The 134,946-nt window shown below is 58.9% G+C and overlaps 8 protein-coding genes across 15 annotated transcripts; 4 read left to right on the top strand and 4 right to left on the bottom strand.

Annotated features, from left to right (window-relative positions):
* The first annotated feature begins 6,656 nt into the window (after window positions 1-6,656).
* Pias4 (protein inhibitor of activated STAT 4) lies at window positions 6,657-20,289 on the top strand. The gene is made up of 11 exons (XM_036171028.1): window positions 6,657-6,732; window positions 9,960-10,365; window positions 15,235-15,319; window positions 15,778-15,819; window positions 15,956-16,046; window positions 16,136-16,264; window positions 16,505-16,610; window positions 18,183-18,256; window positions 18,351-18,511; window positions 19,283-19,413; window positions 19,489-20,289. The coding sequence occupies exons 1-11, from the start codon at window positions 6,706-6,708 to the stop codon at window positions 19,761-19,763; spliced, it is 1,527 nt and encodes a 508-aa protein (XP_036026921.1). The 5' UTR covers window positions 6,657-6,705; the 3' UTR covers window positions 19,764-20,289.
* On the top strand, window positions 19,850-22,638 carry LOC118571889 (translation initiation factor IF-2-like). Its single transcript, XM_036171225.1, has 6 exons — window positions 19,850-20,000; window positions 20,048-20,236; window positions 20,325-20,633; window positions 21,208-21,337; window positions 21,598-21,720; window positions 22,173-22,638. Exons 1-6 carry the CDS (start codon window positions 19,850-19,852, stop codon window positions 22,636-22,638), a joined length of 1,368 nt encoding a protein of 455 aa, XP_036027118.1.
* Window positions 22,639-22,979: 341 nt separating this feature from the next.
* Zbtb7a (zinc finger and BTB domain containing 7A) lies at window positions 22,980-35,153 on the bottom strand. Of its 3 annotated transcripts, none has more exons than XM_036170602.1 (3): window positions 34,598-35,153; window positions 26,587-27,839; window positions 22,980-24,413 (listed from the first exon to the last, which is right to left on the bottom strand). In XM_036170602.1, exons 2-3 carry the CDS (start codon window positions 27,822-27,824, stop codon window positions 23,942-23,944), a joined length of 1,710 nt encoding a protein of 569 aa, XP_036026495.1. In that variant the 5' UTR covers window positions 27,825-27,839; window positions 34,598-35,153; the 3' UTR covers window positions 22,980-23,941. The 3 variants fall into 3 exon arrangements, with proteins under 3 accessions (XP_036026495.1, XP_036026496.1, XP_036026494.1); XM_036170603.1 differs by having other exon boundaries at window positions 34,560-34,620; XM_036170601.1 differs by lacking the exon at window positions 34,598-35,153 and adding an exon at window positions 33,218-33,596.
* Window positions 35,154-36,377: 1,224 nt separating this feature from the next.
* On the bottom strand, window positions 36,378-40,098 carry LOC118571887. Its single transcript, XM_036171223.1, has 2 exons — window positions 40,044-40,098; window positions 36,378-37,350 (listed from the first exon to the last, which is right to left on the bottom strand). The coding sequence occupies exon 2, from the start codon at window positions 37,047-37,049 to the stop codon at window positions 36,378-36,380; it is 672 nt and encodes a 223-aa protein (XP_036027116.1). The 5' UTR covers window positions 37,050-37,350; window positions 40,044-40,098.
* Window positions 40,099-46,250: 6,152 nt separating this feature from the next.
* Map2k2 (mitogen-activated protein kinase kinase 2) lies at window positions 46,251-63,931 on the bottom strand. The gene is made up of 11 exons (XM_036171002.1): window positions 63,620-63,931; window positions 61,206-61,416; window positions 55,399-55,545; window positions 51,247-51,324; window positions 50,758-50,809; window positions 50,516-50,640; window positions 50,195-50,408; window positions 48,978-49,042; window positions 48,039-48,100; window positions 47,427-47,472; window positions 46,251-46,508 (listed from the first exon to the last, which is right to left on the bottom strand). The coding sequence occupies exons 1-11, from the start codon at window positions 63,709-63,711 to the stop codon at window positions 46,398-46,400; spliced, it is 1,203 nt and encodes a 400-aa protein (XP_036026895.1). The 5' UTR covers window positions 63,712-63,931; the 3' UTR covers window positions 46,251-46,397.
* Window positions 63,932-81,062: 17,131 nt separating this feature from the next.
* Window positions 81,063-92,905, top strand: Creb3l3 (cAMP responsive element binding protein 3 like 3). 4 transcript variants are annotated; one of them, XM_036170957.1, is made up of 10 exons: window positions 81,063-81,087; window positions 84,333-84,464; window positions 84,798-85,104; window positions 86,340-86,446; window positions 86,933-87,070; window positions 87,676-87,782; window positions 90,676-90,744; window positions 91,209-91,293; window positions 91,577-91,673; window positions 92,178-92,905. In XM_036170957.1, exons 2-10 carry the CDS (start codon window positions 84,333-84,335, stop codon window positions 92,558-92,560), a joined length of 1,425 nt encoding a protein of 474 aa, XP_036026850.1. In that variant the 5' UTR covers window positions 81,063-81,087; the 3' UTR covers window positions 92,561-92,905. The 4 variants fall into 4 exon arrangements, with proteins under 4 accessions (XP_036026850.1, XP_036026848.1, XP_036026849.1 ...); XM_036170955.1 differs by lacking the exon at window positions 81,063-81,087 and adding an exon at window positions 83,516-83,646; XM_036170956.1 differs by lacking the exon at window positions 81,063-81,087 and adding an exon at window positions 83,523-83,646 and having other exon boundaries at window positions 84,801-85,104.
* Window positions 92,906-94,679: 1,774 nt separating this feature from the next.
* Window positions 94,680-108,877, bottom strand: Thop1 (thimet oligopeptidase 1). Its single transcript, XM_036171187.1, has 13 exons — window positions 108,658-108,877; window positions 105,728-105,940; window positions 102,734-102,882; window positions 101,514-101,621; window positions 100,278-100,380; window positions 99,297-99,457; window positions 98,093-98,228; window positions 97,475-97,841; window positions 97,105-97,306; window positions 96,233-96,419; window positions 96,013-96,141; window positions 95,543-95,679; window positions 94,680-95,346 (listed from the first exon to the last, which is right to left on the bottom strand). Exons 1-13 carry the CDS (start codon window positions 108,671-108,673, stop codon window positions 95,191-95,193), a joined length of 2,064 nt encoding a protein of 687 aa, XP_036027080.1. The 5' UTR covers window positions 108,674-108,877; the 3' UTR covers window positions 94,680-95,190.
* Window positions 108,878-114,592: 5,715 nt separating this feature from the next.
* On the top strand, window positions 114,593-130,982 carry Sgta (small glutamine rich tetratricopeptide repeat containing alpha). 3 transcript variants are annotated; one of them, XM_036171100.1, is made up of 12 exons: window positions 114,593-114,675; window positions 121,950-122,083; window positions 123,394-123,500; window positions 123,641-123,728; window positions 124,781-124,880; window positions 125,291-125,395; window positions 126,111-126,249; window positions 126,581-126,643; window positions 127,347-127,384; window positions 128,759-128,848; window positions 128,955-129,074; window positions 130,026-130,982. In XM_036171100.1, exons 2-11 carry the CDS (start codon window positions 121,984-121,986, stop codon window positions 129,070-129,072), a joined length of 948 nt encoding a protein of 315 aa, XP_036026993.1. In that variant the 5' UTR covers window positions 114,593-114,675; window positions 121,950-121,983; the 3' UTR covers window positions 129,073-129,074; window positions 130,026-130,982. The 3 variants fall into 3 exon arrangements, with proteins under 3 accessions (XP_036026993.1, XP_036026992.1, XP_036026990.1); XM_036171099.1 differs by lacking the exon at window positions 114,593-114,675 and adding an exon at window positions 115,648-115,714 and having other exon boundaries at window positions 123,644-123,728; XM_036171097.1 differs by lacking the exon at window positions 114,593-114,675 and adding an exon at window positions 115,648-115,714.
* Window positions 130,983-134,946: the final 3,964 nt, after the last annotated feature.

Below are 134,946 nucleotides of genomic sequence, written 5' to 3'. Positions count from 1 at the left end.
CGTTCAGGGAGGAGACTCAGGGCTTTGCAGGGGGAGAGCGCGCCCCTAGCTCAGGAGCATCTGTGGGGCCCACCACCCACCCTCCGAACTGGCTTTGGTAGCACAGGCCTGTCATCCCAGCAAGGTTATCCTCCGCTACATGAGTTCAAGGTCAGCCTGGACTATGCTGACACTTTGTTTCAAAAACAAAAACGAAAGAAGTGGTTGGGGGGACTGGCCTGTCATCCTAAAGCTTTCCAAGGTGAAGCAGAGAGTTGTGGGAATCTCTAGACAACTCGGGCTTTGCATTAAGACATAGTCTCAAAAATAAACAAGATGGTGAGATTGCCCTTGTCATGCGTTGATGACCTAAGACTGACCCCAAAACCATGGTGGAAGAGAAAGCCACTCTGAGAAGCGCTGACCCACCTACACATTGCAGCGCGGACATCATATACATTAATAATGAGTAAAAAAGTAAGCAGGCTGGGCTGGGCTTGCCTAACACATACCAAGTCCTTGGTTCCATTTCAAACACCACAGAAACCAAGCAAGCCTGCACATAGAGGCGGAAGGGGTGGGGTCAGCGCAAGGCCAGCCTTGGCCATAGGAGACCCTGGATCAAAAAACGGTGCTTGTTTTTTGAAGCAAGGTCTCTATACACAGCTTTGGGCAGCCTGAAACCAATTATGTAGCCCAGGCTGGCCTCGAACTCACAGAGACCCGCCTGCCTCCGCCTCCCGAGTGCTGGGCTTAAAGGCGTGCGCCACCACTGTCTGGTTAAAATAGAACTAATTTGCTGGACGGTGGTGGCACACGCCTTTTATCCCAGCACTCGGGAGGCAAGGCAGGCGGGTCTCTGTGAGTTCGAGACCAGCCTGGGCTACAAAGCGAGATCCAGGACAGCCTCCAAAGCTACACAGAGAAACCCTGTCTTGAAAAACCGGGGGGAAAATACAGAAAGAAAAAATAGAATTTAAAAACAGAACTCTGAGACAGGTCCTGCCGTACGCGTACGGTACAGGCTGGCCTGGAACCACAGAGACTCCCCCTGCCTCGGGGTCGCTAGAGTTGGGGTTCAAGGCCTGCTGCGCCCCTGGCCGGATTAAGTGATTAAACTCCACTTAGGAGGGGGGCTAAAATTGCTCCCCGTGATTGGCTTGACAGGGCAGTGTTCCGGGCTGAGGACAGGGAGGGGCCGGGTGCACAGAACCTAAGATCTGCAGAGCCTGCGCTGGACCGGCCACGATCGCGCGCGGGATCACTTCAGGACAGAGCAGGGCGAGGACCGGGAGGGGTGCCGAGCCGGGCTCCCGAAAACGCTGCAGGGAGGTGCCATTGCGCGTGCGCGCCGCGGGCAGGGGCGGGACAGCGGCCCCTGCTGGCCGGCGCCGCAACTGCATGGCTCTGGGATTTGCCTTTCCGGCGTGGAGGGAAGACGTCTACAGTGGAGATAATCAGATTTAAGATTTGGTTAAAAAGCCTTCCATCCCAGCACTCGGGAGGCAGAGCCAGGCGGCCCTCTGTGAGTTCGAGGCCAGCCTGGGCTACAGAGCGAGACCCAGGACAGGAACCAAAACTACACGGAGGGAAAAAAAAGAAAATTTGGTTAGACGCGGTGTGAGTTTAAATTCCGGTTCCACTTTAATGTGCTGTGTGACCTTGGATGAGTTACTGGGTGTCTCTGGTCCTTAGAGTGAATAATAAACTATTCTAGGTGGTACTTGTAAGAATAAAGGAATAAAGAGTGGGTCTAGGGCTCAGTCGGCACAGCCTAGTGAGCCCCCAGCGGCCCACCTCCAACATCACGTGATCCACCTGGCATGGTGGCACTTGTTTGTCATCCCAGCACCGGGGAGATGGAGGCGGGGGATCCATCGGGGCTACAGAGAACCTGGCTGAAACCACACCAAAAACATGGCTGGAGCTGGAGCTCAAGCATAACAAATCTGTGTTCAGTTCCCAGTTCCCGGGTTAAAAACAGGACGTGATGGCGCACGCCCTCCTGGATCTGGAGTTCTAGGAGGCTGGCCTGCCAGCGGGATCAGGGATCCTCCTGTCCCTGCCTCAAAAAAAGAAAAGAACAGAAAAAACTCTGACCTCTACACACAAGTGTCTGAACACAAACTCGTCTGTGCATGTACATACAACAAAGAAAAAAATCAGAGTATGAAAATAGATGAAATACCATACATATATGTGTGTATGAAGTCGAAGACAGCGATGTTCTAAAACAGGAAGTGGTGATGGTGTCATGGGCCTGAGAGGATGCCGGACTAAAGTCTATCAAATTATGCAAACAGGAAAATTATATACTTGTGAATTATTTGCCGATAAAGATCTTACAAACTGTAAAAAAGAAAGTAGGTGAAATGAAGAATTTCAGTCCATGGGTAGCAGGGCTGATACTACACAGGGTCCTGGTTGGAGTCCCAGAACCCGTATCAGGTGGCTCGCGTGTGCGACGCCCTCTTCTGGCCTCCGCGGGCAGTGCACGCATGTGCTTGAGCACACACAGTTAAAGCTAACACTGTAGCCGGCAGTGGTGGCGCACTCGGTCTCGAAAGACAAAACCAAACCAAGAATCCTGATAATAATACAAGTAAAGTGGGCACGGCGGCGCACGCCTTCCATCCCAGCACTCGGCAGGCAGAGGCAGGCGGGTCTGTGAGTTCGAGGCCAGCCTGGTCTATATTGCTAGTTTGAGGACAACCGGAGCTAAACATAAAAACTCTTATGTCTCCAAAAAAAGGAAAATAAATAATGTAAATTTCTTAGGGAAATCTCTTCCTAGCTGTCTTCTAAGGTCCCTGGGAAGATGGTAACCTTCCTCAAGGTCTGATATTTGGTGCATCATGCCTGCCTCGGCCAAAAAGGAAAAGGAAAAAGAGGAAAGACGCATCACTCCTCGTATTGGTCAGATTTATGTCATGTGACCATGGTTTGCAGAAGCATCCTGGGAAATGTAGTCCACTGTGAAAGGCTACTTAAAACGGAAATTGAGATCACTGGAGAGAACTGTTGTCGGGCTGTGTTGATGTTAGTGAGCCAAGGGGACGTTTCACTGGGAAATGAGTTCAAATCCCTGAGCAATGCAAAGAGCCAGATGTAGTGGAGGAAGGCCGAGACAGAAGATCCCTGTGGCCCCAGCCAGTGAGTGACGGGTTCAGGGAGAAAATCTGCCCCAAAAACCAAGTGCAGCCGGGGTGGGGGATGGGTGGCGCACGCCTTTAACCCCAGCACTGGGGAGGCAGAGCCAGGCGGATCTCTGTGAGTTCGAGGCCAGCCTGGGCTACCAAGTGAGTTCCAGGAAAGTGCAAAGCTACACAGAGAAACCCTGTCGGGGGGGGGGCAACCCCCCCCAAAAAAAAACCACCCAGAGGCAAAAGGTAGACAGAATAATTTAAGAAATAAGCCAAGCCAAAGCCAGGCATTTATAACAATGTGTGATTTATCTGGGAGCTGGGTGGCAGGCTACCAAAGAGCCAAAATACCAACAGCAGTGGCACATACTTTTGTTTTTCCTTTAAGACTGTGTAGTCCTGGGGCTGGAGAGATGGCTCAGCGGTTAAGAGCACTGCTTGTTCTTCCAGAGGTCCCGAGTTCAATTCCCAGCAACCACATGGTGGCTCACAGCCATCTGTAATGGGATCTGGTGCCCTCGTCTGTATACATGGTAAATAAATAAAATCTTTAAAAACAAAACAAAAATTACTGTATTCCTGGCTGTCCTGGGCTAGCTCTGTAGACCAGGCTGGCCTGGAACTCACAGAGATCCGCCTGCCTCTGCCTCCTGGGTGCTGGGATTAGAAGTGTTTGACACCACTGCCCTTTGGTTTTGGTTCACGTCTTTAATCCAAGCACCCTGGAGGCAGAGGCAGGCGGATCTCTAATTTGAAGCCAGGCTGGTCTGCACAGTGGGGTCCAGCCCAGCCGAGGTCAAACAGTGAGATGAGCCCTTGTGTGGAAAATGAAAAGAAACAAAAGCAGAAACAAAGCCACAAAAGCAGCAGACTGAATGGTCCCTTCGGCACGGCCCCTGTTCTGACTGCGCTAAGCACCCCCCACTTCACCATGCAATAAGCTGCTCCGATGCTGTGTATTTACAGAAGCAAGGTAACTGTGGCTCACACCATCATCTTGGAATTCAGGAGGCTGAGGCAGGTGAATTGCTAACAATTAATTCAAGGCCAGTCTATAGCTAAGGAGTGCCAAGTCAACTAGAGAGAGAGAGCCTACCTCAGGGAGTACACTGTGAGCCGGGCGGTGGTGATGCACACCTTTGGTCCCAGCACTCAGGAGGCAGAGGCAGGTGGATCTCTGCGAGTTCAAGGCCAGCTTGGGCTACAGAGCGGATTCAGGACAGAAAAAAACAAACAAACAAACAAACAAACACATGGAGCACAACTCTGGGGAGATGGATATGGAGGGCAGGGAGATGGCTTGGTGGTTAAGAGTGCTGACAGGACCAGGTTCAGTTCCCAGCACCCACCTGGTCCTTTACCACCATCTGTAACTAGTTTCAGATGGTCAGACCTCTTAGGTACCATGCACACACGTGAGTGGACAAAACACACATACACATAAAATAAAATTTTAAAATATTATGGGGCTGGAGAGATGGCTCAGTGGTTAAGAGCACTGACTGCTTTCTCAGAGGACTAGGGTTCAATTCCCAGCACCCACATGACAGCTCACAACTGTCTGTAATTCTAATTCCAGGGGATTCGAAACCCTCACACAGACATACATGCAGGCAAAAACACTAACACACATAAAAAAAAAATTAAAAATGTTAAAAAGCTTAGAGTAGAAGAGGGGCTGGGGTTCCGTGGGTGGCGTGGGTGCCTGGCGTTCATGGACCCCTGCTTGACCCTCCATATCACATAAGGAGTGGTGGGCCATGCCTATTATCCCAGCACTTGGAGAATCAGAAACTCGGGGGTATGTTGGGGGTACATAGGGGATTTCCAGGCCAGCCTGGGCTTTGTGAAACCCGGTTTCAAAACACAACAGTTTTATTCTCTATCTATGGAGGCAGAGGGGCTTTTGAGAGGTCAGGGTTGGTACAAAGCTCTGGTGGTTTTTACATCTAGTCCGGACGAATGGGGTTGAGGGGCCCGCAGAAGAGCGACCGAGTGCTATCGCGCACACATACACACCCAAAAGAAGGGAAGGGAGAATACTTTTGACAGAGGTCATTCTTTATTGCCCAGGCTGGCCTCAAACTACCGATCCTCCTTCCGCAGCCTCTCAGTTGCTGGGAACATTAGCTTTATTCCCAGTTTCCTATTAGTTACATTGGCAGTTTGGGGGCTGTGCGTCTGTGCTCCTTGGAGCAAGCCAGCCATGTGCACGCGGAACCCGGATGTGCACCGTGCACCGCGCACCACCCCGGTCCCACACGGCCGAGGGAGACCTGCACCTGCCAGCTGCTGCTCGCACGGAACAGCGACACCTGCCTGGCCGCGTTCCGTCCATCCCAAACTCTCCCTCCCTCCAAAGGACTACTAGGAGCAAGCAAGAGCCACCACACAGCTAGGGTGGGAAGAGCGTACGCCTTTAAGGACCCCCCCCCCCCGTGGCCGAGGCCCCGCCCCTGAAGCGGAAGCGCGGGGCGGTGCTTGCGCCCTGGGGTGGCAGAGCTCGTCCGGGGTGGGCGTGGTCGCCGCGCCCGCACTGGGAACCAGGATGGGGGCGGAGCCTGTCTGTGTGCGGGGCCGGGGCGGGGCCTGTGACATGGCTCGCCCCGCCTGGCAGTTTGCTCACAAGCCTGAGCACCAGGAGTTCGAGCCTGGGGACCCTTCTGGAGACACATGGTTAAAGGAGACAGTAATTCCGGCAGAACGTCCTCCCGCGTCCACACGGGAGGCGTGCAACGCGCGCACCCCACCCCCTGGCGCTGGTCTCCAAACCCGACTACCTGAGTTGCATCCCTTGAACCCACGCGGTGGAAGATGAAAAACCAGCTTCTGAGGTCGTCTTTTGACGCCCAAACACATGGAAGAGGCCACACGAGAGTGGGCGTGGCCTCGAGCCAACAGCCCCTGGAGGCAGCTGGGGGCTGCTGTGCCCTCGAGCCAGCCTGCTCTACATAAATTCCAGGACAGCCAGGGTGCAAAAATAAAAACAAAAGACTAGTTTAGCTGCCCCCAGGAGTCCAATTGAAAACGAGGCAGGGGCCCAGCGCGCACTCTTTTTAGAAAAGGTGGGGCCAGTGAGAGGGCGCGAGGCATGAAGGTGTTTGCCGCCAAGCCTGACGACCTCATCTCTGGAGAACCTACTTTCCTGGACTGTTCTCTGACTTCCACTCATGTACACATTAAATGAATAAATAAATGTCATTTTTTTTTTCTTTTTTAAAGCAGGAGAATTGTAGGCGCACACTCCGCAAGCGCAAGGAAAATGAGGCTGCGGGTAGGGCTACTGCGCCTTTAAGAAGCCCGACTCCTCCCCCCCAAGGGGCGTGGCTAAGACAGCACCTTGAAAAATAAGCACGGGGGCGGGGTTTGGCAATTTCCCCTTGTGATTGGTCAGGTCCTCGGGCGGTGGCGCCTGGGCGCGCGTGCGCAAGACGCAGCCTCCCGCCTCTCGGACGCGGGGGCGTGGGGGGAGGAGCCAGCCTTAGCTTTCATTGGCTCTCGCGCAGGCCCCGCCCTCCAGGCGAGGGCCGTCACGTGACGCGGCGGCTGGGGCCTCCCGGCGCGGGGGACGCTAGTGGCCAAGATGGCGGCAGAGCTGGTGGAGGCCAAAGTGAGTGAGCGGCGGTGGCGCGGGCCGGGCCGGCGGGTGGCGCGGTGCGGACGGCGCCTCGCACCTCGCTGGGAGGGAGCGGTGCGGGGTAGGGCGGTGCGGGCCGGCGGGGGCGCGACCGGGACGCGGGCTGAGGCTCCGGGCGGGGGGCGGGGAGACCGGGGGCGGGGTCGCCAGCACCCTCCGCGGAGTGTGGCCGCCGTCTGCTGTCACTCCATTTCCGACCCGAGCCGAAGGCGCCTCCGGCGCGGGACGCGGCTTCCCCGGTGCAGGCCCTGTCCCCTCCTCCGGGACAGCCCCGCTGGGACAGACCGGGGGTCCCCGCGGTCTCCCGAGCCCAAGGAATGCGGAGAGTGACTGCTCCGTCCCGTCTCCACGGCAACGAGGAGGTCCGGGCCCGTCTTTCCTCCCCTCCGGGACAGCGTGGGGAAGGTGTGCAGGGAGTGCCACGAGTCTCGGCTCTCGGGGTCCCCTCTGACACCTCCGGACTCAGTCCGGCTCTGAGTGCGGGTTCGTGTTAGCGTCCGCGAGCACCACCGCTCCCCGCTTGGGACACTTGCCTACTTACGCGCTGGCGGCCCCTCGCCTCCCCGCCCCCTGCCCCGTGTTCCCTCGGCGTCCTGGGAAGGAAGGGGCCCGGCCCCGTTCTCAGCTCCAGTGATCCTGTCTCCGCACCCCACCTCCAGCCTCCACATCCTGGGGACTCCTCCTGTGGGGTTTCACCGCTCCCTGCGTAGTCCACAGGACCCTCCACCCCCTTTTTTCCCTGTGTTGCTCCCCAGACTGGTCCTCATAGGATCCCTTGACTGAGTCCAAGGGAGGACTGTTTAGGCCCGTTTCCCCCATTTCTGCTTTGAGATACCAGGGCTCTGTCCCTCCACACAGTGAGTCCCTGTTAAACCTCCCTGAGGCGTGGCTCAGCCTCGCTGCCATCCAGTGCTGACCCTCTCCCAGCACACTAGTCCCTCCTGAGTTACAGTTGGCCCTCAGTGTCCCTCAGGCATCTTCCCACCCAAGGTCAAAACCCCACCCCTTCTTTGCTGGTTCTCCTGCTATATGGCTCTTCTCTCCCCACTTGGACCTTCAGGGTTATCTAGAGGCTCAGATTAAAAAGTGTACCCCCATTCATGTACCCAAAATGTATACTGTATACATAGTCAGAGTTTTGAGACACTCAGGATGGGAACATGTGAACTGTTCGGGGCCCAGGCACAGTCTTACTGCTTGAAGCCCTCCTTGTAGCATCCTGAAGCGTTGTGGCCAAGCCTCTGTGCCCACCTCCTCCCTCAATGGTGGGGTCTGTGCTCCCTTTCTGCTTGACCCTCTGGACCCCCAGTCATACCTCAGTTGAACTTGACCCTTTGACTCTCTGTAATGGTGAACTAATGCAGGTCTGGGGGGACTCCTGTCACAACCCCACACTGCCCTGAATATGATGGAGACACTCCATTCTTCCAGTAGCTTTCCTTAGTGTGACACAGTGGACTGGAGAGTCTGTCTTTTGGGTTCCACTGGGGCTTATGGGAGGCATCTGTGAATGAATGGACCATTCAGAAGTCCCTTCAGTAGGTTTGAATGCCACCTTCATCCTTTGGCCCCGTGTCAGGGGTCTCAGCTTTCTGAAGAGCCTGGGCTAGTAACGCAGCCACTTCTGTCTGCCGCTTCTCATCAGGGCCCCAAGCCGAAGGCTCTAGAAGCCGTGGTGCTGTTTATAAACCCAGCCCTGGTAGCTGGTGCCAGGGCGGGAAGTACACTCCGGGAGATGGATGGAGGCTTCTTCCTGTGCTCCTGTCCCAGTGCCCTGCTGTCCCTAGCAGGCTGCTCTGGGCATAGCAGCTGCTGAGAAACCCGACCCAGACCATATGGCAGCGACCTGGCTGCTGGGATGCTTGCCATCCGTCCTGGGTGACAGGACTCCTGGACATCTGCAGGGGCCACAAAGCCCCCCGGCTCTAGCCGGCTGGACCATTGCAGCCAGTTCCCACCTCAGTGCACCCCTCTTCTTGGTCTCTAGGGTTTGGGCTTATTCTAATACAAACATGCTAAGTGTGCTAGGAGGCCCTGCACAAGGTAGGAACTCAAGGCCATGTTGAGAGTGCCCAAGGGCCACCTACCGTGGAGTCCCTGGAGAGTCACGGTTCCCCAACAGGAGGTCTGAAAAACCTGGTAACCACTGGGCCAAACTCCAGCCCAGCCCATTGTACCAGGAGGCCTTAGGTCATGCTGTAGTACTGGTACCCCAAGTCCCGGATGCTTTTAGGGACCTCCCAGGACACTGCTCTTGCTCCCAAGGGCCATGTGCTCCAAGTGGCCAGGTAGCCACCAGATGGGCTAGATCCCTGGGGCTCCGGCCTCTGGGCTTGCGGGGTGGCCTTTCTGTGTCTTGCAGGCTTCTTTGGGGCTCAGGGCCTGAGTCAGCTGCCTGTGTCTCCTCCCTCCACTTGGGCCATCAGCCAGTCCCGTGGAAGTCCCATTCTACCTCGGCTTTCATTTAGTCCAGGCCAGCAGCAGGACTGAACACAGCAGGCCCCAGGGCCTGGCTGGCCTGTCTCCCAGGGATGCTTTCCACTGGGGGGAACCTGCCATGCCCAGGTGTCAGCTGTTGTGAGTGTAGGCCACCCATCCAAGGGCCCAGAGCCCACTCTGGGATACCCTGCTGGTTGGTGTCATTTCACTTGAGGGACCCTGATAGGTCCATCCCTTGTCCTGTCCATCTCTGACACTGATGTCACCAGCTTGGTCACTGATGTGTTCAGATGCTTGGTTTCAGGGACCAGCTGTTCTCATGTAGGCCCATCCTGCTCCTGGGTACCCTGCCTGGTGCCTGGGGGAACTCCTGGCATAGCTGGGTGGAGAACACCTTGCTGTAAGGTCTGGCCCAGTCCACAGTACCCTGGGGCCCTGTCTGAGACTAGCATGCCATACCTAGTTAGGTCCAAGCACAAGCGAAGTGGGTTAAAGAAGACCTCACCGGGGCTTCAGGCCTGACACCTCTTCTCCGGTAAAGTGGAGCTTCAGCCGGCCAATCAGGGCTGTCTTAGGGAGGATGGCTGGGGCTGTAGCCCTGCACCTGCCATGGCCAGGGCGGGCAGACCGCCTGTTTCTTGTATGCCTCCCAGAAGAGGAGATTGGAGGTCAGAGGAGGCCGTGGAAGAGGGGAGGGTCTGGTGGCCGCCACCCAGGCAGGGTAGAGGCCCCCGCTGAGAGGTGTGGTCGCCCTTCCGCAGAACATGGTGATGAGCTTCCGAGTGTCGGACCTGCAGATGCTGCTGGGCTTCGTGGGCCGCAGCAAGAGTGGGCTGAAGCACGAGCTGGTGACCAGGGCCTTGCAGCTGGTGCAGTTTGACTGCAGCCCGGAGCTCTTCAAGAAGATCAAAGAGCTGTACGAGACACGCTATGCCAAGAAGAGCGTGGAGCCTGGCCCTCAGGCGCCTCGGCCCCTGGACCCCCTGGCTCTGCACTCCATGCCCAGGACTCCCCTGTCAGGACCCACCGTGGACTACCCCGTGCTGTACGGGAAGTACTTGAATGGACTCGGACGCCTGCCCACCAAGGCCCTTAAGCCAGAGGTGCGCCTGGTGAAGCTGCCCTTCTTCAACATGCTGGACGAGTTGCTGAAGCCCACCGAGCTGGGTGAGTGGTGGGTATCGGCCGGGGGATCCCCACAGTAGGCTCAGCCACTGTGCCACATGACCAGCCACCCCAAACCTAGCAGCTTAAAATATATGCCATAGGGAGGCATGGTGGGTCACACTGGCCATCTCAGCTCTTAGGGGCAGGAGAATGGTGAGTTCTGGGCTAGCCTGGACTACAGAATCCTAAATGGTCTTATAGTAAAAACCTGGAGCCAGAAGTCAGGGTAAAAGCTGAAAGATCAGAGAGGCAGAGCCAGCCACAGCCACCACCTCTTACCTCACCAACTCCTCAGCCTGACAGAGCCTCTGCAAGAGAGCAGCCTGAACTTCTGTGGCTGGCTCTGTCCCCTGATCTTCAGGCAAGCTTTATTTCTTAGATTACAAATATGTCACCACAGTGAAGCGGCTTTTAAACAATGACAAAAGAGCAGTGGCTGAGGGTGCAGCCACCACAGTGAGCAGGTCATTCACTGGCATGCATGAAGCCTGGAGCACCATCCCTGGCACCCAGGTATGGTGGCACATACCTCTTATCCCAGCTCTCAGGAAGCCGAGGCATGAGGTGTGCCATGATTTTGAGGTTAGCCTGGGCAAATAGACCCCTATTTTTAAAAGAACAAAGGCTGGGCATAGTGGCAAAGTCCAGCACCTGGAAATGGGGGAAGGATTCTAGGAGTTCAAGGTCATCCTTAGCTACACAGTGAGTTTGAGGCCAGCCTGGGCTACATGAGACCCTATCTCAAAACAGGAAAAGCAGATGTAAATGGTTCTGTGTTCTGAGCTGTCAGGTTATCAGACAGCATAGACCGTCAGACCCCAATCCTCGGGGGGCATAGATGGCCTCCTGTGCTGCTGTGGCATAGAGTAGGGTCTGCCCCTAGCTGTGCACCTGGCAGGCCTGATAGGCAGGAGGTTCTGGCCTTTTAATGGGCCAGTACCTAGGACCGGGGGCTTTCTCAGGTACCCAGTACCCCTAGAGACATTTCCCTGTCCCCCATTGTCAGCTCTGCCTGCCTCTTTCTAGAGGTAGAGGCTGGACCCCAATTCTTGGCAAGCTCCAAGATGGGATGTTTCTTGTGTCACCCCACACGGTGCCCAGAGGCCTCCCCACCTTGCAGCCTGCTCTCGGGAGACTTCCATTCACTCCTGCCGGGTGGCACCTTCTGCTGCAGCAAGGCCATTGTCCCCCTTGTCCCGGGACTTGAGCTGTGTTTAAATTGCAGCTGCTGCAAGCACCTGAGGAAGGCCCCACCCCCTGACTCGAGGCTCCGCCCCTGGCCCGAGGCTCCTCCTTCCTTGACACCCTTGGAGCTTAAAGGCGTTCATGGCAGAGCCTTCTAGCCTGGCCACCATTCCTTCCTGCCCTGCTTCAAGTGCTGCCTCCCCAAGGTCTCCACAGCTCTTGGCAGCTTGGGGCCAAGCTGACTGGGTATCGTCCCAAGGATGACCCAAGCGCCAGGAGATAACCCTCTACCCCCAGCCTCCCAGCCTGCATGGCGGGCTTCCTTCCTGCAGAGCAAGCGAGCCCCACAATGCATCGCTGTGCCCTGAGCCCCCAGGGACCCTGGTCACCTGATCTCCGGGAGAGCGTGTTCCCCTGTCTACACCAGCGGCTTGAACAAAGAGACTAGCCCGCCCCGCCTGCCTCCCCACCAGGGCACCCCCTTCCCTGGGTCCCACACCCTGAGGGCTGCTGGATTGGGAGCTCTGATCCTGGGCACAAGGCTGTGATCCCTCAAGCTCTAAAACCTAGGATTTCACACACCTGCCCCGCCCTGGCCTGGGTTCTCCCCAGCATGAGCCCTCGATGCCAGTTCACAGTGGCCAGCCCCTTGCCCAGGCCAGAATGAGCCCCATGCTCCTATAGGATCCCCGGAAAAGCTGCCTGCTCAGCCTGCGCCTAGCAGACAGAACCCATAAATCACCTGAGTACCCAGAGGGGGAGGGGAGGAGGGCCACAGATGAGCTGCAGACCAGGGCACACTGACAGCCCAGTTAAAGATGGCTGGTGACCAGAGAGCAAGGGGTGCATACAGGGACCCAGCAGCCTCCCGCAGGCTGCATTCTGCACCCTTGTCTGCAGGAACCCTGGGGGTTTCTCCCCACTCCCTGGCTAGGCAGGTCCAAGGCAGCAGGACTGACTTAGGACTCTGCTGTCTGAGCCCAGGCAGGAGTGAGGGTGGTGTAGCTGGGGGGCTTCCTGGGAGAGGAGGGTTAAGTTGGGGCTCCTGAGGTCATCTGAGCTGCAGGAAGCGGTGTGGGAGGCAGAGTGACGGTGCTGGGCCTGAGGAGGTCCCCAGGACGCCACCTCTTGGGCCCCTGCGGCCGTCCTTTGCTGTCCACACCAGGGCCAGTGTGCTGTCACTCTTGTTTGTGGATGTAGCTTCTGAGGCAGGACTAACAGTGTAGCCTATAGGCTGGCCTGGAACCTGTGTCCCTCCAGAGCAGTGGTTCTCAACCTTCCTAACACTGCTACCCTTCAGTGCTGTTCCTCATGCCGGTGACCCCCTCCATAGAATTACTTTGTAGCTACTTCCTAACTGTAATCTTGCTACTGTTACGGAGTGTAATGTAGATGTCTGTGTTTTCCATGTGACCCCTGTGAAAGGGTCATGTGACCTCCCAAGGGTCATGTGACCTCCCAAGGCTGAGAACCACTGCTCTAGCCTCAGCCCTTGAGGTGCTGGATCAGAGGTCCCGTGGCCTTTGCGTGGTTACATTGGCCTGCCACACTTACGCCAGGCCCTTTGGTCGATGCCGCTGTCCTCAGGGGCATACCTCTAATGTCCGGCCCTTATGAGGTCTCCTCTACTGTAGCTGCCTTCTAGTACCGCCTTGTCTGTGTTCTTCTGCATGATTTTTTTGTGTGCTGTGCTTTGAGGCAGGGTCTTAAGTAGCCCAGGCTGGCCCGACTTGTTATGTAGGCAAGGTTGACCTTGAACCTCTGATCCACCTGCTTCTGCCTCCCCAGTGCTGGGCTGACAGATATACGCCCTGTACCTGGCGTCACCCCTGCTCTCTGGTACACAATTCAGGTCATTGATGCGGAGCAGGCCAGTGGCACAGGTGAGCGGACAGCCCTTGCTCCGCTCCTGCCCGCCTGCCCTGAGTCACACAGTGGAGCTGGGTGGTACCCCGTGCTGGTCCCACTGTGCTGCCCTGTGAAGGCTCCCCTGAAACCAGCTAGTTCCGAGTGGAACACTCGTCACCATAGCCTGAACCTGAGGCTGCCTGAACCTGAGGCGGCGACAGGGGTTGCTGTCTCATGGTGCTGAGGGTACCCAAAGCTGCTTCCGGGTGCCTTGCATCTCTGCTGGGTCCCCAACACCTGCCCTCCAGTCCTGGAGTGCACAGGCTAAGGGGCCACATGAACGTGAAGGGCCTGGGTGTTGACTGCCATGGTCCTGAGTGCCCTGTCCTGGTCCCCACCTGCTCTGTCAGGTCTTGGTGTGCACCCTGCCTCAGGCATGGTGTGGATGGTGCCGACGCCATCTGTGGGTGGTGTCTGCTGTGGATCTCCACCCATAGCCCGTGCCGCAGTGGCCCAGAGAGAAAGTGAAAGCAGTTGATGGTGTGGACGGGCAGAGCAGGGGTGCTGAGTCTGTGGCTCCAGCCCTGCAGTTTCAGCCATGTTCTCAGGAGGCCTGCAGTCCAAGGTTATAAAGGGAGACCCTTGGCAGAGGTAGGGATGGGCATTGGGTACGGAGGCCCTAAGGCAAGGGTGGGCCTGGTTTAGGAGGCTACCGAGGAGCAGTTCAGTCCCAGCTGGTGCTGCGGAGGGCTACTGCTTTACCTGGCTAGCTGTTGGACGAGGGGGCAGAAGCGCTGGCTTGGGGACACCCTGCAGCCCCCTGGAGCAGCAGAGGGTGTGGGGCCCGCCCCAGCAGGGTGCACACCTGGCAGCCTGGGTCCTGCTGGATACCTGCCCCTACACTACAGCAGCCCCCTGGGAGGGTAGATGGGCCCCTACCTCCTACCCAGCCTCTGCCAGCTAAGGTGCATGCCATGGCCCTGCAGGGCTCCCACCATCCTCCCTTAGGGGGTTTACTCCAGGCTAGACAGATCTGAGCGTGCCTGGGTGGATCTGAGTGTGCCTGGGTGGCTCGTCGCTCAGGCCCTGCAGACACACAGCCACTGCCACTGTCCACCGTTCAGGGACCCATGGGCTCTCTACGTGATCCTGGGCTGGGCAGGAGTGACCGCCCCCACCTGGGCCACCCCACCTCCCAGTTCCTGAACCTGCCTACGCTCACTGTGGCTGTTCCCACAGCCTGGTTCAGAAGGTTCCAGGCCAGTCCCACCCGGCGTCAGCACTTCTTGTAAACAGGGTGTCACAGGAACTTAGCATCTGGGGTCCTCATCTGCTGGCAGTGCCTGTGGCCAGACAGGGAATGCCACCTGGCGGGGCGGTGGTTGGGCTGGAGTGCTAGGTGGAACTCGGGCCTGCTGCCCACAGCTGTGCCCTTGGGCCTCAGACCAGCCTGGACTTGAAGCTGGTTTTTGAGTCCAAGATCCTTGCGCTTCAGCTCCCGCAACCTGGGGTGGCTGGTGTGCACCTCCTCTCCTCAGAGGCCTGCTGTGGCTGCACTGCAGGCCTCAGCTGCCTCACGTATCCACACGGGGTCTGAGCCCTGTGCTGGGGAAGGAACTGGGGCCTTCTGCGCACTAGGCTAGCAGCCGCCGAGGAGCAGGTATGGATGGTGCTTACCTGAAGACTGCAGGCGACGTGGTGGCCTAAGGAGTGGGCGGCTCCAAAGGGCCCCGAGTTGGAGGGGCCAGGGCGTGCCCCCTGAATCCCAGGCAGAGAGGGCTGGCCTCCTGCCCGTGGCTGGGGAGCAGCCAGGCGGCCTGACCCATGCGTGTTCAGTCCCACAGAGTGCAGAGAAGCTGCAGGAGAGCCCGTGTATCTTCGCGCTGACACCCAGGCAGGTGGAGATGATCCGCAACTCCAGGTGTGTCCACCACGAGCAGCTCTTATGTGCCCACCTCTGCTGGGGCCATGGGGTCACCTGGGCCAAGACATCACCCTCTGCATGCCAGGACCTCCCCAGCTACACACACCTGCAGATGTCACCAGGGTCCCTTGGACAAGATGGGCATGGGTGGCCGGTGTGTGAGGGTGCTTGGTGAGGCCCTGGCCCCTAGCAGCCTAGCCTGGGCTGTCCTGGCCACTGGCTGCCTTGCAGTCATGACTGTGTCCCTGCCCCGTTTGGCAGGACAGAGGTCAGGCTGGGGTGTGGCCAGGTCCTCTGCCCGCCTCCTTCCTCACCCCTGCGATGGACAGAGATTCTTCCTGGCGTGGCCTGGGAATGCTGTTGTCCTGTGGCCACTTACTCACGTGGTGACCATGGGGAGTGCTCCTGGGTGGTCCACGCTGCCCGCTGACTCCTGCCTTGTGCCCTGCCCACAGAGAGCTGCAGCCCGGAGTGAAAGCCGTGCAGGTGGTGCTGAGGTGAGAGGAACGCCCTGGCCCCACCTCTGCTTCGCGGTCCCCCCCTTCCTCCACCACCTGCTGTCTTTGTGGGACCCCACAGCACTCTTTCCTCCGCTGCTGGTCTTCACAGCCCCGTGTCCCACTGTCTCCCCAGGATCTGTTACTCCGACACCAGCTGCCCACAGGAAGATCAGTACCCACCCAACATTGCTGTGAAGGTCAACCACAGCTACTGCTCAGTGCCGGTGAGCAAGGCCGTGGCAGCCTGGGGAGTGGGTGACATGGACAGGGGTCAATGGGGACCTAGTGGGGCTGAGCGCAGCTCTCTCCACAGGGCTACTACCCCTCCAACAAGCCTGGTGTAGAGCCCAAGAGACCCTGCCGACCCATCAACCTCACCCACCTCATGTACCTGTCCTCGGCCACCAACCGTATCACTGTCACCTGGGGTAACTATGGCAAGGTGAGCACCCTGCTGCGTCCAGCACCCCACTGCCCCACACTGACCCCATCCAGCACCCCACTGCCCCACACTGACCCCGTCCAGCACCCCACTGCCTCACACTGACCCCGTCTACCCTGTGCCCAGTAACCCACTGCCCCATCTACCCTGCATCCCACATGTGCCCACCCCACTGCCCCACACTGACCCCGTCCACCCTGCGCCCAGCACCCCATCACCCCACATTGCCTCCATTCACAGAGCTACTCCGTGGCCTTGTACCTGGTGCGGCAGCTGACCTCCTCAGACCTGCTGCAGAGGTTGAAGACAATCGGTGTGAAGCACCCAGAGCTCTGCAAGGCGCTGGGTGAGCAGTGCGGCTCAGGCCTGGCTGTGCCCAGGAACCTGCTTTTTCCCGGATGTAGAGCACCCATGCCATGATGGCTCAGGATTTGGGGCAAAGGTGGAATGTCAGCCTGGGGTCAAGGTTCTGGTCTAGGAGTTCTGGATCTTGATGTGGCAGTTTAGGGGTCTGGTCTGTGGGCACAGAGCCTCACGGGCCTCCTGCCTTCCACAAGTTAGAGAGGAAGGGCAGGTGGACACAGTGGGAGGAAGGTGATGCAGGGGATGGCCAGGTTTTGTATAGTTATTTGTATTTTTTTTTTTTTTTTTTTTTTTTTTGAGCCTAGTCAGAGATGACAGGGTCCCTGAGGCAAGCTGGACCAATTTGATCCCTCCTTATTTTATTTATTTATTTATTTTAAATGTGTAACCCAAGCTGGCCTCGAACTTGTGATCCTCCTGCCTCTGCCTCCTTTAGCAAATCCTACCGGCGTGCGCCTCCACAACCGGCCCCTCCTTGTTGTTTAAATTTATTTTATTTATTTAAGATTGATTTTTATTTTATGTGCATTGGTGTCTTGTCTGAATGCATGTCTGTGTGAGGGTGTTGGAAGCCCTGGAACTGGAGTTACAGATGGTTGTGAGCCACCATGTGGTTGCTGGGAATTGAACTCAGGATCCTCTGGAAGAGCAGCCAGTGCTCTTAACCACTGAGCCATCTCTCCAGCCCTTGTGTGGTTATTTGTGGTGGATGGGTTCTTTGGTTGGTTGGCTGGCTGGTTTTGTTTCTGAGACAGGGTTTCTCTGTGTAGCCCTGGCTGTCCTGGAACTCGTTCTGTGGACTAGGCTGGCCTCGAACTCGCCTCTCCCTTCCGAGTGCTGGGATTAAAGACATATGGCCGTCATCACCCGGCAGTGACAAGTGTCTTTAAAATGAGACAGTGTGGTTGTGAAAGATGGCACCTGCGGCAGCCGCCCACAGCGCCCACTCACACTTGGCTGATGGGGCCCTGGTTGGCCCTGGACGTCACCAGTGGCCATTTGTTTGCAGGACCCCTCGGCCTGTTGTTGCCCTTTCTCTCTTGGCTTGGCCAGGCTGGGCTCTGGCCTGCTCTGAAGAGGGGTAGCATCTGGCCAAATGTCCCTGTGATGTGACACCATCTTGGAGGAGGTGGCCCAGGCCAGCAGGGGTTGCTCGTACCTGGACAGTTGAAGACAGGCTTTCCAAGCCAAGGCCCCCAGCTCTGGTTGGGTGACCAAGGTCACAGGTGCACTGTGTCCTGCCCGGGCTGAGCCTGGGCACTGCTGCCCCAGCTTCGAGGCTTGGGTTAAAGGGCCGGCCTGGCCTCAAGCTGCTGACTGGCAGCTCCATGGTGCTCCTGGCTGCAGGTCTCGGGAGCCCACAGGGCCCTTGCCTGGAGTGCGGCTGGGTTTGCGGGCTGCTTGGGAGAGGTGCCCAGGCAGGGACTGGAGCTCCCGGCTGCAGAAGGATCAGGTTACAGGGAGGTTGTAGGCCAGCCTGGCCCACATGAGCCCTGGCAGTCTGGTCAGCTGTGGAGAGACCCACCCTCTGATGCCCTCCCCTGTCACCCCACAGTCAAGGAGAAGCTTCGCCTAGACCCCGACAGTGAGATAGCCACTACTGGAGTACGAGTGTCCCTCATCTGCCCAGTGAGTCCCCATCTGTCCCCAGCCGTGGTGGGTGGCCAGCCTCGGGGGAGGGCGGGGCAGCCCTCACCTCCTCACCTCCCGTCTGTCCTCACAGTTGGTGAAAATGCGGCTGTCGGTTCCCTGCCGTGCAGAGACCTGCGCACACCTACAGTGTTTCGATGCAGTCTTCTACCTGCAGATGAACGAGAAGAAGCCCACGTGGATGTGCCCTGTGTGTGACAAGCCCGCTGCCTATGACCAGCTGATCATAGACGGGTGAGTGTGCTGGAGACACGGCGGCCATGCCGCCTGCTCTGCCCGGAGCCCCTGCGCCTGTGACAATCTGCCCCACGGCAGAGGGAGGGGTCGGGCTCCTCTTGGGACAGCCCAGCTCTCCACTGCAGACACTGGGTCTGCTGTGTCTGAGGCTCCTGCCTGTCAGTCACCCAGAGCCAGCGTAGGTGGCCGACGAGGCCTTCACAACCACTTGCCTGGGCCCTGGTGCCTTCTGCCTGCCCTTGGGCCTGGCTGAGGGACTGGAGTGTCCCCAGCAGACCCTGCCACTCAAGCCTGGTGGAGTCAGGTCAGCCTTTGATCTGCCATGCTCCCGATGGGGAAACTGAGGCTCGGAGGCTGCCACCAGCCCAACCCCTTCAGCTTGCAGATGCCCAGCTTTGCCCTGGGTCCCTGCTGGACTGGCTGCTTCCCCGACCAGCTCTAGCGTTGGGTGGGGTGAGGACGGACGGCCCTGGGCACGTGGGCTGGGCTCAATTGCCCTCTGTTCTCACCCAGCTGCGGTTGTCCACCCCAGCCCTCCTTTGCCCAGGGCTTTGGGCAGACGGCAGTATGGGGCTGGCAGGCTCAGCAGGTGCCTCTGCCGTGGTGGAGCCCTGTACCACCACCCAGTGTACTGGGCTTCCTGGGGAAGGCTCCAGTTGGTGGGCAGACTGCGAGGGCCCTGGAGGGTGTGTAGGAGCTCTCCGGGCACACGGGCCACGAGCAGTGGATTCTGCCCGAGCCTAGCCCGCCCACCCTGCTGCCCCCAAGGCTGCTGTCGAAGATTCTGAGTGAGTGTGAGGATGCGGACGAGATCGAGTTCCTGGCCGAAGGCTCCTGGCGCCCAATCCGTGCGGAGAAGGAGCCGAGCTGCAGCCCCCAGGGCCCCATCCTGGTGCTCGGTGAGTCCCGCGCACCGCCCCGAAGCGCGCCGGCCGGCCGGGGCCCGTGGCTGAGCACTGTCCCTGTCCCTGCAGGCACCTCGGACGCCAACGGGCTGCCGCCGGCCTCCAGCACCCCCGGCGTGGGCGGCGGCGTGGGCAGCGCGCTGGGCGGCGCGGGCGGCGGGGCGGGGGCGGCGGGCGGCCCGGAGAACGGGAAGCCTGGCGCCGACGTGGTGGACCTCACACTGGACAGCTCGTCATCCTCGGAGGAGGAGGAGGACGACGAGGACGAGGAGGAGGACGACGAGGAGGGCCCCCGGCCGAAGCGCCGCTGCCCGTTCCAGAAGGGCCTGGTGCCCGCCTGCTGACGCGGCGCCGGCCGCCTCCCGCCCTCCCCGGCGCCCGGCTCCCCGGCCTCTGGACCCCCCGGGGACAAAGCAGTAATGATGACAAAATGAGAAAAGTACACAACAGAACAGCGGATCAACACTTCCCGCGGCCTCGGCCGGCGTCCCCGGGCCCTGAGCGGCCGCCGGGCCGGGCGGTGCAGAAGCCATGGGCGGCGGCCACAATGTGCAATAACGTGGTGGCGCGGGCCGCGGGGCGTGGGGGGGTCGTTTTCTAGCCAGCTACCTCGGTAACTCCAATTCAGGTTCACTTCCCCACGGGCGGCCCGGCCCTCGGCTGCCTCCCCAGCCGCGCTCTTCCACCGCCCCGCGCCCCGCGCCCCGCGCCGGCGTCAGGAAGCAATACCGGCCCGGCCGGGCGGCGGCGGGGTCACCGCATGAACTCGCCGGGGGCCGGGCCCTGGCCAGCCGCGCGGCACTCTTTTCTAATATTTGTATTCTAATTTAATTGTTTTTTAAAAAGGCAAATAAAAAAAACCCAGGAGTAGCTGGTCCCGGCCATCTGTGTTTTGTGTAGCCCAGGCTGCCCGCCTGTCCTCCGGAGCAGGGCTGCGGCGGACTGTGCACCCCAGGAGCCCCGGGGAGAGCCCACCCACACGGAGACTCGACTCCTGCCTTTAAAATGTGTAGAACACGCACTGGAGTACTACTCGACCCTGAACAGGAGCAAGGCTCAGACAGCAGAGGGCGGGGACCTGGGGACACTGAGGGGCCGGGGCAGCTCGGGAGCGCAGCACCATCTGCCTCCCAGTTGGCAGTCCCCGGGCGGGCATGGCGGGGTGCAGAACTCAGGCCCGCTGGGCCCCACTGCTCTGGACACAGCTCGGGGTGGTAAGCACGGAGAGTGGACCCCACGCCCACCCCACCCCTTCCCCAGGGCCAGGGCCCCAGTCCCCACTTCCTCCTGGGGACAGGAAGTTGTCCACAGCCAGCTGAGGTTTCCGGGCCCCTAGGCTCGATAAGGGCACTGGAGCCCGGCCAGGGCCACCAGCTTGGGGGCCTCCCTCCTCATGGTCAGGGACAGCCCACCCAGGGCCCGCAACACCCGCGAGTTCGAGGCCAGCAGCCCAGGGGGTCCACAGGCCACCCCTCTCCCCAGGAGTGGCCTGGGAAGACCCCACCACCCACCCCACCACCCACCCTGGGACCTTCGGGGTCCCTCTGCCAGGCCCCACACACACCCACCCCAAAAAAAACAAAACACAGAGACCAGGCAAGGAGACGTCATAACAGGCTGCATTTAGTGGTTGGGTTTTTTCTTTTATGTACAAGAAAAATGAATTCTATTTTTTCGGATTTTCATAATCTTTTTTATTACTTTTAAAGCTTGTCCCCCCACCCCCAAAAGTGCATTTTTTTAAATCAATTGATTTGTTTTGTTCTGCCTCCCACACTTTTTATAAAGATTCTTACATCCAGTCAGTGGAATGTCTGTTCTGTGCTCCGGACCCCCCCAAAATCCAAGGCACCTCGTTCTGGGCCTGGGGCGTGGCTCCCCTGGCCCTCTGTCTCCTGAACCCCTGCCCCCCACCAAGGTAAGTCAATATTTAGTGCGAGCTAGTTCTGAACTGAGATAATCGTTCCTGGGGTGAGGAGCCCCCCAAGACCCCTGACCCGTCCGATGCCAGCCACCCCGAACTCCGGGAAGGCCGTTTCCTCAGCTTAAATAACTTTTTAAAATAAAACTGCAAATATAAATATCTTTCTTTCTCAAAAAATAGGATTTTGCTCTTTTTTTATTTTTATTTTTTGTCGGTTTTTGTCTTTTTTTGTTTTTTTCTATTTTTCCTTTCAGCCTGTGTCCCCGTTACAATCCCTGCTACTCGCGCGTGGACCCCGCGGAGGCCCGGCCACGCACCGGGCCGCGGGTCCTCCGGAGCCACCACCCGGGGCAGCCCGCTTGGGGCCACGGCTGCCCGTTACATTCATTGGTTTCTATATATGGAGATTTTTTTCATTTTTATTATTTTTTTGCCTTTTTATTTTATTTTATTTTCTTAATCTCGAAAGGCCAGTAGGGGTGGGAAGGCAAAGAGCAGCAGCTAGTGGGCAGGGCGGCCTGCGCTCGGGTCGCGGCGGGGACAGCGCTGGGGTCCCGGCCCTGACTCGCTCACGGACACCCCCGCGTGGAAGGGACAGTTCGTTCTCTCTCTCCTTTTTCCCTATTTTTTGTTGTTGTTGGTACCAGGCATTTAAAAAAGAAAACAAAAACAAACACACACACACACAACCCCAAACGACCAAACAAGACCTTCCTGCAGCGCCCCCCGCTCAGCCTCCAGCCAGCTCCACAGTTCTCTTTGGCAACTTCTGTCACGGCCTCCACGTAGAGTAAAAATCTGTAAAAACCGATCCACATTCTATATACAGCAGGATTGCAGTGCGGGCGGGCCCATGCGGCGGCGGCCCGGGGCGGCGCGGGCGGTTAAGGCAAGGCGGGCGGGCGGGCGGGCGAAGCCGAGCGCGGCCCGGGGGCCAGTGCAGCGCGGCCCGGGGGCCAGTGCAGTCCGGCCCGGGGGCCAGTGCAGCGCGGCCGGAGCACGTGCGGCCGGCCGCTGTTATTGCGAGCGCGGGGTCCCGGCGGGCGGCACCCCGCCGGCCCGGCCGCTGCCCCGACCCTGAGACGCGGGCTCGAGGGCGCAGCGCGGAGGGCAAGCCTCTGCTACACGCCCCGCGGCTCCGTCCTTCAGACCCGGGGGGCCGCGGGCACGGGACCCGGGGGCGGGTACAGTCAGCGCCGGGGACCGGGGCCGGGATCGGGGACAGGGGGACACCGGGGACACCGGGGGTGGGACGGACGGGGCGCCGGCTGCCAGCCCTCTCCGGACATCCCTGAGCTGGGAAGCGAACTCCCACAGAGACAATCAGCCGGCGGCGGGCGGCCCTGGCAGGCCGGGACCCTGAGTCCCTTCCCACGGCGTCCAGGCCTCCCCGCCCTGAGCCTCGGGAACACGCGTGGATTCTACCGGAGCAAAGGGTTGGGTTTCTTTTATTTTATACAAAAATAAATTGACTTAGTTACTCTCCACTGCTCGCTCGCTCGCTCGCTCTCGCTCTCGCTCGCTCTCCAATTTTTCATAGAAGCTGGGTGCAACTGTAAACATTTCTTAAGAAGGAAAAGTACCCGTTCAGTTACAAAGTGCCAAGATCCCCACCTGGCTGTCACCGCTTTTGCTGTTTTTTTTTTGTTTTTTTAAAGTTTTTGTGTTCTCCCTTCGTGTTTAGTAAAATCTTGGGGTTTTATTGCTGTTTGTGACATTAAGCTGTGGCCTCTCTTGCTCCCTACCCTGTCCCTGCCTGAGTCCCTGGGGTTCCCCAATCTTGGCTACGCCCCCCAACAAACTGCTGCCGGCTCCTCTGAGGGAAAGAATATTTTATATATATCTCTCTATATATCTCTATATAAACTGTCTGTAAGGAGGAAAGGGGGAGAGATCTAAAAAGTGCTTTAAAAAGTGGGGCGCAGGGTGAAGACGAATTTTTAATCTCTGAACACGGGGTGGGGCGGGGCTAGCGGAGACAGGAGGGTTGGGGGTCGCCCTGAGGACCCCGCCAGGTGTTAAGTGCCGTGAAAGGGTGGCGGGACCCCGGCGGCCCCCCGAATCCCAGCTCTGGCCACCCAGGCTTGGGAATAAATAGACGTGTGTCAGTGGTGGCCAGGGAGGGGTGTGCAGAGGTGTGAGGCCACGGGGGCGGGGGCAGGGAGGCCGGGGTCACCCCCCTCTTTAGTAAGTGCCCTGAGGAAGGAGGGTGGGGAGCCGGGGACCATTTTAACGTCCGCTCACAGCGGACAAAGCGTTTAAGGTCTGTCTGAGACCCCTGAAACCAACCAGCAGGGAGCCGGGCGCCCGTCCTGGGGTCCCATCACCCTCACCTCAGCCGGGAGCAGGCGGGGCCCCGCGCGGGACCCCACGCGGACGGGGCGAGGGGCACGGGAGCGGGTGGCCGCGTCCTAAGGATCTGAGAAAGGCAGGCGCGCGCGCGCGCGGCGGCCGTGGATATGTACACGCACACAGGTCCGCGCGGGTGGATGGAGGAGTCTGGACAGACAGCTGTGGTGCTGGGGTGGGTGTGGTGTCTTCTCTCTTAGTTTGTTTTGTCTTGTTTTTTTGGTTTGTTTTGTTTTGTTCTGGATAGAGTCAGGTTGCAAAGTTACCCTGGGGGGCGGCCACCGTGGGGCCACCCGCGCCACCGCCGTCGCCCACGCCGCCGCCCGCTACATTCAGCCGGCCCGAGCCGTCGGGGCTGGCCTCGTCCTCGTCCTCCTCCTCGTCCTTAAAGTGCTTCTCCTGGCCGTTGCGCGGGGTGTCGGGGAGCCCGGGGGGCGCGGCGGCCCCGGCGGGGACGTCGGGGGGCACGGCCCGCACGCGGGGCTTGCGGCCGCGGCGCGAGGGGACCCCGTTGCAGCCGTCCTTCTTGAGGTGTCTGTGCAGGTGGTCGGAGCGCACGAAGGTCTTGCAGCAGCTGTCGCACTGGTAGGGCCGCAGCCCCGTGTGCACGCGCATGTGGTTCTTCAGGTCGTAGTTGTGCGCGAAGGCCGCGCCGCACTGCTGGCACAGGTACGGCTTCTCGCCCGTGTGCTTCCGCATGTGAACCTTCAGTTTGTCCTGCCTGGGGGGAGGGGGCACGGTCAGCGGGCACCGGGAGACCCCAGCACCACCCCAAAGCCCGCCCCGGGCACGGCTGTCCGACCCCAGAAACCACGGAACGGAAAGCCGCCTTGTCCTGCCGCAGCAGCAGGGGCCGCGGGGCGGTGCCCGCCCTGACACTGGTTTACCGGGCACCCGCGGGATGTCAGGTGCGCGGCGCCCAGGACTACGTGGGTGTTCCGGTCCTCAAAGAGTGCACACCCGGGAGGGCGCGCCTCTAACCCAGCACTCGGGAGCACTGTGAGCTGGAGCCCAGCCTGGGCTACACATAGAGACCCTGTCTCAAACAAAACTCCTACATCCCCAAGACATGCGCGGAAGGACAGTGGTCCCAGCCAGGCCACCCCGCCCTGTACTGCTGAGAACGAGCCTGGGACGCGCCATCCTGCCCACTAGCCTGGGGCTGGCCTGCCTGGGTAAAGTCACTGTCCGCCTCTCTCACCCGGCTGGAACTCTCACTGACTGGTGCGACATCAGCTCTGGGTCTGTCCTGTTCAGAGGCACACACTCCCCATGGAACCCAGGCTGGCCTGGGACCCACAATCCTCCGGCAACCCTGAGAGCTTCTTTGATCATGAGGGCTGACAAACTGCCATTTAGTCCCCACGGCCCCACTTCGGGTGCCCCTCTGCCTTTGCCAGTCCCCAGGGGCCTGGCTCCCTCCACCCTCCACAGCTCCCTGCTGCTCTGAAGGACATGACCACTGGTCCTCTGCGTCAGACCCTTGTCTCTGCCTCAGTTGCACCAAGAGAACGTGGGTGAGGAACCCCCCATACTTGCGAGAGGGGCACCCAGGCTGCCCCTGCACAGGCCCCGCCCACCCGGCACCCCAGTGGTTAAAGTTCTAGCTGCGGACAGATTTCCCCAGAAGGCTCAGAGGGGGAAACTGGCTGGCCTGGGGTTGCACAGCAGGGCAGGGGCCACACAGAGGCAGGGTGGGGGTGGGAGGCAGCCCCAGTTTCATCACCCCAAGCCCCGGCCTGGGTAATTATAGCCCCGGCTGCCACAGGCCTGACTTACTCAACGTTCTCTGTGAGTCACAGGGGCCCCTGGGCTCCCGGCCTGGAGGGGGCGGGTGGGGGGGGGGGGTGGGGGTGGGAAGGCCCCAGGGAAGGGTAAGTGGGCAGGTCACCGGAGAAACGACCTCACCAGGCACCCCTCTCTGGACTCCAGTTTCTGAGGGGAAGGAAGAACCAGCCCGGGGCTTGGGTGGGGCCCGGGTGCAGCAGGTGAGAAGGGACCGCCACCGTGCTGGCCCTCGGAGCCCATGGCCACCAGGCCGCCCCTGGGGGAGGAGCCTCCCAGCCTTGTCTCACAGGGAAGCAGCCGCCTCCACGGTGCTCTTTGTCCCCACCTGGCACTCCTGGGCACCGGAGCTCGGCCGCACCCTCCTCCCCTGCCCTCTGGGGAGGGGGCCGTGCTGGGGAGGGGGTCGGGTGGGGCCAGGAAGTTAGGACAATGGCTTCTTTCTTCAAGCCTGGTAGGCGTGGCTGGGGGAACCCCAGGGCAGGGGGTAACGCTGAGTCACTGGGCCTGGCTGCGCCCCTGCCTGCCAGTCACCCCCCACACACACACACAGAGGTCTAGCCGGCCCTGGGTCCATACAGCTCAGGAGCCACCTCTGGACTCCTCAGACCCAGTCACAAACACCCCTGGCCCATCCTTGAACTCTCCACGCCTCCTTCCCAGTCCAGTCCACACCTAACACTTGGATCCAGACTCTGCAAGCTAAGCGGCCCCAGGGCCTTTGCGCCTCTGCTAACTGAACTGTCTGTCTGTCTGGGGAAGCCTGGCTGGCGGCCTTGTGTCCACAGCAGCATTCCTGCACCCGACAGGTGCCTAACAAACACTGGCTGGGGAAGCCCAGGGTGGTGACACCGGCTTTCCCCAGCACGCAGGCGGCTGAGGCAGAAGGATCTCCCCAGTTCCGGGCCCGACTGATCTCCCCCAAAAAGAGAAAGCAAACACCCCGCAGGCTGATGGATGCCCGCGACCCACCTAACGAACCAGAGGGCCCTCTCTGGCGTGGGAGAAGACAGGGGCGACTCTGGAGGCAGGGGCAGAAGACGCTGGGGGAGGCCGGGGCCCGCCGCCCGCGTCCCCCCACCCGTGTCCCGCCGCCGCCCGCGGCTCACCTGGTAAATCGAACCTTGCAGATGTTGCACTCGTAAGGTTTCTCGCCCGTGTGCGTGCGGATGTGGCGGGGCAGCTTGCCCGCGCCCTGGATCACCTTCTCGCAGATGGGACACTTCTGGAAGGCCTTGGCCCGGATCTTCTTCTCGCCCTTCTGCGACCAGGCCGGGTACACGTCGCCCTCGTGGGCGCCGCTGAAGTACTTCAGGTAGTAGTCCATGACGCCCTTGTCGTCCGCGCGCGACTCCTCGTCGCTGTCCCCCGCGCGGCCCACCGACGACATCATCTGCTGCAGCAGCGTGCTGGCCGCCAGCCCGTCCACGTCGGCTGCGTCGCCGTCCTCGCCCTCGGCTGCGCCGGACAGGAACCCCGGGGAGTCGCCGGGCTCGGGGGCCGCCTCGGACAGCGACGCCGCCTCCTCCTCCCCGGCCCCCGCGCGGCCGAAGTGGCCGTTCTGCGTGGTGGCCGGCGGCGCGGCGGGCGGCGGGAAGAGCCCCCCCGCGGGCGCATCCTCGTCGCGCTCGGGCCACAGCCCCGGGGCGCTGTCGGCCTCGTCCCCGTCACCCGCGGGGGGCCGCTCGGCCGGGGGCCCCGGGCCGTAGAAGTCCAAGCCGTTGCAGTCCCCGGCGGCCACGGCGGCCACGGCGGCGGCCACGGCGTCCTTGGTGGCGTCCAGGTCGTCCTCGGGCGCAGCGAAGCCAGACCACGGGAAGGCGGCGGCGGGCAGGCTGTTCATGGGGTTGCTGCGGAAGAACTCCAGGTACTCCTTGGCGCGCAGCAGGTTGCGCTGGTCCGCGGGGCCCGCGCCGTCGGGCTGGCCCGCGTCGCCCGCGTCGTCGGCCGCCAGGATCTGGCGCTCCAGCAGGTCTGCGCACACGTGGCTCACGGCCGGGATCTCCAGCAGCCGCGCGGCGCTCAGGATGTCGCCCACGTTGGCCGTGCTGACCGTGAGCGTGGCGGTGTAGGCGAAGTCCATGAGCGCCGTCAGTGCCTCGGCGCTCACGAAGTCGATCTCATACACGTTCTGCTGGTCCACGACGGCGCCCGACGTGAACAGCTTCTTGAAGTACTGGCTGCAGGCGGCCAGCACCGAGCGGTGCGTGGGGAACTCGCGGCCCTCCACCAGGATCACCACGTCGCACAGCAGCCCCTGCGTCCGCTGCTCGTTCAGGCCGCTCAGGATGTCGCTGCTGTGGTCCGGGAACGGGATCCCGATGGGGCCGTCCACGCCGCCAGCCATCTTCCGCGCCGACACCTGCAGGGGGGGGGGGGGCGGCTGTCAGGGACCCCATGGGGTCTGGGGAGGGGAGTCACCCACCCACGGCCCCACAGTGAGGCCAGGCCTGCCCGGGACCTGTACACTCGGGGTGCCCCCTTTACGCCCCGCCCGCAGGCCAGCCAGTAACACGGGAAACCCAACGACCACCCGGACCACGCCCCCACGCGGGGCAAGGCCTCCAGTCCACCTCGCTGCTGCCCAGGAGGTGCCTAGCATGTGCCAGGCCTCAGTCTCCCTACCTGGCAAATGGGCAGCCATCCCTGGAGGGCCTAGCAGGGGGGGTCGGACTGTCCCACCCGTCCCCACCCCTCCTCTTCTCTGCCCCCCCCCAAGCTGTGACTCATCTGCCCACGGCCTTGTGCAACCCTCTGGCGCTGTCCCCACCCCTCTGCCCTCTCCAGGGAGCCAGGCTGCCCTTCGCCACCCAACAAGGCCCGCATTCCTCCAGAACCTCCTGCCTGCCACCGTAGGGCCAGGGGCCACTGGACGTTGTCCTCCGCGGGGCAGAGCCCAAGTTGTACCCTCCTCGCCCTCCTCGGCCTCCGGGCCCCTCCTGTCCCCTGCCTGGCCTGGCCCTCACCCAGAGGTTCGAGGGGGAGGCCCCGTCCATGGTGGGTCTCTCCCCACAAGAGTGGCTGGTGACACAGAGTCCTTTGTGCCCCTCGGCCGCCGCCCACCCTCTTCCCGCCCCACCAGCTGCTTGAGCAGAACCCCCACCCCCACCCCTGCACAGGGGAGGGGAGGCTCAGATGTGACTGCAGGACTAGGGGCCATAGGGGGAACCCTATGCCAGACACGGCCCTGGGAAGCCTCCAGGAGCCCCCATTGGTGGCTTCCACCCCCTGCTACCATCTGCCGTCTGGCCCTGGGCCTCGGGGAGCATGTGGGCAGACAAGACCAGCCTGTCCCCTCCCGCCACAGCCCGCCACTAGGAGGGAGGGGGCACGTGACCCCAAAGATGTCCCCCAGCCAGGGTGACCCAGGGCCCTTTGGGGATGGCTCAAAGGTGTGCCTCCAGAGGCCCCTGGGGCCGGAAAAAGTCCAAGTGAGTCAGCCTGGCTGTCGCCTTGGGCACGGCCACCCTGGCTTCCCACCAGGCACCGAGCTCCAGGGCCAGGGGCTGCCGAAGCCCTATTTTAAGTACGAAGGCGCCCAGGCTCCAGCCCGCGGGTCGTAGCTGGGCCAGGCCTGTATCACATCTCACACCCCCACTGAGGAAGGTGACTTGGGGCCCAGAGAGATGGGGCAGGTCCTCCTGTCTCCTCCTCAGAGCTCCTGGGTCCCAGGGCCCCTGCAGACACCTGACCCGCCTTCTCTCCAGGAACAAGCACCACCTGCTCGCCACACCCTAGGCCTCTGCACCACCTGGGCCTCCGGGGGCCTCAGGCGAGGAGCAGGCCCTGAGACCCAGCCCGAGCTCCTGGGGCACACGGGGTGCCGGGAACCCACACTGGGCCTCACCGGTCAACCACGGAGGAGCCGGGGCTGCCTGGCTCCGGGGCTGCGTCCCTCCTGAGGGGGACCTCCCCAACACTTACGGGGTCCCCACGCGACAGCTCCTGCCTGTGCCTGCCTCCCTGGGATTTCTGGGGCTGTTCAGTGCTGAGTCGGCGGGCGGGCGGGCAAGGGGCAGGCCCTGGCAGGCCCCTTCTGGGTTGGAGAGGTGGGGCACCCTCTCCTGGGGCCAGGCCATACTGTAGGGTCACAGTGTAAGGTCAGATGAACCAGAGACCCGGGCCCACACCCTGCTCCACCCACCTGGCAGGCCGACACACCCAGTATCAGGGGACAGCTGCTGGTCCCACCTCTGGTCTAACCCAGGACTACTTGCTGCAGCGACTCTCCAGACTATGAGTCCGCCCTCTCTACATGTTCAGGAACTGGTCAGGTACTCTCCTCCCCATCTTCCCGCCAGTCCTGACAGGCTCCGAGAGACAACTCGCATAACCAAGGTCACACAGCACCCAGGCAGGCCCCAGGGACTGAGGAAGGGCGCTCAGGCGTGGGGACAAGCCTGAGCAAAGCTGGGGGTGGCAGCTAAGTCTGGGGTCTCCCCAAGGCCACACAGGTGAAGGGTAGGGCTGGCCTCCAGGTCCCACCCTCAGGAAGGAAGAGGGGGCTTCTGGGAAGGGACTGGGCAGAAAAGTTGCCACCCACCACCTTCCTGCACATTCCTGGGGGCCCGGCCGGCTAATGAGGGGTCAGATTCCACCCCACCCACCTACCACCCTAGGTTGCCAGGGTTCCCGGATGAGCTCCTGCGAGAGGCCACACCCCTCTGGGCCTCAGTTTCCTTGGGGACTCTGGCCAGCAAGCACAGAGCTGTGGCCCAAGGCCACACAGCCAGCCCGGCAGCAGCGCCCACCAACCCTTGGGGCTACGGGGCTCCTCACAGTCGCCTTCACTAGGCCCAGAGAGGGTGGGCAGCCGCCCCAAGGTCACACAGCAAGCCCAGCGTGCAGGTGCAGCCTGCCAGGACCCTGGCCCACGCGCCCGCCCCCTCCCAGCCCATGTTGCAAGGTTGGTCCCCACGGGTTACAGCGCCCTGCCCTGGTGCCAATGCCCGCCTGGCCGGGTCCCCAGGCCTGGTCTAATGGGACAGGAATTCAGTGGGGGCGCATGGGTGGCCCCCTGGCCGACCGTCCAGCTCGACTAGGCAGCAGCAGAGGGCCAGGCAGGGCTCAAGTAGGCCCCGCCACTTACTGTGCATTTACTGCCATAGTGGGGAGGGGCTTCCTGCCTGGGGCCTTAAAGGGACAGAGGCAGGAAGGCAGCGGGCCCAGTGGGAAGTGTGTGCGTGTGGGGGCGGGGACAGGCAGGCCTGTGGGGAGCCCAGCTCCAGGGTGGGGCCCAGGCCCACCCTGTTCCCACGCTCACAGTGCTACTCATCCAGGAAGGCCAGAAGTGAGGCCTAGGCCAGCTTCAAGTGGAAGACCTTCCCCAAAGTGGAGGCAGTGAGGTTCCTGCCGCTGGGGGCGACCAAGCCAGTCTCCTGCCCAAACCCAGCCTGGCTGCACCTGCTACCCAGGATGCCCACAAAGAGCAAGTCTGCAGGGGCCTGGCAGGACCCCCCTGCCCCCGGAGCCGCCTGCAACCCCCGCCCCCAGGCCCCTGGGTGGCCCGGGGGCCTGCAGAACATGCCACCTCCCCTCAGACACATCCTGACTCAAGGTGGGCCCCAGCCTGTTTCCCGTCAAACCAGAAAGGTGTGGGTGGGGACGGCCACTGAGTGGCCCAGCCCCAACCTGCTGAGGGGACAGATGGAGGGCCGGTCCTCAGGCCACACTCCAGATCCCACATGGTGGATGGGAAATGAGGCCGGACCCTGGGGTGGAGGAGGAAGGGGCTGACCCACGCTCGTCCCGCCTGAGTGCGTGGGACCCTGCTGGGAGGGGTCTGGAACCCGGGCCCCCTCCCTCAACACACAGGGGCCTGATCAGAGACGGGAGGACACAGGCCCAGGGCCACAGAGCCAGCTGGAATTTGAACCTGGCTTGTCTTGCCTAACCCGTTCTTCCCAGGGCACCTCTCCCCTCCCCCGACAGCCCCCAGGGAGCTCAGGGCACAGGGGCCCTGGCCGGGTGCAAGCCAGGGGCAACGTCACCCTAGGGGGCTGGCAGGGCCGTGGCCCCTCAGCCCCCCCCCCCCCCCCCCCCCACCAGTCACTCCAAACCTGTTCCAGGTTGGCCGTGGGAAGTCGGGAAGAGGACAGTCAGGGAAACTGAGGCGGCGGCGGGGGGGGTATGTGACCCCCCTGGGTGGGTGGCAGGCCCTGCCTCAGCCTTGAGTCAGGAGCCTGGGGCACTTGAGGTGGGAAGGCCAGGGAGCCTCAGGTGGCAGAGACCCATGCCCAGCTCCCAGCAGACCCTGGGGTGCCCTGCGCTGGCCCCAGGGAACCCGAGAGGACAGAGCAACCTCATGGGGGAGTCACTTGCGGACCCTCCTCATGTCAGGCCCTGGGAAGGTGATTCGGGTCCCTCCTGGAATGACCAGAACAAACCACAGCTCGGCTGCCTTTGGGGACCGGGGACCAGGCGTGGAACTGTGGGAACCGTGATTTGGGGTCGAGACACACACAGCCCACAGGTGCCCAGCCCACAGGGTGGCAGCTGCATGGGACCAGGGGGCGGGCAGGACCAGGGTTCCAGCTGTGTGACCTTGGAATCTCGCTATCCCTCTCTGGGCTCAATGACATCTTGGGCAAAGTCCCCATGATGGTGACAGGTGTTAGTCACTGCATCCAGGCCCCGACACCAGCCTCCGGGGCTCTCGGGAGAGACACCCCTGGAACATCAGGGGATTTCTGGAGACCCTCACACTCAGAGGGAGGGCCACTAGGGACATGACCTTGAGTCTGTCCCCGTACCGCCCATGTCCCTCTGCCCCTCGAAGACCCCGGCTCACCGGGAACCTGCCCACCCCAAGCCTCGGTTCCCTTCTACGTGACAAGGACCGAGCTATAGGTCACAGGGCCTCAGGGAAAAGGACAGAATGCACCCCAAAGCCACCAAGGACAGGCACTGCTGCCCAGCAGGCGTGCCCACACCGGGCCACACGGGGCTCTCCTGGGCGAGCCTCAGTGTCCCCAAACACCCGAGACCCCAGGTGTACGGCTCCCTTCCCGGGACAGGAGCTGCCTGGCCTCTGCCACCGCCAATCTCAACTAAATAATAAATACCCCCCACCCCCAAAGTGACCGGCAAATTAAAATTTCAGTGTCCCCGTTGGATCCTGTTTCCTGCCTCTCTTGCAGCCCAGGCTGCCCCCTCCCTCCCGCCTCCCTCCCCCAGGCCGTCTCCACAGCGATGCCTGCCGGTAAACAGAGCCCCGAGCCCAGCCCCGGAGAGGTGCCAGGGCCCAGCTGGGGGAGCCACCGGAGTCCCTCCGGAGAGGTGTGGGTGAGGAGGTGACCCCGGGGCGGCAGGCGTCCCCGGGCGCTCTCCCACCACAGCCCTGCCGAATGCGAGGGAGCGGCGTGGTGCCCGGGCCCCCTCCCCAGCCTGGGAGCGGCCGCCCGGGGTGACGCCCTGGGCCCAGCCTGGGGGAGGCCGGACACCCTGGCCGGGGCGGGCGGCTGCGGCTGCAGGGGGGCGCAGGGTTCCCGCCGGCTGCCACCCGTGGGTGCTGGGCTTAGTCATTCACGGGTGCTGAGCTAAGTAGGCCTGCTTGCAGGGAGAGGAGGGGACTAGGGAAGCCATCTCCCCTCTCACTTCCGCCACCAAGGGAGCAGCACCCCTGGGTGCCAGGCCCAGGTGGGGACGCGGCGGGGGCGCACGTGGCGGCGACGGCGGCGAGGGGGAGGCAGGGAAGGAGGACGGGAAGGGACGGCGGCCCCGAGGCCGCGCGGCTCCTACCTCCTTCCCGGGCGGCGCGCGGGCCCCGGCGACCGTGACGATGGCTGCGGCGGGCTGGCGGCTCCGAGCCCCGGCGGGCGACGCTGAGCCCGGCCCCGCGCCACCCTCCGCTGCCGCCCGGCCAATCCCCACCCGGGCTGGGGGGAGGGCGATGCAAATTACCCCGGATCTGGGTCCGCCCGTCACCTCCCCCGCGCCCGGCCCGGCCCGCGCCAGGCCGCGCATCCCCGGCCTCGCCTGAAGCCCCGAGGCCCCCGACACCACACCCTCCCCCGGGGAGGGAACGTCCTGTCTTGCGAAGGAACCTTTCTCCTCGTCCCGGAGCGTCCGGAACTAAACGGAAAGGGAAAAAAAATAAAATATCGAATCGGAGGGGGGGGGGGGCTAGGGACGGTTACACAACAGGAGGGGAGGGGCGGCAGCCGGAAGCCGGGACCGCCACCGGCCCCCAGCGAGGGAGCCGCAGAAGCTCCGCCCCTCCTGAGAGATCCCGCCCCTAGACGCAGGCTCCGCCCTGACGCAGGCTCCGCCCCCGTGCTGCCGCCGCGCCGGACGGCTTCTCCCTCCCATTGGCCCTCTGGCCCGCCGCTCACCGCCCCTCCTCCGCAACGCCCCGCCCTGAGCCGCCGCCATCGCGGGGCATTCTGGGATTCGTAGTTCAGACTCCCTGACCATCTTCCTAGACACCAAGCCCTGGAGTTAAGAGAAAGAACTACAGGACCCAGGAGGCCCGCGAGAGGCCGCGCCCGCCCCCCGGACACCCCCCCCCTTCCCCCCCCCGCCTCTCTAGCTTTTTTTTTTTTTTTTTGCAAAGCCCCCCTCCCTGTTTTTTCAGCCCCCTCCCCCCTCCCCCATGGAGCTCCATCCTGGCCAACTCCAACGTCTGCGCGCAGCCCCGGGCAGCCCCCCCGCCCGCCCCGCCTGCCCACGACCACTCGGGAAGGGGAACGGCGCGCGCCCCGGGCCCGATTGCAAACTTAGCACGCGACGCGCCCCTCTGCCCCCACCTCCGCCCTCGGTGCGGCCCGGCTCCCCTCCCCCCGGCCCGCGCGCCGGGAGCCCCGAGGCCGTGCAGTCCCAGCCGGGAGGAGGGGAGCGGGCGCGGGCTCGTGCCCTTCGCCCCGGAGGGACCCGGGCGGAGCCCCCCCGACTAGCCTCCGGCTGTGGCCCGGCACTCCCCGGCCTCCCGAGCCCCGGAGCTGCGGGGGCGCCGCGGACCCCTCCTCGAGCCCGTCTCCGCTCCGTACGGGCGCTCCGGGTGCGCACTGCGCCCCCGGCCGCGTCCCCACCCTGCAAGGAAATTAAAAAAAGAAAGAGGGAAAGAAAGGAAAACAAAACCCACCTCTCCCGGAGAGGGTCCCCTTCAGCCCGGCGGCTTACCTCGCGGGGACCCGGGCCCGGAGGACGCGCGATCGGGGCTGCCCGCGGCGCGGACCTCGCTCGGGCGGGCGGCGGCGTCACTGCCCCTACAGTAGCCGTACTGTACGCAAAGCCCCGTATGATGCTCGCGACTCCCTTCCTGGTTTGTCCGAGGGCAAGAGGGGTCCTCCCTCGTCTTAAAGGTGCCGCAGCGCCGGCACCCCCACGCCCAGCCCGCCCCCCCGGCCGCCGCGGCCAGAACAGGCTCTGCAGGTCGGCTCTTGCCACGTCCCGCGGGGCTGCGCCGCGAGAGTAGATCCGGCTGCGATTAGGGATTTGGGGGTGCCGGACGGGCGGGGGGCGCAGCCCCGGCCCATCGGCCCCTCCCCTGGCAAGCCCGTGACCTCTCCGCCCCGTGCGCGGCGCCGTGCCAGCCTGCCGGCTTATCTGCGGCCCGGAGCACCCCGGGGTGCTGGGGGCGGGCGAGAGGGGCCCCTCGGGTGCAGGGGGTGGGGGCCGCAGATAAACAGCCCCGGCCTGTGCGCGCAGGGCGGGGTGCAGGGGGCGCGGGCTGTGCCCCCGACGCCCGGGCGGGGCGGGGCGGGTTGGCAGCGGGGGCGGGAGCGCGGTGCGCACCCGGGGGACCCGCTGCTGGGCGTGGGGGGCGCGCTGGCCCCGGGAGCTGAGGGGAGGGCGAGGAAGCGACGGCCCTCTGCCGCCACACCTCTCTCCCGGGCCACCAGGGCGAGGGCGCGATCCCTCATCGCCCTCCCCTGGGCCTCAGTTTCCCCAAGTGTTGCAAGGGACTGGACGGAGAAGGAAGGGCTGTTACAAGGACGGGGAGGTTGCCTCGGAGCTCCCGGCTTTCCACACTGTCACCCTGGGCCTCAGTTTACCCAAGAAGTGCGAGCAACCCAGGAGAGAAAGAGGAAGGCTGTTTGCAAGCAACACCAGCCTACATCTGCGCTCCGGGCCCCCACCCCCACCATCAGCCTCAGTTTACCCAGACTGCGGAGGACCCAGAGGAGGGGGAGCTGTTTGCAAATACAGCTAGGGTGCTTCAGAGAGTCGGGCCTCCGCCTGCCCCTATCTGGGACTCGGTTTGCCCGAAGCCGTGCCGGGGACCCCGAGGGAAGGCTTGCAGGGCCTCGAGGTGGCAGCCGAGCTCGGGGGTCCCTCCCTCACCGTTGCAGCCAGCTAGCAAACCTGCCGCCCCGCGATTACATAAAGAGTCGCCTCCACCCGGCTGTGCCAGGGGCGTAGCGCGGGGAAGGGGTTGGCGAGGGCCGGGAGGGACGGCTGTTTTCCAGGCCTTGTAATCTTCCCCGCAGCCGGCCAGCTCCCCGCGCAGGGGCGCGTGGACGCGGACCCTCGCCGGGACCCGACCCCAGCGCCGGACGGACGGAGGTGGGAAGGGGCGCGGGATCCAGCCCCGCTTGTTTCTTGTTTTCCCCTTTCACCTCCGCGTCCTCTTCTCTCCCACTTCCTCTGGTCGTGGGAGAGGTCCGGAGAGGGAGGGGAGGGAGGAGGGACAAGCGACATCCCGGTTCACCAGGCCCGCCGGGTCCGGGCTCCGCCACCGGACGACCTGGCTGTGGGTCCGCGGCTCGCGGGAGGGGGTGGGGCGGGAGTGAGAGCGAACCCCGGGCCTCAGTTTCCCCTTCTGCACCCCTTCTGATGGGCCGCGTGGGATGTCGGCCTCCCAACGTCCGGGTCCTTCCTTAGCGATGCTTTTCATTCATTATTACAACGATCAATATGAAGGGTATTTTTAAGGCTGTCCCGATGTTTATTTTGCTTTTCACATCAAAGCACAGATCCCTCCCCCTGTGTCCAGCACGGCTCTATAAACCGAATTAAAAGTATAGTTCAGCTGGGTGCGGTGGCGCCCAGCACCGGGAGGCAGCGGCAGGCGGAGCTCTGTGAGTTCGAGGCCAGCCTGGGCTGCAGAGCGAGATCCAGGACAGGCGGACCTACGTGGTGACACCGTCTCAGAAATAACATGCAGTGCCTCTGGAACACGCGGCAGACTGCGCTGGCGTGTTGTACTGATGCGTTGCCTTCTGAGGGGAAACCCGGGAGGTCCCACAGGGGAAGTGGTAGCCGGGGCCAGGCAGTGACACCAGCCAAGGAGGTGAGAGGAGCGGCGGCCACGTGAGCCTGGCGGGGTGGGGGACCCGGAACCTGGGCCGCGGACGGACGGACGGACGGACGGACGGAGCCGGTACTCCGGGCGCCCCGCTCGGGCCAGGCGGCAGGGGGCGGGGGCAGCGCCCGGAATTCTCAGCGACTTCCCACGCCCAGGGCTGAAGCTGCTCCCGCCTGCCTCGGTTTCCCCAGAGCCCCGTGCTGGTCCGGGCTTAGTGGGGCTGCGGACTTCGAGGGACGACTTGAATTCATTCAGTCTTGCAAGTCCAGCTGTCACCACAGGCTGGACCCTCCCCAGGGGCCTGGACAGCCCAGCAGACCTCATCACCCTCAGTTTTCTGATGAGCCCGAAAGGAGGGGTCCAGGGCCTGGACCTCACTGGCCCCACCACACGGGGTAGGGGAGCGGGGTGTCAGAGAACTGGCGGAAAAGGCTGGAGAGTGCTAGCCTGGGCAACCTTCAGGGCCTCCCAGCAATCAGTAGGATGACAGATTATTAGGTAAAGTCGGGCCGTAGCACTCGACTTTAATCCTGAGGAAGTGGAGACCAGAGGATTCCGAGACTCCTGAGACTAGCCTGGTCAGCGTAGCAAGTCCTAGGCCATAGAGGACTACACCGCGGAGACCCTTTTATAAAAGAAAAAATTTAAATAAATTAAAATAGAATCTGGTGGCAGCGCTCGCCTTTAGTCCCAGCACTTGGGGGGATCTCTGAGTTCGAGTTCGAGGCCAGCCTGGTCTACAGGGTGAGATCCAGGACAGCCGGGGCTGCACAGACAGAGAAACCCAGTTGGGGAGGGGGCCGTCTAATCTAGATCTAAATCTAACAGTGTGGGTAGGTGACATGCAGGCGCGAATGCATCCCCCAGCATCCCCCTCAAAATCCCCTTGTGCATCCAGGATGCTCCCAGAATGCTTCTCTTCCAGGCCCAGAACCCTGGCTTCCTCCACACCTAGTGGGTGCACCCACAACCTCTGACTCGTGAGCAATTACAGAAAAGGAGTGGGGCTGGACGGTGGTGGCCCAGCCTGCCGCCCTAGCACTTGGGAGGTGGAGGCAGGTCAGCCTGGACTACAGAAATAGAGCATTTGCACAGCATGCTCCAGGCCCTGTCTGTCTACAGTGCTGCAAAGTTAATTAGCAGTTGAGTAAGGAGTTAGATGTTCCACAGACCCTGAGCACTGCCCCCCTCTCTCTGATTTATATCTTAGTTGCACTAACGTTTTGTTGCTTTATTATTATTATTATTATTATTATTATTATTATTATTTTGCTGTTGTTTTGGTTTTGGTTTTGGTTTTCTTTTTTTTTTTTTCCGAGACAGGATTTCTCTGTGCAGCCCTGGCGGTCCTGGAACTCACAGAGATCCGCCTGGCTCTGCTGGAATCAAAGGCGTGACCACCCTGTCCGGCGAAGATTCTTAAATGGTCATCCATCCAGGCAGGCAGCTGCACCACAGGCGGTGTGAGAGCAGAGTTGCAGGCTGGAAGGTGGCCCTGGGCACTCAGAATAACCTGAGCAGAGGCCCAGAGGCTGGACTGAGTTTACTGTGGGGCAAAAGCCTGGAGACGAGACCACTGTGGGTGCTGCTGAGGGACTCAGACGCCAGCAGACACAGGGATCCACCAGAAGTGGGAGCGACTTTCGTGAGTTAGCTCCGGATTTTTTAAAGACAGGGTGGTCTTACGTAGCCCAGGCTGGCCTGGGGCTCACCACATAGCAGGGGATGACCTCAAATGCCCGGGGTGTCCAGTGAGTGCTGTGCCCACTGTCTCAGGCCCTGGAACACTCCCTCTCTTACTTATTTGTTTGCTTTTCGGTCAGGGTCGCACCGTGGGGGCCTCACTCTCCTGGAGCTCACTTTGTAGAGCAGGCAGATGTCAAACTCAAACCAAAGCGGGGTGTGGTGGCACCTGCCTGTCTCCCGGAACTGGGGAGGGGAGGCAGGAGGTCATCCTGGCCACCTGGTGAATTTGAGCCAGCCTGGGCTACGTGAGAGCCCGGGGCGGGGGAGGGCTACCACAGCGTTGGAGAGGGCTGTCTTCCACCTCGGCCGTGCCCAGCACCCAGGGCCCGAGATGCGGCCGAGCCTGTGTCCTGCCCGCGGGCGTCCACAGTGCAGAGGGGGCTGGCTGGAGTCTAACTGGAGCCTTGCATGCTGCGGATTTGTCTCTTTTCCTGGTTCCTTCCCTAATCGGGGTCTCCGCTGCCCTCCCCAACCGTGCGTGTCGGCCCCACCGGAGAGGAAACAGGAATTCTCCCGCCGGGCGTGCCCGTGGGGCTGGGGAGGCCCAGTGGTGGGGCCGCCCCGACGGTGCAGGCCCGGGCGCCGGGCGGCCGTTGTCCCCGCCGGCTCCTGCAAGGAGAAGCGCCGCGGCAGCCCGGGCAGCGCCCTCGCCGGGGCCTGCCACGTGGGCGGCCGCGCTGTCCCCGCCCGCGTGCGGGCCGCGGCTCCGGTTTCATTTCGCGGCCGCGGTTTCAGTTTCAAGCCGTGGAGGGAGCGACCGCCCGCCCGGGAGGGGACGGCAGGTGCAGGCCCCCATCCCCCCGCCCCATCCCCGCCCCGAGGTTAAGGGGTCAAGGTCAAGCTCTCCCCACGTGGCACCGAAGCGGAGACCTGTCGCCCGAGGCCCAGGGTCGCCCGTGCGCGGCCGGCGTGCCCAGGACTCCCGTCCAGCCGCGCTTCGAGGAAGTGTGGCCCGTCCCCACCCGGCCGGGGGCGGGGCGACGACCCAGCAGAACAGGATGTGGGTCACCCCAGCCTGCCGGCCGGCCGGGGACACTCTCGTCCAGAGTCCACCGGATGCGCGACGCTCAGGACTGCCCCGCGGCCTTGTTCTCTGCCTGGGGAGAGACCCTGACTCAAAACACACTCACACTCACACACTGAGACACTCAAAACACACAGACACACACAAAGACACACTAACACACACAGACACACACACACACACACACACGGGCACACACACGGACACACACACACACACACACACACACGGGGACACACACACGGGGACACACACACACACACGGACACACAAACGGGCACACACATGCACACACACACACACACACACACACACGGACACACACACACACACACACACACACACACACACTGTGCACCTCGCCCCAGGGACTCGGCACCTGCGTCCTAGACCCGGTGTTTGCTCGGCCCGCCCACCGCGCCCCACCCCCACGTCCTTTCCCGCTGGTGAGGACCGGGCCTGGCCTGCCTACCTGCTCCCCCGGCCTTGGGGACAGACACACCCCTGAGTAAGCCTGGCGGGCAGCCAGGGACAACACACCCACGTACCTGGGTGCCCTAGCGCCCCCGTGGGGCCTGATCGCGCCTGGCCAGGTGCTGTGTCAGGTGACAGGACAACGGCCACCTGGGGAGGGCACGCCGCCCGCCGAGGGTGACACCGAGCAGGTGGGCGGGGCTTTGCTGAAGGAGAGCTCACTGTTGACTCTCTAAACACTCAGGACTCAGTCAACACATTTTCACACGTCTTCAGGGTGGCGCGAGCCACGATTCCAGGACATTCTGTTACCCCTGATGGAAGCCCCGACCACCCACGCCCAGCACATGCAAGCAAGAACACCTGAGTTCAAATCCCCGGCACACACAGAGAAGGCTGAGGGGTGAAAAGTCCTGCCCTTGTAAGCCTAGCACTGCAGGGGAGACATGAGGGACTGGGACTGACGGGCCAGCCTGGGGTGAGTGTCAAGTTCAGGGAGCGGTGGAGGGTCAGGAGATGACCTGCAGGTTAAGCCACTTGCTGCCAAGCCTGGGGACTAGAGTGCAAGCCCCGGAAGCCACATGAAGATGGTGGCACCCTGAGTTCAAGGCCAGCCTGGGCTACACAGTGAGACCCTGTCTCCAAAACTCAAGGATAATAAATATATAAAAATGCACACGTACATTCACATGCAAGAAATGAGCTTGGAGGCGTTCCTCAGTACTGGGCCGTCACGTGCTAAGGCACTGGGGTGGTCGGTCCCCTGTAATGCACGAGTGAGTTAAATAAATAAGGATGTACTCAAAACCTACAGAAAGCTGTCCAGTGCAGGAGACAGAACCCCGACCCTCCTAGCTGGGCTGGCTCTGTTTGACCCCCTCCCCCAGGGCCCTCAGCAGGACTAGCAGCTAAAGGGAGAACAGACGGGCTGCTGGCTGGGGCACACTGAGATGGAAGAGGAAGAGGGATAGCATGGCGCGGCAGGGGGGCTGGGTCTACACCATGCTGGGGTTTCCTCCTGCACTTCCGGCTCTTTCTTGTGGGCTTGATCTGAGACAGCACACCTCCCTTGAAGTCCCAACCATGAGGTGTGGGGCTGCCCGTTCTCTGCCATTTTCTTCCAGGCCACTGGACCTGGGTCCCAGCGAGGCCAGCTCCCATGGAACAGAGGCTCTGAGAGCCCCCATGGGCCTCCCTGCATGGTGGGTCACAGGACCCCATGTGGTAGAACAGAAGAAGCAAAGGCTGAGGCCAATGACACAGGGAGGGGGATCCCCGTGTCTCCTACGTGTGGGGAACCCAAGGAGAAGCTGGGACTGGGTAGTAAAAAGCCAAGTCCCCAAGAGGCCGTGGAGATGACTAAGCAGGTGAGGAGCTTGAGGACCCAAGCTCAAACTCTGAGCACTACATGGTAAAGGGACTGAGCTGTCCTGTAATAAATAAATGGAAATGATAAACCAAACAGCAACAAATAACTAAAATAATAAATGAGTGAATGAAAACGGGGTTAGGGCTGAAGAATAGCCCAGCAGTTAGGACATTTGAAACTCTTGCAAGGACCCAAATTTGGTTACCAGGATTCACATCAGGGGCTCACAATCACCTGCAACTCCAGCTCCCGGGATCTGACTCCCTCTTCTGGCCACTGCAGGCACTGCACGTATATGTACACACACACACACACACACACACACAGACACACAGACACACACACACACACACACACACACACACACACACACACACACACTAAAAACAAAGGCAAAGGATCTCCAAAAAACCCAAGCTTCCCCAGGCCAGAGGGAGGCACAGGGCAGCTGCCTAGAGACACCCCCATGGGCCAGAGTCTTTGTAAGAAAATTCTACATTGTTCTGACGCAGGAGAAACCCATTCTGAGGCTATGACCTGTAGACTTACACATCAGTCACATTCAGGGTCCATACATGGATGACAGACATGCAGCAATTTATCTTAGTTTCTTTTCTTGTGTGTGCACAGACGCCAGCATGTGGGATTCCCTCAGGCAGCCTGGCTGCTGAGCACAGGGGTTCTCCTGCCTCAGTCTCCATGGCACTGGGGTTTCAGGAGTGTGCTGCCACGCCTGGCTTTTTATGTGGGTGTTGAGGATCCACGATTGCAAAGCAAGGACTTCACAGACTGAGCCAACTCACCAATCCCTGTTGTGTTTATTTTCTGAAACAGGAACTCTCTGCACAGCCCAGCCTGGCCTAGAATTCAGGGCAATTCTTCTGTCTCAGTATCCCGAACCCTGAAATTATAGGCCAGCATCAATGGCCATCGAGGTGGCTCTTTCTCTTGGGGCTGCAAGGCCACTGCCCATCTCAGAGCCAGGACCGGCGCCATTTCCCACACCTTTTGACCCAGTGTGGCTAGCTCTCGCTGTCCTGGAACTCATTCTGTAGACCAGGCTGGCCTCAATTCAGAATCCACTTGCCTGTGCCTCCTGTGTGCTGGGATTAATTATGCATACCATAACACCTACCCACCAGCTCCAGGTAAGGTATAGCCAAGGCTAGCTTCCAGCTCAGTATGTAGCCGATGATGTGTGGGAACTCCTTCCTCCACCTTGCAGGTGCTGGGAAGGTGCGTGCCACCAATGCCAGGTCCCAGCTGCTTTCATGTGGGAATTCTACCGTCCTAGGCTCTCAGGGCAGTCTATCTGTGGCTCATTGTAGGCTCCAAGAGAGTGATCCTGTTTTTTAGGGTCCCCTGAAGAAGAGGCCCAATTATTTGTGCTGCATAACGTGAGGAGAGCAGAGCTGTGGGAGCCAGGGTGAGGTCAGGGGAGCTGAGGCTCCCGAGGGGAGCATGACATAAACGGAGCAGGTCCTGCAACTCCTGCTCCATCTGCTCCAGGCTGGGCTGACGGAACCCAGCCACCTACTTCTTGGGGTACAAAGGCAGCAGGGGACAATAAACAGAATTTAGGGCTGGTCACACCTTTAATCCCAGCACTCAGGAGGAAGAAGCAGGTGAATCTCAGTGAGTTTGAGGCCAGCCTGGGCTAGACTCTCTCAAAACAAGCAAAAAGGTAAGATTTGCAGGGTTATTGCTCAGTGGCTAGTGGTCGTCTAGTATGGAGGAGGTGGCCCTGGGTTCCATACCCAACACCTGGCATGGTGTTTGCTAGGCCATCCTCAGCAACAGTTAGGTGGAAGGCAACCTGAGCTATATGGGACCTTGGCTGGGTCCAAGATTCTGCCCTCAGAAGCTAGGTCCTTTAATGTATATAGTTTGTTGGTTTTTCAAGACAGGGTTTCTATGTAGTTTTGGTTCCTGGATCTCGCTCTGTAGACCAGGCTGGCCTGGAATTCAGAGAGATCCTCCTGCCTCTGCCTCCTGAGTGCTGGGATTAAAGGTGTGAGGTACCGATGCTCGGTGTCCTTTAATCTTTAAGAACAGGGAAACTAAGGCAGGCAGGGTGCCAGCCTTCCCCCAGCGTCCTGAACTGTGAGGCCTCAGTTTGATATCCCACCAGAACTCCGTCATTTATATCCCCAGCTGTCCAGTGAGCCAGAGTCAACTTGTGGGCACCGTGTGGGAACAAGCGACAGCACTGGGCAGGTCGCCCGGTGAGGCAGGCTCCTCCCTCACCTGCCTCTGTCCCCAGAGACCCAATGGCCCTACAGGCCCCTCCCTTCCCGGGAAGCTGGTAGAAACCGGAGCCTCACTGCCATCTGGTCCCTGGAGCCATGGTGACCCAGGAATGGGCTGCATCTGTGCCCTGAGCCATTCGCAGGCACCTGAGAGGCGGCTCACCTGCTCTGGAGGACAGGGCAGGGAGAAGGGAGGTAGCAGCCAGCCTGCCTTCTGGGAAGCCACTGATATTCACATCTGGGTTCTGTGGGGTGGGGCTGCTGCCCACCTCCCAGGTTCCGAGATGGTCCTGCCTGTGTACCTACACTGCATTGGGTGCCAGAGTCTGGACACAGGAGACTTGGGAGCACTGGCTAAGGGCTATCATTGGCTTTGGAGGCGCCTAGGGAGCTGTACCAAGAATTCCCAGGCTAGAGCTGCATACATCCATGTCCCTAACTGGCAGACATCAGTTTATCACACTGAGCTAGCTACCTGAGGGCTACTGACAGTGGGATTGGACAATTACACAACCCTTCTCTGGCTTTCTATCATGTAGCCGAGGCTAACCCGAGTTCACCATGTATGTAAACCAGGACAGAACCTCCAGCATACATGTCCCACGTGCTGAGATAACAGTCAGGCACCATGGCCTCCAATTCTTGGTCTTATCTGGTTAATGCCTGAGACTGTCTCACTCCGTAGGCTGGTCTCAAACTTGTGGCAATCCTGTCCACTTTCCCTAGCATTAGAGTAACAAGTGAGAACCATTTTATCTAGACTCCCAGTTGTATTTTTTGTGTGCAAGTATATGAACATTGAGGCCAGAGCATTGCACAAGGGTCATGTAACTTGGCACCTCTTTGGTTTTGTTTTTAACAGCATCTAGCTGTATAGCCCTGGGTGACCTGAGCCAGCTGCCCTCCAACCCAGAGATCCGATTGCCTCTGCCCCGAGTGCTGGGACTAAGGCAGCATGCACCACTATCACGGGCCTGCCTTCTTGTGACAGGGTCTCACTGAAGCTGAAACTCATCCCAGCAGGACGGGCCGGCGACTGGGCAACCAGGACCCTCCAACACCGAGTGTTCAGGTACACACGGGCATCGACGTGCAGGGTTTGGAACTCAGGCCCCATGCATACCTGCACAGACACGGAACCCCAGTCCAATCAAGGCTGGGGCTGAGGGCAGGTGTAGCCCTCAAAACATCTGGACAGCAGCAGGCCAGGTGTAGGCCATGGCAGGTGGATGGGCTGGGGGTCACTGGTATCTGTGGAATTGTCAGCATTGGACGGCAGAGGCCAGTCTGGTCTGCACAGTATGTCCAGGGTAAGAGACACACCACTTTAGAACCAACAGGGTCCACCAGTGGCCACACAGACTACTGCTGGCCCAGGTGCTCTTGACCCAGTCTCTGAGAACTGCTGGGGACCCTGGGTCCACCCCCAGCACTGGGGAGGTGAGGGCAGGGTTAGAAACCAGCCTAGGCTATCTCTGCCTCAAACAGATTAATTGGCAGGGTGAGGTGCACATCTTTAACCCTGGCACTGGGGGAGGTGGGCAGACAGGCAGATCTCTGTTGAGTTCAAGGCCAGCCTGGTCTATGTAATGACTTCCAAGACAGCCAGGGCTATGTAAAGAGACCCTACATCAAAAACAAAAACTAAAAACAGTGGGTGGGAGGGAGAGGTGGGGAGCAAAGGCCGCTAGCTGTGGCTCATGTGTACCACTGCAGCGTTCAGGAGGCTGAGGCAGGGGAAATTCAATTTGTAGGCTAGCCTGGGCTACAGAGACCCTGTGTCTCCAACACAAAGGCAGGTGTGGGAGGCAGATCTGTGTTCGAGGCCAGCCTGGTCTAGAGAGCAAAGTTCCAGGAGAGCCAGGGCTGCACAGAGACACCCTGTCTGGAAAAACAAGACAACACAACAATGTTCAACAGTGTGACCCCAGGACTTCTATGATGTGATTCCTGACGGGATCTCACTAGGTAGCCCATGCTGGTCTAGAACCTGTCATCCTCCTGCCCCAGCCTTCCCAGTATTTGGGTACCACAGGCTTCCCCAAGACTCATGGGAGTAGCTCATGTCAGCGAGGCGGAGGTTAGCCCACTCCCGTTGCACCGTACACTTCCTGTTTCCAGCCCCTCAGTCAGTCTCCCATTCCTAGCAAGTGGGGCTCTGCAGCTGAGCTGTGCAGAACCCCAGCAGTGTTTGTGGAGGGCTTTGGAGGACAATGATGTGTGCCTCAGGCCCTCTGTGTCCGCATCAGCACACATGACCTGTCCAAGTGCTGGAGGGTATGCTCCAGCCTCAGCATCCTTGGGCTGTGAGAACTGAAGAGGCCTCTCCACCTCGCTCACAGCCCTGGGCCGAGCTTGACTCTGCTTGGTGGGTGATGCAGGTGACAAGGCCACCCACCCTTGTGGGGAGGCTCTCATCCAGACTCGTCACCCAGATCAGCCGGGGCTCCACCCCAGAGAGCAGCAGGCACCCTGTGCATGACGCTCAGTCAGCTCAGCTCAGCCCAGGCCCGACCAGCAGCTGTGCTCCCTGGAGCCCACTGGGGCCCAGACGAGGACGGGACCCCTGCTCCCACACCCTCTGCTGGGAGAGGTCTGCGGAGGGAGGTGAGGCGGACCCTGCTTCCTCCCTCCCCTCGGCCGCGCGAGCAATGGGCCAGGAGCACAGTGGCAGCTTTCTTTCTCCATTTTGTTTGGTTTTTCAAACGCATGGAAGCAGGTCCCCTGCCACAACACACAGCTTCACCGTCCCCAGAGGTGGCCACCGTGCCAACAGGGACAAGGACACCGAGGCTGCTGGACGATGGCCGTCACACTGCAGTACGCGTGGGTGTGCTGGGCTGCTTCAGCCGCAGGGTTCGGCAGAGCCAGCCTGCGAAGTCCACCTCCTCCCCCTCGGAGCGCTTGATGAAGGCATGGTTCTGAAAGAGGCAGGGTGTCTGTCAGTCACAGCCTGGGACCCCAGCCCTGCTCAGTGACCCGGGATGTCTTCTGTGGGGTATCCCTGGCCTCTACCTGCTCCGAGCCACAAACACATTCAGAACAGCAGCACATCCCCAAGCCTAGCTGAGGGTGTGCTTGGGTGGGCTGGCCCTGCCTGCCACCTCCTTCATAGGGTAGGTTTGGGGGGGAAACGGAAGGACACAGGGGCCCATGGCCTGGTCACAGGGGAGCAAGGACACCCCACTCTTCTATCTCGAATATCTTTTGTCATTGTTGTTTTTCAAGACAGGGTTTCTTTGTAGCTTTGGAGCCTGCCCTGGACTAGCTCGAACTCACAGAGATCCGCCTGCCTCTGCCTCCCGAGTGCTGGGACTAAAGGCTTGCGCCACCGCCACCTAGTCACTTTTTCTTTTTGAGACCGTCTCACGTAAGTCTAGGCTAGTTTTAAACTTCTACACAAAGAGGACCTTGAAATTTTGATCCTTGTGCCTCAACTTCCTGCATGCCAGGAAGATGCGTGTGTGCCTAGGCTGGCCTCCCGCTATGTTGGCATGACCATACCCAGCTGAGGCACCTGTGTCCATCTCTGGAGTGGAGCAGGGATGCACAAGCCATGACAAGCATGGCTTTCCTTCTCAGGGGCCTAAGAACTAGACAGATGGCTCTTAACCCAGATTAGGCCTGTCTAGCAGGAGATCCGCCCTAAGTCCCACCCTGTGAGAGGAGGAGGGTTTCCAGGGTGCAGGCATACAAGAGCATTTTCATGTCACAGACTATCCCAGCCTCACAGGTGGCCCAGGCCTTGGTGGCTGGGGTGGAGGTGGCCTCTGGGCGGCACGATGTGGCCATGTAGACAGCCCCACAGGGCCCCGGGCTTAGGTCACATCTCCACTCACCATCAGCATCTTCAGATCCGCCCGCTCCGCTGGGTTCTTAATGAGGCTGGGGTGGGGGAGATGGAGGGGGACAAGATGTGAATGTCACTCAGTAGTACAGCTCAGGCATTCAAAGGTGGGGGAGCTGCCCATCAGTAGCCCTTGATTTTATTATTTTTGGGTCTTATGTACACCAGGCTGGCTTTGAAATCACTAGTAGAGGTGACCTTGTCCCCCAGAGTGCTGGGATATCAGGAGTGCACCCCAGCCCCCTCCCCCACAGCTAAATGTCTAATGATCTAGGAAATGCAGAGAGCTCAGTGGCTCACTCCCTGGCAGACAAGTGGCCTGCCCCTAGCCCCACTGTGCTCAACAAACACCTCACTGCAACTGACCAGACTTGAGGGCTGGGCCTCCAGCAGCTCAGCTAACCCCTCAGATGTCCACTGGGTGGGAACTCTGGGACAGCCCCGGGACATGCATAGGCCCCCAGCCCACAGGCGGCGGCTCCCAGATATTCAATCCTGGCACCAAGGTATGGGGGACACCGTACGACCCCTGCTTGCACACTGTGTGCAGGAACCCATGGCTGGAGTGTGGAGCTGTCTCACCCATCCCAGGGCCCCACCTCACCATTTATTCACAAACTCCTGGAAGTCCGAGCTGAACACCCCACTGGGCAGCTTGGGAGGCGGCTGGGAAGGACAGGGAAGGGTCACTTGGGTGGCCCCAGCAACGCTGGCCACTCCCCTCACTGTGCTGGGCTCCTCCAGTTCAGCTTCTCAACACTATCAAGTAGGCGGGCAGGCGGGCGGGGACGCCCTGTGGTACAGGCCGAGCCCTTCCTGTGAAGGGTGGCTCAGGACCTCCTGGGAGACGCGCTGGCTGAGCTGGAGTCACTGAGGAACAGTGGCAGCCCTGTCACAGGCTACAACCCCACCCAGGCTCAGTCACAGAAGGCCGGGAAGGTCCTTGCCCCTGGAGATATGCACCCACACATGACCTTGGCCCCTTCTGGAGTGTTCCATTATCAGCTGTTCCTCCTTTTGAGTAAGGGTCTCCCACAGTAGCTAAGATTGATATGAAAATCACTATGTGACTGAACTCAAGGCCATCCTCCTGCCTCAGCCTCTGGCACAAGGGTACTAGGTTAGAAGCAAGTCTGCCCTAGGAGTTCTCTGAGGGCAGACATGAGGGCAGCATCTTAACTTCCCACTGGGGGAGGCAGGGACAATGGAGGAGCTGTGGAAAAATTTCACCTTCCGTGTGTGGGCCTGAGGAGGTTTATAAACCAGCCCCTCACTGGGGGATTCTAGGCAGCTCTTCCATGCCCTCAACCCTCTTCCTATGGAGATGGCCACAATACTAGCCCAAGCTGGCCCACACTGGCCTCCACTCAGAAGCCGAGGTAACAGGCCCACTGGCCACACCTGACTGGTTTTCACTGAGCGGGGCCTCCAGGTGCCCCAGCCCACAGCATCTGCGACAGGGCTACAGTTCCCTTTCCCAGGTAACATCCACAGTGGGCCAGCTCATTCCCTACCAAAGTGCCCGAAGGCCAAGGGCACACACCTCGTTTACGATGTAGTCCAGCAGTTCAAAGATGGCCATGGCAGGTCGGCTGTCCATCCCATGACCTACTCGGCAGGACAAAGGGCAGGTAACTGGGGGGCGATAACCTAAGAGGGTGCCCTGCCTGACCTCACTCCTGCACTCGTGTAGATCTGTCCCAAGGATTACTGATCTGGCTGGGGATGCTTCCAGCCCAGTCAGCCACAGCCCCTGGCATCTGTGGGCCTGGTGGGGGAGGGGGTGTCTGGAGACTAAGCAAGGACAGGGAAGAGACCTTGCAGAGCAGGAGGCCCTGGTGGCCAGCAGCTGAACCGTGTGCTGTTTGCTGTCCTGCCTCGGGGTGCTGCTTTGGGAATGAGGCAGGGACGGTGCTGGCTAGTGAGCTAGTCTGGTATCACCAAGAAGGGCTCAGCTGGGAGCATGCCCTGCAATCCAGCATGGGGTGAGCAGCCAGCGTGGGGTGCAGGGCAGAGGGGCTTTGCCCATTAAAGACGCGAGAGTCACGCACTGGCCACCAGAGGGGGCTGGAGGCCAGGTGATATAGCGTATGTGAATGTGACTTCCTTTAGGGGTGGTCAAATGTTTTAGAACCAGCTAGAACGTCTGGCCGTTCTCATCCCTGAATGTGCTAACCACTGGGCAGCAGGGTCTCCAGGAAACAAGCCTCAGTGTTTATGTCCTGTTTCAGCAGTTACAAAGACACCCACACCCAAACTTAAATTCCAGCACCCGGCACTCTGTCCCCACATCATGACTCTGTCCCTGACCCTCAGTGGCCAAGGTGGCCACTAGAAGGGCTGGACAGTCTACCCAGGAGCCCTGGCAACTGGTCTGCACTTCCTGTGCCGGCTGAGGCCCCAGCCCCGGGGATGTCACTGGGTTGAGGGCAGGCTGCAGGCAGTGTCTGGCTCCCTTGGCTCCCCAGCCCCCATTTACGCATTTTCCTGAGGAAATGCTGGGAAACCCAGCAGCTGGCCCATGCCTGACCCAGAGTGGAGCTTCCGGGTCTTCCAGTCGGCAGCGACAGGTGCTGCTGCCCAGACCAAAGGGCGAGACGCTCACCGCCTGCAGCTCTGTGCCCAGGAAGCCCAGGACCATCTGAGGACTGCTGACCACAGCATGCCCTGTTCAGGGGACAGCTGGGACAGAGAAAGGGCCAGCAGGGTGGCAGCTGGTCCCCTCCCCACCCCACCCCCAGCTAGATCCCTGTCCCGTACCGCTAATGGGGCGTCCAGGCGGCCTGGGCCGTGGCGAGACACTATAGGGCTCCCCATCTGCACCATCGACCACAGGCCGGCCAAAGCTGGCCTCCAGTTCCTTGGCATCAGGTGGGGGAATGGGGTACCTCCCGATGGCCAGCTCCACCAGCGACAGTCCCATGCTCCAGATGTCTGACTGCACGGAGTAATGCGTGCCCTGCAGCCGCTCTGGCTGTCAGAGAGGAGACAAGAACAGAGCTGGGGATGGCAGCCACAGGCCAGGGCCACACACAACCACAGACCACACTGGGGACGCGTGCAGAGGGCCAGGACACTCACAGACATGTAGGAGCGTGTCCCCACAAACGAGTTGGCCATGGAGTCAATCAGCTGGCCGCTCACCCCGAAGTCACACAGCTTGATCTCACCACGAGAGTTCACCAGGATGTTGGAGGGCTTCACATCTGGAGACACGGCCAGGGTAAGGCTGCGCCTGCTACGGCCCATCCACGCAAGCCTGAGCACGCTCACCTCTGTGCATGACCTGCTGCGGCCCGCCCACGAAGCCCAAGCACGCTCACCTCTGTGCATGATCTGGTGCTTCTCTCGGAGGTATGCCAGGCCCCGGAGCACCTGCAGGGAAGGCAGCACGGTGGCCCCGCCGGCCTGTTCAGAGCTGGGTAGCCTCTGTGGCGACGGCACCACCTCTAGGCTGCAATGAACCTCCCCAGCCACAGGAGGATAGTGCCATGGCAGCTGGGTGATACATTAAGTCCCCAAGCCCCACATAGGCAAATGGAAGCAAGCACATGGTCACTGTCTGTATTCCAAGTGCAGGGCCGAGGGCAGCCTCAAACTTACTACAATCCTCCTGCCTCGGCCCCTCAACTGTTGAGATGACAGGTGTGTGGCAGCAGGTCCGTAATTTTCTCTGTAGTCCTAGCTGACCTGGAACTCTATGAAGATTAAGCTATCCCTGTCTCCTGAAGGCTGGGTAGGTGCACACCTCCATAGCCAGCTCGATGTCGTCAGGGAGGGCTGCCAGTGACAATAGCAGCTGGCGAACTCACCGCAATGCTGACCTTCCCCAGGATGTCCTCAGGGATCCGCTTGGCCTCCTTCAGTACCTGGTCCAGTGAGCCGCCATCCTGCATGCAGAAGACAACAGCTGGGCAGGCTGGGGGTTGGGCTCAGGGGCAGAGCGCTTGCCCAGCAGGTTCAATGCCTTGGGTTTGGCCCCAGGCAGTGTGTGGAGTGGGAGGCTGCGGGGCCCTGACCTTGCATGAGGGTGACAGACTGCACCTGCTCCTTGCACCAGGGACTGGGGAAAGGTGGTGACACTCAAGCCCGTGGGCAGGAAGGGACAGGCCTGGTTCACAGCCGTCTGCCCACACCCAGGGCAGGTCCAGGAGACCTGGCCGTCCCTGAAGCCGCTGGATGGCACAAGTGCACTAACCCAGGTGGGCTGGACCTTGAAGTGGAGCTGTCCAGCCGGGTGGTGGGCGCTAGGGAGAGGCAGGCTGCTGTCTGCTGAGGGCCGCACTGGGCCCTGCAGGGCGGAGGAGGGCCTGGCCTGGCTGTTGAGGCCTCACTGGCCTCTCCCCCACTGTACACCAGGATCTCCCCGAGTGTGACAGCTGCACACATCCCCAGGCATGGCTGAGAGTCCCTGGGGGTGAGCTCAGATGACCACAGCCTGGTCAGTCACCAGGGCGTCACCAGGGCGAGATGGAGGCTGCAGATGCTGCCTGCCCGTCCCTGCATGTGGCTCCAGTGCTTCGAGACTGCCACCATCACAGTGCTGTGGGACACTGGTTCACTAGGGAGGGATGTGCTGTGCTGGTTCACTAGGGAGGGCCCTGCTGCGCTGGTTCACTAGGGAGGGATGTGCTGCGCTGGTTCACTAGGGAGGGCCGTGCTGCGCTGGTTCACTAGGGAGGGATGTGCTGCGCTGGTTCACTAGGGAGGGCCGTGCTGCGCTGGTTCACTAGGGAGGGATGTGCTGTGCTGGTTCACTAGGGAGGGCCCTGCTGCGCTGGTTCACTGGGGAGGGATGTGCTGCGCTGGTTGACTAGGGAGGGATGTGCTGTGCTGGTTCACTAGGGAGGGATGTGCTATGCTGGTTCACTAGGGAGGGCCCTGCTGCATGGTTCACTGGGGAGGGCCCTGCTGCGCTGGTGTGTGTTGCGAACACTTAGTTGAACTGTGTGAAGATGCGCTGCTGTTTCACGTCGCCCGACTGGTCTAAGAGCTGAATGGCAATAGGAGGGGAGGGCAGGACTTCCAGGAAGGGGGAGCGGGGGAGGAGGAGGGGGAGGAGGAGGGGGAGGAGGAGCAGGAGGGGGAGCAGCAGGAGGAGGAGGAGCAGGAGGAGGAGGAGCAGGAGGAGGAGGGGGAGGAGCAGGGGGAGGAGGAACAGGAGCAGGGGGAGGAGGAGGAGGAGGAGGGGGAGGAGGGGGAGGAGCAGGGGGAGGAGGAGCAGGAGGAGGAGGGGGAGGAGCAGGGGGAGGAGGAGGAGGAGCAGGAGGAGCAGGAGCAGGAGGAGGAGGAGCAGGAGGAGCAGGAGCAGGAGGAGGAGGAGGAGGGGGAGGAGCAGGAGGAGGAGGAGGAGGAGCAGGAGGAGCAGGAGGAGGAGGAGCAGGAGCAGGGGGAGGAGGAGGAGGAGCAGGAGGAGGAGCAGGGGGAGGAGGAGGAGGAGCAGGAGGAGGAGCAGGAGGAGGAGGAGGAGCAGGGGGAGGAGGAGGAGGAGGAGCAGGAGGAGCAGGAGGAGGAGGAGGAGCAGGAGGGGGAGGAGGAGGAGCAGGAGGAGGAGGAGCAGGAGGAGGAGGAGCAGGGAGGGGGAGGAGGAGCAGGAAGGAGGAGGAGGAGCAGTGAGAGGGAGAGGAGGCAGCAGGAGGCAGGAGGAGGAGCAGGAGAGAGGGAGCAGGAGGAAGAGGACAAGGAGGGGGAGGAGGAGGAGCAGGAGGGAGGGAGCAGGAGGGGGAGGAGGAGGAGCAGGAGCGGGAGGAGGAGCAAGAGGGGGAGGAGGAGCAGGAGTAGCAGGAGCAGGAGGAGGAGGAGCAGGAGGAGGAGGAGCAGGAGGGGGAGGAGGAGGAGGGGGAATTTAGGCTGGGGGTGGGGATTGGAGACCCGGGCCGGCCACAGAGGAGGACATAGAGAACCAAAGGTAAAAAGCCTCGCTGCAAAAGTAGAAAAGGAGAAACAGGTTCTACTAGGTTCAAAGAGCTGGTGGGACAAGCCTAAGCTACAGCCGAGCTTTCCTAGTTCATACTGAGTCTCCGTGTCTGTCTGAGCTGTTGGCAGCACAAAGAAAATCCCAACTACATCACCGAGAGCATCACCTACTTCTCGTGAAAGGCTGAGCCTCTGAGCCTCCTGCCTTCCTTGACACGGTGTTCTCCCGGCCCCTCCCCGTGCAGTTTAGGACTCCAGCAGGTTCCTAGCAGGTGTCACACTGAAGACACACAACAGTGGCTTCTCCTCTACGTGACAAGTGAGTCTTCGGTGTGGTGCTAGGAAGGTGGCAGGCCCTGAGGTGATCCTGTGGGAAGTGTGGCCTTGGATGGGATGGCAGGACCCCAGCTTCTTCCGCACCTTTCCTTGGTTGCCAGGTATGGGGTGAGCAGCTCTGCCCCACTGGGCAGACAACATTCCAGCTGGGGCTGGAACATTCCGGATCAGAGACAAGAGCTCTATGCACACAAGCTTGTGGGTGGAGACCAGAGGTCCTGTTAGCCCAAGGCCAGGCCACGGCACATGGACACAGCTAGGCCTGGGTGTCATCTTGCCCTCCCCAAGGTCTTGCTAAAGTGGGCCACCATAGCTACACCAGAGGCGACAGCCGCACCCTCCCCCTGAGTGACAGGTTCTGAGGAGGGGGAGTAGCCACTAATACCAACTGAGGACAGCCCACTGCCTACTCTCCAGGAGCTGAGCACGTGGCAGTCACTCTGATGATCCCCTCTGGAGCCAAATGCAGTTTCTGTGGCACCCCTACAGACAACTGCGGGTGGCCTAGGCCCAGGACCAGCCAAATGGCTGCCCAACACCACCCTGGGGAGTGTTTCTCCGAGGACACACCCATAGCAGGTGATCTGCAATTTAAAACCAAATTCCATCTGCAGGAGGGGCAGAGCGGGCCCTTTGCTTTGAGATGGGGCCTATGTGGGCCTGCACTCCTGTGTAATGCTGGCTCTGCCTCCCTGGTACTGGGATGGTGGACAAACACCGCCAGTACAAACAGGACAAAACCTGGCTAGGTTTTGTTTTGTTCAGATAGAGCCTTGCTACGTAGCTCAAGCTGGCCTTAAATTCAAGGCTCCTGCCTCTAGGAGCCTCCTGTACCAACACTGTACCAGTGAGGAGGGACCTGCAGGCTTGGAGCACTCCGGGAGCAGAGGCTCCTGTACCAACACTGTACCAGTGAGGAGGGACCTGCAGGCTCAGAGCACTCCTGGAGCAGAGCCTCCTGTACCAACACTGTACCAGTGAGGAGGGACCTGCAGGCTTGGAGCACTCCCGGAGCAGAGGCTCCTGTACCAACACTGTACCAGTGAGGAGGGACCTGCAGGCTCAGAGCACTCCTGGAGCAGAGCCTCCTGTACCAACACTGTACCAGTGAGGAGGGACCTGCAGGCTTGGAGCACTCCCGGAGCAGAGCCTAGCTGGGCTGTGGCAATGAGAGTCACACAGGATAGCGTCTCCTTCCTACAGGGGCCCAGGAGGCCTTTGACCCAGCCACACTATGAAGGGACAGGAGAAGGCCACACACCCAGAGTGTGCTCATCCCTGAGGCAAGCAGGGCAGGCTCCCAGAGGGACAGAGCCGGGGCCAGGTGAGGGAGGCCGCCAGCGCTGGGTGCATCTTGCTCACTTCCACTTCCTGCTTCCCATATGAAACTGTCCCCAGGTCTGTGGGGGGGGCAAGGCACAGTTGAGGACCACAGCAGCCACCAACTCTTGCAGGGCGTCTCAGGGGTCTGGTGCCTGCTCAGCCATTCTCGCTGGCCCTGACCCTCCACCCTGCCCAAGTCTGGAGCCCCAGACTATTATCTAGAGAGTGAGGTTCATGGCTCCTATCTGAAGCTGGGGGCCCACGCGCCCACCTCAGAGCACGGCAAGCAGCTACCGGAGCAGGAACCCACCTCCCACCGTGAGCACATGCTAGTGTGGGAGCACCCCCGGCTGCGCAGTGGTGAGGAGGAGGGTGGAGGGTGCCCTCACCATGTGCTCCATGCAGATGCTGATCTCGCCGTCGCTGTAGAAGGCCCCGTAGAAGCCCACGATGTAGGGCGAGTTACACTCATGCAGCACCTGCAGCTCCCGGATGATCTGGTTCCGCACGGCTGGCTTGATCTCTAGGTGGATCAGCTGCAGGGAAGAAGGGGAGCTGCTCAGAGGGGGGGTGCCCTGGCCACCAAGCTCCCACAGACCCAAGCCGGGCCTGTGCCTGTGAGGAGGGAAGACACCACCCACATGGCCTCTCCGAGTGCCCACCGGACGTTGGTTTCCAATGCCCGGAGTGGGGCACTCGGGTGCCCAGATGGATGGCAGGCACACAGCGTGCTTGCCCACGCTGGAATATCAGTCACCATGAGCAGGGGGCAGCAGACCCACAATGTGGAGGGACCTTGAGGACACACCATGTGAAACTCCACAGGAAATGCCTAAACAGGCCAATCCCAAATGGGCAGTGGGCCTGTAGGTGCCAGAGAGGGTTAGGGAGACAGCTCGAGGGATGCAGTGTTCTAGTCTGTCAGTGACACTGGCCTAGAATGAAGATTTAAAAAAGGGAAAGGAGGGTTGGGGATTTAGCTCAGTGGTAGAGCATTTGCCTAGCAAACTCAAAGCCCTGGGTTCTATCCTCAGCTCAAAAAAAAAAAAAAAAAAGCCGGGCGGTGGTGGCGCACGCCTTTAATCCCAGCACTCAGGAGGCAGAGACAGGAGGGTCTCTGTAAGTTCAAGGCCAGCCTGGGATACAGAGTGATTTCCAGGACAGGCAGGGCTACATAGAGAAACCCTGTCTCAGTATAACCAAAAAAACAAACAAACAAAAGAGGAAAGTCACCATTCTATTCTTGTGGGGAGAAACACACACCATGCTCATGTGAATTACACGTCAACCAAGATGTTTAACCAAGCTACCCCATGCACCCAGGCAACAGCAGCACCCCATCTTCCTCCAGGCCCGCCAGTCTCAGAGCAAGGCCTCAGTGATCACTCAGTACTCTAAGCTCTGTCCAGAGGCTAGTGGCACTCACCCCTCCCCATCCTCCCAGAGAGGGGTCCACACAGAAGAGATGCTATAAGGAGCCAGAGTCCACAAGCCTGGAACCTGGTGCCCAGTGGGGAGCAGCCACGGCCAGACCCATTGGAGCCACACAGGCCAGGTGTCGCCGCTAGAAGCTGGTGTGGCCAAGCAGGAAGCACATGTAGAGCCTGCAAGGCAGGCCCAGGGTCCGTGGGGCACCCCAGGTCCACAGCACATCCCACTGTCCACGAGGCAGGCAGGCTCTGGCTCATACCCAGAACCAGAGGCCCACCACTGCTCCACTGCTGGCCATGGGCACATGAGCAGCCTGGAGATAGAGGAAGTCTCTGCATGGACAAGGCAGGGGTCAGAGGTTAGGGAGAGATGGGCTGAGGTGGGAATGCCTGCTGGGGACCCACAAAGAAACTGCAGCTAAGCCACGCCTTTAATCCCAGCACTCCGGAGGCAGAGGCAGGCGGATCTCTGTGAGTTCAAGGCCAGCCTGGGCGGCAGAGTGAGATCCAGGAAAAGTGCAAAGCTACACAGAGAAACCCTGTCTCGAAGGAAAAAAAAAGAAAAGAAAAAACAAACTGCAGTCAGGTGTCACTGGTATGGCTAGTGGACAGGAAGAGTGGTCAGGGCAGGCTAGAGAGGTCTTTTCACAAGGCCACAAAAAGCCACCTAGGGAAGGGTACTGGGCACGAAGCACCAGCTGAGCTCAGGACAGGTGAGGGTGATTCTGGCCATGGCCATAGCTGAGAAGCATAGGAAGTGACCCTGGGACCTCCTGGTCCCTGTAGGTCCTGCAAAGACCCGTATACCAGGCCTGACCTCACTGTTAGTGCTGAACGAGGGTGCCCAGCACCGCCCACCGTCTATCTCAGCAGGCCGAAGGAATGCATCCTGATGCTACTTCCTCCCCAGGGACATGCAGTGTGGGCAGCCCGGCACAGGCTCACACACCAAAAAGGGTCTGATTTAGGGGCTCCTGCATCTGGGGACTTGCTCCAAATGGCCACTCGGGCAGCCTGCTGCTCATGAGCACCGTCTCACTGGAAACCAAGTCTACTCACTTGTGTTCAAAACCACAAAAAGGCTCAGAGATGGCTCCGTGGTGTAGCTCGGCAGGGGACCTGAGCTGTGTTTCCGGCACCCCACGCAGCTGCTCACAACCACATGTAACTCTACCTACAGAGGCCAATGCCCGCTTCTTGCCTCTGGGCACCCAGACATGCTTTTTGGTTTTTGTTAAAGTTAAAACCATGCTGGGCTTGGTGGTGCACACCTTCAACCCCAGCTCTTGAGAGGCAGAGCCAGGGGGATCTCTGAGTTCAAGGCCAGCCTGGTCTACAGAGTGAGTTCCAGGACAGCCAAGTCTACACAGAGAAATCCTGTCTCAAGGAGCCAAAATAAATAAAACCACAAAGCAGAAGTCCAGAGTGGGGTCACACACCTGAGGCTGAGGCAGGGGGAAGGAGAGGGTGAAGTCCAGGCCAGCCTGAGCAACAGAGCAAGATCTTTGCAGCCTAGAACAATGGCGCACACCTTTAATGCCAGCACTCAGGAAGCAGAGGCAGGTGGATCTTCGATGAGTTTGAGGCCAGCCTGATCTACAAAGTGAGTTCTAAAATAACCACAGCGGGGGTTGGGGATTTAGCTCAGGGGTAGAGTGCTTGCCTAGCAAGCGCAAGGCCCTGGGTTCGGTCCTCAGCTCCGGAAAAAAAAAAAAAAAAAGACAAAAAAAATAACCACAGCTACATAGTGAGATCCTGTCTCAAAAGAAAAAAAGATCTTCCTCAAAAGCACACTAAGGCAAACCACAACAGAAAACAGGTAGTTGATGGTATTTCACACAAAGGATGAGCATCCCCCATCTGAGAGCCACAAACATTCCCAAACCCCAAATGCTCAGCGGGCCTAGGACAGTAGCCCAGGCTAGTCCAGGCCTCCTCAGGGCCTGCTCCCATGCTTCCCTGACTCAGCCCCCCCACAACCACTTGGTCCACCCAACAACTGTGGTAAGCCCATGCCTGCTGCCTCAGCCCCAGGAACTGCAAGTGTTGGGACATGGACCTCTCTTGGTGCTCATGTGACACGGACCTGTGGGGGTCCAGGTCTACTCGGAGAACCTTGGGCACACTAGAAGTGCAGCAAAGACCCAGAGTGCATCAGGCCTTCTGAGCCAGGTAAGGCTGCAGAGGGGGCTCTCCATCGCCAGTGTCTTGGATACGATTACTCCGATGCCTGGGGGACGCCAGCGGTACTGAGGCAGAGGAGGACGCACCGACGGGCAGGAGGAGAGTGTGGGGAGCCCCACAGCATGCCGACCACATGATGAGAAGCAAGTGCACGTTATCACCTCCACCTCACCCACTCATGTCCAGCTCCCAATGGCATCCACTGCCACTGCTGAGCGGGCAAACCGGGACTAGGGCTGCTTCCCAGCACCCACCCGGTGGCTGCTCAGCGACGCCAGCCATGACTAGGAGGTAAGGATGATGATACGCTGAGCTCCTGCACACCCACAGCAGTCAGTACTCTGGAACCATGGGAGCATGGAGTACCCTGGGAGCCAGCCGGGGCAGCTGGGAAGGACAGCTCTGGTCCAGGCTGAGCTGGAGGAGGGACTCCCACGGCCGACACCCAGACACCCATTCACCTGATCCAGAAACTTCTCTGCCACCTCCTTAGTCCTGCAGGGGAATAGCAGCCCAGTGGCTGTTCGTTTGGCAATGTGTTGTCCTGGCCTGTGGGCCCACGTGTCTCTGGCAGTCTGAATTCATAGCAGCCATCTTGTGCAGCCTGAACACTGCCCTGGGCACTCGGATCTCTGCTGCCCCAGAAGTATGGCAGAGAACCTGAGTCTGCGTGAACACCCGAACTGCCCCGGTACAGACATCACTGTAGGTGTCTATGCTGACAGTAGGGACAGCCCTTGAGCAGGGCCATCCTCCTCCATCAGGGAGATGTAGAGATGGGATGGACGTCACTTCCTCTGTGACCAGAAGCAGAGAGTAGGCAAGATGGGCAGGGTCTACAGTGCGACAGATTCACCAGGCTCTACCGTCGACAAATGTCACAGCAGCCGGTCCAGAGCCTGGCCAAGGAGCAGGGACGTTTCCAAGAGCATACAGCAATCCTAACGCAGCCTTGCTCTCAGTGTGCCACCAGCCTGTCACCGACTTCCAGCAACCACACATACACACCACCTCTGCACATGCTGCCCCTGCCAGGGAACAGCTGGCACAGAGATGGGGCCTCTGGGTCACATAAGCTTCAGGTAGAAAAGCCACTTGCCATGGAGAAGCAGCTCCCAGCTCAGGTGTGTTACAGCCCACTTGAGTCCTGCTGATCCTGCCTGGCTCAAGCCACAAGGGGCCTGGGACTGGAGGTCAAGGATGTCCCTGGACCAGCCACAAGAGCAAAACTGGAGTGTGCAGACGTGTGGGCCTTCTGCATAGTCCATCACAGCAGATGACCACACGTGGCAGAGCTGGCCAAGGGGCGGTGTGGACAGCTCTCAAAGAAGTGCCATACAGGGGTGACCTGCATCCAGAATCTGCCGAGGCTCAGCTCCCACACGCTCTCCACCCCTCATGCGGCCAGTGTGTCAGGGAGCTCCTGGGTTCCCACAATGACCCAGGCCCATCCTCAGGCCCCTGCTGCCTTCTCGAGTGCCATAGTTCTCTGCACAAGGCAGGTAGAGATCCCAGGGTGCAGCGACACACTGGACAGGAGACCCCGCAGGGAAGATGCGGTGCCCTTTGCTCCACAGGCCACTCAAGCCTTCTAGAACCACCAAATATGCCAACACAGCATCACGGTGCGGGTGTCACCACTGGCTGTATCCTCACCTTTCCACACTTCAAGGGGACTCTCGGCAGGGGTCCGTCCTCAGCTGGCCGCAATCGTGCAGCGAGGACAGTTCGGCCTCTTGCATCTCACTGGCCAAAGCCTGGGGCCCAGCGTGCACTCATGCCCCAGCCTCCTTGTGGCCAAATGACGTTCTGCGGAGCCGAGGCAGTGAGCTTCCAAATCAGAGAGAAGCAGGTGACAGAACCGTGGCAGAGTGGGCCTCATCCAACCAGCAGGAAGTGGAAAGCAGGATGCTGCTCCAAAGTGGCCTTCAGGGCTCTTCCGAGGCTCCAGCATGGAGGCACACCACCCATCATCACACGCAGCTGCTCCTTCTATACGGTCAGCGTTTGCCTGGTGTACTGAGGCCTGGGTTAATCCCCAGGACTGCTCCAAACGGAACCAATCCCCCTGCTGTGTGCATGTGCATGCCTGGCAGTTCTGATTCTCTGGAGACCAGACGGACAGACTCGTTTAGTTTTCCACGCAGGGTCTTATGTAGCCCAGGCTGGCCTGGAACTCCGAATGTGGCTGAAGATGGCTTTGTACTCTTGACCCTCCTGGGACCACAGGCATGCACCACAAGCCTGGCTTATGTGGTGCTAGGGATGGAACCTACCTCTGCCCACGCAGCCAGCGCTACCCCCGACCACCAGAGACAGGCAAACGCCATGTGTGGCCTTGTTCTAGCTATTGCTCAGTAGTTCACGGTCCAGTGCTGGTGGTAGTTTTGTCTTGAACGAGGAAAAACCTGGGGTCTGGTACATGCTAGGCCAGCTCTCCCCAGCACCCCCTAGAGTCTGGCAGGAGCAGGAGACCTCTGTGAGCTGCAGCCCAGGCTACAAAGCCAGTTCTAAGTCAGCCAGGGCTGCACACGGCTGACAAGACCTGAGGACGGCACGGATGCCCACCCTGACCGCCTTACCTTTCTGGCCATGATGAGGCCTGACGGCCTGTGCTGGGCCTTAGTGACCACACCGCCGTTGCCAGCGCCCAGCTCTGAGATCCTCTCAAAGTCATCGTCCTTGAGTTCGCCAACCTTGGCCTTCTGAGTAAGGAAGGCCTCCAGCCGCTTCCTCTGCTGCTCATCCAGGTCCAGCTCCTCCAGCTTCTTCTGCAGGTCCACCAGGTTCGCCCTGCAGAGCCCCAGGAGCAGAGGGTGAGCCAAGGACTCCAGGATCGCCATCATGTAGGAGAGGACACAGGTTACCAGAGACGGAGGCTGCATCCCCAGGTGTGGAGGAGCGTGACAAGCCGCTCCAGAGAACTCAGGGTACCTCCAGACCACACAAGGAGGCACAGGAGCCAGAGGCCAGGTGTGCCGAGGCCTAGACCAGGACCTCGTCTTTGCTGAGAGGATTTCAAGCAGCTGTGCAGCCCAGAACCAGGACTGAGAGGCAGGAGCCTACAGAGGCACAGCCGCCTGTGATCTAATTTTGTGTGATTATGCTCATCACTCCTGGGGCCTCCCCCTCACCAGGCAGGGGCTCTATCTTTTAGGATGGGGTCTAAACGTTACCCAGACTGCCCCTCAACTCACTCTGTAGCCTAGGTTGGCTAGGTGATCTTCCTGCCCCAGCCTCATGGGCTTGGCTTTTACAATTAAGAAATCTGTTGCCAGCCGAGCGGCAGTGGCGCACGCCTGTAACCCCAGCACTCGGGAGGCAGAGCCAGGTGGATCTCTGTGAGTTCGAGGCCAGCCTGGTCTACAGAGTGAGATCCAGGAAAGGTGCAGAGCTACACAGAGAAACCCCGTGTGTGTGTGTGTGGGGGGGGGGGGGGGAGGATCTGTCCCTACCCCTCCGTCTTCACCCACGGGGAAGTGAGACCCCCAAACAAGCCACCCCCCATCCCACCCTGTTCTCTCACACACTTCGAGCCCCCAAGGATGGGAATATACAGGTCACCCTCACAAAACCCCAGGCTGCACCGCGGCCTTGGAGTGCACCTTCAGGCTGCTCCTCTGTCCTTGACCTCCCATGACTCCCAATGGCTGCTCTACCCCATCAGCTTTGGCTAGCACAATACAACCTCCAGGGTACTGCACCACCTCTCTGGCTGCCACGGCCACTGTGGGGTCGGGTCTCCCAGGCACTCTCCCCATACCTCAGGTACCCCTCATGTCATTCCAGACTTCCAGACTGGAAACCTTCCACACCTTTTCCTAGAACAGCACCGCAGGCCATCTCTATACCCTGTGGGGTCCCTCAACATCTACCCCATTTCTGAGGTAACCCCACCAACCTGACTGGCCCTCACTCTACCATTCTGTGGGGGTCCTTCCATCACGCTGATATTCCCAGAGGGGGTGCCTCACCCAGGCTCTTTTTGTTTGTTTGTTTGGTTTGTTTTGTTTCTCGAGACAGGATTTCTCTGTGTAGCTTTGCGCCTGTCCTGGATCTCACTCTGTAGCCCAGGCTGGCCTCGAACTCACAGAGATCCGCCTGCCTCTGCCTCCCGAGTGCTGGGATGAAAGGCGTGCGCCACCGCTGTCCGGCCAGCCAGGCTCTTCTTACAGAGGAGTCCCTGGTCTGGTGTCCTCTCCTGAGACACCTCTCTCGCTTCTGGAAGTCCAGCCCTCCCCTCCCTCTCCTCCCAGGAAACCCTTATACCCAGCCTTATCTGAGGAACCCCCTCAACCTGACCCTCTCTCAGGAGTGTCTTGCACCCACCCCACCACAGCGAGCCTGCCAGCCACGCCTACCTCCCAGGACACTGGCGCCCCCCACCTCCCCAGCAAGGCCTGCTCCTGTCTCCTGGACTCCAGGCAGACACTGCAGGCTGCGCTCACCGCATGTGACTGAGCTAGCCTTGTCCTCTGTCCCTGCAGCCCCCCACCCCGTCCCCCGGCCTCCTGGACCCTTCGGCTTCCGCGCAGGCCACTCTCCATCTCCCCGATCTCTGCCCCAACCCTGCAGGACCCGCCCTCTCGTGCTCACCCGCTCCCTCAGTTTCCCCCTGACACCAGGGGTTGCCCGCAGAGCCCTCCTGTCAGGCCCTGCCCTTGTCACCGCCCCCACCCTGGCTCCGCTCCGTCATTCTCCACCCTCGGTCTCTGCCAGGACCCTCTCCTCCAAAGCCAGCATGCTCACGGCCACGCCCACTCCGCCTCAGGCCCCGCCCCTCTGCTCACCGGCCCCAGGGCTAGCCCTAGGCCACGCCCCTTCCCCCTCAAGCTAAACAGCTGTCAGACCACACGCCTCACCTCTCCGGCCCCGCCCCCGCCAGGCTTTGTCCTAGTCCTCCAAGGCCCCGCCCCTCCCGCCAGACCCCGCCCCTCCCGCCAGACCCCGCCCCAGCCTCTGACCACGCCCCCTCCCGGAGGCCCCGCCCACTCACTCGGAGGCGCCCTCGCTGGTGGGGGACGGGCCCTCGGCGATGGCGGGGTTGATGGTGAGCGCCGGCAGCACCGGCTTCCTCCGGGCCAGCATCGGGGCTCCGCGGCCGGCGGCGGCGCCTCAGCCGGGGCCCATAGGGGGCGGCGCGACGCGGGCCCGGGGCTGCGGCCTAGGCCGGGCGGGCGGCGGAAGGCGGCCGAGCCCGGGGCACCGGGGTGAGCGGACGGCCGCCGAAGCCGAGAAGTCGACGCCGCAGCGCAGCCGGGAGGCCGAGGAGCAGGGGGCGGCCACGAGATCGCGGGCCGGGTTCTCGCGAGAACGGCCCCGCGAGGCCCCGCCCCCCCGAGGTGCATGCGTGCTGTGGCGTCCCCGCTCTTGTAGGGAAAGGACGCAGGCGGACGCCGGGCTACGTCTGCCGCACGTGCGGCCCGCCGGCTCCCACGCCCCACCGCGCATGCGTCGCGGGTGCGGGGCGGGCTTACGGGTGCTGACGGACAGGCTGTGCCCGGCGGGGACCGGGCCCGGCTCCGGGGTGTGGGTGTGCCCGGCGGGAACACTCCAGACCAGGCGCGGGCGCCGTCCGGCCCGCCGGCTTGTTGGGCTTCAGGTTTTCCCAGGACTTGCCTCCCAGCCGCCGTGAGGATGGGCCGGGCTCCTCCGCAGACCCTCCTCCTCCTCCGCGGACCCTCCTCCTCCTCTGCAGACCCTCCTCCTCCGCAGACCCTCCTCCTCCTCTGCAGACCCTCCTCCTCCGCAGACCCTCCTCCTCCTCTGCAGACCCTCCTCCTCCTCTGCAGACCCTCCTCCTCCGCAGACCCTCCTCTGCAGACCCTCCTCCGCAGACCCTCCTCTGCAGACCCTCCTCCTCCGCGGATCCTCCTCCTCCGCGGATCCTCCTCTGCAGACCCTCCTCCTCCGCGGACCCTCCTCCTCCGCAGACCCTCCTCCTCCTCTGCAGACCCTCCTCCTCCGCAGACCCTCCTCCTCCGCAGACCCTCCTCCTCCGCAGACCCTCCTCCTCCGCGGATCCTCCTCCGCAGACCCTCCTCCTCCGCGGATCCTCCTCTGCAGACCCTCCTCCTCCGCGGACCCTCCTCCTCCGCAGACCCTCCTCTGCAGACCCTCCTCCTCCGCAGACCCTCCTCCTCTGCAGACCCTCTTCCTCCTCTGCAGACCCTCCTCCTCTGCAGACCCTCCTCCTCTGCAGACCCTCCTCCTCCTCTGCAGACCCTCCTCCTCCGCAGACCCTCCTCTGCAGACCCTCCTCCTCCTCTGCAGACCCTCCTCCTCTGCAGACCCTCCTCCTCCTCTGCAGACCCTCCTCCTCCTCTGCAGACCCTCCTCCTCTGCAGACCCTCCTCCTCCTCTGCAGACCCTCCTCCTCCGCAGACCCTCCTCCTCCGCAGACCCTCCTCTGCAGACCCTCCTCCGCAGACCCTCCTCCGCAGACCCTCCTCCTCCTCCTCTGCAGACCCTCCTCCTCCGCAGACCCTCCTCCTCTGCAGACCCTCCTCCTCCGCAGACCCTCCTCCTCCGCAGCCCCTCCTCTGCAGACCCTCCTCCGCCTCTGCAGACCCTCCTCCGCAGACCCTCCTCCTCCTCCTCCGCAGACCCTCCTCCGCAGACCCTCCTCCTCCTCCTCCGCAGACCCTCCTCCGCAGACCCCTCCTCCGCAGACCCTCCTCTGCAGACCCTCCTCCGCAGACCCTCCTCCTCTGCAGACCCTCCTCCTCCTCCGCAGACCCTCCTCCTCCGCAGACCCTCCTCCTCCGCAGACCCCTCCTCTGCAGACCCCTCCTCCGCAGACCCTCCTCCTCTGCAGACCCCTCCTCCGCAGACCCTCCTCCTCTGCAGACCCCTCCTCTGCAGACCCTCCTCCTCTGCAGACCCTCCTCCTCTGCAGACCCTCCTCCTCTGCAGACCCTCCTCCTCTGCAGACCCCTCCTCTGCAGACCCTCCTCCTCTGCAGACCCTCCTCCTCTGCAGACCCTCCTCCTCCGCAGACCCTCCTCCTCTGCAGACCCTCCTCCGCAGACCCTCCTCCTCTGCAGACCCCTCCTCTGCAGACCCTCCTCCGCAGACCCTCCTCCTCTGCAGACCCCTCCTCCGCAGACCCTCCTCCTTTGCAGACCCCCCTCCCCAGCGCCCCTCCCCAGCGCCCCCCTCCCCAGGGCCCCACCCCCCAGCGCCGTGCTACAGGCCTGAGATAGGCTCTCAGCACCCCACGCTGTCCTGAGAGGTGCTATGTTGTCCAGGCTTTGCTCCCACTCCCAGCAATCCTCTGGTCTCAGCCTCCAGTACGTTTTCACGGTTGTGCAACCATCCACAGCCCTCTGGACCTCTCCCATTGCCCCACACAGAAGCTCCCCTCTCCTTTCCTGGATCCGAAGACTTCTGTGATTAGGGCCACTTTCTGTCCCGACTCTTTTCTCAGAGTCCTAGGTCCTCAAGGTCCAAACAGGATGCATGGAAGCGCTGTGCTCCTTTTCCTGACTGAATACTATACCGCGATTACGGGCCTACCGCTCAGGGTTTGTGCATTTGTCCCGGGTCACGCTCTTGTGGTTTGGAGTGTACAAATGCCTCGTTGGGCCCTGCCCTGGCTGTTCTGAGCAGGCACACGGAAGTCAGAGTTGCAGGCTACATACTGGTGTTTTTGTTACTGTCTTCCGGTCTTGGTGTGTAACCCAGGGTGGCCTTGAACTCTTTCCTGAATGCTTAGAACAAAGGCATGGGCTGTCAGGCCTGGCTCCCACGGCGTTCTGCTCATTTTTCTCTCTGGTGGTAAAACTGGAACACCACATGCCGAGCAAGCATGCTACCACCAAGCCACGTCCCTAGCGCCATTCATTTCGTGGTCTTCGAGAATCTGTTTTTTGTTTGTTTTTTTCTGTTTGCTGTAATTGTGTGAGAACAAGCCTTTTTTTCTCTTTCTTTTTTTTCAAGACAGGGTTTCTCTGTGTAGCCCAGGTTGTCCTGGAACTCGCTCTGTGGACCAGGCTGGCCTCCAATTCACAGATCCACCTCCCTCTGCCTCCCAAGCTCTGGGATTAAAGGAGTGCACCTCCATGCCTTTTTTAATGAAAAGAAAAGCACCAGGCATGGTAGCACCCAGGCCCTGAGGATGACGGAGAGCACCATGCCGGACGGAGAGCACTGTGCAGTCAGGCTCTGTCTCTGAACAGGTGAAGAAGGAGATCTAAGAGCCACGTCACAGACTAAAGAGAAGTTATGTACACCACCAGCTGACTGGAGGAATATGCACCTGTCACCCCAGCCCCCAGGAGGCAGGCCAGCCTGCCATACAGAGTGAGACTTTGTCTCAGAAATCAGTCAAGGGTTGGGGTACAGCCCGGCAACGGACCACTTTCTCTGCTAAGTGCTCAGTGGAGCCCAGGCCGGAGTTCCGCCCAGTGAGGCACCCACCCCAGCCACATTCATTTACTGTTTTATAAGTTCACAGGCCAGGTGCTGGGCAGGCTTCGAAGAGAGACCTGTTTACATGTGCATCATACATCGCTGCACATGTAAGTACTATGCTCAAAAAATCATGTCACCACAGTGTATCCCTGATGGAAAGTCTTCCACCAGCTCCACATGGAGCAGATCTGGGGCTCTCCCTCTCGCTCTCTACTGTGTGGGTCCTGGGGATCAAACTCAGGGCCTCGGCCTTGGGGGCAAGCTCCTCTACCTGCTGGCCCTCTTGCTGATCCCCAGCTGTCCGCTCATTCCTCAGCAGCCCCTCCCCAGTTAACTTCAGGCACATCTGGAGTCTCTAGCTCTGGGATGGGAACGGCTTGTTTTCCAACGCTCCAGGAACACTCCTTCATTCCAGTTTATCTCAGCTCCATGTAATCTTTTTATGGACCTGTAATGGACCATCATAAACGCAGCCTCTGGAAGGTGCAATTCCCTTTACGACAGGGGGGCTGGGAGCGTGGTCAGCGGTGGAGCTATTCCCCTCCAAGCTGGACGTTCCTTGAAGGACAGAAGCGAGAACTTCCCAAGTTCAAAGGCCTCTGGATTACAGAGAGCGCAGGACAGCACTGGACAAGTAAGACTGTGTCACACAGCAAAGGGCAGTCAGTTGTGGTGGCCCAGGCCTTAAGACCCAGCACTCAGCAGGTAGGGGCTGACAGGTCTCTGGGAGTTCGAGGCCAGCCTCATAGCCAGTCGCAGACCAGCTTGGGGCTACTTGTGCCCTGTAACAAAATAACAACAGAGTATACATGGCCACCTGGATGGGCTCAGGGTGGAGCCCCGCCTAGAATCCCCAGTGAAGGCTGGGGGCGTGGTCAGGGTGGAGCCCCGCCTAGAATCCCCAGTGAAGGCTGGGGGCGTGGTCAGGGTGGAGCCCCGCCTAGAATCCCCAGTGAGGGCTGGGGGCGTGGTCAGGGTGGAGCCCCGCCCAGAATCCCCAGTGAGGGCTGGGGGCGTGGTCAGGGTGGAGGCCCGCCTAGAATCTCCAGTGAGGGGCTGGGGGCGTGGTCAAGGTGGAGCCCCGCCTAGAATCCCCAGTGAGGGCTGGGGGCGTGGTCAGGGGTGGAGCTCTAGGAAGCCTTGGCTTAATTCCTGATACTTAGTCTGGCCTCAGACTCAGAGCGATCCTCCTGCCTCTGCCTCCTGAGTGCTGGTATTAAACACAAACATAACAGGGCTGGAGAGATGGCTCAGAGGTTAAGAGCACTGGCTGCTCTTCCAGAGGTCCTGAGTTCAATTCCCAGCAACCACATGGTGGCTCACAACCATCTGTAATGAGATCTGGTGCCCTCTTCTGGCCTGCAGTCATACATGCTAAATACATATTAAATAAATAAATCTTTAAAAAAAAAAAAAAAAAAACCACAAACATAACAGCTTGTGGCCATCTCGTCATACAAAATGCATTCAGTCCAGATGGTTATCCAGGTGTGGTGGCGCACGCCTGTAATCCCAGCACTCAGGAGGCAAAGGCAGGCGGATCTCTGTGACTTCGAGGACAGCCAGGGCCGGCACACAGAGAAACCCTGTCTTTCTCCAGCCATCAACAACAAAATCAAAGTAGCTGCCGCTACTCTCTCTGCCTAAGCTTTCACTGTCGTGCTTTGTGGTTCTGACCTAGTCTAAGGACAGGCTGGATCTCACAGGTGCGTCAGTCTGTCCAGCTCAGCAGACATGGTGGACGTGGGTATGATATGTGCACTGGGCGCTCCTGTCCCGGGTGGTTGTGTGCCGACCCCACCCCCACCCCACCTCTGTCCCTTCCCAGGAGGTTTATGGCTGGGGTCACAGGGTGCCTCACACCTGCTGCTCCCTGTCTTTACCACCCAGCACTTTTTGCTGGTGAACTTTCCCAGCCGGTAACTGACTTATCACCAGTTCCAATGACATCCTTCTGGGCACCTTGTTCCAGACACAGCAGGGAATAAATATGTAATGGCTTTCTCGATAAGGCTAACTCAACTGGGGCAGAAGTGGGGTTGACTCATCTGCATGCTGGTTGAGGTCGTTGGAATACCATCTCCTGTCTGGTTACTCCAGGACCATGAAAACACCCCAGCTGAATCCATTCCTGGGTATAAACAGCAGATACAAGAAGTTTTTATGGTTTGATTTGTTTGTTTGTTTCCAGACAGGGTTTCTCTGTGCAGCCCTGCCTGTCCTGGAACTCACTCTGCAGCCCAGGCTGGCCTCGAACTCACAGAGACCCGCCTGCCTCTGCCTCCCGAGTGCTGGGATTACAGGCGTGCGCCACCATCACCAGCTGGCTTCATGTTTTTTAAGCTTTTCATTTTTCTTTTTTATTTATTTACTATGTACACAGAAGAGGGCGCCAGATCTCATTACAGATGGTTGTGAGCCACCATGTGGTTGCTGGGAATTGAACTCAGGACCTTTGGAAGAGCAGCCAGTGCTCTTAACCACTGAGCCATCTCTCCAGCCCTCATTTTTCTTACTTGGGGACATATATGTGAGCATGTGTGTGCCACAGAGCGTGTGTGGAGGTCAGAGGACCCCCCGTAGAGGTTCTCGACTTGCACCATGTGGGACCCCTGAATGGACCTTAGTTCCACTACCTTGCCTGCCAGCACCTTAGCTCTCTGAGACCTCTCGCTGGCCTTTTAGCCCCATTTGTACAAAATGACTCAACACAGCTCACCATTTGGGAGAGACAAGATCAAAGGGCAGTGAGGGTGGATAAGAAGGTGTGTGCACCTGTGCAGCCGGTGGGGCGGGGCCTGGGCTGTGGGCCAGCTGGGCACTATGCAGAGACCTAGCTCCCGATGGGAGCTCCGTGGGCAGGCTTCACCCAGCACACAGGATCTAACCCAGCACTGCACGAACCAGGCACAGTGGTGACAAGTGTCCATCAGCACACAGGGAGTGGGTGCCGGAGGGGCAGGATCTCAAGGTTGATCTCAAGCCTGAGCTGCAGGAGACACTGGAAAAAACAAAACAAGGAAAACAGCTGGGCCTGGTGGCTCCTGACTGCAATCCCAGCACTCGGGAGGCAGAGGCAGGAGGATCTCCGTGAGTTCTAGGTAGGCCAGGACAACATGGAAGGACCATTTCTCAAAAATAAATAAAAAAGCAAGGAAGGAAAGAAAATGCATATTCTGGGGAGCTCGATGGCCCCCTGGAGACAGTGCCCAGTGGCCTGAGAAGGGCACAGGACACAAGCCTCAGGGGCCACTCCCAGGAGGGCCCCGAGTCCTCAGGGCCACACGGCGGGTGTCGGGTGCTGGGGCCGAGGATGTGGAATAAGAACACAGCTTCAGCGTGGTGAGATGGAGAGTTCTGGAAAGGGGTGTGGCAAGAGCTGTACAGCATGGGGATCGTGACAAATATTTCACTGTATATTTTCAAGCGGTTATGACAGTCCTGGAGCGGGACACAGTGGCGGAGTCCTTGGCTGCCGTGTGTACTGCTCTGGCTCCTTTCCTCAGCACTGAAATAAGTCATTAATTAGTTAAAAGGGCTAAATTAGGGAGTAAGAGTGGAGTTCAGTCGGGGAGGTATGTGCAGCAGTACAAGGACCTAATTCCACACCCAGTAACAACCCTCCCACCAAAGAGACTATGGTTGTCAATAAATGTTGCATACCCTAAAAGAACTGCTTGAAAGATAGAACCCTCAACCCAAGGACCTGAGTTCAGTCCCTGGTACATACACAGTGGGAGAAGCAAGTCCTGTGAGTTATCTTTGAAGCTCCATAGGTACAGCGTGGCACACACATGTGAATACATGCACACACAGCAGCAGCACACGTAGCACACGCTCACACCCGCCCATTGCACAAACACATGAACACAAAACTTCAGCCGTCACAGCTCAGTCATCATCCCAGCGTAAGAGAGGATCCAGCCTGGGGTACATGGGCAAACCATCTCCCCAAAAACGACAGCAAATTAAGTGCAGTGGTTGGCCTTGACCATCAAATTGATGGGATTGAGAGCTGCCATGGAGACAAGCCTCCTGGCCTGCATGCAAGAGATTTATCTTTAGTAGGTAAATGGGGGTGGGCATCATCCCATAGCCTAGGGTCCTGAATTTAATAAAAAAGAGACAATGAGTTGAGGAACTACAACCATCCCTGCTCCCTGACTGCATTGTGCCTGGTCACATGATGGACTGTATCCTCCCACTGAGTCAGAATTAACACTTCCATTAAAAATCCTTTTCATGCCGGGTGGTGACACACGCCTTTAATCCCAGCACTCGGGAGGCAGAGCCAGGTGGACCTCTGTGAGTTCGAGGCCAGCCTGGGCTACAGAGTGAGATCCAGGACAGCCAGGGCTACATTACATAGTGAGACTCTGTCTTAATAATAATAATAATAATAATAATAATAATAATAATAATAATAATAACAACAGCAGGCTGGAGAGATGGCTCAGAGGTTAAGAGCACTGGCTGCTCTTCCAAAGGTCCTGAGGTCAATTCCCAGCAACTACATGGTGGCTCACAACCATCTATGATGAGATCTGGTGCCCTCTTCTGGCCTGCAGGGATACATGCAGACAGAATACTGTAGACATAATAAATAAAATAAATCTTTAAAATAATAATAATAGAAATAATGTTTATAATAAAAGCTTTTGCACACCATCCACACAGTTTTATGAGATGATGAGAGGGGTAAGTGCTGAGAAACATAGATGGTTGAGGCCATTCTCCTGCTTTTCAGAGGCAGAGGGCCAGCAGGGACAGGGCTAGAGGCCACTCAGTACAACGTTCTGTCATCGGCCTCTGTCTGGCTGTGTCTGCCCCTACCCTGGACCCTCAAGCCAGGACGACTGGGAAGTGATGGAGCAGCTCACCTGCGCAGGGGAATTTCAAGGTAGAACATCCTTGTGGACCAGCAGGCAGAAGGGAACCAGGCTGCATCGTGGCATGCCGTAGTCTTCCACAGGCTCGCACACTTGGTCCTGCTGCGTGATGACTGAGCTCCACGGAGGCCAGGGCATGTGTGACAGGGCTGAGATCCACGCGGGAGGTCCTGGCAGTCGGCTGCGTGAAGCTGTGTAGGTGAGGCCTGAGTTACAATGGAGACCCCAGGAAGTGCTTGTCATAGTCGGCTTTCAATGGCTGTGATAGAGCCCTGACCAAAAATAACTTGGGAGAAAAGGATTTATTTCATCTTACAGGTCACTGTCCATCTTCTAAGGAAGTCAGGACAGGAACTCAAACACAGCAGGACCCTGGAGGCAGGAGCTGGTGCAGAGGCCATGGAGGCTGCTGCTGACTGGTTTGCTCCCCATGCCTTGCTCAGCCTGCTTTTTTTTTTCTTTCTTTTTTTTTTTTTTTTTTTTTTTTTTTTTTTTTTTGGTTTTTCGAGCCGGTTTCTCTGTAGCTTTGGAGGCTGTCCTGGACTAGCTCTGTAGACCAGGCTGACCTCGAACTCACAAAGATCCACCTGCCTCTGCCTCCCAAGTGCTGGGATTACAGGCGTGTGCCACCACCGCCCGGCTCAGCCTGCTTTCTTATAGAACCCAGGACTGCGGAGCTGGTGTAAAACAGGCTGTGTGAGCTGCCAGGGCAGGGACGGAGGGGCGGGTCATGAGTCACAGAAGCAGGACCTGGAGCTGGAGGATTTGGGGTTTGTCCTGCTGGGTGTTGGTTTGGCTTTGGTCTGCTAATTCTTTGCTGTGTTCTGATTTGTCCCTTTTTGAGGAGGAATGTGCACTCGGTGCGAACGTCCGCTGTTTTTACCTCACAGGGAGTCACAGTTAGGAAACGCAGTCAGTGTTCAGGTTCAGGGGACGTTTTGCACTTTTGAATCGTGTTGAGACAGTGAGACTGTGGAAACTCTTTTCAAGACAGGGTTTCTCTGTGTAGCCCAGGCTGGCCTCGAACTCACAGAGATCCTCCTGCCTCTGCCTCCCGAGTGCTGGGATTAAAGGCGTGCGCCACCACGCCTGGCTTGCTGTGGGGACTTTTGAAGCTGGACTGAATGCATTTTGTTGACAAGATGTCCACAAGCTGTTGTGATTATGTTTAATCCCAGCACTCGGTAGGCAGGGGGTAGGAGGATCTCTGTGAGTCTGAGGCCAGCCTGGTGTACACAGTGAGACCCTGTCTGAAAACAAAACAAAACAAAAAAGCCTGCTTTGTTTAAGTTGATGAGGATGGAGTCCTGTGGCTGGGGTCCTGGACTGATTAAAAAGGAGAAAGGGAGGGTTTGATGTGAGCAGACGCCTACAGGTTCCTGCCACCCACCATGATGAACTGTGTGCCGGCAAACCTTGGGCCAAGATAACGCCTTCGCTCCACGTTTCTTGTGGTAGGGATTTCCTCACAGCAGCCACATTCACAAGTTACACACCCAAGACTGGGCCACGTGAAGCAAAACTGACATGTTTCATGTGATTTAAGCAGGGAGGGTTGTCTTTCACTCACTGGCCTTGTTCAGTCCTCTGAAACAGCAGGAGCCACACAAGGACAGACGGACAAAGAGGGGAAAGCTCTCTGGGGAATCAGGCAACCTGTGAGGCCTGGATCCCACAGACATGCACACAGGCCCGGCTCCTCCAGTCTGCACAGTACTGGGGATGACACCTGGCTTGGAGTGTGCTGGTCAGTGCTGTACACCAGAGCTCACCGCATTGACCGTGGGTTCAAGTGATTGTCAAATGTGCTGGTAAACTTTCTGTGAGACCACATGGCTCCAGGTATCACAACAGGAATATTGTGTGTTTTGTGACTTTTGTGTTTTATTGATTTATCTAGCATCCCCCCCTTTTTTTGAGATAGGGTCTCACTACACAAGTGAGACCCTGTGTAGACCAGGCTGGCCTTGAACTCTCAGAAATCCACTTGCTTCTGACTCCCCAGTAAAGACTTGGCACCCACACCAAACCTACTTTTTTTTCAAATGGGGTCTCACATAGACCAGGCTAGCCTCCAACTCCCTATGTGGCCAAGGATGACCTTGAACTCATGATCCTCCTGCCATCCCCTGTTGAGTGCTGGTATGACAGGTGTGTTCCACCAAGCCTGCTTTATTTGGGCATCCTCACACAGGCCTTTATTGCTGCTGCCCAGTACACATAGAAACATCCCAGAAAAAAATCCTTAAGTGGAACCCACATCCTGCTGTGTTTACCCCGTGGAAAAGGGACACACGTTCCTTCACCAGATGTGCAATAGTCACATGACCCAATGTCAGCCAACATCTGTGTCATGTTCACCCTGGGCCAGGCAAGGTTCCTCAGGTGTATGGCCCTCCTCCACTCATGTCCCACAATGCAAAGGCCGGGCTCTGCTGTGAGTCAGTGCACCCTGAGGCTGGGCTCGTCAGAGGAGGTGAAGGTTCCAGAACACTGTGGGCAGGGAACAGAATGGCAAAGGCTGCTTGCGGCTAGCCCTGACGGTTGCGTTCTGCTTCTGTCCAGCTGCGCTGTGTCCTGACCCACAGACGGGAAGTACTTGTCCGTTTTCTGTCTTGGACTTGTGTCTGTCAGGACCAACAGGTACCAAGAGATAAGGTGGGGAAACCCTAGGTGGGTGTGGGGGCCTGTGGGTGACAGTTGGAAGTCGCAGCCGCTCATCGAACGATAGCTGCTGGGGTCCTGCCCCTCAATAGCCTTCACCAGAGTTCCCGGAGAGACGCTGCCTGTGGCGGATTAATCTGAGGGGTTCACGAAGAAAGCTATGCCATGAGACGCTTTAGCCCGCACACTGTGTTCTTCTGAGTCCGTTCCCTCTCCACACACCTTCTTTTCTGCTCTCACACTTTCTTGCCGGACTGTCTCCACATCTTTCTGCTCTTCCCTCTAAGTTCTGTCTTGATTCCTTCATCTTAGTTCAGCCTCATCTTGGTCTTTCTCATCTTGTTCTCACCCGCCTAGTTCTTCCCGTCAGGCTCTTCCTCATCTCCCATCTCGTCCCTCTAGTTCTCTGTCCAGTTCTCCAATCAAGTCCCCCAAGTCTCTGAGGTTTTCATTTATACATCCACACAACAGCAGTGCTCTGGCTAAGGCAAGGTCACCAGGCTTGACTTCCTTCAGGCAGTGACCGTCAGGCTTTTTTTTACAATCCAAAAGGGGATGAGGTCAACTAAGAGCTAAAATCGGTTAATATATCAGAAAAGGGGAATTTATGTGCTCAAACTACATTCCTAGAAGTGGTTAGGTAAAATGTTAGGAGTCTATAATGTTAGAATAAATACCACTAAGGCTGTATAAGAAAGGAGGTTCTGAGCTTAATTTGTACAAGAAACAAGGCTATGCACCTAACGTCGCCTAGGCCTAGGAGACAGGCGGTGTCTCCGTAAGGGTGTTTACCTTAATTCAGGGGACTCAGCAGTTGGTCTGAAATGCTTTGTCCTGTCTGCCTTTTGGCTTTGGATGCTAGAGAAGTATGTCAGATAAAATACACTGTTAGAAGTTCTTGGGGAAGGTATGAGAAAGAACACACAAGAAATTCATAGCAGGAAACAGCTGATATGTTAAAAGCCAAATAACACCATATAGTCCTTGAGATTTGGGTTCCTCTGGAAGAATTCCCTGATTCCTCCAGCTATAGCTCTACCATATTCAGCTGAATTCCTGCCACATTCCTGTAGTTTGAAATACTCTTCTAGTGAGTTACTTCTTTAATAGGACCGAAAAGGACTGAGGAGATGGCTCTGTGGGTAAACACTTGCCCCACAAGCCTGAAGACCTGAGTTCAAAACCCCAGCATGCCCATAAAGCCAAATGGAGTGTGCATCTGCAACCCCAGCCTTCCTAGTGGAGACAGGTGGCTGGCTGGCCTGTGAACAGAGACCAGCTTCAGACAGGTGTCACTGAGGACTGACACCTGAGGTGTGTGTCTAGTACACACACACACACACACACACACACACACACACACACACACGATTCTCTGACAAATGACAACCAGTTGGGCATTGTCTTTCCTTCCTTCCTTCTTCTTCTTCTTCTTTTTTTTTGTTTTTTTTTTTTTGTTTGTTGAGACAGGGTTTCTCTGTGTAGCTTTGCACCTTTCCTGGAACTCACTCTGTAGACCAGGTTGGCCTCAAACTCACAGAGATCCGCCTGTCTCTGCCTCCCAAGTTCCTGAGTGCTGGGATTAAAGGTGTGCACCACCATCGCCCAGCTTCTTTCTTTCTTTTTAGATCTATTTTTATTTTTTGTACATTTGTGTTTTGCCTGCACGTATTGTCTGTGTGAGTGTCGGATCTCCTGGAAATGGAGTTACAGGCAGTTGTGAGCTTCCATGTGGGTGTGATTGAACCGGGGTCCCCTGGAAGAGCAGCCGGTGCTCTTAACTGATGACCCAGCCCTGAGCATTGTCTTTCTAATTAAATTTTATTTTATTTTATTTGGTGACAAGATCCTGCTCTTTTGAACAGGTTGTCCTGGATCTCACTCTGTAGCCCAGGCTGACCTTGAACTCACAGAGATCCTCCCGCCTCTGCCTCCCAAGTGCTGGGATTAAACACAAACATAACAGCTTGTGGCCATCTTGTACAAAATGCATTCAGTCCAGCTTCAGAAATCCCCATAGCCAGGCAAGTATGGTGCCCTCGGAGGCAGAGGCAGAGGCAGAGGCAGGGGGATGTCTATAAGTTTGGAGCTAGCCTGGTCTAATCGCCAGGGTTACGTAGGGAAACCTAATGTCAAAAAAATAAAAGAAAGAGGGGACTGAAGAGATAGCCGAATGGTTAGCGCAGCGGCTGCCCTTTCCCAGCATCCACAAGACAGCTCTCAATCACCTGCAACTCCAGTTCCAGGAGTCAAAGCCCTCTGTGGGCACTAGGCACACACATGGTGCACAGACATACGTGCAGGCAAAACACTTATACAGATAAAATAAAATAGATCATTAAAAAATAAAAAGAAGAAAGAAAGAAAGAAACTTGAGCTGCAGGGCCAGCGGGATGACTCTAGGGTAAAGGGGCTTGCGGCCAAGCTGGTGGCTCAAATACCATCCCCTGAACCCACCCACATGGGGGAGGAGAGCGCCGGCCCCTCAGGCTGTGCTCAGACCTTGGAATAAACAAATGCACAAATGTGTGAGGGTTTTTTTGTTGTTGTTGTTGTTGTTGTTTTCAAAAAGAAATGCAGAAGGTTTTCAGGGTCCTAATGTTGCATTTTCCCTCCAAGTGGGACTCGGGGGCTTGGGCCCGTCAGCTCAGCACCTGGGAGCCCCAGGCAGGAAGATGTGGACAATGAAAGAAGGAGAAGAAGTCCAGGCTGTGGCTCAGGCGGCGCAGGGCTCACTGGTCTAGAGTGCAGGGGCCGGGATCCGTCCCTGCACCACATAACCGGGTGCAGGGGCGTGGGGGGGCGGGGGTGGGGACCGGCATGGGGCCTGGGGACGGGCGTGGGGGCGTGGGCGGGCACGCAGCCCTGGCATCCCAGCGGTGGCAGGGCGGAGGCAGGCGAGGCGAGGGCTGACAGTCAGCTTCAGCTACAGTGAATTTCAGAACAGATGGGGCCACACGAGGCCTGTCTCCAATCAATTAATTGTTAACTAATGAAACACCCAATTAGGTCATCGATTCGTGCAAAGGCCCAGCGCGCTGGTGTGCATCGGCCTCCAGGGGGCAGCGCGGCTCGGCGGGCAGCGCACGCTGGGCATGTGCGACCCGGAAGGGTCCCTTTGCCATGGCACATTCGGAGGCTGCGAGCCCGGGACCAGAACGGGGCTGGGTAATGTCTAATTGATTCTTCCCTCTCTTTTTTAAGTCAGGGCCTCACCATGTAGTGCAGGGTGTCCAGGATCAAAGTAGGAGCCGCCACACTAGGCTTAGTTCATTTTGGGTATTTACTTTTACTTTTTACTTTTCTTGAGTCAGGGTCTCTCATAGCCCAGGCTAGACTCCAAGTCCCTATGTCGTAGAGTCCTCCACTTTCTGGGCACTGGAATGACAGGCCTGAGCCACCCCACTATATTGCCTGGCTTTGTTATTTGTTGATTATATTTAGACACAGGGTGTCACTCTGTAACCAGGACTGACCTTGAAGTAATAGCAATCCTCCTGCCTCCACCTCCTGCATGCTCGGATGGCAGGCAAGTGCCTGCATATCCCTGGCAGATTCTCAAGAGTGTGGCGCATTGGCAGGGCTCCTGCCTATCGTGGATGAAGTCCTGGGCTCCAGGCTGAGCACCAAGGAAAGAGTGAGCGGTTAGCAAGGGCTCAGTGGTTAGAGCACCGCCGCTCTCACAGAGGACCCGGCTTCTCTGGGTAGCCCTGGCTGCCTTGCAACTCGCTCTGCAGACCCGCCTGCCTCTGCCTCCCAAGTGCTGGGATTAAAGGCGTGCGCCACCACTCCGGCTAAGTGACGTCCTGCTAAGAGACCTCACCTTAGCAGGTGTCATGGCACATCCCTGTCATCCCAGCACTCGGAAGGCTGAGGGGAAGGAATGAGTCCCTGCCACATCCCTGCCACAAACAAATGTAACTGCGTGCTGGCCTTTCCTCAGGAGCCTGTGAAGTGCCCGGCGACCCCAAGCTCCTGCTGCACCAGGGCTCCTGCTGAAACCGAGGGCCAGCACCCGGTCCCTGCGGCCCCTTTTGCCAGGCATCAGGGTTCACTGTAACCTTTGTCCCCCTGGGCCCTAAAACAATCACTGATGAGATAGTGACTAGATGCAGCAGCGGGCTGGGGCAGCGCCAGCAGAGCATGGATCAGGAGATGGACCCGAGGCTGCCCTGTGTGGCACTGCCCGGGGCAGAAGCTGGCCACCTTCTTCATCTTGTCAGCAAAGGGGGACCCTGGGCATCCATCTTGGAGCCTTCCTGTTCTGTTCTCACCCTGGCTCCTGGAGACTCTTCTAAAGCCATCCCCATGATGGGTCTGACCCTGCAGGCCTCATTCCGCCACCCCAACCCCTGGTCACCTGTCCACCCTGTCCTCTCCAGCACTCTGTGCCCAGCTCAGCCATTGCACCCCCACAGGCCTCCGAGGTTATCCTCTAACCGCAGGGCCTTTGCACAGGCTGTTCCTGGATCTAAGCACCGTTCCATCCACCCAGCCACTTCCCCCCGCCCCCCCCCCCCCCCCCCCCGGCTCTTTGCCTACCACAGGTCCAGGCCACCTCACTGTCCTTCATGCCTCCACCCCTGGCTCTACCATCAATCATTTTGGGGCTATTGAGGTCATCTACCTGTGGTCGGAGCGGGGACAATCTCTTAATTAGGTCCTCCAGACCTGGCGCAAGGCCGGAGGGACGGCTTAGCTGGTTAAATGCTTGTAGAATTTGAGAACAGGGGCTCCCCGAGAGCTGGGTGGGGTGGGGGGCACACGGCACACCTTCCCGGAAGGGTGAAGCCTGTTAGTTACCCAAGAGAGCAGAGTCCCCTGTGGCCACCCAGCCACACCCGTCACTATCACAAGGGGGTTACTCACACCTAGCTGTGGTCCGGGGAGGGGGGGCAGGGGGGGCAGGGGGATCTCTCCATCCTTCCCTGCAGCTGTCCCAAATGCAAAGGCAGGCAGAGAGACTCAGATGAGCAGATAAGGAGGCCTGGCCCCGCAGCAGGGGCCAGGGTGAGTCAGGCGCTCTGTCCCTCGCACAGTGCAGTCTGTCCCGACACACCCAGCACCCTTCAAGACCAAAGGACCAGGCTGCCAGGGAGGGACAGAGACGGCCCCTGAGAGTCACCATCACAAGACGGTGGCTGTGAGCTTCTTGCAGACACACCTTGTCATAAAGTAGCCGGCAAAGGACAGACCTAGTTAATTACGAATCAATTAATTACTGGATTTAATTTTGCAGTAAAAGCGATGGAGCTCTGTGCCTCATGGCAGGATGGGGAAGAATTCATGACTCAGCCACGCCCCCAGCTCTCCCTGGGGGGTTTGTAGGCGGGGCTCCACCCTGACCACGCCCCCAGCCCCTCACTGGGGATTCTGGGCGGGGCTCCACCCTGACCACGCCCCCAGCCCTCACTGGGGATTTCTGGGGAGGGGGTTATGCCTTGAGCTACACTATGCACCAGGCTCTCTTTTTACTTTAATTTTATTTAATTTTTGATTTTTCGAGACAGGGTTTCTCTATGTAGTTTTGGTGTCTGTCCTGGATCTCGCTCTGTAGCCCAGGCTGGCCTCGAACTCACGGAGCTCCGCCTGCCTCTGCCTCCCGGTGCTGGGGTTAAAGCACACCCGGCTCCCTTGCATTTACATTCTTCCTGCCTGGTGCTCTGGAGGAGCTGGGAACACAGACCTCCGCCAGCAGGTGGTCATCCTCTGGCACAGCAGTGTGGCAAGAAGCCACCACACAAATGACTAAACAACATTCCCTCGTGACTTCACAATCTGGCCAAACCAAACACGACCCTAGGAAGCAAACAGAGAGGACCCTGGGGACTGTGAGAAAATCAGAGGCCAAGGGCCCTGTGGTCTCGGCTTCCCCAGGGGCTGCGACTCTGCTCAGGAGCCCACAGGGCACTGTGGACACTGGGCTGCGCTGTACTCTGTGGGACGTCCTGGGTCCTGCCGGGCACAGAGCAGTGTCCCTGGCCTCCACTCACTTGAGGTCCCGGCCAAATAGATGCCAGAAAGACCATTTCTCCCGATGCCGCCCTCGGCACCTCATCCATTCACTAAGTTCCCAGCAGCTTCCTGCTAGATTTACTTCATGCTAAACTCCTTGACAACCCTCAAAGCCCTGCATGTCCTGTCCAGCCCTGCCCTGCCTCCTCTCCTCTCGTCCCTGGGCCAATCCTGGCTCTCTCCCTCACTGTCACCTCTCCTTCCAGACCTCAACTCCAATGTCCCCGACCCCTTCCGCTCAGGCTGTGCCAGGGTTTCAGCCTTCTGCATAAACCTTTCTGGTGTTTACTTACTGAGTAGGTGCTCGCTTACACACACACCCAATGTCATCTCAAGGGCAGTTTCTTACCCTCCCCCCCTTCCTCTTCTCAGGACTGTCCTCAATGCTCCTCCAAGCTCGAAACTCTGTCCTGCCCCAGGACCTTTGCACAGGTCATCTCTTCAACCTGAAACATCTTCCAGCTGCTCTCCGCTCAGCTAAGTGAGTCTCCCATTCGGGACTCCAGGGGTCCTGTGCTTCCTTACTGTGGAGTCATTTGGTTTCTCTCTCTCTCTTTTCAAGACAGGGTTTCTCTTTGTAGTTTTGGTGCCTGTCCTAGAACTCACTTTGTAGCCCAGGCTGGCCTCGAACTCTGCCTGTCTCTGCCTCCCATTATTAAGGCCACTCCACGTAGTTAAAAGGGAAGTTTATTTTGTGGGGTAACTTACAAGTGAAGGGATAGGTTACAGGGTCTGGGAAAGGTGTGGCGCAGTCCGGCAGTGTTTTCTGGAGAACTCTGCTCAGTCTTCCTCCAGGGTCCAGGGTTCTGGAACCAAGAGAGCTGGCCCTTCCGGATTTCAGGTCTTCAGGGTCCTCTCTCGGCCCCGCCTTGTAGGTGTGACCATTACTGAAGCCTCAGGGGGGTTAGAACTTCCAGATCAAAACTGGAATGGCTACCCACTGCATCCCCCCCTATTGTCTAAATAAGAAGATTCCAACCTAATACAAGACTATATACAAAGAGATAGTTATCAAATATTGTCCAGGAGTAGTGAGGGATAATGACCTAGATAAGACGGAACTACAATCAATGAGAACAATATCAAGCAAAAAACACATAGTAAAATCCAGAGAAGTCTAGAGCGTAGGTAGATGGCATGTTACAAAGATCATTCCAAAAGGTGTCCTATTCTAAAGAACCTGAGTCTAATACTTAATATATTCTATCTAAGATATTATATATGTATATATCCTAAGTTGTAACTATAACTGCTAATCTCCAACGTCATCAAAGACCTGAGAAGGAATATAATAATACCTGAGAAATGGGAGAAGGACGCAAGCAACTTTCGGGCATCTTGCAAGAGTAGACAGAGACAGCTAGCAGCCTGGACAGTCACCTAACGTTTCTCAGTACCGTTGGTACATTCAAATTGGCTACAGGCCTAGAGTATCTGACAGACCATTTTCAGAAGCAGGAATTCTGAAAGAACATCTTACCTTGTCTTGGCAAAGTATGGTGGTCGCTTTCATTGTGTCCCGCTTGTCCAGAAAGGACAGCATTTGTACTGTCAGCAGTTGAGGCAAGGGCAGTTCTTTGCCCAGTAGGCCATTTTGTGCCAAGAAGAAATGTCTTAGAAGCCCAACATTCACTCGGGATCAAATTGGTGCTGCCAGGAGCATTTGTGTCTCACGTCAACAGAATTCTAAGTTATTTAAATGCCATATTCTCTAGGTTCATGAAGTGTTTGAAGATTACCTGTCCATCTGACCTATGTATTTATAAATCTGGATAACCTAACTAACATAATTATAGAGGTGACAAACATAGGTGACTATTAATCTGTAAGTCTTATCTACCTAAACAACCTAAGGACTAAGGCTTCCCGTAAACAAGGTAAACAGTCTGTAAGCAAATGTACCGTAGAGGATGATGCCTTCAAAACTGTGACAATACACAGGATATTTATAGCAGAGGTAGGAAGTGAGTGCTGGGATTAAAGGCGTGCACCACTGCCCAGCTTCGTTTGGTTTCTAGCGAGCATTTGTCTCTCAAGCTGACACTCTACCCATCTCAGCCCAGGCCACTTGTGGTCACGCCTAAACAGTGGCGGGTACACAGGAGGCGTTCAATGAGCAGGCATCGAATGAGCGCCAACTGTATACCCACCATCTCTGGAGAAGAGCAGTTAGTGATGACCTGTGGAGTTTATCCCTGCCACCCAGGGTGGAAGGGAAGCAGGAAGGAGGTGGATGTGGCAGGCAGGGCTTCCAAGGCTGTAAAGGCATTGGTAGAGTTTGCCTAACACACACAAAGCCCTGGGTTCTTTCCAGTCCCGCATCAACCAGGCGTGGTGATCCACAGCTACATCTGTCATCCCAGGAGGTGGAGGCAGGAGGACCAGGAGTTCAAGGTCATCCTTAGATGCACAGTGACTGGGAGCCCAGGCTGGTCAAGGCGTTGCTCACAGCGCGGCCAGGCAGCCATACGGACAGGTGCAAAGGCCCTGGGGTCGCGAAAGCGCACCTTGTATAACTATTTGTTGCCTAAATACATGCAGGTCAGGTGATTCCACAGGAATTGATTACCCACGTGGGACGGTGGGGGACAATCGGCAGGTGAGGGGTCACCCTGCGGGGGGGGGGGGGGGGGCAGAATTCCACGTCCAAGCGGCGGCTGCTGTTTTACTCTGCCTGGAGCAGGCACGACCCCGCCAAGAACCTGGGTTTGGTGGGGACCCAACATCCGGCCAGACAAGCAGTGGCTGGAAGTAGGGGAGAGGTCACGCAGACCCGGCACCCCAGACTTTGCTCTTTGCTCCCTGGAAAAGCACAAAACAGAGAGATAACGGTCGTCCCGCCCTCCGCCGCCGCCGCCCGCCATTGGCCCCGGGTCCTGTCCGTCTCCCCCGGCGCCCAGTCGCAGCGGGGGCCGGGCTGGGAGCTGCGGCCCGGTATTTCAGCATCCTTTGTGGGTGGAGACGTGGCAAAGGGCGCAGCAGGCGGCGACAGGGACCCGGGAAGGGGCTGCCACAGGACATGGATGGGGACATAGGAAAGGTGAGGGGCCTTGGGGGGTGAGCTGGGGGTCCAGGCTAACAGGGCCCCCCTCACCTGCAGGAGGACGGCTGGAGAGGGGTGCAGTGGAACCCACAGCCTCCCAGGGACTCCAGGACCGGCTTGATCCAGGCGCCAATCTCTACAAGTTTTTACACACATCTCTATTAACTTTTTGTTTGGTTTGGTTTGGTTTTTCGAGACAGGGTTTCTCTGTGTAGCCCTGGCTGTCCTAGATCTTGCTCTGTAGTTCAGACTGGCCTCGAACTCACAGAGATCCGCCTGCCTCTGCCTCTCGAGTGCTGGGATTAAAGGCGTGCGCCGCCACCACCCGGCTATATTAACATTTTTTTTAAATTACAGTGAAATGTGCGCCACAGCACACTAGCCATGTGGATTGCCCAGATTTCGTTTGTTTGCTTGTTTTTTTGTTTTTGTTTGTTTGTTTCGAGTCTTGCTAGTGGTAGCCCAGGCTGCGTTGGAACCTGCCATCCTCCTGCCTCAGCCTCCTGAGAACTCACATCATAGCCTCACATCTCCGTGGCTTTTTAGACTCCTGGCTACCCCGGCCCGACTCGGTCAACACTTGGGGCAGATTCGCAGACGGAGACCCAGCCCAGGGGCCGAGGAGTCGGGGTGCTGTGTGCGAAGGGCGCCGTGTGACCTGCCCCTCTGTCTCCTCACTTCAGATGGCGTCCCCCGCCTGCGCCGTGGGTCCCTTGGACAGCCTGGAACTCCTGGATCTCTTGTTTGACCGGCAGGACGGCATCCTGAGAAATGTGGAGCTGGCGGAGAGCTGGAGCCACGCCGGGGAGGAGCAGGTGAGGTCCGGTGTGGGCGCTCGCAGCCACAGCGCGGGTGGGGCGCAGGACAGGCCTGTGCCTGCTGGCCTGGACCAGGCCGCGATCGGCCTCGGCACAGCCGCTTAGCCAGCCTTTCAGTGTGCGGCCAGATGTTCCTCCTAACCGTGGGGGTGGAGGCTCGGGGAGGCACACAGCCGTCGAGCCGAGCCCGGATTCAAACTCAGGACTGGAGGCGCTCATCCGCGGCTGTCCCAGTCTGTCATCTTACTGCTGTCCGGCTCGGGTCCTCGGGCAGACCCACGCAGCACCCTGACTACGCGTGTGTGGCCCCTCTCTCCACTTCCCTGCTAGAAGGTTCTACCAAATTCTGACTCGGATGACTTCCTGAATGCCATCCTGGGCCCTGGAGACGCTGACCGCAGCTCCCCGCTGTGGTCCCCGGCTGACAGTGACAGCGGCATCTCCGACGACCTGCCCTCGGATCCGCAGGACACCCCTCCGCGCAGCTGCAGCAGCAGCGTGGGAGCAGCGAACTCCTCGGCCAGGTGTCACCCCAGCCAGCCAGGCAAGGGGCCCTGCCCGTCCTACCTGCCCGGCGCCGCGTGCCCCGCGCCTCCAAGGACCCAAGAACTGGAGTCCTCGGTGGCCATCGACCTGGGTGAGCCTGGGGCGGACGAACACCCGGGGGCGGGGACACAGGGGGGCCCACTTCACAGAGTGGGGTGGCAGCAGCCTCAGTCCGGCGACACAAGCTCCCACGGGTGGCTCAGGCACCGGGCAGCCAGGGCGCGAGGCCGAGGGTGGCCTGGGTCTCGGTTCCTCCAAGTGTGGCTAACACAGTAGGTGCTCAGTAAAAGCACGGGAGACCCCGGAGCCCCTGGCGCAGGCGCGGGTCTGCCCTGAAGGACAGCTTATCAGAGGCCACCCCAGAGATCGACAATGATTTACTTCAGGGACATCGATCCGCACCCCTAGCCAGGAAGAGCCCGGCGGGATAGAGGACACGGGGCTGCCACTGGCTAGGCTCCACCCTGACCACGCCCCCAGCCCCTCACCGGGGATTCTAGGCGGGGCTCCACCCTGACCACGCCCCCAGCCCTCACTGGGGATTCTGGGCGGGGCTCCACCCTGACCACGCCCCCAGCCCTCACTGGGATTCTGGGCGGGGCTCCACCCTGACCACGCCCCCAGCCCCTCACTGGGGATTCTGGGCGGGGCTCCACCCTGACCACGCCCCCAGCCCTCCCTGGGGATTCTGGGCGGGGCTCCACCCTGACCACGCCCCCAGCCCTCACTGGGGATTCTGGGCGGGGCTCCACCCTGACCACGCCCCCAGGCTGTCTGTGAAGATTTGCAAGCTGCTTGTTCTCCTTGTTAAGTCCTCTTTCCTGATACAGTCCAAGTTCAGAGAGGTGAGGCTCCTTTCCTAAGGTCACGCAGCTCTGCTCAGTCTGATCACAGTTTACTGCCACAGTATTGGTGCTGTTAAACAGCATGCCTACTGCGTGCAGGTACAGGCTAGATATGACACGGACCTTGCCCCAGTCCTGTCCCGCTGTCTGGCGGCCACTTTCTGTGCTGTGCCTCTATAGCCCCCCCGGCACAGACCCACTTACTGAGAGTGCTGCGTCATATAGCAGAGGGGAAACTGAGGCACAGGCTCATGCACCCTCCCATTCTGGCTTTGGTCCCAGCACTCGGGAGGCAGAGGCAGGCAGATCTGAGTTCGAGGCCAGCCTGGGCTACAGAGCGAGTTCCAGGACAGGCAGGGTGACAGAGAGACCCTGTCTTAAAAGGGAAAGAGGCCTCCATTTTTGAGGCCGACATTAGGGACGTGCTGGGGCTGGGCGCTGAGACTGACGGCCTGATGTCCTCTCTGCCCCCCCCCCCCAGACATGTGGAGCACAGACACACTGTACCCGGAGGAGCAGGCTGGTTCGCCCTCCAGATTCAACCTCACGGTGAAGGAACTGCTGCTGTCTGGCAGCGGCGGAGACTTGGTAGGCACCCCCCCCCACCCCACTGCCTGGGTGTCTGGACGGACCCTGCCCCCCACCCCCATGTCTGCCTTGCACAGTCTGCAACACTGACGCCCAGATCGGACTGGGCACACCTCGGTCCCAGACAGTCCTGCAGTGTCCTGTCTGCTCTTCTGGGCTGGCCAACTCTTCAGTAATGAAGAGGGGGGTGGGGGGCCTTGGGGGAGTCCAGCAGACCAGCCCTGGATGCCCGCTGCAGCGAGACAGAGTGAGGATAGAGACACTGGAAGAAATGGCCGCATTCATTTAAGTGGTGATGATGCGGAGCCCCCAGCCCTCTTTTTATTTCTGGGGACAGAGTCTTGCTAAGCTTTCCCAGCAGGCCTTGAGCTTGAACCCCCCGTCTAGCCGTCCTGGGTGTTCAGGCCTCTGTCCCTCCCCACGCCCTGCCTGTTTTGTTAGTTTCAGAGTCTGTGCATCTCTAATGGACGCCCCTTGTTACCACAGCAACAGCATTGCTTGGCTGCCTCCCAGCTGCTGGGTCCCGGGAGTGGGCACTGCCAGGAGCTGGTGCTGACAGAGGACGAGAAGAAGCTGCTGGCTAAAGAAGGGGTGACCCTCCCCACCCAGCTGCCACTCACCAAGGTGTGTGGGGCTCGATCTGCCGCGTGTGACTAAGCGCAACTCTTATCCCGCTGCCTCCACCTCCACAGTGGGGGCAGTGCGCACTCCCAAGCCTGGGGTATGTGGCCCTGTGGATGGAACCACTGTGCAGCCCTGGCTGTCCTGGACCTCTCTCCTTAGACCAGGCTGGCCTCGAACTCACAGAGATCCACCTGCCTCTTCTTACCTTTTTCCCGGCCTCCATCTACACTGATGCTGTTCCCAGGCATCGCCACCAGGTGGAGCTGTGGCCCGAGCCAAGGCCAAGACAGCGCCCCACATTTTCTCAGACTGGGGTCTTCTCTGTGGGTGCAGTGGGAAAGCATCGGAGCTCTGGAAAAGTCTAGGGATGGAGCAAGAATGTAGGGAAGGGTGGGGCTGCGGCTCGGGCAGACTGCTCTGGGAGCATGCACGAGGCCCTGGGCTCCACTCCCGGTACCACAGAAACCAGGCGCTCGGGAGGGGAGGCAGGAGTTCGAGGCTAGCCTGGGCTGCCCTGTCTCATGCAAGCACACAGACCACTGGCTGGGTGTGGGGTGTGGGGACAGCAGAGATTGACACGGCGCCCCTGCCCCTCGACTCCGCAGTATGAGGAAAGAGTGTTGAAAAAAATCCGCAGGAAGATCCGGAATAAACAGTCGGCTCAGGAAAGCAGGAAGAAGAAGAAAGAATACATCGATGGTCTGGAGAACCGGTAAGGTGGCTGGCGGCACACCCCCGAGGGAAACTGAGGCGGCAGAGATGGTCAGAGTTTCACAGCTTAACAAAACTGGACCCAGCACGTTGTTTCTCCCCACTAATGCCAGTGTCCCCGGCCTGGGCACTGATGGGTCGATTGGTTTGTGTGTGTGGACACTGCACGCCACCACACACCCGTGTAGGTCGGCTCTCTGCTTCTCCCGTGGGGCTTGTGGGAGTCAAACTCGGGTCGGTCAGGCTTGGTGGCAGGTGGCAGACAGCTCGGAGTCCCACAGGGGACGTGGCGCTGGTGAAGGACAGGGCTGCATGTGGCCTGCGCAGCTCTGGGGGGTCAGGGTGCTCAGTCTTTGCCTAGTGACACCAGGAAAGCAGGGGAGACAGAGGACAGAGGGGTGGACGCCCCGGCAGATCTCCCCCACCCCTCAGCCCACCCCTCAGCCCACCCCTCAGCCCACCCCTCAGCCCCCACCCCTCAGCCCACCCCTCAGCCCACCCCTCAGCCCCCACCCCTCAGCCCACCCCTCAGCCCCCACCCCTCAGCCCACCCCTCAGCCCACCCCTCAGCCCCCACCCCTCAGCCCACCCCTCAGCCCACCCCTCAGCCCCGACCCCTCAGCCCACCCCTCAGCCCACCCCTCAGCCCACCCCTCAGCCCCCACCCCTCAGCCCACCCCTCAGCCCCGACCCCTCAGCCCACCCCTCAGCCCACCCCTCAGCCCCCACCCCTCAGCCCACCCCTCAGCCCCCACCCCTCAGCCCACCCCTCAGCCCACCCCTCAGCCCACCCCTCAGCCCCCACCCCTCAGCCCACCCCTCAGCCCACTCCTCAGCCCCCACCCCTCAGCCCACCCTCAGCCCACCCCTCAGCCCCGACCCCTCAGCCCACCCCTCAGCCCACCCCTCAGCCCCACCCCTCAGCCCACCCCTCAGCCCCCACCCCTCAGCCCACCCTCAGCCCACCCTCAGCCCACCCTCAGCCCCCACCCTCAGCCCCCACCCCTCAGCCCACCCCTCAGCCCCCACCCCTCAGCCCACCCCTCAGCCCCCACCCCTCAGCCCCCACCCTCAGCCCCACCCCTCAGCCCACCCCTCAGCCCCCACCCCTCAGCCCCACCCCTCAGCCCACCCCTCAGCCCCCACCCCTCAGCCACCCCTCAGCCCACCCCTCAGCCCCCACCCCTCAGCCCCCACCCCTCAGCCCACCACCTCAGCCCCCACCCTCAGCGCCCACTCCTCAGCCCCCACCCCTCAGCCCACCCCTCAGCCCCCACCCCTCAGCCCACCCCTCAGCCCACCCCTCAGCCCACCCCTCAGCCCACCCCTCAGCCCACCCCTCAGCCCACTCCTCAGCCCCCACTCCTCAGCCCCCACCCCTCAGCCCCCACCCCTCAGCCCACCCCTCAGCCCACCCCTCAGCCCACTCCTCAGCCCACCCCTCAGCCCACTCCTCAGCCCACCCCTCAGCCCACCCCTCAGCCCACTCCTCAGCCCACCCCTCAGCCCACTCCTCAGCCCACCCCTCAGCCCACTCCTCAGCCCACCCCTCAGCCCACCCCTCAGCCCACCCCTCAGCCCCCACTCCTCAGCCCCCACTCCTCAGCCCCCACTCCTCAGCCCACCCCTCAGCCCACCCCTCAGCCCACTCCTCAGCCCACTCCTCAGCCCACTCCTCAGCCCCCACTCCTCAGCCCACCCCTCAGGCTGTAAGAACACACGCTGCTCCACCTGAGGACCTGAGATCACACCTTCTGTTCACTGAAGCTTGGTGTGGTGGCTCACGCCAGCACTGGAGAAACTGAGGCAGGGGATTCCTTGGGGCTCGCTGGCCAGCCAGTCTTGCTGACTTGGTGAGGCCGTGAGATGGCTCACTGGTCACAGGCGTTCACTGCTCTCTCCTGAGGACCTATGTTTGATTGGTAGCATCAGGCAGCTCACAGTCGCTGTCACACCAGGTCCAGGGAATCCAGCAGCTGCTCCTGCTGTGAGCACCTCCATTAATGTGCACACACACACACACACACACACACACACACACAGAATAATAAATATCTGGCACGGGGCTGCAGGGACTGCTTGGCAGTCAGACTGCTCTTGCCGAGGACCTAGGTTCAAGTCCCAGCACCCCCAGGGTGGCTCACCGCGGCTGTCACTTCAGTGCCGGATCCACGACCCCTTCCGGCCTCTGTGGGCACTGCATGCACATGGTGCACTCACGTTTTCTCTCATGTACACACTCAGGCCAACACCTCCCTACCACACATATGGGCCAACTCTCCCACATACATAAACACAATCTGGATATGGTGGCACTCACCTTTGATCCCAGGACCAGAAAGGCAGAGGCAGGAGGATCTCTGTGATCTCCGGCCAGAGCAGGCTATATAAAGACAGACACTGTCTCAACAATAATAACAAATATTTTAAAACAGAAAGTGGAGAGAGCTGGGTGATGATGGTCCCCCACCCCACCCCTTTTTTTTTTTGAGACAGGGTTTCTCTCTGTAGCTTTGCGCCTTTCCTGGATCTCACTCTGTAGCCCAGGCTGGCCTCGAACTCACAGAGATCTGCCTGGCTCTGCCTCCCGAGTGCTGGGATTAAAGGCGTGCGCCACCACCGCCTGGTTGATGGTCTCTTAAAAAAAAAAAAAAAAGTGGCGAGAGATGGAAGGAGACATTTAGGGTCCCCTTCCAGCCCCCGCAGGCACGCACACACCACCAGACACACAATGTCAAACGTGTCCTAGCCTGTTACAGAGGCATTGTGGCCTCAGCTGCCATTTGCCCTGTGTTCTCAGAGTCGCTAGGTCCCTGTGTGTAAAGCAGGAAGTGTCCGTGGGGGTGGCGGATGACAGGCATGTTCTCAGTGTCACTGGGTCCTTGTCTTCCCAGGATGTCAGCATGTACTGCCCAGAACCAGGAGCTGCAGAGGAAAGTCTTGCATTTAGAAAAACAAAATTTGTGAGTGTGTGTTGAGAAGGGTGGGGGTGCTCCCCTAGGGTTTGTCCAGGGAGGGTCTTGAAGGAAAAACTCTGGCACAGTGGCTGTAAGAGAACAAGAAATGAGACTTTTGTCTACCAAGGAGGGGATTTTTCTTTGGGGCTTTGATGGGTGTGTAAAAGTTGGCTAGAGAGGAATTGGCATATACAAAGTCCTCTGGGATGAGCAAAAACCAGCTGCAGACATATCCGTGGAAACAATGTCCTTGGTACAGAGGGCAAAACCTGGGCAAAGGCCCTGGGGCAGGACAGAGTCTGCTGTGTGGCAGGATCAGAGGGACTGAGGGGCAGAGAGGCAGGAGGGAGGCAGGGGAGGGTCTTATAAAGGGTGAAGTTTGTACTCCAAAGAGGCTGGGGGATTCTAGAGAGGGCCGGGAAGCAGGAGGCCCCAAGGGCTCAACTGGGATGCCATCCCCCCCCCCCAAGGTCTCTTCTGGAGCAGCTGAAACACCTGCAGGCCCTTGTGGTCCAGTCAACCAGCAAATCCGCCCACGCAGGCACCTGCATTGCAGTGAGTCCCCTCTGCAGGCGCTCCCGGGGTCCCCAGGACTGGGGAGGGGGTGCTCGGCCTTAGTCCAAGGGAGTGTTCTACTAGCAGGGCCAAGGAGCCCGCCATGGTGGGACAACCATGGAGTCACAGGTCACCCTGGGCTACAGAGTGAGGCACTGTCTCAATAAACCATACGCCCATCTAAATGAAATAAAATGAAGAGTCCCCCCGCCCCCGCTAGTGGGACCTGCTTCTCTGCCTGTGCGCTCAGGAGGATGGGGTGACCCCGCCCCCTGTCTGGCAGGTCCTTCTGCTGTCGTTTGTGCTGATCATCCTCCCTTCCATCAGCCCTTTCGACTCCAACAAGGTCGACAGCCCTGGAGACTTCGTGCCAGTACGAGGTGGGTGGTCCCAGCCTTCCGACCCCGGGGGAGGGCGGGGCTCGACAGGCAGAGTGCTGGCCTGGCAGGAGAGAGGCCCTGGCTTCCATCCCTAGCACCACGGAAATCAGGTGCGGTGGTGGAGGCAAGAGGATCAGTCCAGGGTTATTCTAGGCTACCCAGGACAGCCTGGGCTACGAGACCCCTGACAAAATGTCAACAAATAAATACACGCATACACCCCAAAACCAAAAGCCCATGCCAGGGGACTGGGGCACAGAGAGGTGGCTTGCTACCAAGCTGATGACCCGAGTTCGATTCCCAAGTCCACAAAATGGAAGCATTCAAAACAGCCTCAGACCCACACGGGTGTTGTGGTACCCCACAACCACAGTGCACACAATGCAACAGTGTCCACTGCATCCTGCCCACCTGGAGCAGGGGAGGCTCCCAAAGCCAGGGCTAGGGAATGAGGGCTGGGACTCCGCCTCCCATGGTCTCCTCTGACTCCACAGTTCTCTTCAGTGTTTTCCAGAACCCTCCACAACCACGCTGCATCCCGCGTGGCTCCCGACGTCGCCCCAGGCTCCGAGGTCCCAGGGCCCTGGCCAGACGCTGGCACACCCCACAAAGGTTCTCCTACCGGCAGCCTCGGCGCAGACTGGGGGGATTTTATGGAAATACCAATGCTGAGCGACACACCAGGAGAGCTGGACAACTCCACCCTGGTGCTGGTCAATGCCACGGAGGGCCTGGGCCGGGCCACCCTGCTGGACTGGGTGGCTTTGGAATCGCTGCTTAGCCCAGGCCGAGTGGGGCTGGAGATGCCAGGGGTGGAGATGTGGCTGTCCTGGGTACCGAGGTGGCTGAGGGTCCGTCTGGTGCAGGGTGCTCTGGAGGTGCTGTGACACAGGCCCAGACTCACAGATGACCCTAGGGATTGACAGCGCCTCCTCCATAAGCTGACCCCGCATATCCAGTGGAGGGGGTGCTGGCAGGCCAGAGCAGAGACCCCGGCGAAGGACAAGGACCTCACGCCTTTACCTATACAGACCCCGACAGACACACTTACACCTGAGCCGTGACCCCCAACCCATGGAGCCTTCTGTCTCGTGACCACTGGGAAGATGCAGAGGCTTGGGGACCCGGGTTCCCCAACACCGGGGTGTGGACTTTAGAGTGGACCCAGCCCACAAACGCCCATCTCCCTTTTTTCTTTTAGAGACAGGGTCTGGATGACAGAGGCTGGCCTCGAACTCACAGAGATCCTCCTGCCTCTGAGGTTAGAGGTGTGCGCCGCCGCCGCCCGGCTAAGCTCCTCCTTTTCTAAGACTGTTGTGGCTGTCAATAAACTGTTTTGACAATACTGGGGCTGTGGCTCAGTGGGTACACACCTGTCATCCCAGCACTGGGGGGGGGGGGCACCAGCAGGCGGATCTCTGAGTTCGAGGTCAGCCTGCTCTACAGTGAGACTATGTTTTCAAACACAGAGTTCAAGGTCATCGTTGAGTCCTGGGGGAGTTTGAGGCCAGCCTGGGCTACACCAGACCCTGTCTGCACACACATCTTGAGAGTGTAAATGGCAAGGTGTTAACTCAGAGGGTGGGGCTCCAGCAGGTAGCCTGGGATGGGCTTGACTGGCCTCCCAGACCTAGGTGAGTTCAGCACCCTGGAGAGTGGCAGGGAGGCGGAGGACTCTGTGGAGCACCCCCCAGGGCTGGCCCCCCCACCCCCAGGGTCTTGGTGGTCCCCTCGGCTGCTTTTATGGTGAGGAAGCTGGGGCATCGAATGGGCCAGCCCAGGGTTCCCGGGAATGGATGAGTGTCTGGCCTTGTGGACTCAACAGCCAGGGGGCCGGTAGCCATTGCAGAAGATAATGTAAACGTGGGGGGATAAATCTTGAGTCAGGCATGGTGACACACCTTTAATCCCAGCACTCGGGAGGCAGGGCAGGAGGATCTCTGAGCTCAAGGGCAGCCTGGGCTACGGACCGAGTTCTAGGACAGTGAGGGATACATAGGGAGACCCTGTCTCACTTGGGGCGGGTGAAGTGGCTCAGTGGGTAGTGATGGCTGCTGGGCAAGGGTTTGAATCATCCCAGTGGAGCGACCAGGAAGCGGGCGAGGCTGAGCGTACCTGCAGCTTTGCACAAGGAGACAGGTGGATCCTGAGGGCACCTGGGCCGGCCAACCCACCAGAAGGGCAAGCTCCAGGAAACGCCAGAGAGCCTCAGTCAAGAGAGCAAGGCAGGGACAGAGGGGCACAGGGCGGCTCTGACCCCCATGCGTACGCACATACAGCACGCACATATTTCCCTCTCTGGTTTAAGACAAGGTCCCTCTAGCTCTGCCTGGCTGGAACTCAGAAGTCCATCCCTCCCCACACTCCAGTGCTGGGATCAAAGGTGTGGCTGCCACATTCCACGTGCTTTTCCCTTTTTGGGTACATCCATTAAGTGCCAGATGATCTGCTCCAGGCCCCTGCCCACTGTCACCTCATCCCCTGGACACGTGCCCCATGATCTTGCCCTAAGCCCATCTGAAAGTGGAAGCCGTCCTTTTTAAAGCATCTGTGTGCCTGTGCACTGTGTGAGCCGCAGCCCTCGGAGGGGAGGGACACTGGACTCCCTGGAGCCGTAGTGACAGGTGGTCCTGATGCCTGAGTCCAAGTCTGCCAAGTCAGTAAGTGCTCTAACCACTGAGCCTCTGTCCAGCACCCCCTTCCTTCCTGTGCACCTGCATGTAGATACGTGACTGCAGTACCCAAGGAGCACATGAGCCACAATGGCGTGGCTGCCCATGGCCCTGCCTCGGTGGCGGCCTCCTAGACGCCTCCATGACAGGCACTGAAGAGTGTCTTTGGACAGCAGAGACACGTATTAGACAGTTTGGGATCTTGTGTGAACTGAGGATCGGAGTTGATCTCACTGGCTTCCTTTTGCCATGGCTACTAGCTTTCCTGGCTGTGTGTCTGTACTGTCTGCTGTTCTGGCAAGTCAGAGGCGGCCAGCCTGGGCTACACGAGGTCCTGTCTTTAAATGCAGTTTTAATGGTGGCTAGAGGTTGCAACACTGTACACAGCCAGCAGGTGGCAGACCCTGACCAAGTCTTCCCTGCAGCCTGCCCCTGGAAAGGTCCAGAAGCTGGTTGTTGAGACCAGACACAATGACCCTGAGCGACACAATGGGCAGGTGACCCTGGCACCCTCCCTTAGCACCCTCCCACAGCTGGGCTGTCACGTGACCCGAGAATGTCACAGTCCAGAGCACTGGGGACACGTGGAGCAGACGGGGAGGGCGGGCAGGGGCCCTCTACCAATTTAATGGCTGCATCACAACTGTGTCCAACACCAGGTGCTGGGGAGGGGCTAGTGCAAGGAGACCACCAGGGCAGCCAGAGGCCAGGCCCTGAGGACGGGGACCTTGAGCCAGGGCGTGACAAGGATGGAACCCTGCCCCAGCTCATCCACAGGCCCTAGGGCCGCTGAGGCCGCCCCACCTGGGCTAGGCTAAGGCACAGGGCGGCGGGCTGGCTTGTGGTCAGCAGGCAGGCGGCTCACTGCCCTCCACCTGCAGGCCCTTGCTCAGGAGGAAGGCGTCCTGCTTGGGGTCACGGCCTAGGAACCGCTTCAGCATGGCACTGGCATCCTCAGAGCCCCCTGGCCTCAGGATGCTGGTCCGGTAATCCATGCCAACCTGGGGGGGAACAGGGATTAGGGTCAAAGGGCATGCATGGGGTTGGCAGCGGGGGTTACACACACCAAGGGGAGGCTCTGCAGACCTGGGGTCAGCGTCTTAGCGCATGTGCAGAGGCAGGCCCCAGTTGCCTAGCTGGCGGATTCTATTCTTGGCACCTGCCGTCACCGGTTGAGGGCCCAGCGCTGGGACTCACCTTGGGGCTCAGCACACCCTCTTGTTTGAAGCGCGTGTGGAACATGTCCATGGAGTAGACCTCGCTCCACAGGTAGCCATAGTACTGCGCATCATAGCCGCCAGCCAGGTGGCCAAAGGTGGCCGGCATGTTGGTCCCTGGGCAGACACAATGAAGTGCAGGCTGCAGGGCCCACCCTAGGGGAGGACGGACTGGGCGGGGACAGTGTGGGGCACGTGGGGCACGTGGCAACGCGTCCTGGGTTCTGAGGGTGCATGATGTCCCAGTGCGCCCCCTGGGGGAGGCCCATGACAGGCACTGGCTACAGCAGACAGCCTAGGAAGTGTGAGCATGGGTAAAGGACTCAGGCAGGGTAGGGCAGGTGTTGCTTGTGTCTCCCACAGCCCCTGGGGCGCCCCCATGCTGCGCTCTCTGGAAGTTGAGGAAGGCGGAGGCCCCCTGCAGTACCAGGGGGGCCTTTGAGCAGCTACCTGGTGTGGCTGGCACCCCGAGGATCTCTTTGCAGAGGCGGGCATACTCCTCAGCCGGGTCTGCGTCTGTCTGTGTGTGCAGGGCCTGGTCCACCTTGGCCAGGACGATCTGCCGTAGGTTGAAGAGACCTTGGGGGGAGGTCAAAGGTCAGCCAGCAGGAAGTGCCACTAAGCTTCCCATCTGGCTGAGTGCCTATGGCCAAGGGTGGCACGGGCTCACCTGCGTTGGCCTGGCGTGATTTGATGAGCTTCTCCAGCAGGTCCTGAGGGGCTGCGCTGCCCGTTCGGTAGTGCTGGGACATGCGCACCAGTGGCTCCTTTTCCCACACCCAGTTCTCCAGCATCTGGGACGGCGCCTCCACGAAGTCACGCTCCACGTGGGTCCCACTGAACATGGCGAACTCCGCCTACCACAGGGCACAAACGGGCATAAGCCTTAAGGCATGCTGGTGCCCAGGCCACACATCTGGCCAAGACCCTCTGCAGTCTCAGCAGGAGTCAGCCCACGGGGCTCCTGCACACTGGATGCCACCAGCCGCAGAGGCTGTGCCCCCACATCTCCGGGTCCCCAGGCCTCACACTAACACTCACGAGGCCTTGGCTCTCCAGAGCTCCAGCCTCGGATCTACGCAAACTGCCCACAACCCAGCCCAGTGCTGGGGAGTCTGGCCTGAACTGTACCCCCAAAGCCATCTTAGGAGGTGTGGGCGAGACGGCTGCCTGAGTGGTGAGGGCATGGGGACCACTGCAGGCCACCGTCACACCAGACACGGAGCAGGAGGGAAGAGACAGGCCAGGGATGTGGCTCAGTGGGCCAGGGAGCTTGCTGCCAAGCCTGAGTTCAAACCCCTAGACTCAAATGGTAGGCGAGGGTCAACTGTCCTCTGGTCTGCGTATGCAAGTCACAGCCCAGGAGAGCACAGGCCCTCACTCGAAAATAAGCAAATGTAATGACAGCCCTCTCCGCAGAGCAGAAGGCCCCGGGCCGGCCTGGGCCAGGAGGTGGTGAATGCGCCAAGCCAATGCTGCCGGCGCTTGTCCATGGCACCAGCCAAGCCACGCGCTGCACCCCAGGGGCCCCACACCACTTACCTGTGAGCAGAGCTGGTGCATGACGTGGCCAAACTCATGGAAATAAGTCTCCACTTCATCATGCTGTAGCAGGGACGGCGTGTCCGGCGTGGGCTTGGTGAAGTTGGCCACCATGGCTGCGATGGCCAGCTGCCGGCTACCGTCCTGTCGCAGGCAGCCAGGCTGCAGGCCGAAGCAGGCCGCGTGGCCGTACTTCCCTTCCCTGAGGAGTGAGCTGAGGTCAGCGGAGCCGAGAGACACCCAGGCACCCACACTTCCCACAGCAGGAGCTCACGCTGCCCCGGGCTTCCTGCGCTCTATCCCCTTGCAGACAGCTGAACAACAGGGTGAGCGAGGGTGACCCGGTGTCCTGGCAGGTCCCCGTGCCCACCTGGGGTACAGGTCGAGGTAGAACTTGCCGATCTCCTCCCCAGAGGCAGCGTCACGCACTGAGTACAGCCGTACGTCCTCATGCCAGGCGGCGGCTCCGTCCTCCAGCGTGAACGTCAGCCCCAGCAGCTCCTGGTAGATGGCCAGCAGCCCACGCGTGACCACCTGCATCGGGAAGTACTCCTTCAGCAGGTTCTGGTCCACACGGTAGCGCGTCTCCTCCACCTGGTTCATGTAATAGCGCATGTCCCACGCGTGGATGAGCCCGTCGAAAGGCAGGCCCCGCTTGGCGCACTCCGCCTCCTTCAGCTCCAGGATCACCGCGCGCTCCTGCTCACCCAGCGGCTTCAGCTTCTGTGCCAGTTCATCTGCAGAGGCACCACTGTCACCCTCGGCCACCCCGCTGCCCAGGAGGGGTGTGTCACCACCCACCCACATGTGACACAAGGTTCGCACCACCATCCACTGAGCCCCAGAAGGGCAAGCGCGCATGGGGGGCTGGACACAGGATGTGGGCTCTACCCTAGGATTGACAGATGGTGACCAGAGACAGTGATCCTCCAGGCTGAGGGCAGGACGGGACAGGGCAGGGCGGGGCGGGGCGGGACAGGGTGGCTACCAAGGAAGGTGGCTACTGTTTGGCTGGTCTTGGCCATGTTCATCTCCAGGACGTAGTCAGCATGTGTACGGAACCCCAGAAGGCTGGACTTCTGTGCCCGCAAGGACACCAGCTCCTTCAGAATGGCACAGTTCTCCTGCAGGGACACAGGCAGCCGGGGACTCCATCTCTGCACTGTCCAGACAGGACCACGGGTGCAGAGAGAGGCGAGAGCTGTCTGTCTGTCTTGGGACTGGTCTTAGGCGCCACAAACCTGATCACAGAGAAAGCGGACCTGCCACCAAGATGGCTTAACAGACCACAGGACAATCGCCCGCTCCACTTGGTCACCATGAAGGCATAGCAGGGCTGCTCAGAACAATGCAGCCCTGTCTGGGGAGGGGAGGAAGAGCAGAGGACAGACTGCCAGGGCACAGCCCAGGGCAGCGCTCTCCAGCACTCACAGGGCCCTGGGCCCCCAACCAGCATCACTGTAGCAACTCAGCACGCCCAGGTAGGCAGGGGGCCGGGGAGGCGGCACCAGCCACATAGGGGAGCCCTTGGGAGGCCAGGGGAGATTTAGGGGTGGAGTTCTGAGGACTCTAATCGGTTAAGTGATGGTAACAATTCTTCCCCAGGCCACAGCTTTATGGTCAGGGCATCATATGCCCCAGCCTGTTCCAAGCCATCCACAGAAGTCAGGTGCCCACTTCAAACTGCAGCTGCTGGGGGGTGGGGAACCCCAGCTCCAGTCACACCAACGAAAGTGCTGACAGGCACCTCCACCCCCTGCCCTGCCCTGCCCCACTGGAGCTCATGCCCCTGGCCTGCAGGGCACCTCTGGGGGAGCCGCACGGCCTCACCTTAAGCGCTAACTGCAGATTGTCTATACAAGGCCACCAGGTGTCCTCACAACAGTGAGCACCTGAGCACAGGGCCACAGTGGGCAGCTGTGGGGGGCCCGGGGGACAGTCACGTCAGGGACAGCTGTAGCCAGCCCACCTGAGCACAGGGCCACAGTGGGCAGCTGTGGGGGCCCGGGGACAGTCACGTCAGGGACAGCTGTAGCCAGCCCACCTGAGCACAGGGCCACAGTGGGCAGCTGTGGGGGCCTGGGGACAGTCACGTCAGGGACAGCTGTAGCGGCCCACCTGAGCACAGGGCCACAGTGGGCAGCTGTGGGGGCCTGGGGACAGTCACGTCAGGGACAGCTGTAGCGGCCCACCTCCTTGCAGCGGCAGTTGAAGGCCTGCTCAACCAGGCGCCGTGTCTCAGGCACATGGCACTTCTTCAGCAGCGGGAAGTAATGGGGGTACTTGAGGGTGACCTTCAGCTTGCCATCCTCCGTCTTCTCCAGGGAGTTCAGGAAGTCCTCGGGGAGCCCGCCTGTGGATGTGGCGGATGCCTGCTCAAGACGGAGCGGGAAGCCAGGCCAGCAACCCTAACCCCGAACCCGAGGGGAACCTCCCAGGGCCGCGGGCGACCTTGGCAGGATGTCCCTAGTTGGCCAGTGAGTATGGTGAAGACTGGTGGGGAGGTGCCCGGGGACCGCAGACCCCAAAGGTGACAGCGAGCACCGGAGTGGAAGTTCATCACAGCCACGGCGTGAAGCCCCAACACCACACATAGGTGCTAATCCTCCAATGTCCGAGGCTCACCACCCCTTATCCTGGGCTACAACCCACACTGTGTGGCGGGGTGCTGTGTTTGGGGCTCTGGGCAACCGCTAACAGCACTGGGTTAGGATGGCCCCAGCTGCGCCAGCTCAGGGCTCCTGCTTTGGATAGGATCTGGGTCAGCAGAACCCAGTTCTTGCCTCCCAAGGAAGGATGTTGTCATTGTCCTTGACCAGCTGTGAGGACACCCTCCCCCACAGCGGGCTCCCCCAGCTCCCCCACAGTGTGCTCCCCCAGTGTGCTCCCCCGGCTCCCCCACTGCGTGCTCCCCCAGCTCCCCCACAGTGTGCTCCCCCAGCTCCTCCACTGTGTGCTTCCCCGCTCCCCCACAGCGTGCTCCCCTACAGCGTGCTCCCCCAGCTCCCCCACAGCATGCTCACCCAGCTCCCCCACAGCGTGCTTCCCCAGCTCCCCCACAGCGTGTTCCCCCAGCTCCCCCACAGCATGCTCCCCCACAGCGTGCTCCCCCAGCTCCCCCACAGCGTGCTCCCCCACAGTGTGCTCCCCCAGCTCCCCCACAGCGTGCTCACCCAGCTCCTCTCGTGTGAAGGGCAGGAAGGTGGTGTCCTCATTCAAGTTCTTGTTGAAATCAATACACAGCAGGCTCAGCTTCTTCTTGATGCCCTTGATCTTCTGCAGAGACAGCAGTGTGGGGACATGGCAGTGTGGAGGACAACCAGCCTCCCCTGTCCCTCCAGGCCGCCCCTCCCAAAACCATCCAGCAAAGGACAGGAGGAGCTGGGGGCTGATATGCCCTCCACTCCTCCCCAGGCACCTCTGGACTCATGTCCTCTCCCCCAGGCCTCCCACTGGGAAGGATCCTCAGCCTGCAGCCTGAGCTAGACGACACAGAGGGCTTTAACTAGGAATCTGCTCAGGGACATGCTGTCAGATGGACAGGGAACAGGACAGGGGTGACAACCAAGGCTGGGGGCTGTGACAGTCCAGTGGCGGAGGCCCTCTGCCTGTCAGCAGACAAGCAGCATGGCTCCAGGAACCATGCAACCTGGCTCTAGGTCTGGACACAAGCCGGAGAGTCCAGGCACTGCCTGCTTCTCAAAGCCACCTGGCCAATGAGTGCTCAGTGGAACGTGGGCCAGGCATGGGGGCGAGAGGCAGGAAACACCAGGAGCCCTTGCTCCAACAGGGCCACCTCTCCACCCTTGCCCCACCCACAAGAACTGGGCCTTCAGTGACCATGGTGACTCTGTGGAGGGGCCCAGCTGAGCCAGGCCCTGCTCTCCAGGCAGGGCTGAGAGACCCAGGGCGGGTCCGGCTCCCCTTAGCCTGCTGGGTGTCCACCTCAGCAAGATGGCATCTTTACTAAGTAAAGGTTCTGGGCACTGATGCAGTGGCCTCTGGGGTGGGGTGACCCCATGGGGATGAGTCCCACCCAGGAGCAGGCCTTTCAAGGCACACTCCCAGAACGGATTGCACACAACTACTTCCTCTCCGAGGCTCCACTGCACAGTGGAAGCGCCACCTGTCACAACCTCCAGAGCCAGCTGCCATCTCTGCCATGCCCGGTGCATGACACCCGTCTCTGCACATACCAGGGTCTTCAAGCCAGCCCGGGGGGCATGCATGGGGACCCACATTCCAGGCCCAGCAGAGCTGACTCAGCCAAGCACAGGGGCAGAAGTGGGGGCATCCGCATCACGCTCTGGGTTACTGGCTCTGCTTCCCTAGACTCAGGCCCCAGGCAGAGGACAGGGACAGTGTCGTCAGGCCTCGACTAGAGCACATTCAGGACAGGGCACACCCACCTCTTGCGTGTCCTGAGGTAGGTGGAGCCCATTCCTCCGGCCCAGCTTGATCAGCCGCTCCAGGTAGCGAGCAGCCTCGGGCCGTAGGGAATCCTTTGGGATTTTCTCCTGGAAGAAGCCACGGAAAGCTCAGGAAGTGTGTCTCTGCTCTCACAGCAGGGGCACCCACACGGTGCTCATACGCCGTGACTCCAGCTCCAGTGCTCCCTGTGGGCCTCCACAGCGCAGTACCCGTGAACACAGCCACCCAGACAGAAATGTACAGGTAATGAAAAAACCAAACATCACAAACAAGTAAAACCCACACTCTGCTCATGAGACAGGGCTCCGAGGTAAAGGAGATCAGAGCCAAGCCCGAGTTCAACCCCTGGTGGGAGGAGAGACATGCTTCCAGAGGCTTCCCATCCCCAGGCAAGAGAAATGTTAAACCTGATTACACAGGCACAGGGCCACCCAGAGTCCCGGCTCTCGGGAGACGGAGATGGAGGACCCTGGTTCCCAGTCAGCACAGAGAAACATCCCCACCCATTAACACAATGGAATCCCCAACCTCGACCACAGGCTGCTCAGGTGTGGTCATGGTGCTCCAGTGTGCACAAACCAACCTGTGCTGTGAACAGTGGCGGGAAGCCTAGCCAGCACGTTCTTTCTCTTGTGTCTACCCACTGAGTGCTGGGATGCAATGCACCACGACACCGTATTCTATCCCAAGTGGCCCTGGCTGGCCTTGAACTCCTGTTGCCTCAGGCTGCCAAGCGCTGCAATGACAGCCCTGGGTCACACACACTCGGCCCTGTGTCACATCTTATAGTTGTGTGATAACTACAGGTACTTTAGATTTATTTATTTGGTTGGTTTTTTGAGACAGGGTTTCTCTGTGTAGTTTTGGAGCCTGTCCTGGATCTCACTCTGTAGACCAGGCTGGCCTTGAACTCACTCTGTAGCCCAGGCTGGTCTAGAACTCACAGAGATCCGCCTGGCTCTGCCTCCCGGGTGCCACCACTGCCTGAATTACAGGTACTTTAACAACAACCTTGACCACAGTGAAGGCTGCAGCAGTGACCACACAGTTCACACGGTGCCCGCCCTCGGCAGCAGGCCACATCGCTCGCGTGCACAGGCTGCCGTGGGCAATGGCATCACGGCCATCAGCCCTTGTGGGCCATGTGCCAGTACAGAGCCGGTACCCCTGTGCCCGCTGCCCCTGGCCCCCCACGCACCTGCAGCCACACGACCCTCTGGTAGACATCCTGCCTCATGCTCATCTCCACATCGAACTCCGAGAGCTTCTTGTCGGCCTCTGTGCTGGCTGTGCGGATGTCCTTAGACGGGGACACGTGCTGGGGGAAGTCCAGGATGTTCCTCTGTACTGAGGGGGAGATGTGGGTACAAGGTAAAGGAGCAGACCCACCAGCTGCCTCTGCGGAGGCGCCTCTGCATCCAGGGAGGCTCAGGCACTGGGACAGAGCCTTGGGGACGACACAGCAGAGACTCAGGACAATAAAGCAGACACCGGGACACAGTCAGGCGTGCTCACGGGACAACGGATCCATGGCTGACCCGCTCACGGGAGTGTTGCTTATCCCTGCCATCAGCGCCCTGGAGGCTGAGGCAGGAGCATGCCTGAATTTGGGACCATACAAGCTTGACCGTTCTGACACTTGCCCTGTGGCCCAGTCCCCTCCCCAAGAGGAACAAAGCACAGGTCACTATCAAATCTGGAGCTCCGCGAAAGCAAAACCCGCAACAGCCAAAGGCAGGGGCTCTCAGTTCCCACACACACGCTGGAGCATCACCCAACCCTGAACAGGAGTGAGTCTGACACTCACATCACAGCACCAGCCAGAGACCCAGACACAAAGGTCACAGGGCACGGGACTCCACGACCAGAAACACCCACAGACAGAACGCGGGTGTGCAGGACGGGAATGGGATGGCGTTACGGCTGAAGGACGAGGCTCATTCTGGGTGCTGATGGCCCTGTGTGTATAGTCACACTTGGGAGACGCTGGCCAATGGAGGAAAGGCCCGGAGGACCGGAGGCCTGAGAGGGAGCACAGAGGATATGACCTCCAGGCAGAGTTCGTGGGTGTGAACTGAGGAGCTGCAAGGGGGCAGCCCAGACCCACTTGTTTCTCTTTCTGTTTGGAACAAGCTCTTGCTGTAGCCCAGGGGAGTCCTGAACTTGTGGTAATCCTCCTGCCTCAGCCTGTCAAGTGTTGAGGTGTGAGCCACCACACTGGGCGGGAGGAAGGGGTGCGGGAGAGGCCAGCAGGGATATCGATGGATTTGTGGTACAGCAACGCCACACCAAGGGAAGGGTCACCAGGGGCCACCGCCGGCCGAGATTCCCACCTGAGACCAGAGGAAGAGGACACTGCTTGGCGCACGAAGGTTAACTAAGGCTGGGTGTGGGAACCTGTTTTTGGGTTCCTCGTGGCTTTACCCAGCAGTCCACATAGAGAGGATGAACAGGGCCACGGGCCTGAGTGCAGGTGTCTGAGATGGTTTGCACTTGGCTGTGCTGGGGGAGGTCTTTTGCTCCACCCCTTGGCATCTCTATAAATACCCTGAGGCAGAGATAGTCAGGGCCTGTTGGAATAGGTTCCAGGCCCTCTCGAGGCTATCCTGTATTTTCTATCTGTTTATCTCCACAATCTAAATCCTTCTATCTAATATTTCCTGCTGCTCACACTCAAGAGAACTCTGGGGAGCTGTGGGGTTGCTGGGTGAACGCACCACAGCTGGGGAGTAAAACCAGAGCAGGAGAGGGAGCAGAAGTCAGCTGCATCTGAGGGGTGTGTAAGGCCGCAGCCTGTTGGGGGAGCCACAGGATGCTGGTGGCTGGCCCACCTGGACCACACCTGGGGATGTAGAGCGGCCTCCATGCCTTTCCTGCCCACTTCCAGAAAGGGGCTGGGGACACAGTGGCCCTCGGACTGGGCAGCTTGGGTCTGGTGGTCTGCGGGGGAAGCTGCCACCACGCTGGGTGGCAACAGGAACACATAGCATCGTGTTAGACACAGAGCGGAGGCGGGGGACCCGTGAGGACATGCAAAGGGGTGCCGTGAGCAGCCCAGGTCGGCACCGATGGCCAGGGCTCTGCCCTGAGAGGGTCCTCTGCTGGCACTGAGGCCGAGACATGAAGACCTACACGCAGACGATCACAGACATCCTAGCACAGCAATGCTGCCAGTCACAGAAAGGAGGCGCCCAGGTGAGTGTGTGGACGTGTGCCCGACGCGATGCCAAGGCAGCAGGACAACCAGCACTTAGACCTGCCTGGCAGGCGGAGGGGACTCAGAATAAAGGCCGGAGAGCTGGCACAGTGAGCAATGGTGTGTGTCAGCAAATCTAACCGCCCCAGTGTGAGCCACTCAGTGGGAAGAACGGACAAATGTAAGCTGTGTGTGTGTGTGTGTGTGTGTGTGTGTGTGTCTGTCCCGCCGCGGCATGCACATGAACTGAGACATGCTTGTCACCCCAGCATGCAGGAGGCAGGAGGACTGCAAATTTGAGGCCAGTCTGGGCCACATAGTAAGATCTTGTCTCAGAAAAGAAAACAAAGGAATCAGGGGGTGGCTCAGTGGTTAGCACACTGGCTGCTTCTGCAGAGGACCTGGGTTTGGTTCCCAGCACCCGCATGGCGGTCACAACCACCTGTGACTCCAGCTCCAGGGGACCTGACACTCCCTTCTGGCCTCAGTGGGCACTGCACACACACACACAGGCAACACACTCACACACAAAAAATAAAAATATTTTGGTTCCTTGCATGTTCCTTTGTTTCTTCTTCTGTTTACTAGACAGGGTCTTGCTATGTAGATGAGGCTAGCCTCAAACCCAGAGATCCATCTGAGTCTGACTCCCAACTGACTCCTGTTGGCATTACAGGGTTCGTGCCACAAAGACTGGCCTAGAAACAAACAAGTCTTTAAAAGAAAAACAAACTTGGACAAAGCCTGTTTGGCAGCTCGGGTAAGAGCTGACGCCCAGTGTCACAGAAGCCACAAGGGACTGGGTTTCAGAGCCGTCACCTGAGCTGTGTCCCTAAGGCCACACGCTGCAGGGAGGCCGGGGAAGGCGGCAGGTTGCTGCCACCAGCCCAGCGGGGCAGGCCTGTCCACCGTCACACCCGCCTTGAGTGGCAGGCCACCCTGCCGGCTCCTACCCATCACTGGCCTCTCAAGACACTAGGGACCGACTGAGCTCACCCGTGTAAGTCACCTCCACATCAGCCAGCGCCTTCAGTGTGGTCTCATAGGACACGTCCTCAAAGTCCTGGGCGCCCACGCGGTCGTACACACTCTTAGTCTCCTCGATGAGCTGCTTGGTCAGAGCCTGGATCTGCTGCGCACTCAGGTCCCAGCGCAGATGATTCACCGTGGAGCAGGGGGACGCTGCGTCCACCACGTCCCCAGCACAGGCTGCAGGAAAGAGAAGGGGGGATCCTGAGCAATCCCAGGGGCTTGTGGGAAGCACTGAGTCTGAACCCAGAAGAGCCTGTCCATCATCTTCCTCCAGGACCTGCTCAAATAACCATGTCATGAGCAGAGAGTATGTGCAGGCCAGGGACAGTGCCCTGACCACGCCCCCAGCCCCTCACTGGGGGTTCTAGGGGGGGGTGGGAGTACTGCTGAGGGACCTTTGGCAAGCACCACCCTAGAAATTAAAGCACAGGTTCTGGCCACCCTTTCAAGGTCTTGAGAGGCCAGCCCTGAGGGGTTTCCAGAAGTCTGTCTTTCTACTGGTCCCCTGTTCTCCACATCATGTTGGCGCCACACAGCCATCCAGCAGCATGTCATTCAGGATTAGGTGTGGTCCTCCACACCCCTGCGTTGCTGAGGTATAATTAAGGCCACTGCTGCCCACATCGGGCCTCACCAACAAAGGCAGGTGTGGAAGTGGGGTTAGCAGGCGGCACTCTGGAGCAGACCATCACACTGCACTCCAGCCTTCACCAGCAACCAGGGCCCTGAGGACGGCGTGGGAAGGGACAGGACAGGCACTGCCCACCAGGAGGGTGTTTTCACAAAGATGGACTGGGTGGGGGACAGGTGCCTGTTCTCAAAGCACTTGGGAGGCTGAAGCAGGATTCCATGTTTGAGGCCCAGAGAATGCAGGGCAACCATTTTTTTCATAAATAAAAACAAAAATAGGGATGGGGGCTGTGGCTCAGTGGGTAAGCACTCACCCGTGTGCACAATGCCCTCACCCAGCACTCGGGAAGCTGAGGCAGGACAGAGTTCAAGGTCATCTGTGACTACATATCAACGAGGCCAGCCTGGGGTACACAGATCCCGTCTCAAAACTGAAACCCGCTGGGCAGTGGTGGCGCACGCACACCTTTAATCCCAGCACTTGGGAGGCAGAGCCAGGCAGATCTCTGTGAGTTCGAGGCCAGCCTGGTCTATAGAGTGAGATCAATCAAGGACAGCCAGGGCTACACAGAGAAACCCTGTCTTGTAAAACCAAAAACAAGACAAAACAAACAAACAAAACAAACAAACAAAAACCATAACTGAAACCATGGCTGGATGTAGTGGTGTACAGTTTCTTTTCTTTCTTTCTTTTTTCTTTTTTGCCAAAGCTGAGGATCGAACTCGGGCCTTGCACTTGCTAGGCAAGCGCTCTACCACTGAGCTAAATCCCCAACCCCATGGTATACACTTTTAATCCCAGCACTCGGGAGGCAGAGGCAGGTGGATCTTTGTGAGTTCAAGGCCAGCTTGGTTCCAGGGCTACATAGAAAAACCGTCTCAAAAGCAAAAAGTAAGTTGGGCAGCAATCAAGGAAAATACTGTGTCAACCCGTCCTCCACACACCGACATGTATGCACACACACTGAGAAACAAAGGGCTTTAGAAGTGGGGGCAGGGCCTGATGTGAGAACAGGGAGAGTCCTAAAATTCTGGAGAAGCCAGGATTTCAACATCTTTCTATAAACATTGGGTTTCCGTCTCCATTTGAGGTCATCTTCAAGCTCCTGAGACAAGAGTAATACTAATTATTCCTATTCCCATGATCACAACTGGGGGACAATCCACAGGTATGAGAAAAATATGAGGAGGTGGCACACACCAGGCCACTTTCTAAGATACGAGACACAAGTCAGCGCTGTTTTTCTTCCCACTGGTGCTAGGCGGGGAACCCAGGACCTGGCACACACAGCTGGCCACATCCCCAGCCTTCTTTACTGTTTCAGATAGGACCTTGCCAAATTGCCAAGGCTGGATCAGTTCTTTTCTGGATTAAGCAAATGCAGGAATTGTCCAGTTGGCTACGCAGGGGAAGGCGCTTGCTGCCAACCCTGAGGACCTGAGTTTGATCCCCACCGGGACTCACAAGCTGTCTTCTGACCACCACGCGGACATCCCTACACACACACACACACACACACACACACACACACACACACTAATGCTTAAAAAAAGAAAAGAAAAAAGAAATTTAAACTTTTTGCGCTGTCTGCACCTGACACTGGGATCCCTGCCCTCATCCTCCTCAGGGCCTGGGAGAGAAAGGTGGGTCTCGCACCGGGCCTGCATCCTTGCTCTCCGCCTTAAGAGGCTTGGGCAGCAGGGGGCCTCGGTGGTGAAGGGCGCTTGCTGCTCTTCAGAGGACCCGAGTCTGGTTCCCAGCACCCCTAAAAGGCCGCTCCCAACCACCTGTAACGAACTCCAGGGAAAGAGGACCCGCCACACTCTTGTGGCCTTCGTGGGTGCTGCACATATGTGCGCGTACCCGTGTACACACACACACACACACACACACACGCACGCACGCACGCACGCACGCGCACACACACGCGGTAAATCCTTAAATAAGAAAAAGGGACCTAACTGGGGGCGCCCCCCTGACCTGGGGGATGCTGATGTACACGGTCCCGGCACCCGGGTTCCCCGCACCGGCCCCACGCAGGCCCCCAGACACCCCCGGCCCGCGCCCGGCGGGCAGTGGCTCATCAGGCGAGGGCGGCGGGGCGCGTGCGCCCAGTGTTCATCTTTTCGGATCGCGCCCGCCCGCCCGCCTGGCGAAGAAGTCCCGGGGAAGCCGGTTCATTCATTTTGCAGCTGCGGGCCGCGGAGGGGTGTCGCCGGGGCAGGCGTGCGGGCGCGGGGCCCGGGCCAGGGACGGCCGGTACCTGCGGGGGGCTTCATGGCGGCGGGCTCGCGCGGGCGGGCGGCCCCGCTCCGGTCCTCCGCCTGGGCCGCCCGGTCTCCTCGGGAGCTCGCCGGCCTCGGCCGCCGCTCCGCCGCTCCGCCGCCGCTCGCAGACTCCGGCGCCCGACGCCCGCGCGCTCCGGGCACGCTGGGAAGGCGCAGGCGCGCCCGGGCGGGCGGCGTCGGGAGGGCGCATGCGCGCGACCCCACCGGTGCGCCGAGGGGCGGCCGGCGGGCCGGCGGCGCGCGCTGCGCATGCGCCGCGCACAATCGAGCCTGTGATTGGCTGTCAGAAGGCTGGTGGGCGGGACCGTAGGGCATCCGGGATGCTGTTTCTATGGAAACCGAACACCCTTTCTCCTCTGCGCGGCTGGGGTCCGTGCGGACCCTGTGCGCTTGCCCTTGGCCTGTCCGTTCCTTTCATTTCTGTTCGTTCTCCAGCTCGCATAGTCCAGGCTGGCCTCGTCCTGGCCATGCAGCCAAGGATGACCTTGAACCCCAGATCCTCTTGCCTCCACCTTCTGAGTTCTGGGACCATGCCTGGCTCCCTTCCTGGTTTCCTTTCTTTTCTCCCGTGCTGAGTGTGATAGTACACACCTGCAATTCCAGCGCTAGCTAAGTAGAAGCGGGCCAACCTGCAACCTGCAGGCGTAGCCTGGGCTACACACCCTGTCTAGGTGGAAAAAATAAAAGCTTAAATGAATCATCTCTGGCGATGCATGGATGTCTTTTCGTGGTGCTGTGATAACAGAGGAACTGGGGCGCTGGAGCCCACTGGACTCACAGCTCCAGGGGTCCTGATGTCCTCACCTCTGCAGACACTGCGTGCGACGTGGCGCGCATGCACACAAACACAACATTAAACAGGAGCTTAGGGAGGCAGAGGCAGGCAGATCTGAGTTCGAGGCCAGCCTGGTCTATGGAGCGAGTTCCAGGACAGCCAGGGCTGCACCCTGTCTCGAATAACCAAGAAAAAGAAAAGTAGTTTAAAGGAGACAATTCATTTTAATTCACAGCTCACACCACAGGCCCTGGGGGAATCAAGTTATTAGGAGCTTGAAGCAGTAGGTCCCAGCACGTCCACGGCCTGGAAATGGCAACCCTGCACGCTAGTCATCCGCTCGCTTTCTCCATTTTACACAAGGTCCTTGCCCAAGGCGTGGGCTGTCCAGTCTTCCTCAGTGACGCAATCAAGAAAATTCCCCCAGGTAAGCACAGGAGCCACCTCCCCAGGGACTCCGATCCAACCAGATTGACAGGTTACACTGATCATCATGGGTACCTACAAAATGAAAAAAAGAAGACGATGCCATCCTGGCACTGTGTAGGTAGATCCGCAGGCCCCGCCACCCACAAAGGGCAACAGGAGGGCAAGACGGGGGCGGTCCTGGAGCAAGTGCTGAGACTCCACCAGCGGAATCCGCAGGCTCTGGCTCCGAGTGAGGGTTGTTTTTTTTTTTTTTTTTTTTAATTATCTTTATTTTATGTCTGTGGTGTTTCGCCTGGGTGTATGTATGTACATCACATGCATGTCTGGTGCCCCTAGAATACAGAGGTGTTATAGACAGTTATGTACCACCATGTAGGTGCTAAGAATTGAACCAGGGTCCTCTGGAAAAGCAGCCGGTGCTCTTAAGCACTGAGCCATCTTTTCAGACCCTAAGTGAGAGAGATACAACGTGGGGAGCAACCTCAACCTCGGGCTGCCCCATGCACGTTACACGTGCTTCAACACACAGGGTGCATGCAATGCACACACAACACAAGGACCAATGCGAAACACCGGCTGATAAGGGGCCCTTGGAATCGGGTGGGGGGCCCCGGAAGGGCTCGTGGGAGTCAGTCCTCTCCTGTCAACATGTGGGGCCTGGGAACCGAACTTGGTCTTCAGACTTGGTGGCAAGTGCTTTTACCCTCCCAGCCAAGGCGCCTTGGCGACCCTGATGTGTGTGCAGGAGTGTGTGGTCGCGCGCGTGTGTGCCTGCGTGCGTGCATGTGTGTGAGTTCGTGCGCGAGTGTGCGCGCGCGCGCGTGGTGTACATGTGGGCATGTGAGTGTGTGTGCAGGCGCGCGTGCCTGTGCGTGTGTATTTGTGGATCTGGTGTTTTTGCCTGCTGCACCACCTGCATGCAGTACTCATAGCAGCCAGAAGAGGGCGCCCGGAAATGGAGTAAACAAATGGCTGTGAGCCCCCTTTGGGGCTCTGACTTGTACCTGGGTCCTCTGGAAGAATAGCCGGTGCTCTTAACCACTGAGCCAGCGCTCTCTAAACATGCTGCGTCTTTGTGTGTATGTTTGTTTGAGACAGGGTCCATCTCCAGAGTGTTGCATGGATACACTTCCACACCTGGTGTCTGCAGTTCTGGGAACGGAACCCAGGGTTTCCTTTGTGCAGGGCCAGGGCTCTACCCACTGAGCCTCCATCTGAGGTCAGGTTCTGTACCACACTGGGGAGTTCCCATCCCTCCTAGTTGTCTCTGTGTGTATGGGATGGGGGTGACATTTGAGATGTGGTCTCACTCAGCAGCACAGGCGCAATGATGCAGCCTGGGCCTTCCCCTGTGCGCCTAAGGGCCTCAGTGTGGGACTTTCCCCCATTGCCTGGGAATTTTCATCCTAATTTGTGTTCATGCTGTTCCCCTGTGTGTGTCTTTTTTCTTTTCCTTTTAGATTTTTCCATTTGTCAGCTGTGAGGAATCAGTACCACACTGTCACCGTCCGCAGCCTGAGGAGGCCCTCCCACCTTTCGGGACTTGGTACAGACTACACAGAGATTCATGACTTGCGAGTTCATGTAGCAGAGTTGGGTGTGGTGAGGTGATGTGATATGGACCATCATGGGGAGTCTAGGCAGGGTGTGAAGCCTTCCATGTCACACCCACAGTCTGGGCAGGGTGTGAAGCCGTCCACGTCACACCCACAGTCTGGGCAGGGTGTGAAGCCTTCCACATCACACCCACAGTCTGGGCAGGGTGTGAAGCCTTCCACATCACACCCACAGTCTGGGCAGGGTGTGAAGCCGTCCACGTCACACCCACAGTCTGGGCAGGGTGTGAAGCCTTCCACGTCACACCCACAGTCTGGGCAGGGTGTGAAGCGGTCCAGGTCACACCCACTCAAGAGCAGAAAGACAACTTCCCCTGAGTGTTTCCCCTCAGCCCCCTTCCTCCTTTAGTTACTCACTCCCACTTCCTAGGGAATGTGGCCACCCACAGTTAAAGCAGGTTTCTCAGACCACCAGCCCCCAAATCATGACACAGACTCATCGTTAGTTACTAATGCTGGACCTTAGCTTAGACTTGACCCACTCGCTCTTATAACTTACTTTAACCTGTTTCTCTTCATCTACGTTTTGCCTCGGGCCTTTGACCTTGTTTTCATTCTGCATGTCCTACTCTGTGTCTGGCAGGCTAGCGGCGGCCCGGCTGGCTGGCCCCAGCATCTCCCCCCCCACTTCCTCCTACTTATTTTCTCTGCCCGCCAGCCCTGAATATTCCTCTGCTAGCTATTGGTCATTCAGCTTTTTATTAGATCAATCAGCTGCCTTAGGCAGGCAAGGTAACACAGCAACACATCTTACATAATTAAACAAATGCAATGTATCTTTACATTATTAAACAGCATAAACGAATGTAACACATCTTTGCCTAGTTAAAGTAATATTCCACAACACAGTGGGCTGGTCTTCTCAGATCACTTAGTTTTAATCAAGACAGTTTCCCACAGATAGGCAGGCCCCCAAGCCAACATGACCTAGATGATTCATGGAGACCCCCCCCTTTTTATTCAATTAAAATTTTTTCCAGGTTGGGGATTTAGCTCAGTGGTAGAGCTCAAACAAATTTTTGTTTTCTGTTTTACATACCAACCCCAGTTCCCCCTCCCTCCCCTTCTCCTGCCTCCTCACCTCCCTCCCACTCTACCCCCATCCACTCCCACCACAGGAAATGGGCTCCAAAAAGTCAGTTCATGCACCTGGGATAAGTCCTGGCCCTGCTGCCAGGGACCCCACAAACAGATCAAGCCACACAACTGTCACCCACATTCAGCGGGACTAGTTTGGTCCCATGCAGGTTCCCAAGCTGTCAGTCCAGAGTCAGTGAGCTCCAACTAGCACCGGTCAGCTGTCTCTGTGGGTTTCCTCATCATGATCTTGACCCCACTCCTCCTCCTCCTCCTCCTCCGCCTCCTCCTCCTTTTTTTGAATGCCGAATGCCGTTTATTAAAGGAGGGAGGGGGAGACCCTTTGTGTGTGTGTGTGTGTGTGTTTCGAGACAGGGTTTCTCTGTGTAGCTTTGCACCTTTCCTGGAACTCACTCTGTAGCCCAGGCTGGCCTCGAACTCACAGAGATCCGCCTGCCTCTGCCTCCCGAGTGCTGGGATTACAGGCGTGCGCCACCAGTGCCCGGCTTCATGGAGACTTAGCTAAGAGATTCTAGGTTGTGTGAAGTTGACAGTTAAAACCAATCGGATGAGGGAAAATCAGAAGTCACAGAACGGCAAAGGGGGCTAGTTACGTTTGCATCCTTTCCCTGTAAATGGAGTTTTGGGTGAGATTCCTAGAAAATATCACGTTTTCAGTCTGGAAGGTAGAAAAGCCTTAAGCAGTTGTTAGTTGCCCGGGAATTCCCTGCTAGAGATGACTTCAGCTGGATGTGTAGGTGACAGGGTCCTCTCTGAAGTCCCTCAGAGGTGCCTGGCTTTTCTATCCTGCCTTACCACACACTTCAAATCTCTAACCAACCTAGGACACTCAGTTTGGAAATCATAACCACCCTACATTGATGTTGGTGGGTGTGTATATAGAGGGAATGGCAGAAGCTTGACATCGCACACAGTACTTGGGGGCTGATACAGGGGATTGCCATAATTTTTATTTTTATTTTTGTTCTTTTGGTTTTTAAGACAGGGTTTCTCCGTGTAGTTTTGGAGCCTGTCCTGGATCTCACTCTGTAGCCCAGGCTGGCCTCGAACTCACAGAGATCCGCCTGCCTCTGCCTCCCGAGTGCTGGGATTAAAGACATGGTCACTACTGCCCATGGGGACTGTGAGGCTCTCAGGCCAGCCTGGGCTGAAATAAAGAGGTGAGATAGCTCAAGAGTTAAGTTATGGTGGCGCACGCCTTTGCTCCCAGCACTCGGGAGGCAGAGGCAGGCGGTCTCGGAGCGAGACCCTGTGTCGAAAACCTAAAATTTTAACCAAGTCCACACATTTCTTGCGGAGGGCTTGGGCGGCTCTCGACTGCAGCTTCGCGGGAGTCCACTGCCGTGGCGTGTGCAGACGCTGCCCTCCCATGCCCACAGCACACACGGACACACACACGTTAAAAATCGAAGGCAGATCCTTAAAAAGGCGTCAAGTACAGAACACAGTCGCTGCGCCGCCGCCTGCCCAGAGGTTCCAGCTCGGCTGCTCCTCCAGAGCCCCGAGTTCAGTTCCCAGCGCCCACGGGAGGCGCACGGCCAGCTGCAGTGGTCGGGCGCCCTCTCCTGGCCCGCAGCCGAACACCCGCTGGACACACCGTAAATAATCTTAGAAAAGGAACGGAGCCCCACAGGAAGTGGGGTTCGCCTGTGTCCCAGCATTCCCGAGGCGGGTCGGCGTTGCGGGCCAGCCTGGGCGGTGAACCCGTCCGCAGCACACGCGCAGCGACAGTCGGCCGCTCGGACCCAGGCCCGTGACGCACGCCGCTGCGCCACGTGACCCGCCCCGCACCACGCGCTCCGCCCTGGCGTCACGGGCCCGCCCCCTGTCAGACCGACTTCCGGTCTTCCTGCCGTCCCCCGGGGCCGTTGCTGCGGCGACCCGGTAGTGCCCGCCTCCGAGGGACATCACTTCCGCGCCGCGGCTTGGCCGGCGCCCGGGCGCACGCGCAGAACGAGACCGCGGAGGCGAGGGGTTCCTTCTGCGCAGGCGTCGTGGGCCTGAGGGCGGGGCCTGTCGGCGCCGCGGTGCGCAGGCGCAGCCGTCGGTGGGTCGGGGCTTGGGTGGCCTGAGAGGTGAGTCGGGGGTCCCCGCGGGGCGCCGCGGGCAGTGGGGTCGGTGGCCCGCCGTGCGCGGCGCCCGGGAGGGAGCCTCCGAGGCGGGGGTGGCGCGGGTCCGCGGCCCTGCGCCCCGCTGGTCACGTGAGCGGGCGGCAGCGCGGGGAAACTGAGTCAGGCGGCGCCCTTCCCCGGCGGAGGCCGGCGTGCGGGGCGGGGTGTCCGGCACCGCGGGGCCCCGGTGTCCCCCCGGCTGCGCCGCTCGCCGCCCCGGTGACCTTGCTCAGCCTGTCGCCCGCTCGGAGCCTCCGTGTACCCCAGCGCCCGTCCCAGCGGCGTTGCTGCCTGTCGGGTGGGGGTGAGGGCGCAGGGCCGGGGCCGCCCGCCCGCCCGCCGCTCTGCACGCTCGGCGGGGCGCCGGCCCTCTCTGAGCAGCCGCGAGCCCGGTGCGCCGAGCCCGGTGCGCCGAGCCCGGTGCGCCGGCTCCCTGGCGATGCCCGCCGTGGGGAGGCCGAGGCGGGGGGTCGACTGGAGGTCCCCCCAGCCGGGACTATGCACGTTGATTAGAAACGGCAAAACACCAGCAACCCAAAACAAAGGCCCTAAGCAGTAGTCCGGAACCTACACGCCGGTATTTGGCAGGGTGAGGCAGTTGGATCGCCGGGAGTTCGGGCCCAGCCTGGGCCACCGGAGAAGTGGACCACAGCGTCTGACCACGTAACTTTGCTTTGTTGAGACGGTGTTTATTCCTGGCTGGCCTCAGACCACCACACCTGGCATCGTAATTAATTTTGGAAAGGATGTTGACATACTTTATAACATACTTTAGTTGTAAACGGGGGTTGCTGGCTGTCACCCAGCACTCGGGAGGCAGAGGCAGGCGGATCTCTGAGTTCGAGGCCAGCCTGGGCTACAGAGTGAGCTCCAGGTCGGCCAGGGCGACACAGAGAAACCCTGTCTCCACAAACAAACAAGAAAATGAAATGGCAGCAGCAGCAACAACAGCGAACAAGTCAACTGAAGTTGGCGCTGTCTCTGTCCGTCACATGGAGGGAAGGTGAACGTCCCCGAGTTTCCTTAGCATCCTGCAGGCCTTGGTGGGGGGCTGGGGAGGACACGGGGTACCACCGGTTCATCTGCTTTGGTCTGTTCCCGTCTCTGGATATTTGAGTGATTTTAACCCTGGCTGCTCTTGTCCCAGGAACCCTGGGCCGTTTGGGGACACTTGTGCGTGCTGTGATTGAAGGAGCTTCTGAGTGGCGGTCAGGCATGGTGTCCAGAATGAACGATGCTCCTGTAGGGACTGTGTAACAGCCCTGGCTGTCCTGGAGCTCACTCTGTAGACCAGGCTGGCCTTGAACTCACAGAGATTCGTCTGGCTCTGCCTCCCAAGTGCTGGGATCGAAGGTGTGCACTACTATCATCCAGTTAGACAGTTTCTAAAAAAGTGAGGTAGCACCCAGAAGAAGGACAGTTAGGTTGATGGTGTGTGAATACACTGCCACACACAAATGCAAGAGTGCGCCTCCTGAGTGCATGCCTATAATGCCAGCACTCAGGAGGCAGACACTGGAGGGGATTGCCTTAAATTTGAGGCTGCCCTGGGCTACACAGTGAGCTCTAGTGTTAAAATGAAACTCTAGCCCAGTGACTCCTCATCATTGAGGCCTCTATGCAGTATATGTGGTCCCAAGATTGTGTGTGCACCCAGTTTTGTGGGGTAGAGGATTGCCCATGGACTCCGCAACCTGGAGCCGCTGGAGCCGCTGTCCGAGATCCCGGCTTCTGCTTTGTGGCTGGACATCATCTCCAGTGAGCGATTCCAATCCCTTCCTGTTGTTTTCTTTTGAGACACGATCTCCCTCATCTCAGGGCTTCCTGTGTGCTGGGGTGAGCACTGTCCACCGAGACCCAGGCTTGTGGCCAAGCTGAGAAGTTGCCACACTGACCTGGCTTGTGAACTTATTGGTAGGGGTGAGGGTGGAGACAGGCAGAGACATATTCTGTAGCTTAGGATAGCCTTTTTTTCCCCTTTCTTTTAAGAATTTATTTATTTAATGTATGAGTGCTCTGTCTGCATGTATGCCTTTCTGCATATACACCTTTATGTCAGAAGAGGGCATCAGATCCCACTGTAGATGGTTGTGAGCCACCATGTGGTTGCTGGGAATTGAACTTGGGACCTCTGGAGGGGCAGTCAGTGCTCTAACCACTGTGCCATCTCTCCAGCCAACAGGCTAGCTTTACACTCTGGCAGTTGTCCTGCTACAGCCTCTCATGTGCTGGGCCAACAGCTTGAGGCTCAGGCCTGATTGGAGTTGGACGACAGCCTTGCCTGTCCAGAGCATTCCCAGTGACCCCTGGAGTGTGCTGCACATGTTAAATTAGCTGGGTGCCCAGAGGGTTCTGATCATGCCCAGGACTGAAGCCAAGCATTCTCATAGCACTTCCTGGCAGAGAGCGTGACTCCTGGCTGGTCACCTCTGGCCCACACCACACACCAGCCACCCTGTAAGAGTCTTGCTCTGTCTTCCTTGATCCTCATTTTTATACTTGAAACAGGAGTTCATATAGCCCAGGCTGCCCTCAGACTGTGTAGCTGAGGATGACCTTGAACTCCTGATCCTCCTGCCTTCACCTCCCAAGTGCTGGGGTGATGGGGGTGTGCCACCATGATCTACTCTGTTTTACATTTTTTAAAAGAGATTTACTTTTTATTTATGCATACAGTGTTCTGCCTACAGGCCAGAAGAGGGCGCCAGATCTAGTTACAGATGGTTGTGAGCCACCATGTGGGTGCTGGGAATTGAGTTCAGGACCTCTGGAAGAGCAGCCAATGCTCTTAACCTCTAAGACATCTCTTCAGCCCTATTTTTCATTTTTCTTTCTTTCTTTTTTTTTTTTTTTTTGTAGCTGAGGATCGAACTCAAGGCCTTGTGCTTGCTAGGCAAGTGCTCTACCACTGAGCTAAATCCCCAACCCCTATTTTTCATTTTTTAAAGAGTTGTTTTTGATTATGTACATATGTGTGGGTACGTGCACGTGCCTGCAGTGCCCATGGAGGCCAGAAGAGGGCATCGGCTCCTGTGGAGCTGGAGTTACAGGCGGTTGTGATTGGCTCATCTAGGTGCTGGCAACTGACCCTCTACAACAGTAGTGAGTGTTCTTAAGCAGTGAAATGTCTTCTGAGGGTGAAGCCCAGCTGGCTTTGAACTTACACCGTCTCGTGCATTAATCTCCCAAACACTGGGATCACAGCCCTGGGTCCGTTATGTTTCTATAAGGAAACCAGTGGCCATAAAAGGGGGCATGCTCCTCAAGAGTGTGGATCACATGGCTTGGTGACTGGCCCTCTCAGCTTGCCATGTGCTGCCCGTGCACCGTGGTGTGGATGCTACCTGGAGTTTGGGCCCAGGTGGTACTCTGGGGTACATAGCCCGAGATGAGGCCTGAGGCTGCCTCAGGTTTGGGAGCGGGGTAGGACTTGGAGATAGAGACCAAAAGTTTTTATCTGGTGTGGGGGAGGGGCCCCTTGAGTTTCAGGAGTTTGGAGTAGTCCGTACCCCTTTTCCCCACAGTTGGTGGGCATGACAGCCGGTGGGCATGCAGGGTTTGCCGGTGAGGGCCTTCATGTGTGATGTGACATCCACTTGCCCTGCAGACGGACATGGGGTTGTGGTCTGGGGAGCTGCTGTGTGGGGACTACATTTAGCGTGGAGGGAGGCTGGGCAGGGCCTGTGGGGGCTCACTGCTTTTCTTGATCGTATTTGTCCTGGACGTGGGCATAGGTGAGGAGGAAGGCCGTGAGCTCCGCTCTGCTGGGTTTGGGTTCGTTCCATTTCGAGACAGGGTCTTACTGTGTAACCTTAGCCGGTCTGGAACTTGCTTTATAGACGAGGCTGGCCACAGGGCTTTTCCAGTCTTCTTCCCTTGAGACAGGGTACCCCTGACCCTGGAATTAGGTTGGTGGCCACAAGACCCAGCCATCCCCCTGTCTCCACTCATGCCCTGGCACCACGGTTACCCACACACATGACGAGAACCAGCCATTAGGTGGGTGCTGGGAATCTGAACTCAGGGCCTTCCACTCACTCAGCAGGTGTTGTTGCCCATGCTGCCACCCTAGGTTTGGGTTTGGATTCTGAGACGAAGGTGTGGTGATGCACACCCATCGTGTTAGGCTGGTGAGCTGGGTCTGGTGATGTGTTAGCTTTGCAGGGAGGGGTAGTGAGGCAAAGGATGGTGATCTGAGGCTGTGTGGCCACACTGTGCCTCAGGAAGAAAGGCAAGAATAAAGAGAGGTGTTGGCTGCTCACCCAGGAGCACCTGGGACTGTGTCCTGTGCCCCCCATGCCCTGCAGACCAGACAGAGTGTGGTGGGCGGCTGCTCTCAAAGTCCACACTGTTCTGGGAGAATAGGCCTTTGAGAGCCTTGTCCCCCAGCCAGAGCCTTCCCAAACCGTTTGTGCCAGGGGTGTGAAAGTGCAGCCTCACGGCTGCAGAGGGGTCAATGGCTGCCAGATGCTGGGCAGCCGGGGGGGGGAGGGAGTTCGTGGCCTAAAGCGTCATTGATTCACAGCTGGGTGAGTGATGAGGGCGTGTGAGCCATGACAAGAACTGGCCATCACTGAGGGACTGTGGCAGGCACTAATGTCTCCTCTTGGTAGTGACAATACCTGCTGCTGTTTTCTAGTCCAGGCATACCAAGTGCCACGGGAGGCAGATGTTCTGTGCAGGTGATCCTGGTCTCCACCCACTCCACACGTCCTGGTCACACAGCTCTGGAGGAAGGATGGAGAGACAGCTCAGCCTGGAGCAGGCAGGCTGTTTGCCTGTGTGTGGGGTGTGTGACCACATGTGCTCTCTCATGCAGAGGCCCCATACCATGTCTTCCTTAGTGACCCCCCCCCCCGCCAGTGAACTCCAGAGATCCCCATCCCCCCCAGCCCCAGGTTACAGTGTGTCATAATGCCTAGCTTTTTACATGGGTGACAGGGATTTGAACTTGGGTCCTGTGTTTTCAGAGCAGTAAGCACTGTACACACTGTGCCATCCCCCAGCCGTGGCTTTACAACGCTGTGTGTGTGGTATTGTTGCAAACATTGAGGTTGGAGGACAGCTCAGGAGTCAGGCCTCTTTTTCCTCTGTGTGGAACCCAGGGATGAAATTTAGTTTGCCAGCTTGGTGACAAGCTCCCTTACTCACTAAGCCATCTTATTGCCCCCGGTCCTACTTTATTCAATTGTTTGTTTTGTATTTTATCATTTTTCAAGACAGGGTTTCTCTGTGCAGCCCTGGCTGTCCTGGATCTCTGCTCTGTAGCCCAGGCTGGCCTCGAACTCAGAGAGATCCGCCTGCCTCTGCCTCCCGAGTGCTGGGATTAAGGGCATGCGCCACCACTTCAATCCCAGCCCTCAGTCTACTCAAACTGACCTTGAAATGAAGGTGATTCTCTTGTCTCAGTCACCCAAGTGCCAGTACCACAGGCTGGTGGCTCCTGCCCTGAGTCAGGATCCTCCTGGCCTCTCTTTAACCTGGCCACCTCCATAAAGACCCCGTCTCCAGAGACAGTCATACTTGGACTTGCGGGTTCAGGGTTCTCCATGTAGAGGTCACGGGGACAGTGTATTTGCTTGTGGGCTCTGTGACTGTGGGTGCCAGCCTGGGAGCAGCCCCCACAGTGCTGTCTTCATGTATGTTAGCTTGAGATTGACCCTGCCCCTCTCAGGTCTTGGTCTGAGACTGCCTTCTAGAAAGTTCTTCCAGGTGCTGTTTGACCAACTGGTCTGGGCTGGAAGCATGGCAGAGTGCCAGTCACCGTGGTACAGCTGGCATAGGTGTCCTCAGGCCGGGGTGTCTGGGTCCAGCAGGCATGTCTGGAGTGCTTGGCCAGTGGCCAGCACCCCACCACTGCTAAGAGCAAGCCCTCTGTCTTGGGTGCCCAGGATGAAGGTCACAACGGAAGGGGCCTGCTGTGTGCTGGGGGAGAGACGGGATAGCCAGGCCTGCCCACGTGGTCTTAGTCAGTGGAGAGGACAGGCGGTGTAGAAAGGCCATGGGCCCCGGGCAGGCATGGCTAGCTGTGGTACCTCAGGTCTGCTCAGGCACAGGCCAGGGCCACCCAGCCTAGGAGGGGCAGGCACAGGGCTCCCAGGCACAAGGGACATCCTGCAAGGCCTCAGAGGGACGTGCCCACACTGCCTCCCCCGTCCCGGATCTGGGCACTCCCCTCACCCACCACCTATGAAGACCTTCAGTGACAGGAGACTGAGACTCAGGAGACTGAGCTGGTCTCTGGAGGCCCCACAGTGCTGTCTGTCATGGCATCAGGCTAAGTGTGGCCTGCTGTGTCCCAGGACTGCCCGTGACAGCCCCGTGGCTGTGAGGGTTTCCGCCAACTTTACAGGTGTAGCAGCTAAGGCTCTGAGGTGGAGCTTAGAGGTCAACACGGCATCTGGCTTATTGGCGTTGAGAGTCACATGACCTCTCCATTACATTCAGGGTCTGGGTGATGGCGTGCCAAGTGCAAAAACTGTAGGCCAGCTTCTGCCCTGGACTGGGGAGCACAAGTCTGAGCTGGCATGGCAGAGCCCCAGCTGTCTGCCTTCCTGCCCTCCCTGCCTCCGGGGCTGTCGCTGCTCTGGTCCCTTTGCTTGTGGCCTTTGTCATACGGTGTCTGCTGTGGTGCTGGGGGCCAAACACCTGCCTCTTTGAGGGTTCCTGTCAGGGTTGCCCAAGCTCATGGCTCCCTCAGGGACGTAACCTCGGTACCCTGCCCCAGAGGGACTGAGCTCAGGAATGCCCGTCCAGCTGACCTCTACAGCCCAGAGGTGTCCTGGTGGCACCGGGCACTGTGGCCAGGTGTTGGGGACCGGGGCTGGTGAGCTGGAGCACCTGCCGAGCTCTGGGTGGGGGTGGGGGGTCAAGGAGCTAGACACCTCAAAACCCTGGGCTCCCCAAAAACAGCCATGCTCACTTGGCCCTGGGAGAGGCCGCACAGATTGGCAGGCACACTGCAAAGAGGTAAACTGAGGAAAGAGTTCCTGGAGGCAGCACTTTTACCTCAGGTCATGCTCTCCATCCCTAGCACCGTGTCCATGAGACAGTCATTTCCATAGGTCTGTGACCCCATGCCATGGTGTCCCCAGCTGTCACAGGGGCAGGTAGAAGGCTCTGCCTAGTGGCCTTGACACTAAGTGGCTGGTGCTCTTGGACTAGTTCTGGTCATGGCCAGCCAGAGTCAAGGGCAGGTTTCCATCCCTGGTTCCGCATGCTGCACTTTGTCCTCACAGATCCCGAGCAAGCAGCGTTACCTCCAGCCTCGAGATGGACAACAGGAAGCGCCTGGCCTATGCCATCATCCAGTTCCTGCATGGCCAGCTGCGGCATGGTGGGCTCTCACCTGATGCCCAGGAGAGCCTAGAGGGTAGGTGTGGCTTCTGCCCTGCCAGCCTGCCAACCAGAGAAGCCGGAGGCAGCCAGCATGCATGCCTGGCCTGGGCGTCTGTCCCCTTCCTTGGCTCCTGACGGGAGAGTAGCAGGTGCCCAGCACTCCACATGGCTGTGCGCTGAACTGTCAGCTCCCTGCTGGCAGCTGAGGGACAATTCCACCCTCCTCAGCCTCCCAGATGCCAGCGTCCAGCCTCCCTGCCCATCCTTCCCCTCTGCTCCAGGAATGCCATGCCTAGCAGAAGACAGTGGTTCCTGGGGCAGCCTCAGTGGCGAGTGGCCTCCTGTTCGAGAAATGTCTGTTTGCCTCAGATAGGGGCTGATGATAAACCAAAATATAGACACCACCAAAGCCCAGCTTGTAAGCCAGTGAGTCTGGGGGGTCACTTACAGAAGCAGCAATGACTCAGAGACAGCTGCTGCGTCAGCAGCACCCACTCCAGCATGGGTGGCTGCTCCCAAGCTCTGACCTCAGTGTCCCACACAGCCTGAAGGCAGCGGACCAGGCCAGACAGTATCCTTTCCCAGGGTGTGACTGCTCAGAGACTGAGCAGCCCTGCCTGCTTCCCCGTGCTTGACTCAGCCTGCTACATCCGCTCTGCTTCAGAGGCTTCCGGAAGCCTGAGCTGTTGACTTCCTCTTAGCCAGCTCCCTGGCAGCATGAAGTGCTAGTCAAAGCGGAGGCCAGACCGTGAGGGCCAGTCTGCCCCCAGGAGTGGCAGATCCACGGCGTGTATACCACCCTGGGGAAGGGTGGCTGCCCCAGGGCATAGGGACCCTGAACCATCCTCTCCGGGGGCGATTTGAGCTGTTCCCAAAGGACAGCCCTTGTGCTAATGTCTCAGGTCAGGCTGAGCCTCAGCATTGTGACCCCACAGAGGGCATGAGGTCACCCAGCTCAGGCCTCCTGTGTGTGCCTCCTGCTACCAGGAGGGGCCAGTGTGTCTGTGAGGCCGACTGAAGGTCAGGTGCAGGTGCTGGGGCTTTCAGGTACAGGGGTGAAGACACGTGAGTCCTGGACTGGGCCTCAATGGGTAGAGCACGCAGCCTAGCTTGGGGAAGTTCTGGGCTCAAACCGGGAGTGCTGGTGCTCACCTGCTCCCCAGCACTCGAGGTGGAGGCAGGAGGATCAGGGCTTCTGGGGCATGCTTGGCTCTGTAGAGTTTGAGGGCAGCCTGAGCTGCATGAGACCCTATCTGGAGAAAAAGGAAAATACCAGAGCTTCCTATAGGCTCTGCCTGGGGCCTGGGAGCCCTGCACTCCATGGAGGCTCTCCCTCCTGTACAGTTGCCATCCAGTGTCTGGAGACCGCCTTTGGGGTGACGGTGGAGGACACTGACCTCGCTCTTCCCCAGACCCTGCCAGAGATATTCGAAGCGGCTGCTGCCAACAAGGTGAGCATGGGCTCCTCATGGCTGCACCGTGATGGCAGTGTGTGGGCATTCGGGACTGGACCAGGTCGCCTAGCCGGCTGAGCTGGGTGGCATCCGCGAGGGCAGGTTTGGCTGGACACAACGGGACTGTTTATCTCTAGCAGGAGGTGCCACAGGAGCCGAGGGGCCCTGACAAGACGCCACCCTCTGAGGAGGATTCCGCTGAGGCAGAGCGCCTCAAAACTGAAGGTGAGGGAATGCTGTCCCATAGGAACCTCTGCAAGGGGCCAAAGGTGGCGGTCGGTGAGGGCCAGTGGGGAGTGGGGGGTGCTTTTGGAAGTGGATTTGTGGGGTGCTTGAGGGATGCTCAACAGTTCACATGCACTGGTTTGTTGTTGTTTTTCCGAGACAGGGTTTCTCTGTAGCTTTGCGCCTTTCCTGGATCCTGCTCTGTAGCCCAGGCTGGCCTCGAACTCACAGAGATCCACCTGCCTCTGCCTCCTGAGTGCTGGGATTAAAGGCGTGTGCCACCACCACCCAGCATGCACTGTTCTTGCAGGGGTCTGAGATTGGTTCTTGGTATACTTATGAGCAGCTAGCTCACAGCTGGTTCTGTGCCCAGCTCTGGCCTCTGTGGGTATTTAAAAGAAAATAACAAAATAATAAGAGTCCAGTGTGGTGGTGCACACCTTCAGTCCCAGCACTCTGGAGGCAGACATAGGTGAATCTCTGTGAGTTCAAGGGTAGTGTGGTCTACAGAGCGAGACTGTCTCAAAAATCCAAAGGGAGGCAGAAAAAATGCTTAATAGCCTGTGAACCATGGCTTTTGGGAAAACCTCCAAAAGACACACTCGGGCAGACCACAGTCCCTGCATTGCAATCCATGGCTTCTAGAGGGCGGGTGGCCCTACCTGTCCCTGGCTCTGCACGGGATGCACCCAGCTGGAAAACAAGCCTGGGCAGGCTGGATTCTTGACCTTGTCACCCAAACACTGCAGTGGGCCCACCCCGTGCCCAGCACTGCCACTGTACCTGGAGGAGTGGGGAGAGCCCTTGCCCAGCATGGGTGAAGCTGGCTTCCCTCCCCAGCACCACGTTTCCGAGGCATGGTGTCACACCTGTCGTTCCACTGGGGAGGTTGAGGCAGGAGGGCAAGAGTTGGTGGCCTCATAAGTCTGAGGCCACCCTGGGATGCATGACCCCTACCTAAAAATAAATCCCCATGTTATCTGGGCGTCGATTCTACCTGCTAGGGGTGGAGGGCAGCATGGGCTAGCCTGGGTTCCTCTCTCTCCCTGCAGGTAACGAGCAGATGAAGCTGGAGAATTTTGAGGCAGCCGTGCACCTCTATGGAAAGGCCATTGATCTCAACCCCTCCAACGCCGTCTACTTCTGTAACAGGTACTGGTCTGGCCAGCAGGGGCACAGTGGTAACCGTGGGGACTTTGGCCGTGTGGACTGTGTGTGCTGAACTGTGGCTCTGAGTGAAGAGTCGGGGTCAGGCAGTCATTCGAGGTGGCGTGATTCTCATACAGGACACTGAGCTGGCTGATAAATGCAGCCCTGCACCAGACAGCTGGAGACTCACTTGTCCTTGTCCACGCTGTTATTTTCCTTTTTATTTTTTCTTCTCATTATCTGAGGCAGGGTTTCACATAGCCCTATGTACCTCTCAAGACCTGTGGTACACTGTGGTCCCAGTGGGGTGGGGTATAGTGTCCACCTTCCTGCCAGAGACCAGCTCCTAGAGAGGCCTCTGTCCCCTGTGAAGAGGGCCTGAGTGTCCCCTGCTAACTGTTCCCTCTCCCCAGAGCCGCAGCCTACAGCAAGCTGGGGAACTACGTGGGGGCCGTGCAGGACTGTGAACGCGCCATTGGCATCGATCCAGGCTACAGCAAGGCCTATGGCCGCATGGGGTGAGTGTCGCGAGCAGCTGGCACTGTGGTGTGCGCCCAGGGGTCGGGACCAGGTTCCCAGCGGCCTTTTCAGTCGCCATCAGCTGCAGCATCAGGGAGACTCGATGCCTGTGTTCTGTGCTTAGTGCCAAGGTAGGTTGTAGGGATGCAGGTGACGGGCCAGGGGCGTTCCCCACAGTCAGCCAGATGGATGTCTGTGTCCCTCTGTCCCTCTTTTTAATTTCAACTTTTATTTTTATTTTGGTTTTTTGAGACAGGGTTTCTCTGTGCAGCCCTGACTGTCCTGGAACTCGCTCTGTAGTCCAGGCTGGCCTCGAACTCACAGAGATCCGCCTGCCTCTGCCTCCTGAGTGCTGGGATTAAAGGCGTGCGCCACCACCACTGACCGCCCCATCCCTGTGTTCTCTCCAGGTTCCCTCAGGTGTAGTCTCAGATGTGGGCTAGGGCTTTGTAATGGAGAGTGGATAACACTTGTCCCCCAGGAAGGGCCACTGGGGTCAGCTCCTGGTGCCAGGAACACGCATAACCTCCCAACTCGTCCCTGGTCTCCTCAGGCTGAGGAACGACCTCCGTGGAGCCCTTCCCCATGTTGGTCTCTGTCCTTACGCGACCTCACCCTCATTTTCCGGCCTTGGTCCACACAGCAGACAGGGTAGGGTTGGTACTGGGTCCCTGGGGCTCCACTGTGGCTCACCTGGCACACTCTTGTCCCAAGCCTTGCGCTCTCCAGCCTGAACAAGCATGCAGAGGCTGTGGCTTACTACAAGAAGGCCCTGGAACTGGACCCTGAGAACGATACCTACAAGTCCAACCTCAAGATTGCGGAGCTGAAGCTGCGGGAGGCGCCCAGTCCCGTGAGCCCATCCCACAACAGGGTGACGGGGAGGCATCTGGACCCTGTTCTGAGGGCACATGGGGCAGAGCGTGTGGGTCATGGAGGAGCTGGGGACATGTAGCAGGGACCCTCCATGGTCTGTGTGTTGGTGAGAGGTGTGAAGGCCACAGACAAGGTGGTGGGTGCAGGCTGCCCAGGGGTTCACAGTGACAGGCAGGCTTGTTGGGGGCTCCTGGCAGGACCCTCCCTGAATGGTGTAGAGCCTCCGAGACACTGAGGGCCACGGCCAGTCTTTTCCCCAGAGTGGCTAGCCTGGCTCCAGACACCACTAACCCAGGCTTCTCCTTCAGACGGGAGGCGTGGGCAGCTTGGACATCGCCGGCCTGCTGAACAATCCACACTTCATCACCATGGTAGGCACACACCTTCAGCCCCTCTGCCACCCAGGCCCAAGCCTGCCTCCTGGTGAGGACCCACAGGGAAAGGGCCCCAGGTGCCCCACTGTAGGGACAGCAGGCCTGTGGTGTAGCATGCCAGCTGGGGTCCCTACAAGGCCACCTTCCTTCATAGCTGCTCCTGCATGTCTCAGCCATGTCCGCTGTGGGCACTGTAGCCTCAGCCAGCAGGGATTGATTGAATGTCCACTCTCTGACTCTGTGCCCCACCCTTCTGCCAGCCACGCTTTGTGACTAAAGCTTCATTTGCTTAGTCCAAGGGCCTCTCTCCAGAGGGCAAACGTGGCCGTTTGGGGTTGAGCAGTGGTTTTCACCTTGAAAGGTTCAAATCAACTGGGCATGGTGGTGCAGGCCTGAGAGCCAAGCACTGGGATGCTGAGGCAGGAGGATGGCAGGTTCCAGAGCAGCCTAAGTCATATGCTGACACTGTCAGACATGCTGGGAGCTGGGCACGGCTCTGCGGTGACCTGGGCTGCATGAGGACTGGAGCCCAGGGCATTGCAAAGGAAGGAAGTGGGGTCAAGTGGGAGACAGGAGGAGGCAGGGGCACAGCCACCAGGAGGGGGGCACATGCGACCATCTGTCCCCCCCCCTCCATCTGTCAGGGAGGTCAGTGTGGCCAAGGCTCAGCCTCCTAATGTGTCTGCCTTCTTTTCTCTAGGCTTCCAGTTTAATGAACAGTCCCCAGCTGCAGCAGCTGTAAGTGACGTGGCTCCTGTGCTCTCTGCTCAGAGCACAGGACCGCCTTTCTCCTGCTCTTGCTCACTTTTATTGTGTGTGTACAGGTGTGTTGCCTGCGTGTACGTCTGTGCACCACCTGTGTGCATGGCCCAATGAGGCGAGAACAGGGTGTCTGATCCCTGGAACTGGAGTTATGGATGATTGTGAGCTGCCATGTGGGTGCCGGGAGTAGAACCCAGGACTTTATGAGAGCAGCCAGTATTCTAACCAAGAACATCTCTTCATCCCGTTATAATTTCTTTTTAAATAAGAAAAAGCCAAAGTCGCTTCTTTTGTTTGCTTGTTGGGTTGGCTTTTTGTATAAGAGAAATCCCAAGTCTACTTGAATATTTGTGTTTTGAGGCCGGGTCCCACCATGTAGCTCCAGCTGGCCTGTAACTCTTGATGTAGACAGAATGACCTTGAACTCAGAGTGCTGGATTAAATGTGCCGTGCTGCCTGTCCTGGAGTTTATTCTTAATCAAGAAATGGCCGGCTGTGGTGGTGCACGCCAGTAGGATTTGCTGAAGGATGTGGAGGCAGGAGGATCATGAGTTCAAGGCCAGCCTGGGCTCAGCACTGGGGAGGCAGAGGCAGGTGGATCTCTGTGAGTTGGAGGCCAGCCTGGTCTACAAAGCGAGATCCAGGACAGCCTGGTCTGCAGAGCGAGTTCCAGGACAGGCACCAAAACTACACAGAGAAACCCTGTCTCGAAAAAACAAAAACAAGACAAAACAAAAAAACCAAGCACACAGAGAAGAAACTGGGTGGTGTTGTGGTGTCGTGGTGTCACAACTGTTGCTGCTGTCTGCAGAGCCTTCCACCCCCGTGAGCCATCATCCCAGCCTCTCCCCAGATCTCAGCACCCACAGACTTACCTCCCTGCTCCGTGTTGGCCTCTTGTGGACATCTCCATCATGGGGTTGTCTTTCGAATGAACATAGAGTCCTTGGGTCCCTTTGTGCTGTGGTGTGTGTCAGAGCCTCCTGCTCAGGGCTGTGTAATATTTCAGTCGGTCATAAGCCATTTGTTCTGACTGCTGTCAGCTGCGCTGCTGTGGACACGATGGCCCAAGTGTCATTCCCGGGTCGAGCCCAGGGTCAGCTCTGTCTTGCTCAGGAATTTCAGTGGCTGGTTTTACACTCCAGCCCACAGGATTTGTCAGCCTTGTCTCTGTGCGTTGGTGCGGCTGGCTCATTCTCCATAGGGTGTCCAGGTCTCCTCTTCCTGTCACGGCAAACACCTGAGAGGGGAGGGGCACGACTGGGAAGGGCACACTCGCCCACCACGGTTGTCTGTGGGTCCTGGGAGGGCGGTGGCCCCCAGGCTGGTGCTCAGTCCCTTCTCCTGCAGGATGTCAGGCATGATCTCTGGCGGCCATAACCCCCTGGGCACCCCAGGCAGCAGTTCATCGCAGAGTGACCTGGCCAGCCTCATCCAGGCGTGAGTGCTGCTGCAAGCTGGGGGGGCTGGAGGGGGCTGGCGGGAGGGGCCGGGCAGGAGGGGCCCAGCAGGAGGGAAGCACAGTGGGTCTCCTGGGCATCCACAGGGGCCAGCAATTCGCACAGCAGATGCAGCAGCAGAACCCGGAGTTCGTGGAGCAGATCCGGAGCCAGGTGGTGCGCAGCCGGACACCCAGTGCCAGCCATGAGGAACAGCAAGAGTGACGGTAAAGCTGCCAGTGTCGCCCGGGCTCCCTGCTTGTCGGTACCGCCAAGAAATCCCCAGAGTTCCTGTCTGCATGGGAATTAGCGAAACTGACCAGTCACCCCGCGTTTACCTTTTGTCCTTTCTTATTGCAGTAGTGCAGAGGAACCTAGGGCCTAGAGTGTTCAGGGGCTCACCCTGACCACGCCCCCAGCCCCTCACTGGGGATTCTGGGCGGGGCTCCACCCTGACCACGCCCCCAGCCCCTCACTGGGGATTCTGGGCGGGGCTCCACCCTGACCACACCCCCAGCCCCTCACTGGGGATTCTGGGCGGGGCTCCACCCTGACCACGCCCCCAGCCCCTCACTGAGGATTCTGGGCGGGGCTCCACCCTGACCACGCCCCCAGCCCCCTCACTGGGGATTCTGGGCGGGGCTCCACCCTGACCACGCCCCCAGCCCCTCACTGGGGATTCTGGGTGGGGCTCCACCCTGACCACACTCTAGTCCTCTTTTTATTCCTTTACTCATGTCTGTCTTGTGTGTCTGGGCACACATGTACAATCATGGCCAACCTCAGACCCCAGCCTTCAGGCTGTCACTGGCCTGGAATTTTGTTAAGTTATCCAAGCTGGGAAGTTCCCACCCCCCATCACTGGGTTTGCTGGCTCATTCCATGGTGCTTGACTGTTTACATGACTTCTGGAGCCTGAACTCAGGTCCTCTGGTGTGGAAGTCAGCACTTCACAGACCAGGTCATCCCCAGCCCTGACACTGGTTAGGTTTTTATCTCAAAGTGCCAGAGCTGCCCACAAACTCCTGATCGGCCCCTCGAGTGCCGAGTAACAGGTGTGTGCCTCATCCAGCTGCCGGTGGTTCCTCTGGAGCCATGTGCCCCTGAGTACCCCCGCCGCCCTCCCTTGCCAGCCCCTGTCTGGTCATGGCCCTCACTGCCCTGACTTCTGTCCGCAGCTCATCTGTGTGGTGGCCCCATCGCTCCTCGGCCTCCTGCTGTTCTAGCATTTTCTACATCAGGCTGTCCAAGAGAGAAACTGGACCTGCATGTTAAGACGGACTTGTCCCCCATGTTTCCCTTCATCCCCCACTTCTGTTTTTGTATTTCTGCCACCCCATACCTTCCTGGAAGAGTCAGCTAGAGAGCTACACACCAGCACCCATTCCTCCAGCACCTAGGGAAGCTGTGGTGTGGAGGCGCGGGGAACCCCACCCCGCCTGGTCTAAAGGGACTTGAATAGTTGACTCTCAGCCCCCTAGGAAGCGTCCACTGCCAGCCCCAGCCGGGCGCCAGCCTTCTGCGCCCACACGTGGGTTGCAGGTCCCAGCAGGTTCCCCTTCTTGCCTTATCCCGGTGACCTATGCCCACAGGAGAGGCCTGTGACTTGTGCCTCGTTTGTGGACTGCTGTGTCTCCTCCCCCCAGTTCCCTCCCGTCTCCACAGCTGTCAGCCAGTCCTAATTTTGTGTCCAGTCCGGCTCCGTCCTCAGCCTGGGCAGAAGACGCAGACATCCTGGCCCGTCTGTGTCCTTCTGTCCTCCATCTCAAGGGAATTCGACGTCTCTGGGTTTAGCAGGCAGTTTGGGGTGTTTGCCCCCAGGCCATGTTCTCAGCCCTGAAGCAGCCACCAGAACCAGTTTAGTTGAGGGGCAGTCTGTTCAGTGAGGGAAACCGTATGGATATCCCCACATCTGCTCTCAGTCCTGGGAGTGGGAGGCCAGATCGCAGGACAGCTGAACCAGCAGTGGATCGTGATGGCGTCAGGCTGTGTGGCAGGTAGTGTCAGCTGTGTGTGTTGTAGGTAGCCAGTAGGAAGATGGGCCCCGCGGCCAGCGCTGTCCACTTGTCGGGCACAGTAGTGTCCACATTTGCACAGAACACCTGCGTAATAAAGAGACAAGGATGATGCTTGGCCTCTGGTGTCAGCCTGAGTCCCACTAACGTGACAGCTAATGCACCATATCCTGGAGGGGGCAGTCTGGTGCACAGACATGGTAAGGCCCCTCATGACACATGGAGACATCTGGGTTAGAGCTGGGCATAGGCTGCTGGTGGGTCGGTGGGGATGTGGCCTGCACCCATGGGAAATAAGGTCCTGCCATCTGACCTGAGGCCCAGCCATGCCGTCAGCAAGCTACTTTGTCTCTTCCCTGCTGTCAGCTTCCACAGCCAACAGGAAACAGAATCATGTCAGGGAGGTTATGGGAGGCCTGCAGGCCCATGTCTGGGAGCACAGGCTCACTGGGGCCCATGGTGTCAAGGGACCCTAGCTTTGGGGTCAGTCTCTGTGTGTTTCTGTGTAGCCCCAGAGAATGGCCTTGGCCTGTTCTGTAGTCTTGGGGTGAGTAATCCCCAGGGCTGATCATATGGCCCCCTATATTGGTGATCATGCCTTTGGGTTGCAGTGATGAGCATTGGAGGGAGACCCTCAGGTGATGACAGCCACCCCAGAGCTGAGGGCATTGACTTCCACCTTTGGGCCTGTTAACACTGCCCAGCCAGCCATTCTCCACCCTCCGAGTCAGCAACCATGATGATTTTCTTTCTTAATGGCTCTGCACGATGGTGCGAGCCACTGATCCCAGCACTCCAGAAGCAGAGGCAAGCAATCACTTGAGTTCAAAGCCAGCCCTATTTACACAGTTCCGGGATAGCCAGGGCCACAGAGAAACCCTACCTTTAAAAAAATTTTGAGGGTTGGGGATTTAGCTCAGTGGTAGAGTGCTTGCCTAGCAAGCAAAAGGCCCTGGGTTCAGTCCTCAGCTAAAAAAAAAAAAAAAAAAAATTTTGGCCAGGCGTTGGTGCCTTATGCCTGTAATCCCAGCACTTGGGAGGCAGAAGCAGGTGGATCTCTGTGAGTTCGAGGGCCAGCCTGGTCTCCAAAGTGAGTTCCAGGACAGGCACCAAAGGTACAGAGAAACCCTGTCTCGAAAATTTATTTTTCTTTTTTCTTTTTCTTTTTTTTTTTTTTCCTTTCTGAATGGTGGTGGCGGTGGTGGCACACACCTTTGATCCCAGCACTCAGGAGGCAGAGGCAGGTGCATCTCTGTGAGTTTGAGGCCAGCCTGATCTACAGCAAGTTCCTGGACTGTTATATAAAATTTTGTCTCAGAAAAGCCAAAAAAGAAAAAGAGACTTTTGGAGGGTGTGTCCATGCCCCACACCCATGGGGACATCAGTCAGTTCTATCATGTGGGTCTCAGTGATGGAACTAGGCCCATCAAGTTTGGTGGCATGTGCCCTTACCAGCCCAGGCGTCATGGCTGGCTCACCCTTGAGAACTTTGACCCACCTATGGAAAGGATCCCATCTTGGAGGGAGAAAAGGTGGAATGTGCTCAAAAGCAAGCTGTGTGTCCTTGGGTGGCGGTGGCACACGCCATAATCCCAGTACTTGGAGGCAGAGGCAGGCAGATCTCTGAGTTCGAGGCCAGCCTGGTCTATACAGTGAGATCCAGGACAGCCAGGGCTGTGTGGGGAAATGCTGTGGGACTTTGTGTCCATTGAGTTGTTTCTTCCTAATGAGGCAGCCCAGGCTAGACCTGAAACTCCCAAGTGCGGTGTCACCAAGCCCAGCTGAAATAACATTTTGCAATCACAAGAGGACAGAAGAATGGGGCAGGGGTTCTTAGCATGTTACCCTGGCACTGAGGAGGAGGAGGCAGAATCAGGAGTTCAAGGCCAGCCATAGGTAGGTAGCAAGAGGGGTTAGGATGGGCTGGCACATATGCTTCTGTGTGCACCTGGTGCTTGTGATGACATGATATCCCTCTCAGCTGACACTCAGGTTCCCCACAGTGGCTGCCCTGTCCTGGCATCCTGGCTACCTTGGGAACATAAGCTGTCATGGATCTTGGCGGTGTCTCCATGGGTGACTGGCACTGAGTGTCCCCTCCTGGACTGGAGTGGGTGTAGTCCAGGGGGTCTGCAATGCCCCAGACATGGCACAGAGAACTTAGACCCCTGCTCAATACACTTGGCCCATCCTCAGTGTGGCATAAACTAGTGTTAGGTTTGATTTGGTTCTTTGAGACAGTTTCTCTGTAGCCCAGGCTGGCCTAGAATGCAGAGATCCTCCTGCCTCTGCCTCTAGAGTGCTGGGAGTGAAGATGTGCGCCACCCCTGCTCAGCAGTGATTTGGGGTTTTACTTTGAGAGCAGGAAAGAGTGATTAAGTGGTCAAGAGCACTGGCAGCTCTTAATAGAGGACCCAGGTTCTGTTCCCAGCACCCACATGGAGCTGACCACTGTAACTCCAGGTCCAGAGAATGTGAGGGTCCCTTCTGGCCTCCTGCGGCACTGCACATGGTGCACAGACACATGCAAGCAAAACACGGTCATAAATTGAAGCCCAGGCCCGAGGACACGGAGGCAAGAGGAATTCTGAGTTCGAGGGCAGTCTGATCAACAGAGTGATTACCCGGGCTACACAGAGAGACCGACTCAAAGGAAAAGAAAGATGGGAAGTTGTATGGGCTTCCCTGTATCTACCCAGCTGACAAAATTTGTTTCAAACTTTAAGATAAACCCAGGGAGGTGGGTGCCGTTCCGAGCGTGGCCAGCAGGAGGAGCCCTGCACTTGCTGCTTCAGGCTGCGGCCTATAAACAGCCTCTGCGTCCTGACTTGAGCCTCCTGCTCCCCAAAGAGCTGCGGCAACAGATGGACCTGCACAGAGAGCCCAAACTCCACTGAGCTGGACCTATCCTCAGGGCTGTGTGCTCCTGGGGTGGTTTCTGCTTCTCCTGTCCCATTCAAGGTCCAAACTACAGAACCAGGTCCACTCCTGGCGTCCCAACACTAGGGAGGCTGAGGCAGGAGGATCAAAAGTTTAAGGCTGGACGGGACTGCAGAGCTAGGTCCTGTCAAGAATTCAAACAAAAAAAGGCCAGCGGTCTGCATGCTTGCTGGTGGCGAGGAGAGCCCTCTCTCCTTGCTGTGTTAAGTTTGGGGATCAGGACGAGAAACATTCCTATAACCTTCGCCACAAGTTCCCCAGTGCTCATGATAGCTTACCGTCCAAGGAACTGCAGATCCAGCCGGACCATGCACTGCTTGCCTTCAACTAACCTTGTCTTCTCCTAGACCTTACATTCCTGGCTCATCCTCTTGTATGTTTTGGGTTCTTTTTACACAATATTGAAGGGACTCACATTCCACATAGTTCAGCCATTATGATTGATGCCTAGTTTTCCACTGTATGGACATGGCCATGGGTATTTTTATCATTAATGGACGTTAGGTTTTGAGTTTGGGAACTCTGTAGATTTTTTTTTTAATTGTATATACAATATTCTGCCTGCAGGCCAGAAGAGGGCGCCAGATCTCATTACAGATGGTTGTGAGCCACCATGTGGGTGCTGGGAATTGAACTCAGGACCTCTGGAAGAGCAGTCAGTGCTCTTAACATCTGAGCCGTCTCTCCAGCTCTGTTGTTTGTTTTATATGTTGTCTTAGTTTGGGTTTCTATTGCTGTAAAGAGACACCTTGAGCATGGCTACTTTGTGTGTGTGTGTGTGTGTGTGTGGCGGGGGGTTGAGACGGTTTCTCTGAGTAGCCCTGGAACGAACTTTGTAGATGAGGCTGCCTCCACTTGCCTCTGCCTCCCAAGTGCTTGGATTAAAGGCATGTGCCACCAGCACCCAGCTATGGCAATATAAAGGAAAAACATGTAATTGGGAGTCTTACAGTTTCAGAGGTTTAGTCCATTAGCTTCATGGATGCGTGTAGGCAGATGTGGTGCTGGAGAAGGAGCTGAGAGTTAATACATCTTGATCCTCAGGCAACAGGAAGTGAACTGACATTGGGCGTGGCTTGAGTTTATACGATTCCACAAAGCCTGCCTCCACAGCAACACACTTCCTCTAGCAAGACCACACCTC

The sequence above is a fragment of the Onychomys torridus genome, chromosome 21 (assembly GCF_903995425.1).
Source record: "Onychomys torridus chromosome 21, mOncTor1.1, whole genome shotgun sequence".
NCBI classification, from domain to species: Eukaryota; Metazoa; Chordata; class Mammalia; order Rodentia; family Cricetidae; genus Onychomys; species Onychomys torridus.
This window is presented reverse-complemented; position numbering and strand designations above follow the sequence as displayed.

What these genes read in the sequence shown, in the direction of transcription:
- Pias4 (XM_036171028.1), top strand. Translation starts at nt 6,706, where the DNA reads ATGGCGGCAGAGCTGGTGGAGGCCAAA. An exon ending in AGAGCTCTGCAAGGCGCTGG is followed by an intron (nt 16,611 to 18,182) that starts GTGAGCAGTGCG and finishes GTCACCCCACAG; the next exon opens with TCAAGGAGAAGCTTCGCCTA. An exon ending in GACCAGCTGATCATAGACGG is followed by an intron (nt 18,512 to 19,282) that starts GTGAGTGTGCTG and finishes GCTGCCCCCAAG; the next exon opens with GCTGCTGTCGAAGATTCTGA.
- LOC118571889 (XM_036171225.1), top strand. Translation starts at nt 19,850, where the DNA reads ATGAGAAAAGTACACAACAGAACAGCGGATCAACACTTCCCGCGGCCT. An exon ending in GGCACTCTTTTCTAATATTT is followed by an intron (nt 20,237 to 20,324) that starts GTATTCTAATTT and finishes TGTGTAGCCCAG; the next exon opens with GCTGCCCGCCTGTCCTCCGG. An exon ending in TCTGGACACAGCTCGGGGTG is followed by an intron (nt 20,634 to 21,207) that starts GTAAGCACGGAG and finishes CTTTTTATAAAG; the next exon opens with ATTCTTACATCCAGTCAGTG.
- Zbtb7a (XM_036170601.1), bottom strand. Translation starts at nt 33,442, where the DNA reads ATGCGCGGCCTGGCGCGGGCCGGGCCGGGCGCGGGGGAGGTGACGGGC. An exon ending in GCGCGCCGCCCGGGAAGGAG is followed by an intron (nt 27,840 to 33,217) that starts GTAGGAGCCGCG and finishes CCCCCCCTGCAG; the next exon opens with GTGTCGGCGCGGAAGATGGC. An exon ending in TGCAAGGTTCGATTTACCAG is followed by an intron (nt 24,414 to 26,586) that starts GTGAGCCGCGGG and finishes CCCTCCCCCCAG; the next exon opens with GCAGGACAAACTGAAGGTTC.
- LOC118571887 (XM_036171223.1), bottom strand. Translation starts at nt 37,049, where the DNA reads ATGAGGTCTGCTGGGCTGTCCAGGCCCCTGGGGAGGGTCCAGCCTGTG.
- Map2k2 (XM_036171002.1), bottom strand. Translation starts at nt 63,711, where the DNA reads ATGCTGGCCCGGAGGAAGCCGGTGCTGCCGGCGCTCACCATCAACCCC. An exon ending in ACCAGCGAGGGCGCCTCCGA is followed by an intron (nt 61,417 to 63,619) that starts GTGAGTGGGCGG and finishes GGGGCTCTGCAG; the next exon opens with GGCGAACCTGGTGGACCTGC. An exon ending in TGGACTACATCGTAAACGAG is followed by an intron (nt 48,101 to 48,977) that starts GTGTGTGCCCTT and finishes TGTCCTTCCCAG; the next exon opens with CCGCCTCCCAAGCTGCCCAG.
- Creb3l3 (XM_036170955.1), top strand. Translation starts at nt 83,626, where the DNA reads ATGGATGGGGACATAGGAAAG. An exon ending in TGGATGGGGACATAGGAAAG is followed by an intron (nt 83,647 to 84,332) that starts GTGAGGGGCCTT and finishes TCCTCACTTCAG; the next exon opens with ATGGCGTCCCCCGCCTGCGC. An exon ending in CCCAGCTGCCACTCACCAAG is followed by an intron (nt 87,071 to 87,675) that starts GTGTGTGGGGCT and finishes TCGACTCCGCAG; the next exon opens with TATGAGGAAAGAGTGTTGAA.
- Thop1 (XM_036171187.1), bottom strand. An exon ending in TGCACCAGCTCTGCTCACAG is followed by an intron (nt 96,420 to 97,104) that starts GTAAGTGGTGTG and finishes GCCCTGTGGTAG; the next exon opens with GCGGAGTTCGCCATGTTCAG. An exon ending in AGGGTGTGCTGAGCCCCAAG is followed by an intron (nt 95,347 to 95,542) that starts GTGAGTCCCAGC and finishes GTTCCCCCCCAG; the next exon opens with GTTGGCATGGATTACCGGAC.
- Sgta (XM_036171097.1), top strand. An exon ending in AAGCGGCTGCTGCCAACAAG is followed by an intron (nt 123,501 to 123,640) that starts GTGAGCATGGGC and finishes GTTTATCTCTAG; the next exon opens with CAGGAGGTGCCACAGGAGCC. An exon ending in AGTCCCCAGCTGCAGCAGCT is followed by an intron (nt 127,385 to 128,758) that starts GTAAGTGACGTG and finishes CTTCTCCTGCAG; the next exon opens with GATGTCAGGCATGATCTCTG.